The sequence below is a fragment of the Sander lucioperca genome, chromosome 11 (genome assembly GCF_008315115.2).
Source record: "Sander lucioperca isolate FBNREF2018 chromosome 11, SLUC_FBN_1.2, whole genome shotgun sequence".
In the NCBI taxonomy this organism is placed as follows: Eukaryota; Metazoa; Chordata; class Actinopteri; order Perciformes; family Percidae; genus Sander; species Sander lucioperca.
In genome coordinates, this window is record NC_050183.1 from 30,477,302 (window position 1) to 30,621,480 (window position 144,179).

Here is a 144,179-nt window from a genome sequence, read left to right on the forward strand (position 1 = left end):
AAGCTGCAGCGTAATTACAGCATGTTCTGACAGCCACGGAACTCGCATATCAACTTCGTAGAACACGGTCAGAACAAAGCAGCATCACCGCAGAAATATGGAACTATAGTCAAGTGTGTTGTGGGAGTGTGTGAGCATGTCCGCCTGTCTCCCCAATGACTCACGTTGCTGCTATTCAATCATGGGGTGTGTGTGTGTGTGTGTGTGTGTGTGTGTGTGTGTGTGTGTGTGTGTGTGTGTGTGTGTGTGTGGGAAAATATAACTATTGACTTGCAACCAAGCGGCCTGAAAAGTCATACCAATACCTAAGTGCAGGTTTGTGCATGACAAACCAGATTAACCATTCAATCTTATTTCCAGCAGGGGGCGACTCCACTGGCTCCAAAAAGAAGTCTGATTACATATTATTCCATGGGGAAATGACCCTACTTCTTACTTGATATTGCCTTAGTAAACATTTTTGTGCGTGCGTGCGTGTGTGCGTGAGAAAAGAGAGTGGAAGGTGGAGGATGATAGGAATGGCAGAGAAAGAGAGACATTGAGAGTTGAGAAAGAAAAACATTCGGCCGAATTCACAAAGAACGGATTGTGGCTGCTGATAGCCCCATGAATTGCACATCTCTTGCAGCCTCTCTTAATGGGACCTTTCACAAAGTGTGTGTAAAGATAAAGAAGAATATGTGGGTTTGTATTCATGTGTATACTGTAAATGAGCAATGGGATTAACTTGCACATTGTGTGCCACGGAAGAAGGCACACCATCACCTTCTTACATTATTATAAAGTGATACAGTATAATACAGTTGGATTTTGTGTAAAACTTTCCAACAAGAAAGTGTCGTGATATGGCTTTGTAATCTCAATTTACTGTTTATTTATTTGTTATTTATTTGCTGTGTTTTGTGTCTTTTTGATAGCAGTGTTGTGTGAACTTTTAGTCCACTTGCTTGAGGTGCCTCTTCAGTTTGAATTTGGCTGTAGCTCCTCTGTAGGTCGCTTTTAGTATCTCCTCCATTTTTTTTTTTTAAAGATTTTTTTATATTTTGTTTTCTTTAGTTATTTATGGTCATTTAAAATTCCAGGCATTAGTGTTTTACAACATTTGTTTTTTTATCATGATTTAATTATGTTATGCATATATTTTTTACTGGTTTCTCAATATATTATATTTCTGTTCCTGAATCTATGTCTCTGCGTTTTATTTGTGGACTTTCCTGTGGTTGAGGGAAATCCTGGTTTAGAGAATAAGAAGTAGATAAAAGTGAGAAATTGGGTTTGAACCTCACAGTATATTTCTCTTTGGGGGAAAGTCCCAAGGTGGTGTTGTCAACATTTGACCTGTAATATAATTTATCTGCGACCTATTCAGTGTCCGCTTTCAGAAATATGATACTTTGACATCAGAGAGTTTGCTCTTGTGTAAAGAGTTTTCCTCTGTGTGTGTGTGTGTGTGTGTGTGTGTGTGTGTGTGTGTGTGTGTGTGTGTGTGTGTGTGTGTGTGTGTGTTCTTGTTTAACTATATTCATGGGGTCCAAAAACCGGGAATACAGTATACTTGTGGGGTCCGGACAGCTTTGTGGGGCCAAAATGCTGGACCCCACAACTTTAAAGGGCTGTCTGAGGGTTAAGACTTGGTTTTAGGACTAGGGTTAGAATTATGTTATGGTTAGGGTTAGGGTAAGGGTTAAGGTTAGGCATTTAGTTGTGATGGTTAAGGTTAGGGTAAGGAGCTAGGGAATGCATTATGTCAATGACGGGTCCCCACAAAGATAGTGAAACGCACTTGTGTGTGTGTGTGTGTGTGTGTGTGTGTGTGTGTGTGTGTGTGTGTGTGTGTGTGTGTGTTGCTAGGTAACATGCACCAGGTCAAACAACAGCCATGTGTGCGGTGTAGGCTGCTATGGTGACACATAGTGATCTCACGCTTGTCGCAATTGTGTTACCTGTGCGTAACGAAACCACATTAAAGACTTGGCTGCTTTTTGCTGGGTTAATGGCGCCTCAGATTATCTTTTAATAACCAATTAAACTGTCACCTGTAGGCTGCGTGATGTATGGCTACAGATCGCAGGTGAGAGGATAGGTCCTGACATGTCACAGCAAAGTCAAAGTGAGTCTTGAAAAAGGACAATTGAGCAGTGAATTTCCAGCCTCACACACACACACACACAGACACACCCACTTCTCCTCTTAAGTATATAATCGCAAGATAGAACATTTTTCAGGAGATTAAGATAATTGTGTTTTGTTTCAGCAGGATTGTGAAATGATGGGGAATGTATTGCACTAGGCTGACATACAGGTTGTTTTGACTTTATAGCTGCTTTGAGTACTGTTCAGTTCAGGTTAGTCTCGCATTGCCTGAGGGTCTGGCGAGTCACCACAGCATTGCTGGATGGGAGAAAAACGTGCTCTGGCATTTCTTTAAACCAATCACAATCGTCATGGGCGGTGCTAAGGTGCTAAGCGCCGGACGGAGCAACGGCGCCTCTGCAAAATAGCCTCGGGAAGGAACTTGTTTTGGTGGAACGTGTACATTCAAAAGTAGTCGTGCAACAGAAAACTCAGATTGGACAGATAGTCTAGCTAGCTGTCTGGATTTACCCTGCAGAGATCTGAGGAGCAGTTAACCATAGTCCTCATAATTCACAGCAGTTTTAAATTTCCATCCGGCCAAATTGAGTAACATCCGGTGGAATTTCCGGCGTGCGCGAACAATCCCGGAAGTGGAACGTCATGGATATGGACCAAGTTCTGGTAAACAGGCTGCTTATATTTGATGTTCACATTATAGCAAGAAAAAAAAGGGTCTTACAGGGGGAGGTAGAAGGGTCTGTAGGAAGTTAGTTAGTGGAAAATAGCAATTTGCAAATATTTCATTATTTTTATTCCAAAATTTGCACAACAGATTATAATCTGTTATAGTTACCAGGAGAAATTACTTTTTAAAAGACTACAGGTGTTAATAGGAGTTAGATCACTATTTTTGATTAAAAAAAAAGCCAGTAACAGTAACTGTATGTTAACAGGAAACTAGGGATGAACCTAGTTTTTCCAAAATAAAAGTGCTTATAGTTCAACTTGTCAGGGCTTGGACCTTAGCTGATGTTTTATCCTCATTCCAACGAAGACAATTGAAGGAAACCTCAACTCCTACACTTAAGCTCATTGAAGTACTTGCTCGAAAACTCCCATTTGAAATTCTTATCCTATTAAAAAATCTTTTATCCCCTTTCAACCTTCTATTCATACTGCTTCACCTGCTTTTTCATGCCTTTATCTACTGATTTATATTCCATTCAAACCTTAAAATGTTCCACGTCGTTCATCCAGTATGAGTCTTCTACACGTTTTAAATCCCATTTATACCTTTTGAAAATATTCAATAGAGCTGATTCAGATTTCCTACTTTGACCAACCCATTTCCCACTTTTCCAACTATTCTTACTGCTTCACCTACTTTTTACACATTCAGGCCATCAATCCAGTATAGTGTAAGCCTCTCAGCCTCCAGAATTAACATTGCATTCTCTAGTTATTGTTATTATTTGTTTTGTGTATGGTCCTATGTAATGGAATAGTCTGTTCTATTAAAATGAAAAAAATTATGAAACAAACAGTTCCACAAGAAAATGTAATCAGCAACCCATTGTATTGTCTGTAATATGTTGGTTTTGCTGATAAAAAGGAAAATGTCTGTGAACAACTGAGAAAAACTCTAATCATGGGATTCCACAGCTAATCATCCTGAACATGTCTTCTTGTGTTGGGAAGACATCCATTTGGCAACCAGCAGCCAGGATCCCTAATACCCTGCTGAGCTTATTGTGCTTGTATGTCACAACAATCACATACAGCAGTTTCCCATGCAGAAGCATCTACTGAAGATTTTTCGAGTCATGCACTGAAGAAGCAGGTATCAGGAGTAGGGATGGGAGGCATAACCTGACAAATACATCACTCTGTCTGGTGATATTACACATTGTGCTATTAGTGACGCACTCACCAAAGTGATATAAATAGTATCATGTGTGGGTTTTTTTTGGACAGGAAAAAAAAACAAGGACAAATCTGCCTGTCGCACTGTTTGATTTGATTGAGAAAAGCACATTAAATATGAATTTAAATGAAATATGATAGTGTATTAGGGCCATTGTAGGGGGGAAAGACAAAATGGAGTCGGTGGAGGGGGGGTAATATTCCGAGAAAAAACTCTTTTAAAAGAGAAAAAACTTGGATATTCTCTCAGGTTAAAGTGTTAAATTTACGCGGGGAAAAAACTCAGAAATGCGCCTACAATTTGTGATATATTTTTGTAAGTTTGGGTCCCATAAAGACACCAGATTTCTCTTTTGGATCTTGAGCTGAAAAAGTTTGGGAACCCCTGACATAGCCAATTAAGAAAAGTATAGACATGTCATAGTTGTCAGTGATCAGTGATGAGGAGCCGCTAACTTAGTTACTACATACTACCCACACACTAACTTGCAAAATAAATGTAAAAGCTGGCAATGTTTCGGTACCAGAAAGTTGCCAGCTATTATTTTTGCAAGTTAGACAGTGTGCAGGGGTTTCTTTGCAACTTTTGACCTACTTGTCCCCCTCTGATGCACCTGCCTCACGTTATAATTGTGCTAAGTATTTCTCTGTACTGAAATCATTCAGTACGTTTACATGCACGCCAATATTCCACTATTATTCCAAATATGATAATAGATATAATAGTCCTAATTTGATACAGGTCATGTAAACAGCATATTATGTTTGGATATTCCAAATAAGGCCTTTTTCTGAATAAAGCATTTTCAGATTAAGACGTGGGATATTCCTGTGTTATTCGGGTTTTAAAGGCATTCTTTGGACATGTATACAGCGCATTCGGAATGTGAGTCTCACTCTGGGTTTTTACCACAGGCTAACGGTCAGCTCTGTGCGTTGCTATGGTTGCTGTACACAAACCAACCAGCCAACAGTTTGCAAGGCTGTTGACCCGATAAGAAGGAGAAACACAGCTACTTTTAAACATTATCAAAGACTTGGATATCAACAGGTTTTTCAATATGCGCACGCACCGCTACACTGACCTTTTCAAGAAGCTGGTTGAAGGAATGAAAGAGGGACGCTTGTGTTTGCACGGTCCAACATATCGCCACCGCTGGTAAACTTTGAAAAAAAACGTATTTTGCACGGCTACATGTAAACGGGAATATTAGTGGAATATTCACTTTCATTAGCCATGTAAACAGCTTAGTCGGAATATCGTCTTTTTCGGAATAAGGGCAAAAAACAGAATATTATGTGCATGTAAATGTAGTCAATGTGGACCAGACCTTCCTCCACAGCGCCGCGGAGGAGGGTCTGGCTAGTCCACACAGCATTCCGGGATAGGAGAAAAACGTGCTCTGGTTTATTGGCATTTCTTTAAACCAATCACAATCGCCACGCTGGAAAATAACCACAGGAAGGAATGTGTTTTGGTGGAACATGTGTACATTAAAAGCTGCTAGCTGTCTGGATTTACCCTACAGAGATCTGAGGAGCAGTTAACCATAGTTGTCAGAAATCCACCGAAGTTTAGAATTCCAATACAAAGGAAGTGTTAGGTAACGGAAATCCAGACGGAAAAAAGGACATACAACAGGGCAATCCCCAGAAGTGGAAGGTCGTGGATATAGAGAAGCATCCTAATGGGACTTCCTTACTTGACTGTCGACATTAAAACATTAAGCCAGGAGCCATATCGCGATGATGATGAAAATACTATAGGTCAGCACTACTACAGAGGGACATTTAATAGCTATATTCACATTATAGACACCACTGCTGACTTTCCCTGTAACAATTTGGCCACAATTAAGCATATTGACCATTTGTGGTCATATACTAGGTTTTGACTTAGTCTTGTTTTCCTGTTTCCCTGCTCATCTATCTAATAAAACGAGACGCATCTGTACGTATGTATGCATGCGTGTTTGTCCGTTTGGGGGCGTGGTTGGTGGGAAGGTAACCTGTACGTCACATGCAGACGCCACATGCAGAATGGTTTACAACAGCGGGGTTAGCTACATGATTGCTGGATATACCAAATTAACTTTTGTTCACTTTACTGGAGTACGAGCGGATAGCTGAAAGGAACTTCGCGACTTTTGTGTGGAATAAGGTTGGCGAAAAAAATGCCCTACGCTTTTCAATGTCTATTAATTCTCTAAGAGGAAACTCAAGAATAAGCCATTTCCCAACACTATATAGCATTAAGTTGCTGTGAGCTGTAGCCTATATTCACCACTTCTAAACAGAGGCTGAACATAATGTAATCGGAGATTATTCCTTCACAGCCCTGTGCAATGAGAGAAAATCTCAGAGCTGCACTGGGCAGACACAGCAGTTTTTATCAGACTCACCCTGGGTCGGGTTAATTAAGTCTACTGCTAACTTACAACACTAATAACATTACCGTCGTGAATCAAAAAAAAACCTACTTCACCGTTAACCGTCAAGCCACTAAACCTGTATGGAAATTAACACCTCTGCAGGTTAACGATTATCCTACAGGAGACAACAAAGTCTCTCTCTCTCTCTCTCTCTCTCTCTCTCTCTCTCTCTCTCTCTCTGTCTCTCTTCTTCGCACAGCTCTCATAACGTGCCAAGTGGGTAGCACACTGCCATGAGTCCATAAGGCTAATGTCTGATTACTCCACATTTTCATTGTGATATTTTGTGATTAAATTCTGAATCTGCAACGTTCTCTGTCAGGTAAATCGGTAAGTCAGTAGCAGGCTATACAGTGGAGTTGCATATTAAGTGGTTTGGGGTCCCTCTGTAAGTAATTTTGGGGTACAATTTGGTTTTGAAGAATTCTACAAGCAGCAATACCACAGGCCAAGCATTTGACCCGTTCCAAACAGGCACATTTTCAACGGGCACTGTACTAGTGTGATTTAACAAACAACATATTAGGTGCAATGCAATAACAATGCTGCATTCTCTATGATGTATTAAATTAAACAAACAAAAGAGCAGGTGAAATCATTGTTTGATTACTTATAGAAAATCCCACGGGACGCTCATTGTATCTGAATGACATTGTGTCTGAATGAATGAGGCTTTACCCTGTGCAGCACTATTCATTGTGGTAAACAATGTTACACGTAATTACAGAGCTGTGCTCTAGGAACACTTCAACACAATACTATCTACTTTTAGCTCTGACTTTTTGGGAGATGTGTGTGTGTGTATGTGTGAGAGAGAGAGAGAGCGAGAGAGAGAGAGTGCATGCATATACGACTACATGTTTGTGTCATTGGATCACGGAGCTTCCTCATGCGGCAAAAACCACATGACTTCCTCTGTGACATTCCTGCTTCACAATGCTCTGCTGGTGGCCGAGGATGTGACCTCACACACACACACGTTTGTGGCTGACCCTAAGGAAGTGGCCGATATTCCTTTTCAACATGTATCTTGGACTCAAAATCAACTTTATAGTTCACACACACACACACAATAGACAGTTAAAATACAGTTTTTTTTACGATCGCTATTACAATTTTTTCAATACTCCTTAATAACTTTCCTAATTGGCAGAACAGTTAAATTCATGCTCAAAATCACACATTGTAAACTAAACTCCAACACTAACACACTATGTCTACCAAAACAATGCAAAAATGTCTCAATCAAATAATTCTTCCAAAACACTAACACGTTCTCTTCCAACAGGAACATTTAGTCAATCATAGCATAATGTCATAAAAAAACACTAACATCAGATGGAATTACAAAAACTGCATTATTTTATGTGTCAGGTCTGTCCTTATACAATAGACAATAGTCTATTGCATTGATCATAGGCTGTGTTTTGCACTGCAGTTTCTCCTCTACATATGTTTTGTTGGGTTTAGTAAATGCATGCATTTTGTTCTTTTGCTCCCGAAATTCAATACAAAAAATGAATGACCCATCTCAGAGTAGCTTTATAGAATGTATGAAGACAGAGACGGAATTGCTGCAGTAAAGGCTTTATTTGCAACAGTACATTACTGCATGAAAACAAAAAAATGCAATATAGCTGCCATTTGTATGTATTACTGTATGGAAAAATACTAAATATACAAACAGAAAAAGCCACAGACGAATAAAAAAAAGAAAATACTGTAAAGTCATCTTCTAATCTGCCCGGTCTTCTGCATTTGGCAATGTTCTCATCACATCTGATATCTTCTCTGGCAAAGCATCTTGGGAAGGATCTTTTGGCATGCCTTATCCACTCCTTGTCCTGGTACTCATCTTCCTCTCCCTCATGCAGACATTTTTCTTACTTTATTTCTTTCTATTGACCTTTTTCATGGCAGACATGTTGACATGTCATAGTAGGAAAAGCACAGGTGTATTCAAAACCATTAATGATAGCTGCATTCCACAGGAGAGGCCCTGGTATTGTGCATGCTGACTCACTGAAATAGCTTACTGGGACACTTGATGGAATTGAGCCATCATGAAGGTTATCAATTCCAGCTGTGCTTTTCCTACTATGACAAGTCAAAATGTCTGCTGTGAAAAAGGTCCATATTGTTCCTTTTCCACACAAGATCAGCCCAAATAGCTCCTCTTTTACTGTATGTACTACCATATGGTAATGCGATTGAAAGAACCTCAACACCTGAGTGTGTTTCTTAGATGGGAATCAGCTGTGATTGATCTATTTATATCTGTCCTGACATACAGTGTGAAAGCATTTGTAAATTTGGCAGTAAAAATCCATTGTTTTGGTCTTGGTTGTGCTTTTATGTAAAAGAAGTTCAAGCATTTTAAATTTGTGTTAACTGCATGAATTTTGTGTCAAAGCAACAATAAATGTATTAATTGTATAGCCTACACAGACGGATGTTGTGCTAACTGTGTTAGGAGTTTAGGAAAGTTGTTAAAAGTATTGAAAAAATTGTCATAGCAATCGTAAAAATCCTAAATCCTATCTATTTTCAGCAGGGTGTGACTCCACTGGTTGCAAAAGGAAGTCTGTTTCTATAGAAGTCAATTAAAAACTGATCCTACTTCTCACTTGATTTATATGGGGCTCAATCGCTACTTTTAAGTTTTTTTCAATACAGCAGGATGTTCATTTTGTATATATGGTCCCATTTATCATAAAGTTGACAAAAAGCAGGGGATGCCTTAGGGGCATGGCTACACGCGGACTCAATCAAGACAGAGGCTTAGCCATGCTAACCATGGCATTGTGCATATTAAAATAGCTCTAAACTTGTTTTTGGGTGTTCGTCTTAAAGGAGAATTCCGGTCAATTTTTACGTTAATCTTGATCGCTATAGCTACGCGAGTACTTTCGATAGAAAAAAACCCCGATCCGAATCAGTGCAGGTAACACGGAGAAGCTGCAGCTACGTGTACAAGCGTCCACTGAGCTAAAACGGCAGTGGTCGGGGCAAGTTTTAGAGTGCCTTTGTGCCTCTTAACAGACATAAAATGCAATTAATATGTCTGGGCCACATGAACAGGGCCCTTACGTGTCAACAAGATGCGTTTTCAACTCAGACATTGTTTAAATTCACCTACCATGGTCCCTGTCTCGATCCTGCCGGTAGCTAGTGGTGTGGATATGTCCTCCAGAGGATAGGTCATGTCACGTCTTGAAGTGTATTCCCCCCTAAAAAAAAAAAGTAGTGCGGTAGTAGCTGTTAGCTGCTAGCTGCCCTCCGGTGAGTGTGTACAGCCAGATAGCCGTTAGCCATTAGCTGCTAGCTGCCGTCCGGTGAGTGTATTCAGCCAGACTTTTGTTATAACCATCCCAATAATAATCCACAGAGCAGCGATGGTGTTGCTATGTCCTCCAGTTACTGAAGGCTAGCTTTAGCTTGCTCTTGAGCAGCAACTTTATCTGCCTGTTTCCCCTCTGTCTGACTCATTCTTTCCAACTCTTGTGAGGCTAGTTCTTCGTCTGTATACTCGGGTTCGAATAACCAAGGACGACCATCAAACTCAAAAGGCTCTTCTGTGTGTTGTATATCTGCTATATTCTCCATAGTTACGTTACTCCAAGCTTCTTCCCTTATAAACAACTCCGCTCTTCACTCTGTCTTCACACACTACTCCGATCTGCACACTACTGTTTACCTTTTCCTGCTACAACTGAATTCCCAGGAGACAGCGCGATGCTACAGCTAAGCTTCAGTAATGCTATTACTGTGCAAGCCACAGACATGTTTATCCCGTTTCCATGTAGTTACATAGTCACTGATATGGTCATAACAACTACAGTGCTCAGTTACCTATTTTGAGGGGGAAATAATCTAAACCTTTCACTGCGAAGGCATGATCTGTCCTATGCAGGACATCCACCAGACCACCGGGCGCTCCGTGGATATATGGCTGGAATACTGCTTAATACACTCACCGGAGGGCAGCTAGCAGCTAACAGCTACTACCGCACTACTGTTTTTTTAGGGGGGAATACACTTCAAGACGTGACATGACATGTCCTCTGGAGGACATATCCACATCACCGCTCCGTGGATTATTATCACAGAAGCCTGTCTGAATACACTCACCGGACGGCACCTAGCAGCTTATGGCTAACGGCTATCAGCTAGCAGGGCAAGCTAGCTACCGGCAGGATCGAGACAGGGACCAGGTCACCAGAGTAGGTGAATTTAAACAATGTCTGAGTTGAAAACGCATCTTGTTGACACGTAAGGGCCCTGTTCATGTGGCCCAGATATATTAATTGCATTTTATGTCTGTTAAGAGGCACAAAGGCACTCTAAAACTTGCCCCGACCACTGCCGTTTTAGCTCAGTGGACGCTTTTACACGTAGCTGCAGCTTCTCCGTGTTGCCTGCACTGATTCGGGTCAGGGTTTTTTCTATCGAAAGTACTCGCGTAGCTATAGCGATCAAGATTAACGTAAAAATTGACCGGAATTCTCCTTTAAATGTTGACCCTCTCACTGTGTGTTTTCATTTCATCATGGTTAATTTGTACATTTTGGTTGCGTAGAAGTGTCTTGTTCAGCCTAATGCTAAGCTAGCTAGCTAGTATTAGCTGGTAACTTAAAGGGGTGATAGAATGATTATATAGGGTATTTCAAACTGTTCCTTAAGGTCTCCGAATAGGGTATGTAACATTGGTTGGGCTGAAAATGGCCCGGGTGCTGTTCTATGCGCCCTAATGCAACCCTGTGAAATAGCCCTAGAAAGAAACGAGAGGTTTTCTCCCTTATATGGTATCTTCATGAATATTTAGATGAGCTGCGCGCTGATTGGTTGGTTTACAACAAGCGAAGCACACACACACACACACACACACACAGCCCCTCCCCTCTGTGCACACCACGTCTCCATGTCCCCCCCCGCCATCACACACACACACACACACACACACACACACACACTGCACACAGCACAGCAACACAATCCCTTTTTTCTCAGCGGCACCTTTCCCTTTTCTTTTTTGGCTTTCCATCATTAGACTCACACACTTATCATTAGACTCACACACTGTCTGTTAACGTTACCAATAGACTTCCAAACGTACAGACATGCCCAGACATGCCCGGCCACTGCCCGCCGCTGCCCGTACAGAAATGCCCAGACATACCCGGAGCAAGAATGGCTGGAGCAGCCGAGGCCCAAGAAAATATCCCCGGCTGGCTTCAAACTTCATTTCTGCTCCGACACATAAACTCATCAACTAATGTTACTGTACAAAGCACCAGAGACACAGTTTAGTTACAGTTTAGTCATCCTCCAGTGTGTCGCGCACACACACACACACCAATGCAAAGTTTCGACACTTTCATTACAACTAGTGTTGTTGTAACTTTACCCTTGGGACATAAAAAAGCTCCACTTCCAGACAAGGAATCACAACTCACGCTGTAGCTAGTTCAGTGTCTCAGCGCAGAGACATTTAGCGGAGAGTGAAGCCCACAGGCACACAGACAGAGTTGTAACTACTATGTTCTTATCATGTCTCATCCTGGTGGCTCCACAGCCCCGTGTTCCCCGAGGATCCATGTTGGGAACAAAAAAAAAGTCAACATACTGTGAACCGCCGCCGGCAGGCAGCTCCACAGTAGCAGCAAAAGCAGCAGCAGCACACCGCCCATTGCAAGTCCTCTGCGCCGGCGTGTTAGATCCACAACTCCCACTCCATTGTCCAATATCTACTCCTTAATTAAGTTCTAAATACTTTTCTCTGTGTGTACAGGTACACACATGGGCCAGTATTCCATTGTACAGCCTGGAAGACTGCATTTACGACCATGGTTCATTTTCAATATCCTTGAAAAACTTCCAAACTTTCTTATTTGTAATTCCTGTGTAATTCAGAACACCAGCTGGTCTCAGACCAGTGGTCTGTATGTACATTTTGGGGCGTGACAAAGGTACAGACCAGAGCCAACTAAGGTACAGCCACCAAGTTGACGTCAACTATTAGCTTAGTTGGGATTCACCCGTTTTCAGCTGCAGTTTCAAACTGTGAGATTTGCATAGGAAATAGTTGTCAGTGGGACTTTGAGGTTCTCTATATGTCCTTTTTACCCACCAAACTGTCGTAATTCAACTATGACAAGGTAAACTTGTTTTGCATTCTATCACCCCTTTAAGGGAACGTCTGCTGAATATCTGTAATGTTGTACATGCAGATGAATGGCGCAAGTAGCCAGAGGTCTGAGTTTACTTGCCAGTAAATCTCCACTGGATGACTCCATTCAAAAGGGTTTAAAAACTGCAACTTTTCAGCATTTAGCTTAGCGCATGCAGCGCCATTGCAACCAAAAACAATACTGGCTTGGCAGCATCATCCTTCCCAGCTCCAAGTCAAACCAAGATGGCAACGGCCCTAGTGGCCAAACTCGAGGCTTCAAAACTGAGGTCCACAAACCAATGGGTGACGCCACTGCTGCTACGTCCACTATTTTTATTTTTATAGTATATGACACACACACACACACACACTCTCTAAAAGGAGACAGGAGTTTTTTGGAAGTGGAATGGGACAGGAGTTCACCTATCCTATTCCCACAAATCCACCAATCCTAAAAGAATGACTCCCACCCTGTTCCTCTGTTGTGTATTTTTTTCAGCCTCTAACACATGTGTACACATCAGGTTGGTTAAAATAGGCATACAGGCTGGAGATTATTATGGCATGTTCATGGAAACTGTTTCAAAGCTGCACTCAACCACCTGAAGAATACAAGCTATGATTTCTTCAATGATAAAAAAAAAAAACACACATACGCACACACACATATGGCTTTTGTTATGGAAACACAGTTGTGTGTGCTTAAGGTTAAGCAGGGTGGTGGTGAAACTGTTGCTGCAAGCACAGCATAGCTGCATTTCATTTGCCTTAAATCAGATCTGCTTTAAGAGCAATTATAGTCGCAGCCCATGTTTCTAAGCATTGCTAGGGGCAACCAGGGGCACTATTGAAACAATAACACAGCTGTATAGTAAAATGTGCTGGCAAATTTCTAATTCAGCTAACGTGCAAAAGTGAGTTTACAGAAATGACCTACTAAATTATGTTAAGTATGGACTTTCATGTCAGATACTGTATGTTGTTTCGGCAAACACACACACGAACACACACACACACACACACACACACACACACACACACACACACATAAAAAATGTTACATGTTAACAATTTACTGCATAAGTAACCTGGTTTCTTGTGATCATAAATAAATAATAGGAGGTACATAAATAGAACTATACAGATTATTTGGAGACAAATGGTAAAGTCGGTGGTGCTGATGAAGTGACAGTGGTGTGATTAATAGCAGCAGAGTCAACAAGTCTAAGTAAGCAGTACACCAAACTAATATATATGATATGGTTAAGTAATAGAACTCAACTGTTTGTCTGTGTTAATATAATACAACCCGGGCTGTATAATAGTATAAAGTGCAAGAGTGGGGCGCCTGGATGGCTTACCTGGTGGAGCATGCGCCCCATGTGCAGAGGCTCAGTCCTTGGCACAGCGGCAGCGGGTTCAACTCCAATCTGCGGCCGTTTGCTATATTAAAACATTATAGTACAAGAGTCACTATAACATTAACAAAATATAAAGTATAATACGTATATTATGATATAGTGATATATATATTTCTTTTTTTTTTTAAATCTTGGAAATCCTTGAAGTCTCATATTCAATGATGATAAAATACAAGACACAAACATATACGTTAAAAAAAGAATAAATATAATACTCAATGAAAACAATTGCACACTAAGGTAAATATACCGTCTTGAAATGCCCAGAGGTAGTAAGAGTGTCCAGCTTAAATAAACATTAAAGGTGGTTCAATGCTTTTGGTGCATATAATCTAAAAGCAGATTGATCAAACTCAGAGGTAACCTGAGGAACTTGAAGCATAAGGCAGTTTGTTGAGGGAGTTTGGTAAGGGCTTGTGATCCAGTTCAACAAAGAGAAAACAAAAGTCTACACATGAAATGATTGCAAATTTCCTTATGGTGTCCTGACGCGCCAGTCAAGAAAAGAAGAAGCCAAGTTTTTGCCTCAGTTTGGTGATGAGGTTTTTAATGATCACAGAATGTAAATGATTTGTTAAGCCATATGCCAAGATATGCCTGTTACTCTTATTGGTGGAAACTGTTAAAAACCAATGCCTCTTGCTCTAGAGAAGAGCATGAACTTTGTTTTGTTTGCATTTAGCACACGTTTAAGATAAATTAAAACATGTTGAAGGGCATTAAAAAGTTTGTAATTTCTCAACAGCCAGCTGTAGAGAGGTAGAAATGCAATACAAAATACAGTTTGAACACTAAAATCAGCTAAATAAGACACATTATAAATATAAATTGTAAATAGGACAGAGCCTAGAACGGATCCTTGTGGAACATCTTTTGTTACTGGTAAAGATTTTTGATTGAATGTTTTAAGCTTTGACGCATTACGTTCGTTCAGAGAGGTCATTTTTAAACCAACTACAGACAAGTGAATCAAATCCAATATTCCAATATTACTATTGATCTACAGTGTCAAAAGCTTTTAAGAAGTCAACCAAAATAACCGCACAATGATTCCTCTTGTCAATACAAGAAAACTATAACATTTAAAAACAAATTAGCAAAGATGGTGCTGTGCATTTGTCAGAAGTCTGACTGCTGAGGGCTCATAATAGATATTTTGACAGAAATACTCTGAGTTGGTCAATCACCAGTGATTCCAGGATTATCCAGATAGGGAAGTTTGGATATTGGTTAATAGTTGTTGAGATCACTGTTGTCACCTCGCTTATTCATATTTTTTTTTTCTTGTAACCCTTGTGTTTTTTAATTATGAATACTTGTTTGTTATAGCCCTTATTTATATGCTCTTTAACATGGACACTAATGTTTATGAATATAAACATGTCAACCAGGAGAGATTTATTTTATTGATAAAACAAAATATCATCATATACTTTTTGTATGTTTGAAAGCTTGGAAAGTGTTCCCCACCCCCAAGGGAATCCCTCTGGAAATACCTGGAGATGAAAGCAACTGCAAAAGCAAAATACACCATTGTGAATATGTATATACTTTTGTCGCTTGCACTGATTGGCTATCAGTAGCGAGGGAAGTGTGAGTGCGTCCGTGCCAAGGGTTTTCCTGATTGCAAATACATCGTACTTCAACTTGTAAATATTATCAAAATAACCAACTTCACATACCGTTTATTTTAGCTGGAGCCCAAAAACTACTGCCACCTTAATTCCACCATGCCAGTCCTTCGACTTTATTTACGTAGATGAAAAGGTGGACCTGCAGCCAGACTAACGTCTCAACAGGGTGTCCCTGTAAGCACCTGATGGGAATAACCCACTACCTTGAGGTGCTGGTATTTATTTTCTGGTTTGCCAGTGCAACGTCTTACCCTGTTGTGTCACGGAGCTTTAACATCACACGCTCATCGGTACATGACCTGATTCACACATTTTCGAAGAAGCTGCTCAAAAACGTTTTCCATCCCTCACTTAGCTGGAGGACTTAGGTAATGGATTTGCTCGGCTTGCTGGATAGTTACACTTTAAGTATATATCATTGATTAAAGGACTTATGTCTCAGCAGGATTTGGCAAAACATGTCCATGCTTTTATCTTAAGTAAACTCTACTACTGTAACGTAGTCTTTACAGGTCTCCCTAAAACATTTACGGATTTAGCCCACGGGCCTTGAGTTTGACACATGGTTTAAACTAAAACACCCAAACCTCATATCTCATCAACATTCTCGTATACTGGGCATAAACAGGAGGCAGCGTGTATACTCCATCCATTGCTGGTAGTTGCCATTAGTAGCTTTGGTCTCAGAGAACGAGACGTTGTGACCGATAAGACCCAATCAGGTGGAGAAACGTTGGCGTCAGTGTTGGTGTTACCAAAGGTCTCCGTTTGCGGCCGTTGAGACTACAACACAACCCCGCAGATTCCATTTTTGGAGTACAGACAGTGTAGCTTTGTGTTATGTAAAATATTTTCAATTGCGCATTTCCAAATTGTGCCAACAAAATGTCAAGCTACACTTTGGGCAGATTTTGTAGATCTTACTTTTGGATACGGACAGGCTGAAGTTTAGGTTAATTGTCGTTTTGACACTATTGTCCTGAAATGACATTACCTCGCCATTCCCATAGATGGCGCTGTGTCTTATTCACACTGACGCCTGGGCACTCGTCATAATCAGAAGAACAAGTGCAGTGGAAATAGTTTAGTCAGCGCAAACAATGGCAAACCTCACAGAAAGAATTATTCAATCTGCTCCATCCTCATTGAAGGCGAGAGTTTGGACACATTTCGGCTTTTATAACCTCGAGGGGAAGACGGAACTTGATAGGAATCATGCTATATGCAGGCTTTGCAAAGTGAAAGTTAATTTTGGAAACGCCACAAACTTGAGAACTCACATGGTACGGCATCACCCAGAGATTAACATTAAAGAAGTGGACGAACAACAACCTAAAGTACCTCCTCCTAATGTGCCAGTCAACCAATGCACTCTCTTTCAATGCTCTAAACTCCCACCGTTGCGTCAGAGTGTTCTCAACTGCCGGAGACATCGTAACTGCACAGCGGAGCATGCTCACTCCAAAACACGTAGACCAGCTTCTGTTTCTGCAAAAGAATGTACAGATTCTAGCCAGTAGTGGACTGGTTACACACACACACACACACACACACACACACACACACACACATATACACCTAAATGTGTATCCATTATGTGATTCTGACACATAACAAAAGTTCTGTTGAATGGACTGTAGTTGCCACAGTTCTAAAAAGAAAGGGCCTAATTTTAGGAAGTTCAACATGCTCAGTCGAGTTCACATTTCAACAGTCAACCTGGTAGCTGAAGTACTCCTTAAACCACATTTAGCAGTATTTTTTGTTTGATCTGAGTACAGCACTTTAAAGCTAAATGTAAAAGCTCTTTTTATTTAACAGTTTTATACTTGAATTAAATGTATTTGAAAGCTGGCAAAAGCTTGGCACTTTTGCAGTTTTTAGTTGCAAAAGTTTTTATTTTTGTATGAAGACATATAAAGTAATATCAAACTACATTTAATTTGTTGTGTTTCTTTTCTTTTAAATTGTATGTCTACTGCAATCACATGGGAAAAGTAACTACATTTACATACTGTGAATCGTTTTTTGAATCGAAAATCGGAATCGAATCATGACATTTTCTGAATCGTACACCCCTACTATTAGCTAAAGTTACTTTTTTGACTTGTGACATGTAAATTACACACAAATGCATGGCATTATAACAGAAACTTATCCATCTCTCCATCATGTAGTCACACACTTATAATTACAATCTGAGCCAGTCAGTGGCAAAAACAAGCACTTTTAGTGGACGTACATTGACATTGCACATTTGCCCTAGGATTACATTGCAAGGTTTTCCCTACCTTTATAAGATTTAGGTGCACCACCCAAGCCATTTTGGGAAGCACCTATAAACTTTGTCAAATTTGGATCCTCTGTGCCTGAAAAGAAAAGACATTGGAAAAATAATCAATTTCAGTTTAGGTCTGAATTTCATAAGGAGAAGTCAATCTGCCTGTCAGCAATTATGTTGTCATTTTCCTGTACTATAGGTCCAAAGAGAACATTTGCACAACTTATACAAATCAATGCCTTGAGTTGCTTGATGTACCTGCTTTATACCACAGCATAGCCAACTGGTCTACCAGCAGCCTGTACTCTGTTAGCGTATTTCTAATTGTAGAGTAGCAGTTTGCTGGGCCAGACAATGAATGGACTGCAGCTAACTCCCCCCTCCTCTAACCACGGCTTTAACTGTCTGTAACCATCAAACACTGCCACTGGTTTCCTACAAGGCTTTGGAGCGAGGGAACATGAAAGAGAGAAGAGGGAGACAGCTGAGGTCCCCACTTCTCCTCTGGATGTGGTAATAGATGGGTAGGGCTAGAGGCTGCTTGTAATTGGTAGCTTGGTGTTTAAAGAGGGGTCCCTCAACTGAAAAACCTCATGGGAGGTCTTTAATTTAAGCTACTAAATACGCCCCTCTCCCCTCACTCCAAGTGCAATGCAGACGTTTTTTTGTTGTGTGTGTGTGCGCACTCACTCTATGCACACATGTGCACCGTACATGTGCGTGGTTCCACATTCTGCATTTTTGGCCCTTTGCTGACTCAAGCCTCTATGTTTGGTATTGTCTCAAAGCTATACACACAAAAACACTTGCATCTGTGTGAAACACAGACAGACACACACACTACACTGTGCCATATGTGGTGCACAAAAAAGGTTAACGGTTCAGGGGTGAAACCACAGGTTTATTTGAGTGGCCAATAGCAAATTTTATGGGAGGGCACGGGGGATAATGCCGACTCAGGGCACGCACTTACCATAGCTTTACTTATACAGTTTGTTTTTCAAAGCACTCACTACTGTATTGTGTAAAGCAGACCATTTCTGATTTAGTATCATGCATCTTCCATTTTCCTGTACCCCTCTATTCTGGTAACATCTTTATAAAAATATGTATTGTTTTGAAGCCTACTTCTATATAGAATTGAGTTTGACATTAGTTATTTGGTTAAATAAGAAAAAGAATATATTTGACATAGATCTGATGAACAGATGCATTAAGGGATATGCAAATCCTGTCGTGTGTTCTAATTCATTCATTGGCAGTTTGCCAGCATGAAACAGAATGATGGACATTTAGTTGGAATAATTTATTATGTTGGAATTTAACAAGGCATCACTAAGAAACACAGAGCTAAGTGTTGTGTTTCTCAGAGTTTGTGACTACAAACAGTTATGCTAATCTCAGTTCAAAGGACAAACCAGCAATATTGCTGATGTGTCGTTGCCTTAGTCCAATTGTTGACAGTGAGGATGGTATTTTTGATGCTGGTTTTACAGAGTAAACTGGTTTACTGATTAAGTAAGGTTTGTGGTGTGTACCCTACTTGAAGTGATGTTACTGCCTTTTTTATTGTGGTAAACTAGTAGTAAAGGCCAAAATCACAAGGCTAGGTATGGTGATCCTGATGTGAGTGTTTTACGAATATTCTGCCTAATCTGTTCAGTTTTGGTGGCTGCAGCAGTACCTGTGGCTGGCAGACAAATGTCTTCCCTGTTATCTGTGAAGATTCAGGACAGGACGCACAGACTGACAGTCTTCATCATATCATGTAGGTTTTGGGGGGTTGCAAGAGACATGTTGCCCTTAATATTTAGAACACATGCATTTTTCCCCCCAGTAGAAATATGAAAGTGGCAGCTGACTTATTTTGAAGAACTACTAGAATGCGACTCATAGATGCAACAATGCCTCTGGTAATTTAGGTACTAGTATATAACCTCAAAAGCAATGGTTGCAATTTTCCATAAAACAGAAAGAAGCAAATAGCGACAGCTCATGCAGGGGGAGTCCTAGGGCAGGAATGGAGTAAAAACACAAATGCAAATTAGCTTGAAAACAAGGTAAAACAAAAGGCAGAGTTTAAGTCTGTCAACTACTTTACACTTTGAGGGAATTTTTGTTAAAGTGCTCATATTGTGCTTTTTGGCTTTTCCCCTTTCCTTTATTGTGTTATATATCTTTTTGTGCACATTATAGGTTTACAAAGTGAAAAAGCCCAAAGTCCACCCCAAACGGACTTACCATCTTCCAGAGAAAAAGTACTTTCACTTACTGTGACTCCCAACAAAGATGGTACAGAAGTGAGATGTCTCACTCTGTAGCTAAAACAGAGACCTCAACACACAGGGTAAAAAGCGGAGCTGCAGCAATGTGCAGTACAACAAAACTATGGTGTTTTCTGAAAATTAAAGCACATAAACCTATTCTGGTACAACCTCTAAATACAATTATGAACCTGAAAATGAGCATAATATGAGCACTTTAAGGTAATTCTTCAACAAAATAAGTAGTTAACTATTGGCAACATTTATAAGACCTCCCTCTGTACCTGATGACTCTTTTAACTGTATGGTCTCCAGGATAAACTCTATAACTTGTAAAAATGAATGTATTATATTCTGGGACGTTAATAACAAATGTGGTCTGCTAAATTATCTACCAAAGTAAAGAATATTTTTGGAAATATTAACTTAACTAATTACTGAGCCCCCTCGTGTTACATCTGCATGTAAATCCCTGCTTGATTGGATACTTGTCTCACATCCAAGATTCTTAAAATCAGGGGTCATGTCTGATTGCTTTAGTGATCATTCAATTGTGTACTGTATATGAAAGATCAAAGTCCCTAAACTGCCACCTAAATTGATTAAAATCAGGCAATATAAGAATAAATCGATAATGTTATCAATTATTTAATAGCAATAAACGGGGACAGGTATCAACTAATTCCGGATGTACATGATACTTGGAATTTTTTATATTCTGAATTCATTGGGGTCATAGACAAATATGCACTCCTGAAGACTACTAAAGTCAAGGGAAAACATCTTCCTTGGATAACATCTTATCTCATAAGCACTTTCAGACAGAGAGAATGCGTGGGCCACTTTTAGAAAATCTAAGGATCATGCTGACTGGGAACGGTACAGACAATTGATAAATGCAAGTAAAACCATGACCAAAAATGCTAAAACCAGGGGGAGGATCACGTGACCAGCACCCGCTATGGTTGCAAGAGACTAGAGCTCCTGCACTCATCTCCGCATTTCATTTAATAACCAGGTCTATTACTTTTTCTTCAACGCCAAATTGTTTGGTCTGTTATCACGGTGACTCAGTGAAACGCCTACAGGCACGAAAAAGCAGGTCTTGTTGTCGCCTAAACTATCGTTCAGAGAAATCTGCTAGCATGGCGGCGGATAATGGAGCGGTAGCTAACGTAGCAACTGATGTTAACGTGATCCCTAACATGGAGGACTTAATTGCTCAGGTCTTGGAAAAGCAACTAAGTATGCTTGAATCAGTGATCTACAACGCAGTGAAGGGAGTGTTAGCGGAAATTAAGGCCTCGCAGCAACACATCGGGGCAGAACCTGAGAGGCAGGAAAATATGGTATGCGAGCCGGAGCAATCTGACTGCATCACATTCACGATCCAGTGGCTTTGGGTGCTTGAAGGGACACAACACGAGCTACAGGCTGAACGCAACTCAGACTCCTTTGTCCGCCGGGCCGCCCTGGGAGCGATCCACAGAGAGAGAGAGTTCGACTCTGGCTGGAGTTGGAGGTGGAGGCCAGCGTGATGCACGCGAGGGCCGCCCCAACTGTTGCCGACAGAGGAACCGGAGGGCAGCGGTGGCATGTCGCGTTCGGTGCCAGGGACAAGCCTGGAGGACTCAGCACCTGTGGATTAACGGTATCTGGGCTATTGAACTGAGTTTGACTGGAGGACGCTGTGTGTAGGTTTTGGAACCAACCTTTGAAGGAATATTCAACTGTTCAACCAGACTGTAAGAAATGATGAATGCTGGCTACTCAGTCTACAGTCTATGTTTTGTGTACATTTAACCAGGCTGAAAAGAACATGATAAATCCTGAGGACACGGTATGTAAGTTTCGGAGCCAAGCTTTAAAGGGACACTTAACCAGACTGAAAATACATGATAAATACTGGCTGGTCAGTTTACAGTCTGTTTTGTTAACATTTAGCTAGATTGAAAGAACATGGGATGCGGTCTGTTCAGCTCATAGTCTGCTTGTTGCTCCAACTAGATTGGTGTGTTTTTTCACATAGCTTATTCCAGAAATTGTTTTTCACATAGCCTATTTCAGAACTTAATAGCTGGTTGAGAAATAATTCTAAGATGTTTATAACATTGTTTATGTTTAACATAAGAATTCACTAGACCTGTTTCTTAACTTGTGACTTAAGACAGGAGGTGCAGTTTTGAGCTGGAGTTTTGCGCGAACTGCGTTTGATGTGGTCACGCATCTTACAGATAGGGGAGGGGGTCTGCGGTCCCAGAGGGTTAGGGGATTTATTTAATTTTTTATGTTTTTGTCACACCTTGTTCAGAGCTAACAGTTCACCCTTTGCTACAGATTTGTCAGCGAAATCCGGTATTTTTTTTTTTATATATATATATATATATATATATATATAAGTTGAATCTAATAAAAAACGTGTATATGTGTAAATTTTGAAGATGGCTGAGCTTTCAATCCTTTCAGTCAACATCAGGGGGCTAAACGGGCCGATCAAACGAGCTAAATTCCTGGACTATTTAAGAAGGAAAAACATAGATGTGGCGCTTATACAAGAGTCACATTTACTCACCGTAGATAAAAGCAGTAAAGACTCAGGCAGGATATCTTATATATGTACCACAATAAGGAGTAGGAAAATAGCCTTTGTTTCGGTATATGCACCGTCTACATATGACGAAAGTTTTTTTCCCGCGCCTAACCAATGAATTGCTCTCTCTCAATGAATATTCACTAATTATAGGGGGAGACATGAATGCAGTACTAGATTTAAATCAGGATAGATCAGGGGTCAATCACACGAAAGCCCAAAAACATATATCGGACATGTTTAAAGCAGTTGTGGAATCCCACCAGGATGCACAATCCTACTAGCAAGGATTACAACTTTTCCACACGTCACCTCACCCAATCCCGCATTGATTATATGTTGTGCTCCAGTGAGCTTAAGGCAATCCACACAATAGCAATAGAACCAGTAATTCTGTTTGATCACAATGCACTGATAACCACATTCCGTTGTGATATGTTAGGAGAAAGATCTAGGAGATGGCAATTTAATAATTCCCTTCTCCAGAACACAGCTTTTGATACAGAATTTAGAACCAAACTGGCTAAATTTATATCAATTAATACCGACTCAGTTTCTGACCCTGCATATACATGGCAGGCAACTAAAGGATTTATTAGAGATTTTACATCCTCCTTCACGGTCAATTTGAAGAGGAAAAGAGAGGCAAGGATAGTGGAGTTGGAAGAATGCTGTAAATGGTTAGAGCAAATTCTTAAGACTTGTTTTTCTAAATCTACACATACTCTTCTAGTCACAAGTCGAACAGAGCTGAATGATCTGTTAAGGAGAGCTGAGTTCATAATGCACAGAGTGAGGAAAAACTACATTTTAACAGATGTAACCCAAGCAAATTGCTTGCTCTGAAATTAAAACAAAGTGAATCCAGAGCTACTATCAACAGCATCTGCACAGACCGAGGTATCTCAACGAATCCTAAGGATATCAGCGCCACTTTTCAATCCTTCTACTCAAAGTTGTATAAGTCCTTTTTATCAGTGGACGCAGAAAAGGCTTTCAACCGCCTAGAGTGGAACTACTTGTGGCAAGTAATGGAGAGGCTTGGTTTGGGGGCTAAATTCATTGACACAGTGCGTACTTTATATGTGAATCCCACGGCCATAGTCTCAACCAATGGATTGCACTCCCATTAAGCGGGGCTCGCGACAGGGATGTCTGCTCTCCCACATGCTATTTGCAATCTCTCTTGAACCCAAGCCATAAGGCAAAATAAAATCTGTAATGTCCAGATTAAATCCAGTAGCAGCTCAATATCATTATTTGCAGATGATATTTTGTTGTACATTGCTGATCTTGAGGACTCTATTCCAAATTCTTAAGATGTTCAACGAATTTGGCTCAATCTCCGGCTACAAAATTAACTGGAATAAATCTAATCTTCTTTTATTGAACAACAGGCATGTGGCATCAGCCATTATTGTTACAATACCAACCCAAAGCAAAATTACATATTTGGGCATCCCTACAGCGAGTTGTCCAGGACAACTATGAAACTATATTAAGTAGTGTTCATAGGGATCTGGCCAATTGGTCTGCGCTGCCGGCATCACTACGCTCCAGGACTGCTGTTGTTAAAATGAACATAGTTCCTCGTGTGAATTTCTTAAGTACAATGATCCCCTTACCCCCACCGATAAATTTCTGGAAGAAACTTGATACCTTAATTCGGCAATATATTTGGAATAATAAACAACCTAGGCTAAAATACTCTACCCTGCAACGTACCTCAAACACGGGAGGCTTGGCCCTCCCCAACCTTAAAGTGTATCACAGAACCTTTCAGCTACGGGCCTCAGAGTGTGAATGGACCCCTCATCTACAGTCCCATGGAGAGAAATAGAGCAAAACCTCACTGGAAGTCTAAGACTGCAATACCTTGCCTTTGCAGGTTTGTGTCAAAAAAAGTGTATGCTAGCCTATGGCCCTATTATCACTAACACATTGACCAACTTTAAACAGGTTGAGGAGCAACTATGCTACACCAACAAGTGGCATTTGAACACCCCAATTTGGAACAATATACGCTTAATGTCTGGTAACAAACCCTTTGCTTGTAAACAGAGGCATTTATACTGTAAACCAGCTATTCAATGAGAAAGGTATGTTGAGTTTTGAAGACCTATGAGATAGTTTTGAGGTCCCCAGGACATGCTTCTTCTTGTATCTGCGCTTAAGATCAGCCCTAAAATGTTATGGCGTGCCATGGGGAAATAGTCCTGAGGCACACCCAGTCATTAAATGGTTTGTTGATTTTCCTGTGAGAGGATTAGCGTCAAAGATCTATGCTAAACTGATGCAAATATCCAAAGGAGAACTCCCAATAGCATAATAATAATAAATAAGGAAATGGGAGAAAGAGCTGAGCCCTGAGGGGAACGCAATTAATTGGGAGACAGTTTGGGACATTTTCCAAAATCACCAGCAGATCCACTTTAACATATGTCAGAGGACATATTGGACTCCTCAGAAGAGATACGTGTCTAAAGTTATTCCCACTCCCTATTGCACGTTCTGTAAACCTGAACAAACTAGAACTTTCCTGCACATGGTCTGGGAGTGTGAAGAGGTGCATGAGTTCTGGAATAAAACAACATCAATAATATCTGATGCGATAGGATGTCGAATTCCTACTGACCCGATTCTTTTGTCACTTAATGACGACTCTAAATTACAGCTGCTTGGGAGACAGAAAAAAGTTTGGCTAGCCGGCTCAACCGCAACCAAGAAAATGATAGCTCAACGCTGGCTCCCCCCCCCACTCACTTTGTATAAAACAGTGGTTGGCGTATTTTCCCTCTACAGCAAAGACAGCACAAGTATCAGTCCTAATGACCTCAGCATCATAAGAATGAGAGGAGAGTGACTAGGCAAGGTGTGATTTTTGTTTTTGTTTTGTTTATTTGTTTGTTTTGTTTTCCTCGAGACCGCAGGGGGTTGGGGGTGGGAGAGGGTTTTTGTGTGTTTTTGTATGTTCAAAAGTATAAAAACAATAAAAAGCTGATCTAAAAAAATAAATTAAAAAAAAAGCTAAAACCAACTACTATAAAGAATATCTTGCACATGACTTTAAGAACCCTAAACATTTCTGGAAAAAAAAATAAAACTTCAACTAACCCATCATACTCAACCTTATCGACTCAAATTAGGGTCAACAAGACTATACTAAATGATCCACTTTTAGTTGCTCAATCATTTAATCAGCACTTCTGTCTGTTCTGTCCCACAGATTCATTTCTCTATGCTAGTGCTGATATTAATTATGTGTTAGTCAATAACAGTACTTTCTACTTTAAGAAGATAACACCTGTTGAGGTTGATGATGCTATTAATGATTTCAAAACAAGCAGTGGACCAGGGCAAGTTTTTTAAAATGATCATCACATATATGTATGTACCCTTATTGCGACCTTTTTAAAGCAGCCATATTATGCTCATTTTCAGGTTCATAATTGTATTTTAAGGTTGTACCAGAATAGGTTTACATGGTTTAATTTTCTAAAAACACCATATTTTTGTTGTACTGCAGTGCTCTCTCTCACTGCTGCAGATCCTCTTTTCAGCTGGTCTCTGTTTTAGCTACAGAGTGAGACCTCTTTTCTTCTTCTTCTTCTGTACTATCTTTGATTGCACTGCACATGTGCAGTAGCTCAGATGTAGATCATGTCAGCTAGCTAGCTCCATAGACAGTAAAAGAAAGGCTGTTTCTACAACTTCAGTCAGTTACAAGGCAGGACTAGCTGGGAGACTTCTAAATGAGGGCGCACATGTAAGTAGTTCTTTTGTAGATTATGGTGAACTTGTGTGTGTTGTAGCAGTGCTTTGCTATTGAGAACGAGGTAGCATGCTAGCGTTAGCATGCTAGCGTTAGCATTAGCGTTAGCATGTTAACGCTACGAGCTAATGGTTGCGGTTAGCCTGCTCGTTTCGGCTTGTGACATCACAAGTCGTGCTGATTTTGAACAGCTCACCCAGAGACTGAAGGCTGGACACATTCAGAAACTGTATCTCACTCTAAACAGCATGGGTGGATTTTTTTCAAAGTTTGTATGTGTGTGGAAGCACCAGAGACAAGAATACCCCAAATCCCAGAAAAAGTGATTTTTTCATAATATGGGCACTTTAATATGTCCTTATCTACTGTGATATACCTCAATTATGGAAATGTTCACGTATTACTCCTTTACACAAAAGTGGAGATGTGCTGGAACTTAAGTTTAGAATACAGGTAGGTGGTGAAACCTGCTGGGCATGTCTGCCTGACGCACCTCCACCGGTGCCTAAGCGATTAAGGTGTACATGTTGGAGAACACTACGAAGGGCATTTAAGGGTCATCAGCTGGGGACCACCAGTCATGGATGTTTCGCTCCTTTATCCCCAGTACATCTCATGGTGGCGGAGACTAGAGGTTGAAGAGCCCACAAACCCCCGGCACCCCACCTCCACAGGGTATGTGACCCCTCCAACCAGCCTCCCTGCACTCTGCAGCCAGGTCAGCATATTTGGCCCGCTTCCGCTCATGGGCAGCTTCAAGCCCTCCTTCCCATGGGACTGTGAGTTCCACCATCAGGACAGTCTTGCAAGCAGCGGACCACATCACAATGTCTGGACGCAAGGACGTTTCCACTTTCTCCCTGGGGAAATGGAGCTGCTTCCCAAGGTCGACTGCTAGTGTCCACCCCTTGCCTAGTGTGAGGAGTCTTGCTGGGTCCTTCAGGCGGTGGATGTTGCCCCTCTCCCCAGCCCTCGCAAACAGGATGGAATGTGTGATTAGGGTAGGGGGCCTGCTGTTTGCTTCCTGCCTGCATGTCTCCACCACCTCAGCGAGCTTCTTCAGCACCAGGTCATGCCTCCACCTGTAGCGCCCTTATGCCAAAGCTGTCTTGCAGCCCGTCATGATGTGTTGGAAGCTCGCGTTGTTAGCGTTACACAAGAGGCAAGATTCCTCATTGCCCATCCAATGGTGGAAGTTGCGGGGGCAAGGTAAGGGGTCATATGCCGCTCTGATGAGAAAACTTAGCCTGGCCTGTTGAGTCTTCCACAGGTCAGACCAAGACAGCGGTCTGTCTAAAAGGCCTTCCCACGACAGCCAACTTCCCTGCTGGCCCTGGGACACTGCTTTGATAGTAAGTCTCTCGTGCTGAGCTCTCATCACCTCTGCTGCCACCATGGCCTTCCTCTCTTCTTTGGATGCATTCAACCAGAAGACAGGGGCCTGTCCCCAACTGAGGCCTACCTGACCGCCCTGCACTCTACCAACCACCTCACGGTGTTGCAGCCTTCTCATTGCCAGGTCAACCTCCTCCTCTGCTTTCCATTTTATCCCAGTTCGTACCTGGGCATCCGCAGCTCTCACCAGATGGTCTGTGGATTCTCTTAGCTCCATGACCAGCCGTGCTTTCTCCTGCTTATATCCCCCGCTGATGGAACGCAGGGGCAGTTGAAGCTTGGTTCTGCCAAAGAGGCCTACATCAGAAAGGCATCTTGGCAGACCGAGCCATTTCCTGATGTAGGAATTTGCCAGCTATCTAACTTGCTTACAGTGGAGGAGGGGACTTCGCTCATCTTGAGTGGCCACATCATCCTCTGGTACAGCGTGAATTGGTAACACCAAACCTTGTACTTGCTTTGAGGGCTTGATCCTCATTCTTGCCCACTCCACGAGGTCATCAAACCTCTTGAGCAGTCTCACCGTACATGGAGCTGTCTGGAGTATGGTGGTAATGTCATCCATGTGCCCTCTCAGTGGAGGTAGCCTTTGGCCTGATGGCAACTTCATTCCTCCGACCACCTGCCTTGCCCCAATGAGGATGATCTCGAATGCTGCTACAAACAAAATGGGGGAGATTGAACACCCCATGGCAATGCCAACTTCAAGTAGTTGCCACTTTGTGGTGAAGTCTTCATGAGTGCAGCATATCTGGATATCAAACTTTTGCAGGGATCAGGGATATAGAAGAAGTCCAGGGTGAACGTGATAAGTTGGTGGGGGACAGACCCGTAGGCGTTGGCAAGATCTAACCAGACGACATGCAGATCGCCCTTCTCTCTCTTTGCCCTCTGAATCTGTTCCCATATCACTGAAGGGACAACTTCTTTCTTCCACGCTGCTCCTAGAAGTCCACACGATCCTCTGCACGCCAGTACAATGCTTGTACAGCTTGTATGGTATACCGTTGGGGCCTGGTGGGAACCCAGTGGACTGCTGACTGAAATGCTGTTCCAGCTCCTCCTTTGTTGTTTCCAGCTTCCCGCTCCTCTTGTCCTCCAGCAGCTGCCTTGCATGCTTGAAGGGATTCTTGAAGAAGTTGCTCCTCTCTTTCTCCTTTCGTTTTCTGCGCTTGTGAAAGCGCTCAGCCCTTCGCAAGCTGGCCAGACTCTTCTTCACCTCCTCCCACAGTGGCTTCAGACCTTCCCTCTCCTCTTCCTCTGCTTTCCTCCACTGCTTTCGGAACTGGCGCCGTCTCTTCACCAGCTGCTCGATCTGTTGTTCCCTCCTTCCTTTCTGTCTTGGGCCTGCGCATTGCTTCCCCGAGATTGTTCCAAATCTGCCTCTGCACTCCTCATACAAGATGTCTCCGATGAAGTTGAGCTTGGCCACAACATTGCCGCGAACTGAGTGTTCCAGAAAGGTACTGAGTTCCGCATCCATATGTTGCCACACTGTCATTTCCTTGGCTTTTGGCCACTTGACCGCTTGTCTCCGCCCTGGTTCTCTTCTTTACCCTCTACGGACTGGCTCTTGGTTGTTAAGGTCGATTGATGTTCTGGTTGTGCTCTCCACAGGACCACCTTCAAGAGGATCACTCTCCACCATTGGGTCTCCTCCCTCGAGATTGGTCTGTAATAATTACAGCTCAATCTCAATCATCTATGCTATTGCAAAAGTATTTGAAAAACCTATTTTTAATCACCAGTCTGCCTATCTCAATGAGTGTAATCTTTTATCACCCTTTGAATCTGGTTTTGCAATAAACAATAAACTGCACGTGTGCAATTTTTATTGACAAATTCATTAACAAATGCTTTTGATTTGGTTGACCATTATGTTGGTTTTGTTAGATAGTCAAGTAATGCTTTGCTATGGTTCAATGCTTATTTACACAATAGAAACCAATGTGTAGTCATGCCGTGAAATAAATCTGATACCATCTTACAACAGTGTGAAGTTCCACAAGGTTCAACTCTTGGTCCATTTCTTTTTTCTTGTCTTTTTTTGTGATCAACTTTTTTTATTGTCCACTTCTTTTTTCAATCTTCATCAATCAAATCCCCTCTGTGTTCAGAATGTTGTGTTCATCTTTATGCAGACGACAGAGTTATTTACACATCTTCAACAAACCTAGCACAGATTCAATCTTCTTTACAAACAGACTTACATTTTTTACAGGCCTGGCAAACTAATTAATACTCAATAAAAGCAAAATCTCATATTATGTTATTTGGCACAGGTCAAAGCATCCAATCTAAATCTAGAGATTCATCATGTACTATCAAATGTCTTGATGGAACACCTCTGCAGAAAGCTGAACACACTAATACCTGGGAGTATGGCCGGAATCAGAACTTTCATATAAACAGCATATTAGTCAAGTTATTAGGAAATTTAATTTTTCAGTTGGGACTCTACAGATCCAGATACTGATTTTCTCTTTCTGTTAGAAAGAAATTAGCATCACAACTCATTTTGCCTATATTTGATTATGCCGACATTATTTATCAGTGTGCCTCCAAAACTTTTCTATTTCCCCTCAATACTGTTTGCAATAAATGGTCAAGATTTGTCCTTGGATGTTCTTTCTCAACTCATCATTGCATGGATCCCTAATCTGGCTTTCTTACATCAAGAAGACAACATTGATTGCCATTTATTTTTAAATGTATTAATTTTAATTATCCTCTCTATTTTAAGCAGCTGATGGTTCCTTTCTCTACCACTTACCAACTAAGACACTTCACAATATTTTATTTTCTGTTTCTGCAGTCTCCAAGTGTATAGCTAAATAGGTATTTATGTTTAAAGCTCCATCTGATTAGAATAATTTTCCTTACATTGATCTGTTTCATCTCTAAACTTGTTAAAAAATGTTCTTTCATCTTACTATAGGAACAGCTGTAAATGTACTTAATCACAAATTGTGAAAAAATGTCTTAACTGTACTGTTTGCTGTCACTGATATTATCACTTTCCCATGTGACTTTACCCATTTGACTCTTCTCTATGAATATTGCATGGGAGATTAATGTTAAGTTTAAAAGTGAGTGTGTGTGTGTGTGTGTGTGTGTGTGTGTGTGTGTGTGTGTGTGTGTGTGTGTGTGTGTTATTGGTCTTTGTTTTGTTTCTTTGTTTTTCCTTTTGTATGTTAAGAAATGTGTTCTAAATATGTTTAGGACCCCACTGAAAACGATTCAATTCAATTTCAATTCAATTCAATACAATTCAATTTTATTTATAGTATCAAATCATAACAAGAGTTATCTCGAGACACTTTACAGATAGAGTAGGTCTAGACCAAACTCTGTAGTTTACGAAGCCCCAACTATTACAGTGGTTGCCTCAAGAGCAAGCATTAGCAGTAGCTATTGCGACAGTGGCAAGGAAAAACTCCCTTTACGATGGGTTCATCCCAAGGGGTTATTCCCAATAAAGAAGTAATGAGTATTAGGGCCACTGTAAAAAAAAAAAGAAATTATTTTTTTGAAGATTTAGAGAATAGACACGCTTTTGGCAATTTCTATTCTGTGTTTGTGAAGAATAATATTACTAATGATATTTTATTATTCGGTGACCGTGGGAAGCCTGTCCCCCCCCCCCACACACACACACACACACACACACACACAATCTGCCATCAGCAGTAATGTGGCCCAATAATTAAGTTGTTTGACCACATCAAAGCCAGAGGCCTCTACATACTGTAACTGTGACAATGCTGTTCTAAACCGTAAACTGCCTGACCTCTGCAGCGTGAAATCTACTGTCAATATAATGCAAAACAAAAGTCATATAGCAGACCTGCACAGTGCTTTTTTACTGAATCTTATGAAGTGCACTAAACTGAGGAGCGAGAGACAGAGTAAGAGAGATCCACTGACAAACTATTTAAAACCTGGTCTGTTTTTTCCGTATCAATGCAGAATTCCCCTACTCTGTCTGAGCATTCCTAAATCATTTCTTGGCTGTGGTCTTTGGCAGCAGCCCAGAGACGAGAGTGAGCATAAACATTTGGGAGCAGGGCCGTACACGGCCAGGCATGTACACGTAGGCTCCCAGAGGGCTTGTTAATGACCAAATTATGAACCGGCTATACGTCACCGTGGTGTAATCTGCGTCATGTTCTGCCTCCTGCACGCTCTACCCAGGCGCAACATCATCAAAATCGCTACAGTTACTATTGTGCTGTAAGAACTTTTCCCTGATTCTTGCAGTAACATTAATTTTAAAATATATACTCCAAAAAGTGCAAAACCAGTGCAGTAAAGAGCAATGAGAACAAAGGATTGCAACGATGGCTTTGCATTTGATTTGAGTTTATCCTTTCTCTTTCTTCACTCTTACTCTATCTCCCCCTCCTCCTCACTATGTCCAACATCACTCTTACCGTTTCAGCATGCAGACAACTCAAGACCGGACTATACAGTTCAAAACACAACAAACTGAGTTCTTCAGGGATTTAAACTGCCATGCTTAATGATGGCTCTTTGTTTGACAAAAATCAATAGAAACAATTTCCGTGTGTTTTTCATGGAGTTTGTTAAAGTAAATGACCCAATGAAATTTACTTTAACAGATTAACTTGTTGGATTTGACTGTTGACTCACTCCCAACTTTGCTTCATTATGGAGCTGGGGTTTGAGAAGCAAGGCATGCTCCCACAGAGATCTGGCTCAAATACTTTGAGAATCCTAGAACATTTAGTGAACTTTGAGCACCAGCTGGGACAGGTTTGCTAGTTTATGACTATTGCTGTTGTTGGCTTCTTCTGAAGTGTTGCTGCATTTGAAATATTTACTTTCTAGTGGATCTGATTCCTCTTCCTCACTCACTCACTAAGCATGAAGCCTGGGTATCAACAACACTGACTGGTGACCTTCACTCTGCCCTGTAATGTAGACACAATAGTCCAGGTGAGGGTGCAGTCCACTCTGATTTCTTCAAAAACCCAAACAGAGTTTCCTTCAGTGCAGAGCCTGTCTAACAGCACAGACTGATGACTTCCTTAACGCAACTGCCTGACACACAGCTCACACACACACACAGCACAATTGTGTGTGTGTGTGTGTGTGTGTGTGTGTGTGTGTGTGTGTGTGTGTGTGTGCAGTAGCTAGCCAAAAACAGCACTTTAGCCTGTCTGCTTCCTTCCAACCAATTAGGGTTGAGGAGGGGTGGGTTTCCAGATAACCTGCTCAGGAAGCCATGTGGAGTCGCCTATCACTGACTTCACTAGCAAAGATTATGTTGAAATTCAGAATAACATCAGAAAAATATATATATGATAGCTGGTAGTAATGGAACAAAATTCAATAATTAATACCTTGAAGAGACACAGAGAATGGTCTGATATGATAATGCGGGGTACACACCACATGAGAATCAAGCCAATTTTGGACCGTATTCCACCCTCCTGACAATCGTCAGCAAATTTTTTGATGAGCCTAAAGATTAAAGAAAGATATAAAGAAAGGTTGTGAGGTATATCACAAGGTTTTTTTACATCCACCGATCTGCTTGGAAGTCCAATCCAGCCCAACCGACTTCAAATCGCAAATTAAAATGTTTGATATTTACGATCTAAGGGGCCAGCCAAGGACGCACATCTAGTCTTGTTGTACCTCGGCCAGGCTTCTGAGGGAGATCGTTGCTCAAACAGGGATATGATGCATAAATACTGGAAAATAAGATGAAAAAAAATACACTTAAAGCAGCGGCATTAAGCCTGCAACTTGCGGTGGATTCATGATAGTTTGGGCTGAGGGTTCATTCCTGCACCTTATGTTGCATCTCCAGTTCCTTCCCTTGCGTCCCTACCATGCGTCTTAGCACCGCGCTCGTAAGACGCGAGGGAGAGAGAGTGAGGAATCGTTAGTTGGGAAATAGGACATCCTTGTTCACTCCAGTGTCACTTTTAAGCAGACTCCTTCACTTATGGCTTGTGTACAGTTGCCATCACCTGTCACTGGGCAACGCAAAAGTTTATTTTTAAGTTTATTTAAAATAAATTCATCTGTTTAAATTCATGGTATTTATAGTGTTTTATTTTCTGTCCTGTATTTGTGTTTCCATATCCTTTCACATTGGCATTCAGCGTCCTATAGATCCATGCATGGACCACAAACCTAGCCTAGAAATCTACACGCACCCTAGCGGCAGCAAATGTAATTTGCAGCCAGGGCCAGTCTAGCAACTCTCTTGCTTGCGAGCTGGAAAAACCAAATTCTGGTCAGGCCAATCACATCGTGTATAGAGTCGCTGGGTGGGCTTAACATAAGGACGGCAGAGTTGTGACGGTTCCGCGTGAATTCCCTGCTACTTGAAAACAAAGAAGATGACTGCTGCTGCTGGCGAACAGCGGTCTTTCGAATCGGCTTTAGCCGCAACTCTGGAAGACTTGGAGTTAAGCACTGAAGTAATTCTTAAAAAAGGAAGATGTGTTCTGAGTTTTGCCGTCCGGATACGGCAAAAGTTGAATCTATCAACTAGTGTTGCTCTGGTTGGCTATGAGTGCAGAGGGAATTTGAAAGACAACCGTTTATCCCGCCCCTCGGATTGAGCCCTGCCAATGGTGAGTTCCCAGACCCAACATCTTGATGTGGGCCTGGCTTGTCAGGCTACCACAAGCAACTATCAAGGGCTGAATTATAATCAATGGAACCATTATTCACTGTCTAAGTATATTTCACACCTTGAAATATTTGTAATAGAGAAGGATCTCCACATTCATTAAAGAGCTCAGCCAGTCCAGAACAGCTGTTGCATGCGCCATGACGACGCTGGTAGTGGAGCATTTATACCTGTGTAGCTATAACACTTTCACATAGGCTGCACTCGTGTATCCTTGCTTCCCTCTCCTCTGACAGCCTCCTCTCCTCTCAAATTATTCTGATCAATTTAAAGAATTGGGATGTATTTGAGATGAATTTCCGGGTCAAGTGAATGGGGATAGAGGAATCGCGGGGGGATATTGAGATGAACCCTGAAAGTGTACAATTGCAGGTGCGTGACATTTTAATCCCTTGCTCCTGCCCCACCCACTTTCCCTCTGCTCTCCAAGTGGCCTCCGCCTCCTCTCCTATCTAATGTTTACAACACTCTTCTGCTGGCTCTTGGAAACATTTTAACCTCTATGGGCCCAGCTGAAGTTGTCAATGATCTATTTTAGCAAGTTGTAATTGCTTAAAGATGGCTAAACAAATGCAACATTTTTCATATAAAAGTTACACCACTTTGTGCAGACGTTGCACAGATGTGGTGAAGCAGAAAGAAGCATTTGTAATAAAAATGTAATCAAAGCTGCTTTGGGCTTTGCAGATCATCTGCAACGATTCAACAACTTAGGGCCCTATATTGCACCCCTATCTTGCACCCGGCACAGCACAAAGCCCAACGCAAGTGTCTTTGCTAGTTTAAGACCGACGCAGTTGTCAATTTCCCATCCAGCGCCCACCTTGTTTAAAAAGCAAATGCACCTGCCCCCATCTGAGCGCCCGTGGTCTTACAGGGAGGTGTGTTCAGGTGCATTCTTGGCTATCCTGAGGCAGCGGAAAGTGATCACGCCATTGACCAACAAAAACCTGACCTAAAGTCAATAACGCAGAATTTCATTGTTATTTTAACAGAGCATTAGTAAAAAAATGCATTTGAAAGCACCGTAATATTTTTATTTTTAAGGTTTTGCTGCACGTCTGTGTGTGTGTAACAAGCATAGTGTGCGCGCGTTGTGCGCACACAATGCTTGTTACACACACACAGACGTGCAGCAAAACCTTAAAAATAAAAATATTACGGTGCAAATCCGCCATCATAATAGCAATGTGCCAAGGTACATACGCGCCTGCATGTTATGCTCAAAACACACTTATGAATTAAGTACAACCCTTTTGTACCATGCGCTTGGCGCACGGACCCTTTTTCCGCTGTTAAACTAGCAAAAGTGGATTTGGACACGCCCTAAAAGCACCTGCGCCAGGCGCTTCATGTGTGCTTAGATCGTTAAAATAGGGCCCTTAATGTTACACTGTCACATCGCAGGAAAGCATATTGAGTGACAACTTTGTTGAGCTCATTTTCTGTAACATAATAAAGGCATGTTGGGTGGAATTAGCCAACTAGCCAGCGGCTGCAGCGGTCGGTCCCTCCCCCCGCTTCGCTCCCCATCGCAGGGAGACTTTGCAGAGAGAATGGATGACAGCCTGGGAGATTGACAGTCTGGTTAGCCATTTCACAATGTATGCTGTCTTCCCGGCAGGGAGTGAAGCAGAGGGAGCGTAGGCTCTGTGCTGCTGTTGGCTGATTCAGTCAAACCCTGTTCAGTCGGCCTTTGTCGCTACTAGTTCTTGGCCTTCTGCTTGGTGTGTCAGGGCCTTAATTGTAGCAGGTCTTGCTGACACCGTGGGTCACCCTTAGCACAAACCACAGCCAAGACAGACTATTCGCAAGCAACCCTCTTTATTTACAACTGCACATACACTTTCAACAATAATGGACCTTTTCATAGCAGACATTTTGACTTGTCATAGTAGGAAAAGCAAAGCTGAAATTGATAACCTTAACGATGACTCAATTCCATCAAGTGTCCCAGTAAGCCAGGGCCTCTCCTGAGTGGAATGCAACCATCATTAATGGTTTTAAATACACCTGTGCTTTTCCTACTATGACATGTCCACATGTCTGCCGTGAAAAAGATCTATTCACAAACTTTCTAACTGTGTACATTTGGCTGCTCAGGCACAGTCCTGTAGCTCACAGCTTTTAACATTGAACAAATAAACTATTTCTCACAGTGCACCATTCGTACCTATGTTGGGTGTGTCATCTGAGGTCCAGCACACTACTGCATATAAAGGGAGAGTGTAATTAGACCAACAAGAACCAGCTGTGTCAATGTGTTGCTTTGCATATGTGGCTCCCAGCCTCTTCGGGCTTGGATCCCTAATAAGCTCAGTTTCTTCAATTTAAAACTAATTTGGGAGAAGTGCAACTGCCTTACAGTAAAGTTTGCTAGACACTCAAGTGATGCAGCAGAGCACCATTAAATCAATTTTACTTTAATTCTACAATGGATTTTAGGATAGGTGACGTGGATTGCATTAAAATAATCTTGAATGGATAAATTTACCCCCATTGCTCTCCTGTTTCATATGTCTCTACTGAAAACTTTCAGAACTATATAGGCAAAAAAGCCTGGGGGTTTGTATGTTGGTTTCCCGACCCATCCTTCTTCAAGTGATGGTGATGTCATGTTCCCAGATCTTAGCAATTAACTAGTTAAAAACAATGGTTTTATTATTGAGAGGAATGATTGATAATGATGAATAAACCAGATGTATCCTTAACACTCCCCTTGTTTGTGATTGTTATGCAGTCAGCAGGTCAACAGCAACTGCAGTGTTCTCCTACAGAGTTAGAGGGCAGTCAGGCTGGTGTGAAATTACTGAAGAACCTCACAAAAATTAAAGTGCTCATATTATGCTTTTTGACTTTTCCCTTTTCCTTTATTGTGTTATATATCTTTGTTGTGCATGTTATATGTTTACAAAGTGAAACAGCCCAAAGTCCACCCCAAAGGGAGTTACCATCTCCAACAGAAAACACTGTTCACCAACTGCTCAAAACAGCTCTATTGCACTCCAGCCTTTACTTCTGTGACAAAGGCGCGTCATTTTGCGTCACTTTGTATCACTATGTATCACTATGTATCACGTGTTAATAATAATAATGCTCACCTAGCTGCTAGCGTGGCACGCCCTCAAACCAAGTAGTAGCTAGTTAGAGCGGAGGCCTAAAGAGTTCAGATAGTTGAATCGCCATGTCCAGGAGATAGTGCAGTATTAAAACGTTATGTATGAAAGTTATGTAATTAATTTGTCAAGCAAAGCTGTTTCGGGATCAGACTCCAAAGCCACGGTTACCGGCTAAAGCGGGTTTGTTTTGGATCACACTAGCTTGCTTGTCAGGGCCCGCCTTACTCTGGTTTTTTTTTCTGTCTATAGTCCTTACCTAGGTCCTGTGCATGTGCGACTCCCAGCAGCAATGTGCAGTACGACAAAAATATAGTGTTTTTTGACAATGAGGTGAGGAAAATAAGTATTTGAACACCCTGCTATTTTGCAAGTTCTCCCACTTAGAAATCATGGAGGGGTCTGAAATTGTCATCGTAGGTGCATGTCCACTGTGAGAGACATAATCTAAAAAAAATAAATCCAGAAATCACAATGTATGATTTTTTTAACTATTTATTTGTATGATACAGCTGCAAATAAGTATTTGAACACCTGAGAAAATCAGTGTTAATATTTGGTACAGTAGCCTTTGTTTGCAATTACAGAGGTCAAACGTTTCCTGTAGTTTTTCACCAGGTTTGCACACACTGCAGGAGGGATTTTGGCCCACTCCTCCACACAGATCTTCTCTAGATCAGTCAGGTTTCTGGGCTGTCGCTGAGAAACACGGAGTTTGAGCTCCCTCCAAAGATTCTCTATTGGGTTTAGGTCTGGAGACTGGCTAGGCCACGCCAGAACCTTGATATGCTTCTTACAGAGCCACTCCTTGGTTATCCTGGCTGTGTGCTTCGGGTCATTGTCATGTTGAAAGACCCAGCCTCAACCCATCTTCAGTGCTCTAACTGAGGGAAGGAGGTTGTTCCCCAAAATCTCGCAATACATGGCCCCGGTCATCCTCTCCTTAATACAGTGCAGTCGCCCTGTCCCATGTGCAGAAAAACACCCCCAAAGCATGATGCTACCACCCCCATGCTTCACAGTAGGGATGGTGTTCTTGGGATGGTACTCATCATTCTTCTTCCTCCAAACACAGTTAGTGGAATTATGACCAAAAAGTTCTATTTTGGTCTCATCTGACCACATGACTTTCTCCCATGACTCCTCTGGATCATCCAAATGGTCATTGGCAAACTTAAGACGGGCCTTGACATGTGCTGGTTTAAGCAGGGGAACCTTCCGTGCCATGCATGATTTCAAACCATGACGTCTTAGTGTATTACCAACAGTAACCTTGGAAACGGTGGTCCCAGCTCTTTTCAGGTCATTGACCAGCTCCTCCCGTGTAGTTCTGGGCTGATTTCTCACCTTTCTTAGGATCATTGAGACCCCATGAGGTGAGATCTTGCATGGAGCCCCAGTCCGAGGTCATGTTTAGCTTCTTCCATTTTCTAATGATTGCTCCAACAGTGGACCTTTTTTCACCAAGCTGCTTGGCAATTTCCCCGTAGCCCTTTCCAGCCTTGTGGAGGTGTACAATTTTGTCTCTAGTGTCTTTGGACAGCTCTTTGGTCTTGGCCATGTTAGTAGTTGGATTCTTACTGATTGTATGGGGTGGACAGGTGTCTTTATGCAGCTAAAGACACCTGAAAAAGGTGCATCTAATTTCGGATAATAAATGGAGTGGAGGTGGACATTTTAAAGGCAGACTAACAGGTCTTTGAGGGTCAGAATTCTAGCTGATAGACAGGTGTTCAAATACTTATTTGCAGCTGTATCATACAAATAAATTTTTTTAGATTATGTCTCTCACAGTGGACATGCACCTACCATGACAATTTCAGACCCCTCCATGATTTCTAAGTGGGAGAACTTGCAAAATAGCAGGGTGTTCAAATACTTATTTTCCTCACTGTAGATAAGAGTACGATCATAGAAGAGCCAGACATCAAGGAAAAGAGGAAGAGGAATTTGCCTCTTAAATCTTTGTCAAAGATTAAACACTGGAATCAGTTGCTCAGGAAGTAACAGCGGTGCAGAGATGTGACACTTTGTATAAATGTCCTCCCACAGCACAACTGACATAAATATAGCTGATATTTTTATCTATTCCATATGGAGGCAGATGATTTTCAGCCCTGGGAAATGAGTTTCCTGAACACCAGGGGAACATCCATCTACACTGTCAATGTAACAAAGAAATACACAGGCTAAGACAACTTTTCTCTTACTGCTGTGTAGTTCCTGGGATGAATTAAGATTTTAAAGAGTCACTCAATTGAACAATGTTAAAATGATGTAATTGTTATTGCATTCTGTACAGAAGACAAAAGCCAGAGCTTGCACATATATCAGTTAAAGGCCTCCAGCATTTAAAATGGTATGTTTTTTTTTGTTTGTTGCAGTGCAGTCAGTTAATTTCAATGGAATTTCTGTGATCGGCTGATTCATATGTGGAGGTTAAGGAAACCTGTGCAAATCTTTTACGTCAACTTTGATGAAGACGAGTGAATTCTATGGCAAACTGTGTTGACAGTGAAACCCAGGGAGGACAAATCACAAGCTATTATTAGCTATGTTATACCATCCACTTTTATATAACCCACAGTATAAACTGCTACACAAAAAACAACATGAGTTCAGTATACCTTTGTTAGATCACAGGTGGTTCTGCTGTTGTCTGTTGTCTATGGTCTGTTGTCTGTCTATCTGATGAGCTGTATGGTACAAGATGAATTTCCGAAAGGATCAATAAATGTCTATCTATCTATCTATCTACCTTAAGGGAAAGTTTGCCGATTTTCTGTTCTGCCGCACATGCAGATGAATGGCAGCAGTACCCGGATGTCTGTGTTTATCCCATAGACAGTATATAAGAATGGACCAACAGACCCCGTTGCTCTGGACGGAGACCAGTGAAGGCCGTTAGAAGCACTTTTCCGGTGAGCGCTGAGCGTTACTGCGCAGCCTCCAACTGAGAGAGACGACGTAAATGTGCCGTGAGCAACCTGTCTGAAAGTTGTAAGTCTTCTGGTAGCTGTGCCAAGAGAAATCTCAATCATTCCCAATCTTGCAGAGACGGAGAGCGTAGGTATATGTAAGGAGATAACATGGACACAGGCTAATTATTGCTAACTAAAATGCTAGTTAACATTAGTAATTACACTTAAACAGCTAATGTGAGACGAAACTGCCTGCGCGCGTCTCCTGTACTATACGGTAATTCCTCTACTATGCGACAGTAAGTCGCGTGGTTATGACACAATCGTTAGCATATTTTTACAAAAACGTCTGCTACGGAGCCATAACGTGAGGTACAAGGTAATGGAGCCTTTTATACATTGTCGTGTTTCTTTAGAAATAAACAATGGACAAATAGAGTCTTTAAACGCTTCAGATGTAAAGTTATTCGCTGTCAAAGTGGCACCAAAATGAATGGCAGTCAATGGAATGCTAACGGGGGGTGATCGCTTTGTAGCATTAAAATGGCGCCATAGGAGGTTCGCGGTCCGAGGAGAGACTTACCCCCTTGGTTTATCTGCCGGTAAATCTCCCGTTGGATGACGTGCTTCAGAACTGGCTTTAGCCGTTTGCTGCTTCCTGTTTGGTGCTGGAGGGAGCACACCCATTGGTTGTTGACAATATTCACATGATTTAACTTCACTACCAAACTACCGACTGAGTTTTATGACCACCTTACACCAAACGATTAAGACGTGATTAATAATATAATATCAAGTGAATGTACAGTAGCTAGAGTAAGTGCAGTTTGAGCACAAATAAATGCTGCAGCTCCTTAAAGGGTGTCCTGTCTTGTTTCCCAGCTGCTGAGTGGAGTGACTTGGAGTGAGTGGTCATAGTGCGTTTCATTTTGCTCGGAAGCCGAAGTTGGGAATGAAGTCACACACGAGTTGACCGCATTCCATTTAACAAGTCGGAATTTAAAGTATAGTTATGTTCATGCATACAAACTGCGTAGCCTCGTCCACAGCTAAAAGTTGGACGGTACTGTGTGTACGACTGATTTAGTGAGACACAAATAAGACAGAAGTGCTAATGAACGGTATATTACTACAGCTTTCACTACTGTTGATGCACCGAGCAGCCTTGTTGGATTTTGAGGTCAGCTTTGCTCGGGGTACAGTGAGGATTTCCAACTTCAACAAATCTAACTTCAGAGGGTGTTCCATTTGAAGTTTCCGACTTGGAAATTCTGATTTCTGACTACAGAAATAACGCACCTTTAGCTCCGGAGACTCCAGCCCCGTCTCCCGCCCTGTCCGACCATGGTCGGGAAGCAGAAGCAGGAAAAGCTAACACTGAACTACTGGATAGTCCAACCAATCAGACCAATGATCCGGGTGACGCTGCGCTTCGTTAGCCGTCATGTTGAATGTAAACAAAAAGCTGGTTGCCGTCGCTGCGCTATCGTTGCCGCGTAAAGCCCGCCTCAACGGTTGTGATTGGTGTAAAGCCCGCCTCAGCGGTTGAGATTGGTGCCTCAATTTTGGGGACATTGGAAATGGGCTTGAATGGGCTCTTCGCCAGACTGACTTGCAGAGCAAATCTCAAATTTGCCAGAAGTTCGTCAGGGTTTACCCAGGCTATACGCGGTGCGAAAGCTCCAAAAAATCAACCTTGTTCCAAAAAATAAATGTTAATACTTAATCGCCGCGTTCTGTGTGAAGTGTTTACGACAAAATCAACAGTTTGCAAATGAATTGCACAAATCACACAGTGTGTAAAGGCCTTAAAACCCTTTTTTTTACATTTCTGTTTGTGTATGGATTTAGCAAACACCATGCAATATTATGTTTCAGTTTTCAGTCTCTTTAGAGATGTTCGTAGGTCTATTTGAACTTTCGACAGAGCCAGGCTAGCTGTCTCCCCCTGCTTCCGGTCTTTATACACACACTTTATACACAGACATGACACTGATATCCATCTTATTCTGAGAAAGAAATGGCTTAGCTCAACAACAACAAAAAATACCTCTATAACGTGTTTACTTATGGTATCTTAAGACCTAAAATGTCCCAACTAGAAGACATTTATTGACTCTTTGCTGTCTGAGTTTTAACATACTTTATTTCCCCGATGGTAAAAAGAGTACAAGCTGCTGGGGATGTGGCAACAATTACCACCCGGAGAGCCGGTAGACATGAATGAGAAATTAATGAACACACACACTTTTACACTTGCACCATTCAAACCACTCCTGTGGTCAACATCCCTTTACCACCGTAGGGGGGAGTGTGTGTGTGTGTGTGTGTGTGTGTGTGTGTGTGTGTGTGTGTGTGTGTGTGTGTGGTACTAGCAGGGGTCTTGCCTCAGGCCACATTATAGCTCCTTATCACATGTGATCTCTCGGTAATAGCAGGCCTTGTAGCAGCTAATGGCAGCATCTCTCTAATGATGTCTCCATTGATCCAAGTCCACGCAGCTATTTTGAGAAGAACTGTGGCTTCTCCACCACCCGCCTCTGTTCTTGTCTCTGTCTTTACAAGGTGCCATTAGTTGAGGTTGAGCCTGTGAGATGAGTGTGGCTGGGTTAAAAGTGGATCTGGGTACATGATGAGGGAAATGCCTGGGTTAATTGAAGGCCGCGTCTCTGGCTTTGGTTTCACAATGAGCCCTGCTGGGCTGGTGAAGGTCTGTGGTTCAACTCTCAACAACTGATTCTCTGGAGTTTATTTTTACACTTATGCTAAACCAACAGCAAGACAATGGCCGCCTCGCTATCTGTCTCATCCGGAACCAAATCTGCTCATGTCAGCCCTCTAACAGCAGGGCAGCAAATACAGTCCAACCACAGTGCTTTAATTAATTTATCTTTTCATATTACCACTTGATTCTTCTTAAGATTTTTCTTTTGTCATAAAAACATTGTACTCACAAAAGTAACTCCTGAGATCCGAAAACACAGTGACATCACTACAATGAAGTCAGATGGGGATATTTACTTTGTACAGTGGAGAGTTTGAGTTATGGTTTTACTGTTCACATTTGTTGTCTCTGCTAAATGGATTAAGATGCCGTCATCAAAATGAATTAGGAGTTTACATATGTTATAAACATTTAATGAAATAAAAATATAAAAAGTAGACTTGCAAGCAAGTATGACGTGATCCAGACACCAAAATGCAATTTAGAGCTTCACCGTCCCAAGGTAAACTAGGAAGAACGCTGATCAGGGCTTTAACAGATAAGATAAGATAAGATGAGCCTTTTCTCCTATAGGAGAAATTCACCTTGGGCAGTTGAAGAAAAAATAATGACATTTGATAATGACCTCACACAAGACCCCCCCCTAACTTCTCCCACACTCACAGAAGAAAGAGAACCCACTGCACAGCCTCCCCCTCATATTGCACTTCACTGCTCCCAGATTGCACATTTCCCATTTAAACATGCTGTGATCAATAACTTATGTATTGCATGTCCACCACAACCCTGTTTCCACAGCCATACCCATAGTCATAATGATACATTAATTATTTGTAATTAATTTATAAACCCGACACATAAATGTATACATTAATTGCCTCAATAGTGCCTTACATGTAGAAACAGCAGCATTTACAATCAATTGGCTGGCACTATGCCATCTGGGGAATCGAAGCAGCAGCCTCATTGCATCATTACATGCCACAGTGAGTCTGCGCAGACTACTTCTCCTGTAGCTCCACCAGAGATGAGCTATATACATCGGAGTACAGAAGGCTCTAAATAAGTTTTAGAGTCATTTTAGAGTTGCAGAACACACACTAAACTTGTGAAGCAATGTGTTGGCCTGAGCATACAGCTTACAGAACTGTCTGTATATGTCTCTGTCATCGTTCAAGTCATCAGTTATAAGATGACCACTCGTGTACTATGTCATATTTGATCTAATTTATTGTTTTAATCTAAATATCTTATATTTGCTGTGTCTATGTCTTTGTATGTGTTGATGTAATGCTGGTGTTTGAATCCGAGTCTTTATTTTATTACTGTTGTTTCCGGATCGTCTTGTTTCTATCAGGGTTTAGTACAGGTGAACAGTGGTTTCTCCTGCTCTGCCTCTGTCTCTATTACTTTGACAACAGCGCCTCCCCGTGGCTGCATACAGTCTTGTATGAAGTAGTTGAAAGCAATACTTGAGTAAAAGTACAAGTATCTTACCAGAAAATGACTTTGGTAGAAGTTAAAGTCACCTTTTAGAATATTACTTGAGTAAAAGTCTTAAAGTATCTGATAGTTACTCCACTTAAGTGTCAAAAGTAATCTTCTGATATTAAATGTACTATTAGTATTGTATTGTATTAGAGGTAAAAGTAAAAAAAAAAACTTGTTATGAACTTTAAGGCCAAATGTGTGGAATGTTATCTTCATCACCCCCCTGTTCACCACTGTAGAGCCTGCACCAGGTGCTTCCACAACGCTATCAGTCATTATGCTTCCTCCTCTTCTTCTTTAGTTTTGGCTATATGGTTTGTTTTTTTGGCGCTTGGCAACAAACAGGCATCACGTCACCAACTGGAATGGAGCGTTCATTAACTTGCAATGTAGGAGCAATGATTCGCCAAACCTGCTTTTTTTTCCCAGTGTAACAAATTTCATCTGATTTTATTTTGTAGTAACGAGTAACGAAGATGCTTAGGGGTAACGTAGTAGAGTAAAAGTAGACATTTTATTTAGGAAATATAGTGGAGTAAAAGTAAAAGTTTCCGGAAATATAAATAACGAAGTAAAGCACAGATACGTGAAAATTCTACTTAAGAACAGTAACAAAGTATTTGTACTTTGTTACATTACAACACTGGCTGCATCTGTCATTGCACATACAATTACACAAAGTATTACACAGAGTGATACCTGCAGCACTACAGAGGAACTGAGACCTCTAAACATTTGAATTCCACCTCTCTGATATATTAAACTACTGACATAAACTCCTCCTTTTAGGACTATTTCTTACCTGGAGGCTTGCCTTCTTTGTCCTCTGCTTCCAGACTGTGAAGGCCAGAGACGGCCCTCATAAGATATTCTTTACCACCCTGAAACACATCAGGACACAGTGAAAACAAAGTTATAACAGTCATGATCTCTACACTTAATTTAGTGCGTTGGAGAAAGGTCTCGCTGAACACATAAATCCACACTAAGGGCAAAAAAACCCCACTCTGGGCTGTTTGTATTTCTTTAAACCAATCACAATACTGATTTAATTTTTTTTTTTTATTCCTTTATATTGCACATCTCAATATATTTATCTTTAGTTTTCTGTACTGTTTGATTTTGCCTTACATTTGCACTATTTAGAATTTATTACTGTATTGGTCATATTACTTATGGTTTTTAATTGTACATATTACTTTATTTTATATATCACTTATATTTTTTTATCTTGATTTGTATATATTTCTTATCTTTTATATTATACTTGTTGTATGTGTCCTTATTGCACCATGGGTCGGAGAGAAACGTATTTTCAATTGCTCTGCATGTCTGGCACATATTGTAGGATTGACAATAAAGTTGACTTGACTTGGGTCGTGGCCATAGGTCTTGGCCCTGAATGCAGCGGTGGTGCCCTTGCAAAATAGTGGAACTTGTTTTGGTGAAACATTTGCACGTAGGAAGGCGAATAAGGCTTTAGTCAAAATTCTGTGTTAAGCCCTATTCACCCAGGACTAGTATTACCTGGGGACCTCTAGTAACTTTTTAAAAATTACAGAGGTTGTCTGTGATCTTTAATTTGTCAAGTAAAAATTCCACCGCAAATTACCAACCATATTTCCTTAGCAATAATTAATGAAAGTTTTAACAGAGAGTAATGTCAGTAATGTAAGTACACTTTTCTCAGATCTAATGACTGTAGTTGGACTTCTCTAGCAAGTTCTGTCTTTAAAGCTTTAGTGCGTAACTTTTTGATATTTATGAACATCCGTTACATTCAAGCTGTTGCCAAATGAGTTGCTACATAGTTAATCTATCAGATCTATCATCTATCAAACTATCAGCCCCACACAACTCTCTCTGTATTTCTCAGTATGGCTATGTTCAGAAGACCGTGTCGTCTGCTGACTTTCCCACGCAGAAACTCAAGTGAAGATAATTACCTCTTCTGAAGAGTCCATCATGTTTTTTTTATTCCTCCATGTCCTCCTTGGTTACAAGCAACTGCGTGGAGGAGGCGGTGCACGATTACAGAAGGCTTGTATCATGTGGCCGCGTCGACAGTTTTGTTATTACTTAGAATTCCTCATGGGGGCGACAGAAACTATGCTCTATAGCTTTAAGCTTTTTGAGTCTTATTTATGTATGATCTGCTTTAGCTTTTCCAACGTTTTAGACACAGATATGGTGATATTAATGATACAAAATGATGTGGGAAAAAAGAGACACCAAACTACCACAAAGGGACACAAACCAACTACAAAGAGACGCCAAATGAGCACAGAGATCCAAAACAACCCCAAAGAAAACAAAAAGGACCAAAAAGAGACACAATCCCACAAGGAAACAAAATGTATGGGGAAATTGCATTTCTTTTTTTTTTTTTTATTGAAAAACTTCACATTTTCTTGAGGAAGGACACATAAGAAATCGGGTGAAAAAGCTGCGAGACATTTCGACATTGACCCCAGGAGAAGCCGATACTGGAAGAAACAGAAGGATGAGCTGACAAGATTAGCCGACAAGAGCAGAGCACGGCTAGCTAGCTGGAGGTGGGAGGAAAAAAGTTAGCCTGTAGCTAGAAACAAATAGCTAGCTACCGTCTGTAACGTTAATCAGATACTGGTGTGCTGCAAACCAGCAATGTGTTTTACTAAACTACTGTATGCTCTTATTGTAATCTACCAGCAATACTGTAGTAGCTGTATTTGAAATAAAAAGAGCAGAGCACGGCTAGCTAGCTGGAGGTGGAAGGAAAAAAAGTTAGCCTGGAGCTAGAAACAAATAGCAACATTTACAGGGTTCAAACTGACACAATGGTGGTGTTTGATTAATTCTGACCCAAATTGCTTTGTTGCCCTTCTGCCTGTTGTTGTATATGGTGATATTTTTGCAAATGTTTCTTAAAAAATGAATGATCTCTGTCCACTGGAACACTATGGCTTTTCATTTAAAACAGTTTATTTAAAACAATTATACTTATCAAACAGTTGGAATTAGAAATAAAGGCCTGCTTCAAACAAAAGCCTGGTACCTTCTGCAGTTCAGGTAAATAAACGCCCCAGTTTTTATTTGAGGAATTACGGTACATTCCAAAATTCAGCTGAAAAAGATTAATAAATCTTTAATCTGATGCGCCTAAGTAACTATTCACGGATGCACTTTCCTTCAATATTTACACATAATCAAAAAAAGGCTCATTTGTTAGTCAGAGATGTGTTTATTTAGGTTACGTCTCAACAGTGTGTTTCCAGAGATAAAAATGCTGATTTCATATTCATGACTTTTTGTTTTGTGGGATTTATTTTAATACTACAACAAAATGACACTCACATTGCCATAGAATAACTAATTACATGAAAAAAGTATCAAAATAATTTCCCTTTGTGGTCAAAGAACATCTATCCATCCATCTATTCTGGATTGAAAACTGACAGTGAAATTCAGATCCTTGGGGGTGGAGGAGGCGGCGACGGGGGAGATGAGGAGTTGTTTGACGCTATTTGATGACATCACTCAGCTGGAGGGGCCTCGGTAGGTTCACGATTGACTGGATCAAGAAAAGAAAGAAGAAAACAGGTACGAATGATTGTTACCTTAACATAATCTAATCTTGTTTCATACAAAATTACATCAATTGCAAAAATATAAAAGATAAGGTGCAATCCAATCCTTTTTCACATTCTTGCTTTATCAACAGAGAACGTACTTTTGTAAAAATGTAAATGCATAGTTCCTGAATATAATTAGAGATGGTCAGATACCATTTTTTGCTTCCTGATATCAATTCCGATACCTGAACTTACGTCTCGTCCGATCCCGAGTACTGTTCCGATACCAGTGTGTCATATATACTGAACAAAATAATAAATGCCCCCATTTTTCATGAGCTGAACTCAAAGATCTAAGACTTTTTCTATGTACACAAAAGGCTTATTTCTCTCAAATATTGTTCACAAATCTGTCTAAATCTGTGTTAGTGAGCACTTCTCCTTTGCCAAGATAATCCATCCACCTCACAGGTGTGGCATATCAAGATGTTGATTAGACATCATGATTATTGCACAGGTGTGCCTTAGGCGGGCCACAATAAAAGGCCACTCTAAAATGTGCAGTTTTACTGTATTGGGGGGGGGTCCGAAAACCAGTCAGTACCTAACCCTAACCATGGCTTATTTCTGAAGTTAATTATAAACCCAACGTAAAAGTCTGCGTGTGTACCTTCCTCCCGTGCCTTCATACGTGCGACAAAGTTGTAGCTCTTGTTCCTGCGATAGTTCTCATAAGGGTCGTCCAGTGACACCCCCACACCTTTATACTGGTCCCACTTATCCCTGATGTCTCCTCCTTTGATGGGGTCCTGGATGCCCTGTTCTTTGGCCCCCAAACCACCTGAACCACTCCAGCCTACAGCAGACAGGACAACACAAGAACAATACAAGGAAAGCTAGAAATCAGTACATGCAGCATCTGGTTCATTTTTACGTTGACGCAAGTTCCCAAACACAGCCTGTACATTTTACAGTGGAATAAATTACAATATTCTTTCTTAATGGAAAAGATAGGGATGCACAATATGAGGAACATATCTTATCGTGATTATTTTGACTGCTATTTTGTTTGCAATATGATTTTGTACAGTATGCTGGGACGTCTCTGCAGCACCACAATACTTCATTCAGAATGGTTTGACACATATTTTGCCGTTAACAAATATTGCGCCCCTGCGAATTGGATATTGCACTAGTCCATATAGCGACTTTGATAAAATTGTGAATAATTGTGCAACCCTACTGGAAAATTTAATAAGCTTAAATCTAAATTATGAAATAATGACGAAAAAATAAAGAGCATACCCATCTTCATCAGGAGCTGATGGCCCTTATTCTCCTCCCCTAGCCTCATATCTGATATCGGTTTGGGGGGAGGGACACCAATCACTGATGTGGAGCTGTAGAGAGCAGATTAGATATGTAATATAATACTACAGAAAGAAACATAAAGGGGTCTTATGAAAACACGTTATCAAAGAGCAGTGAAGGAGACTCACGGAGGGGAGGAGCTCTGGGATTTGGCGCCATGTTGTCTCTTGGCGGGTGAATGGGAACGGGATCTGGAGCGAGAGTGACTCCGAGAGGACCTGGATCTACTCCTGGACCTAAAGAGAGGTAAAATGGTAAGTGGACTGCATTTATGTAGGGCCTTTCTACCTTACGGACAAAGTGCTTTACGATTTGCCTCACACACACACACACACACACACACACACACACACACACACACACACACACACACACACACACACGGTGGCGGGGCTGCCATACAAGGAGTCTCGCTTAACACAAACCTTGTGATTTTTTTCGTGACTAACCATTTTTTTATTTTTTCCATACAAAACATACAACATAAACACATCCTCCCTTTGTCATACCCACAACTTTTTATGTGCTTAGAACTGACCAATCTCCCAGAACAAATAATCTTGGGCTGAATGGAACCTGGGTCCCTGCAATCCGACATAGCTTATCATGTATCCCGGTCCAAAACTCCTGGACCTTATCACAGGACGCCAACCTTGTGATTAAAGGACGACCCGCTTTACACCGAGCCACAGCCGCCCCAGGAAGGTTAAGGCATGCCCATAAGAAAAATCCATAACAATATCAGCTCTGCTTCTTCAACTGTGTCATCGTCTTTGTTCTATTAACTTCATTTTTGTTCTATTTATTACATTTTTTAAGCACTGCTGAATATCTGCTTAACAGATTTTCATTGTACTCTGAGCACAATGAAAGACAATAAAGATATATCTTTCTATCTATCTACAACTGCTTACTTGACTTCCTACCAAACAGTAAAAATAGTTAGTCACTCAATGTGTACACAAGTCTTCATTTCTATATTGACAAGACCTTCACACGTGTTTCTGAATAGGAAATATTCCTATATATATAGTTTTGAGCAAGTTACTTTCAAAATGTAATTAATGACATAACAAGTTATTTTAACAATAATAATGTCTGAATGGCGATGCACAATATAATCGGTAATTTCTACAAAGTGTGCAAAATGTTCAGCTGTAAGTCAAGCCACATGTGCGATGTCACGAGCACTTTTATTGAAACAGACTGATCAAATATAATGCAAAGACAGGGTTTTCTTCCCCGTTTAAAAATATACGCTGCAACATGTAAATTGGGGAATATTTTGTCTGGTGGTGCACTGGCGGGAAGTGGCGCGGTGTGGATGAATGAAAAAAGGAAAACAACAAAAACTTTTCAGGTGAAAACGTGTTACTTGACATAGTAAATCTAATAATATTACCAAAATCCTATTAGTTATTGCGTTATATTACTTTCTAGGGGTTAAATGAATATATTACTGTGCCCAAAACACTATGTGACACATCATTGTCCAGTAATGTGTGTTTTGTCTCCTGGATGTTTTTTTTCCAGTGTGTCCAATGTGTTTAACTTCTGTTTGCCTTTTCTTATTGTTAATATTAATGCTGAACATTGTTGCTCTGTACAGCACATTGTAACCACGGTTTTGAAAAGTGCTTTATAAATAAAGATTATTATTAGAGGTGTATCGATTCAAAAATCCACAATCCAATATAATCGATGCAAAGGGAAAATATCGATACATATCGTCTGTGAGATTTCCCTTTACTTTAGATTCCCACTTTATATTTATTCAAGCATAGTTTGATTTTCATTTAAATGCCTGGAAGAGCTCAGGTATTAAACTGAGAAATCATATTTAGTTTCTTATTTGAGTTGATATAAATGTAACGGTGTTAAATTGGAATATGATATTGTCTCGGATCGATTGCAGGTTCCTGAATTGAATCGAAATCGCACCCTGACAGACTTTAAGATAGCGTAGCAAATATCGTATCTTTGTCCAAAGGATCAATATAATATTGTATTGTGATAAAGCTTGTGATTTACAACATTTATTATTATTATTATTATCAGCATAAAAGGTATCATACAGCTGTGTGTGTGGTTTGTGTTTGCAGACCTGGAGCGTGAGTAGGAGCGAGAGCGGCTGCGGGAGTGGGAGCGAGACGAGCGGGAACGCGACCTGGAGGACTTTGAGGAGCGAGAGCTGGAGCGAGACGAAGATCGCCCTCTGCTGTGACTCCTGGAGCGACTGCCTCCACGGACACTGCAACCAGGAGAGGGGATGGAACGGAAGGGAGGAAGAGGGAGGGTTACAATTAAAATTGACATGATCAATCAATAAAATTGTATTTAAAGTGTAGAATCACCATTAAACATGGTCTCAGTGGTGCCCTTTACAATTACAGGAACACAGAAATAACAGACAGTACTTAAAGCAGTAATTATAAACAATACAAAAACCAGCAACATAAGAGAATAAGTGAAAAAAAGGTTTGTTTGTGAAGGAAGCAGAAAGGATGGCGTGTTATGGTTGGCTGTAGTATAATGAGTAGAGGTGGGTTTTCAATCTAGATTTAAAAATCTCATCTTAGTGAGCTTCTTTAACATGTAGTGGGAGGCCATTCCTCAGATGAGGGGCACGGTAGTAGAATGCTCTATAACCATCTGATTTTGTTTTTACTAGGGGAATGACCAGGAGACCAGCGTCAAGAGAGCGGAGAGTGCGTGCCGGTACATATGGTGTAATAAGCTCAGATAAATAAGGTGGTGCGAGTCCATGCAGGGCCTTATATGTTAAAAGAAGAACCTTAAAATCAGCTCTAGCTTGCAGTGGGAGCCAGTGAATAGAGGACAGAGATATGTGATCATATTTTCTATGTTTTTGTCAGGATTCTGGCTGCAGTGTTCTGAGCAAGTTGAAGGCCTCTAGTGGCACAATTTGGAAGACCAGAAAAAAAGGACATTACAGTAGAGCCCGACCGATTAAGGATTTTTAAGGCCGATATCGATACAAATATTTGGTGATTTAAAAATCCGATATTCCGATATATCGGCCAATATATATATATTTTTAAAATCCAGAAACGGGTAACAAAACAGATTTCCCTAACATTAGTTATTTGTAGTTATTTATGAGTCCTCACTAAAATAATGATAATGCAGTTTAAAAATAAACTTGTTTGTTTCATTGTCACAACAGAACAGAGGAACATCAAAATATATTAAAGTTCTGATAAATAAAATGTATAAAAATACAAACTTAAGATATGAAACTTAAAGGGTTAAACACGAGTGTTGCCAACAGGGACGTTGTAGAGCGCCCTCTGGTGGACAAACTATGCAACGCCAACACTCAGAACATGGTTGAAAGGTGTTTCGTCAGTTTTTATTTTATTTTTTTTTTAAATATTCATTTATTGGCCATTATAAATGTCGATACCGATAGTTTGGAAAACGCGTAATATCGACCCGCCGATATATTGGTCGGGCTCTACATTGCAGTAATCAAGTCGGGAAGACACAAATGCGTGGATTACAGTTTCAGCATCACGAAATGATAAGATAACATGATGATCATGTGGGACAGGTTGGCAGGTAATGCACCAACAGCGACATCCTCCCCACAAAGGATGTGAAAGCCTTCCGTAACCAGTAACAAACATACCTTTTACTAGGGCTGTGCAATTAATTGAAATTTTAATCGCGATTTTGTCTCCTAATGATCACAAAAACAGAGTAATCGAGAAAAAACTTATGTTGGGCATTACGTTTTGCAAGTCAACTCTTATTTTTGTCTTGTCTTAAAAAAAAAAGAAAAAAGTAAATTATTAAGGGAAATTTTACAGCTCAAGTAGTTTTCATTGTTGATTTGTTAAACTGTTTCACTGTTTTTTTAACTTCAAAAAATGCATTTCCAAAAGACAATGAGTAATCATGTTAAATAATCTTGATTATGAGTTTTTCCATAATCGAGCAGCCCTAACTTTGAACAGAATTAACACAGAGTGCAATTCAAAAGCTCATTTTACAGACAATTACGAAGCCCAAACTCTAGCTGTAAACTCGGAATATGTGTGAAACACGAAGAGACGGAGAAAAGGCAAAGAGCCAAGAGAGAAAAAGATCAAAATGAAGAGCAAGGGGTTACCTGTTGCGTTTCTCCTGTCCCTTTTTCCGCCTGGCTCTGAACTTGGCCCTGAAGAACTCATACAGGCCGTTCTGCTCCCAGCCTTCACTGGTGGAGGAACAAAACAGCCAGCTAAAGACAATGACCTACAGCAATTTCTATCAGAAGCTAGCAGTACTACACAGATGCTGCTGCAAACTATTGAAAATAATTCAGATGATTTCATGGTGATCATTTGCAAGCAAATGGAACATTGTTCAAGTATATCTTTCACGTATACTTTTTAAACTACTTTATAATTAGTCTTGCATTGCCAGACCTTCCTCCACAGCGCTGCGGAGGAGGGTCTGGCTAGTCCACACAGCATTTTGGGATGGGAGAAAAATGTGCTCTGGTTTATTGGAATTACTTTGCACCAATCACAACTGTTTCGGGCGGCACTAAGCCCCGCACAGAATGACAGTGCCTCTGCAAATTAGCCTCGGGAAGGAACTTGTTTTGGTGGAACGTGTACGTTCAAAAGTTGTTTTGGTCGTGCAACAGAAAACTCAGATTGCACAGATAGTCTAGCTAGCAGTCTGGATTTACCCTGCAGAGATCTGAGGAGGAGTTAATCATAGTCCTCATAAATCCAAATAAAGTTTAGAACGCCAACACAAAGAAATTGAATACATGTGCTATCAAACCCCAACCCTACATATGATAAGGGGGAAAACGGTTTCACATTGACCCAATGGGTAAATTCTGATGTATACACAAAACTGCAATTTTAAAAAACTTAAAAAAGTGGAGGTTTGTGCGTACCTGTTCCTGGGCCGATCATGGGATGGAGGGCTGTAGAAAGCTTCCACAGCAGCCAGCAGGCGATCGCTGGGTGGCATGGGAGGGGGCAGTCGGATATCTTTGGGGTCCAGAGGTTTGTAATCACAGTCCTCAAGCTGAGCAATAAACATGAGGAGGAGGATCATGAGACATGCAGGTCTTACTGCTGTGTGTAAATGAGTCTAACGAGCCAATTCTAAAACTGTACTGGTACAGTATCAGTCTTTTCAGATTTGGATTGGCCTCTATTATTATAATCTATTTGGAAATTTCTACTTGTCTGTTTCCCAAATTGTCTTAAAAATGTTCTGTAAATTACTTTTCATTCTGTAAGCCAGTGGTTCCCAACCTTTTTGGTTTCAGAAGCCCCCGCAGTCCTGTCCGATGAACTCACCCCTTCATCGATTACAAATCTATGTTACAAATGGATACCACTATTCATTATTTAAAAGTGGATATTGTTATTATTTTTATGTTGTTAGTTTGGTCAGCAATGGTACTACTACTACTACTACTACTTGCAGTAAAGCTGAACGTTTCAACCAGTTCCATTTAAGTTAATCATTTGAACTGTTTAGTTATTACTTTTAGCTTTTTATTTCTACAAAAAATAAGCATATGCCTATTTCTGAAAATATTTTTGTATCTCTTTTCGGTGTTGTAGTTTGTAGACGATCCCTAAGCACTGCCCTGCCGTCTCAACACCGGAACTAAACAGAGCTGAATTAGCACAACATTTATGCATTCCTTTCCCATCTACTGCAGTCAGATTCACTGTGTTCACTCGGGAGGAATCACTTCACATGGGTAGGCACAACATGTTAAGATGCTAAAAGCACGTTTAAAATTTGCCCGGTTTCAATCTCCTGGGTGCCAACGCTAGCAGGAGGATAACACGTTGTAGGCAGCACCGATGGTTTTCGTTTTTCTCACTACTGACAGCACTCCAAATTTACATACAGAGCTACGTGTTGAAATCGACCGGAATTCTCCTTTAATATGTGGATATATTCTTTTAATCAAATGATAATTTCTATTTTACAAATATTACATTTTCTTTTTCAAATTAGTTGAGCTACAACTAATTGTAACCCCTGGCAGCTACTAAAGTACCCCTGGTTGGGAATCACTGCTGTAAGCCACTGTGGCAGTGCTACATCAGTCTTTACCATTGTTGTACCAATCATGATTGCTTTCTTCTGGCAATAAAGTACATTTGTCAGCTGATAACCGTCTAATTTCACATCATGCCCTCGTCCTCCAATCAGAAGCAGGTGACTTACTTTGACCAGAGGAGCCATTAGACCAGCTGGCAGGTCAAAGTAGGGTACGTTAGGCACCAGACTGGGGTCGTCCTGGACCGGATGCTGCCGATGACGCATGTGGGGGGAATGGCCGTTGAAACCGTGTGGGGGTGGGCCAAAATCCGGCTGGTGGCCTCCACCCCAGGGAGGATGTTCGGCCCCCATACCTGGGGGAGGGAGCCTCTGACTGGGATGGTGGTGGGGGGGGGGACCTGGTATGTCTGGCAAACAGGAGGGGGGGGGGGGTAGATATTGTTAAAATACACAAGTAAATAGTAATACCGGTGCAAAAACAGGCAGCTTTACAGATGCATTTAAATGACCAGTGTGTAGAATTTAGTGGCATCTAGCAGTGAAGTTGCAGATTAAAACCAATTGAATGCCTCTTCCTTCACTCCTCCCTTTTAGTCCAGTCATTTTATGAAAAAAGGTAGGCCAAATTGCAACAGAAGTAAACTCAACTGATTTTGTATCCTCAGTATGTCTGGAGTAAGAAAAAAAAAGCCCTGAAGAATCCCATTAGGGGAATTTTCGAAAAAGACCCAAATATAGCCTATTCATATGCCTAGTCATTCTTTTTCTCACGTGAATAGGATAAAAATTGTAACCTTTAGATATCACAATTTAAATTACTGAGTTGATTACTTACATCAAGACAAACAAAAAATGTATTACAAGTTTTTTGAAATTGAATTGAATCTTGTTGACATACAACAGTAAAAGACTTAATGTTAAGGTCTGAATGGAACCCATTTAGGCTACATATGAACATAAATACATAGAGGCAGGAAGAAGTACTTTAAACCAGCCATTCTCTAGTGGTGTATGTGTGTGTAGTGGTGTGTAATTTGATTGTTTGATCCAGACACTTATTTTTTTTACCTACGTTTTGTCTTCTGCATTCTCCTTACCCTTGTCTCCTGTTCTTCCCTCAGAGTCATCCCCCAGAAACAGTCCCACGGGCCCAGTCCCAAACCCCATCTCTGCAATAATAATTAATAAAGGCTGGTTTAAAGTACTTCTTCCTGCCTCTATGTATTTATGCTCATTGGTAGCCTAAATGGGTTCCATTCAGACCTTAACATTAAGTCTTTTACTGTTATATGTCAACAAGATTTAACAAGTCATTTTTCCCTAGGTATACCCAATGTTTAGATCTGTTGTGGTATTTATGCAAATTAGCACATATGTAATTAGATTATGCACCGTGATTATACACTTATGAAAACATAATTATGAATATTATATTCCATGTCTGCCAATAGATCTGCCTGAATTTTACACAATGGTCCTTTAAGTGAAATTACGGCTCAATCACGTACCTCTGCACTCAGCTCCGGGATAATCTCCCTGAGCGTAGTCAAAGCGGTGTGGGGTGTACGGCGGCCGGTCATAGTGGTGTCTGGGAGGGAAGTCGTCCTGCATGAAGCGTGGCGGGAAGCGTCCGAAACTGTGCGGCGGTGGGGGCTGGTTGAAAGGAGGTGGCTGCTGGTGAGGAGGGAAGGGCCCTCTGAAATGGGGAGGTCTCTGTTAAAAAAAAAAAGAAAGTTGGACACAGTCATTCATGGACATGAGCAGCAAAATCACGTACTTGACGCAACAGAAAAATGTTTAAAGTCACATTCAGACTAGGATTGGATTTCAGAGAACACACCAATGTACAGTTTGTCAAATCAGGATTAATGAAACCTAAAGGCCTTGTTGAATTAAATACTTTTTGGTGATAGTTAAGGCAAAAAGCAGATTATTACCAGAATGTATTTTTTTTTTTTTTTTAAATGAAGACCATAGAAGGAAATTAAATTTTAAACATCACACAACAACTTCAAAGCAAATGTGTATTTCAGTATGTGGTGTCAAACTGTGGAATTCCTTGGATAATGATTTAAAGGGTAATACATATCTTTCAGTATAAGATGATGTATAAGGAAGCATAAATTAGACAATATGAAGTTGCCAGATACATTTTCTTTTTATTATTATTTTTGGTCTTCTCTCTCTTTTCTCTGTAAAATTGACTGTTAACTGACCGACAGTCTCTTTTTCTGTTTGTTGTATCATCTGAGAAAGGGGCTGGTAAAATAAGATGTCTTCATCCAGCTCCTTTCTGATCATAAATATGTGATGTAATATAGCAAATAATGACGGTTTGATTAAAAAAATGTGTCTTTTTCCATGAGCGGAAGTGAAGTGAAGGATAATTACAGATTGTAAATGTAGAGTATACAATGCAAGACAATAAAAACTGGAAAAAGAAATCACTGCAAAGACAGTCAAAGCACAGCGGATATCTATCACATGCCTGCATGCGTGGAGGAAATGGGGGCTCCCTCTGGCCCCATGGAGGCTGGTCAGGCTGGTTCCCCCATGGTGGCTGCTGGTCATATGAGTTCCAAGATGGAGGGCCTGGGTCAGACCCACCTGGACCGCTCCAGGGGCCTCCTTCTCTGGGTGGACCCCCGCTCCAGTTTCCTGGGTCCCTCTGGTCATTCCACATCCCCTCATGGCTGTTCCAGGGAGGGCAGGGAGGGGGGGGCTGGTTTGGGTCAAAGGGAGGCTGGAGACAAGGACAAGTCAGAAAGGGCCCTCACACACACACACTCACACATCACTGTTCTTTTAGTTTAAGCTGTGTCACTCTTCATCACACATCGTATACTGGCTGTCGCGCTGGCTGATTTGGAACTTCTAAGCTCTCTGATAAGCACTGGAGCCCTATCTTTGCCAATGTTACCATTTCTATTTTAGAATAATTTTTTTTGGGGTGTTAGGTAGAGTTCTATCATTATATGCCTCCAGCATAACGGTTGGAAATTATTTTCCACCTAAGTAGATTCTGTAAGCAGAATCCTTCTCCATCTTCAGAAATTGCCCACCTATCTCTTCGGAGAATACATACACATCTAATATGCTCTCTCTCTATTCTTCTCTATCTTTAAAAAAAAAAGAAAAAAGAAAAAAAATGAGTTGAGACATGATCTACTGTGGCTTGGAAGTGTCTTATTTGTAGGTTGCTTTGGACACAAGCGTCTACTAAATGAATAAATGTAGGCGATGGATAGCAAGGATGAGCCATTGCCTTTCTGTCGCCACACAACCCACCCATCCACCCACCCACCCACACAGGTCTTTACCGGCTGGTTGGGGTTCCAGGGTCCTATGTGCTGGGGGTCATACCACCCAGGTTTGCTAGAGGGGATATCTGAGGGTCCACTAGGGTTGCTGGGGTCCTGTGGCCTGGATGAGGCTCCATCAAACTCCCCTGGAGGAGGACCCGACATGGGAGGCTTCACATCCCCTGCACACAACACACACACACACACAAACCCATTACAACACAAACACACATGTACTTGCTAATTGCGGAACAGATCACAAACCTATACAGCAAAACCTAACAAGACAAGTTGAACAAAACAACCTTCCACTCATTTCATGAGTAACAATGAACTGGTGTTGAATATTACTTGTATGTTTTTCTTAAATAAAGTTAAAAATTCAATTCAAGTTTAAAACTGAAGTAGAGTGTGACTGCACTGTATTAATATACAGCACCTAAACATTTTGTTTTAGCCGTTATGTAAACTATAAATCTGGCTTCATGAATCAGTCTGTGCCTCTGGTTTTGTTAAGTGTGCGTCTTCTCACCAGATTTTGTGGCCATAGGTGGGGCCTTTTCAGGCTCAGCAGGGGCAGCTAGCGGCGCTACAGGGGCAGGCTGTGGCTGCTGCTTCAGGCTGGAAACAAACTCTTCGTGCTGGGTCTTCAAAGCCTGAATTTGCTGCTGGAAGGCCAGCTGGATCGGCTGCACCGCCGCGGCATACTCGGTTATCAGAGACGCCTGAGAGAGGGCAAGGGATTTAGATTATCTAAAAATGTTATACAGGGTTATCAGTGAAGGAAAACCACCAATCGTTTTATTTTCCCGAAATGGGGCGCAAACACAAGCAAAATCTCCAGCTGAACACATAACTGGGCGTGACCAGGCGCCGCTTGCACAGCGTGGAAGAGAGCCTGAATGCATACGATAGAATACACAGGAAGAGGAATACAATATCAGCGGGTGGAGTCAGCTGTGCATAACGCACGCCAAAATTTGGAGAGGTGTGAGTGTGATCCTCTGCCATCGAGTTGGGTCTGAGCAGAAGGAAACACAAGTGAACATGCTCCAATGAAAACATGAGTGTTTCTGACTCCACAGTACTAACACTAACGGCTGGTTTTTGTTTATTCTTATAATTTATCACCTCTCTCCGTTGTGCAGCAAGCTCTTGCCTTCTGCCCAGCAGCACCTCTGAGCCTATATTCAATTATGGGTCAAGTCAGGTCTTATATTGACGGGTCGAGTCACGTCCAGGAATTGATTTAAAGATAATTTCCGTCTCTGGCGCTGGTACAGGCAAACTACAACTGTGCGAGACTCTGCTCCGAATATTATAGAAGAAACGGCCCTTACATAAAAACTTCAAACACATTCTCTTTATTTGCGAAATATGAGATGGATAATTCTGCAGTGTTACTGATTATGTGGATATGCTTCCATGCACCTGAGCCACACCCGCAAATATTAAACCATGATTGGAAGTGGCAGAACTGAAACCGCACTGTAATAAACTTCTTGACGTGACACAAATCAATGTTTGAATTCTCCAGGAGAAGGACAGTTTGGACTGCTTCTAATTAAAATGTCCCGCGGGATTTGATGGAGCACAGGAGGCATCCTGATGACAGCTAGACTGACTAGCAGAGTTATTCCAGATGATTTTACTAAACTTGGAATCTGTGAGTAACAGCTTTCCAGTCAGAGGTTTAGAAAAAAACACATTAATTACTGTTGGAACCTGACCTACCCTGTGACCATGTCTGGAGATATAAATAAGTAATTAATGACATTGCTACTGCTGTGTCATGCTGTAAAATCACAGACAGCTCCTCTCTTGTATCCGAGACCTCAGATGCGTGTAGACACGTATCATTACTGCGGTTGTGTGATGACTAGGAGGTATTTAATTAACTGCGCAGAAAAGATCCAACATTCCACAGGTTCCAAATTTCTGTAAAACTTTGAGACACTCCAATTCACTTACGATTACATGGATGATATTAGGGCTGAACGATTAATCGTTCTCAAATCGAAATCGAGATTTGAAAGAATGCGATTAGGTAATCATGAAGACCGCGATTAATCAAATGTGAATATTTAGTTGAATGTTTGGTGTAACATTTGATTTAAAGTGCTCATATTATGCTCATTTTCAGGTTCATAATTGTATTTAGAGGTTGTACCAAAACAGGTCTATGTGGTTTAATTTTCAAAAAACACCATATTTTTGTTGTACTATACATTGTTGCAGCTCCTCTTTTCACCCTGTGTGTTGAGCTCTCTGTTTTAGCTACAGAGTGAGGTATCGCACTTCTGTTCCATCTTTGTTGGGAGTCGCACATGCACAGTAGCTAGGTAAGGACTGCTAGCCAGTCAGAAGCAGAGTATGAGGGTGTACCATGCTAGTAGCTAGGCGAGCATTTTAACGTGTGTTACAAAGTGACGCACATTTGTCTCTGAAGTAAAGGCTGGACTACAATAGAGCTGTTTGGAGCTGTTTGTGAACAGTGTTTTCTGTTGGAGATGGTAAGTCCCTTTGGGGTGGACTTTGGGCTTTTTCACTTTGTAAACCTATAACATTCACAAAAAAGATATATAACACGATAAAGGAAAGGAAAAAAGCCAAAAAGCATAATATGAGCACTTTAAAAAAATGTTATTCCTCTTTTTATTATTATATTTACTGTTTTGTCATAAGATAAATGCTGGGATAATGTTACATATTACAGATTGTTTACAGAAATGTCCTGTTTTCAGTGGATTTTTCATTCATGTTTTATTACCGTATTGGTCCAAATATAAGACCACCCTGATTATAAGGACCCCCATCCCCCCACACACTTTCAAGACTCATTTTTGGAAAAAAACTTTTTGAAGACCAAATCTTGTTTTTGTAAAGAAAATTATTTTATTTGAAAATAATTCTAATAAAGACACATTGAATAAAACAAGGTAGGCTATTGTTTTTAACATCTTTTAAATAAAATAATATTTTCAATATCTTTAGATGAAAGTGTCACATTTAAAGTAACGGTAAATATTTCCAGGGCCTTCAGCTGAATGACTGGGCATCCCATCATTCCATTTTTCAGTCACGTAATCACACTAGAGCTTAGATCGGCCCAAAAAAATCAAGCCCGAACCTACCCTAGCCGAGCACGTTGCGTCCGAGACCGGCCCGGCCCGACCCATTAACTGTAATTATGAGCCTGAGCCCGATTTAAACCCGACACTTTTTTAATACGTGGGCCGTTATAACTGACGTTCTCAACTACAATTCAGAGTTGTTTGAACTGCAGAAATCTGTTTAGAATAATGCAACAAGGACGAAGCATGTAAACTGCGCTGTTTGTTTATTCAGAATGGAACGGATCGCAAATGGATCTGAATGAAGAAACGTAAAAAAAAGAAACAATGATGAACAACATATTGTTGTCACTGCCCACGACTTGTTTAAACTGCTTCCATACCTCCGACTTTCCTCCACACTTGCTCAAAGGTAATTCTCCTGTTTTTCTTTACATCTTCAAGCTCCATGTTGCACTTAAGATACACAATACAGCACAGCAGGCCCGGTGTGATGCGTGCGAGAGGAGGAGACTCTGCGCATGAAGTGCTGCATTTTGTAACTGCAGCCTAAATTTTGTACACATTTGTTACTTTTATATAGCTTATATATACATATTTATAATATTTCTGATTATGGCATAGCTTTCTCCCCACCCAATTAGGCTAAATAGGTAATGGATAAAAAAAAAGGGTCCGGCCCGGGCCTGGCCCGAGGATAGTGGCGGAAATAACGGCCCGAGCCCGACCCGAGGTCGTGTCAGGCTCGGGTCGGACTCGGGCTTGGGCCGAGAATCTAAACTCTAAATCACACACTCTCCTGTCAATCTCTTGGAAGCGGCCACTTTGAGGACCACACTAAGATTTTCTCAGGCTGTTTGCATTTTTTAGACGGTGTATCATCTCCATGACAACGCCTCGTTGTACTTTTGTCTAAGTACTGACTTTTAGGCTTTTTTGTAGCTGGATATATCATTTGCTGCGTTTAAATATGAATGTGGATAACATTAGTGATAGCGAGATGCTTGCTACGGTTACATTTCTAGTGATGAATCGGCGAAAACACGTTTTATTTCTCTGATTCACTCTATCCGGCTTGACCATATAACATTACTGTGCTTTTTCGTCGTTGAGGCTCCATCTAAAACTCTGCCATTTCAACCAGCTGTTTGCAACATTAAAATAAAATGGATTATGGATCATTTCATTTCTATAGTTTTATAGCTGACTTTACCAGCTGACTTCTCTATCGGCTGTTGAAACAGGAGACGTCCCTTACATTCTAAAACCAGCCTCTGCGACTTGAACAGCTGAAGGTCTAGACCCCAAATATAAGACGACCCCACTTTTTCAGACATATTTCCAGGAAAAAAAAAAACCTGTCTTATATTCGGACCAATACGGTACTTTATTTAACATGATGGTAGAAGGTGTAATATGTAGATACTGCTGTTGAATTGAGGCATAGCAGAAATTTCAGTTTACAGGAAAGTACTGATATTTTTCATTGGAAGTTTTTTATTATAACTTCAGCTTTTGTGATAAATGTTCTGTTTGTTCACTGTTCCATGCTTATTAAAAGAAAAACACTGTTCTCATCCCTGCATAAGAATATAGAGCAGTTTTGATGGTGTCTCGTGTTACAATGCTCCATGACACGTTTGATCAGTTACATAGTGAATATTGAACTTTAGCTTAACTTCAAATCGAAATCGCAATATCTGGCAGAAAAAACGTAATTTGATTTTTTTTTTTCCCAAAATCGTTTAGCCCTAGATGATGTTGGTAAAAAGTATTTTTATACACATATCAAGCTTAAAGAAAACACTGGCAGGAATGCAGAGCCTTAAGTCTTATTCCACTCACTTGGTACTGGCCGAGCCCCAGTGCTGGATTCTGGAGCTGCTGAATGGTTTCCTCATCAAAGTACCCATTCTTCTCCCACAGCTGCAACAACTGGAAAGGAGGGGGATGGAATAATCAGAGAAAATTAGCTTTAACATTTTTCACCAAAAAGAGGTACAGATTATTTCTAGCTTTCCAATTCAATAAATGAAGAGCATAACAAGCAAGAAATGCTGAGGGACCTTTATTTGCCTAAGCTGCATTATAAGCTATTTATGCATTATGTATGTATGTATGCGACTGCAGCATTGTTTGCTAATATACAGCCTGTGATTGACACAGTCCAATAAAAACAAGATACACTCAAGTCAGCGCAACCAACATGATGGTATTCATTGTACTATATACCACTACCACATTAACCATAACAAGCCCTAAAACTGTGAATGAGTAGTGTCCCATGATGTCAACGTTACTACCAGGAATAAAATACTACCAGTAATCTGTAGGGAGTTACCCCGATTTTCCACCGTGCGCGTCTGCGCTGCGTTCCGGAGGCGCCGCGGTCCCCCGCGAGCAGTCGCTGCCATTCAAGTCAATGCTTGATATTCCACCAGCTGCGTCACGGCGAGTCCCAGAAGCGTGCGCGAAGCTGCTCTCCGCTACGCTAAAGACATGCGCCAGGTCTATTTTCACGCGAGGTGCGGGGCGTTAGGACAGCCGGGCAAGGAAGTGAAACAGCGAGAGCATCCAGTCAATTTACCAAAAGACCCCCACCTCCCAAATGTCGTTAATGTCTCCTTTACAACACCACGGACGACGAGAGATTCATCTTGGGAGGTTGAAAAACACAATACGACATCACAGATCTTTTTTTAAGGACATCACCAGAAAAGAGAAGACATGGAGTTAAACTGTAGGAGTGGAAGGTAGATACTAGCTTAATAAACACGCGATTGTTCTGCAAAGTAGTCGGGCAGCAAGACGCTCCGCTCCTGAGACGCTCCCGGTGGAAAATCGGAGTTAAAGATGTACACAAAAATGGACACAAAGTCCATGTGTTTACCCTGGTGATCTTCTGCTGCTTCTCTTCCTCTACAGCCAGAAAGCTGGTGCAATAGATGGGAACCACAACTTTCTGCAGCGCTGCCAACAAATCCTTCTGCTGCTTCCGCTGGCTGGGAGGACACATTTAAACATGTTATAAAAAAGGAATATAGTGAAAGCTGCTCAAACTATTTTATTCTCACTAAATGGCGTGGCTTGTGGCAGAATGATCCTCCGGCCACATGTCAAAGTGTCCCTGAGCAAGACACTGAACCCCGAGCTGCTCCCCGGACATTGTATGTATAGCTGCCCACTGCTCCCAATACTAGGTAATAATAGTTATGTGTGTTAGCTTAACTTACAAACATATAGTTAGCCTAAAACTGACATTTGGATATTTGACTTGGTAACAAAATGCTTGCTGCAAACATAAAGTCGGAACATAACTTTAGCTTAGCTTCCCATTCTCCCTGCTGATTTCTCATGTCCGTATCCACTTTTGTCTTCATAAAAGCTCAGTTATTCGGGTCGGCAGCTTGTAAAAACTTAAGTCATGGGTTATTTACCCTGTTGGTAGTAAATATATCACCACACAGCAGCTTTTAGGAATTTGTCTGCTGTTTGCTTTGCAGACGAAACTGACGAGGAGAGCAGAGAGTCGTTTTCCCCTCTGGTGGGGGTGGCTTTCAGAGTATGACTCGATGCGCTCTGTCTCTATATAACACTCCCTAGAAGGAAGTCTAGGAGTCAAGGGATCGCCATGTGTTTATTCATGTATTTAGGTTTGTGTACCAGTGATGGAGAACGTCATTGGTTAAATAGATGAGATGTAGGCGGAGCTCAAAATGCGCTCCATCAGCAATGATGCGGTTGCGAAGATGTGATGTCATCAGTTCACAGTGCAGTGGAGACTTGGCGTTGTTGAACATCCAGTTCTTACCGCCCTGACAAGAGGACAAACAAATTAGTGAGATATAAATCTTTTTTTCAAACTATTTCAGGAATCTACAGGCATAAGCATCCCTAAAAAATAAATCTCCATTATGGCAGGCTTACAGAGATGGCGTCTTTGGTGCAGGTGTCTATAATGGGCTGCAGGAGGTTGTCAAACTCTGTGATGTCCAACTGAGTTTCCAGCAGCAGTTTTTGGGTCTGCTGCTCCATAGCCAGAGATATGGCTGCAGTCACTTGTTCCTACATTGAGAAAGACAGAAAAAAGCATCAGAAAAGGCTATCAACCATCTTCCTGCTTCCTTTACATCTTCCATCTTCTTGCTTTCTGCTTTCTTACAGTGCAGATGCTTTGCTGCTTGCTCCTGCCTCCGCTTGCATATTTCTGTTGATAATCTTGCTTTTACTCTGTGAAAAACTATGAGCAGCGGCTCCTGGATACTTATAAATCACTGGACTATACATTTTTGTAGACATAGTAGGCTATCGCCCTATTTCAAAATTTTTATGAGCTCCTCAGTACTGCGTGAGCGTGGCCTACCAATAGCACAAACCTGTCCTACAGTGACTGGAAAGGTAGCACTTAGCTAAAGCTAACTAGCAGTAAGATTCCTCACCTCTCCGTGGATGACTACTACAAACTCCTACAGAAGATTGCCGTTCTGAAAACCAAAATTCACCGATTAGAAGTAAACGTGGAAGTGAACAGACCATGGGGGAATGACACCACTTTACCATGGACCAATGGACAAAAGCATGCTAACACACGGTTAATTAGCACCAACAAGACTACAAAGAAACAGGAGGGCAGTGAAACGGGTAATAAATCAACAAGTGGTAGTCCTCCCTGGAACTCTGGAAGAGTAAATCATTTTCCTGGGAAATGGGAGGACGAGTAACGGGCACAGCGCCCTGAGATTTGGGATATGACCGGCTGACCTGCATTATCATCCAGGCAGAGCGCCTCTTCAACCCCTGTACTTAGTAGGACACAGCCGTGGACTGCTGCGAAAGGGAGAATTAGCAACAAAATGCTACAGGGAAAGCTAACGACTAGGCCTCAAACTGTGATTGTGGGTGACTGTAAAAGATGTAAAAGGCATGTTCAGTAAAAACACCAAAATACACTGCTTTCCCAAAGACATGGTGTCTGACTTGGCCGAGCACACCCAACATTATACTGCATATAGGGTCACATGACAGTGTTTCCCAAACATAGACTAATGTGTGGTGGTGCGCCGCACTAGCAACACCGGCAGCCGCACATTGTGTTTCATTATTAATTAAAAAAAATGTAAACGCTATTTAAAAACACGTTTAGCTGCATTTCCTTTCCCTGCCCTCCTCCGTCTCTCTGTCACTTGTGTCTCGCTCACACACAAACAAAAAAAAGGGTTCTCTTAATACATCCATGGAGGGTTAGCTGCCAGGAAGGCGACATTGGAGGCTTAAAACACCATCGAGCCCACCATGCACACAGTGTCCGTCTCCATAAATGAGAGAAGACGGCTGGCGAAATTCACAAGTTCACGAAAGGTTGGTATCTATCTCGTTAAAAAGGTGCTATAAAAATATTTTATATTCTGAATACAATGTTGAGTCCTGAACCGACGCTTAGCAAACAAGCAATTGCGCCTGCTTTAGGAAGTTAACTAGTCGCAAGTTTGCGGTAAAATGCAGTTGGGTTGTCGAGGTCAAAACACTATATGTAGCAGCTGTGAATCAAATAAACGTATTATAAATAATGTTATGTCATTTTTTACTCTTACACTGAATGTTTGCTGCTTCAATCCAGATGAGTATTGAAAAGTATTTTCCACGAGTGTTGAGGATTTAGGACCAGCCTGAACCGGAGGTATCAGTCTGAAACAGAGCTGAACAGCCCGACCAGTGTAATTAGTTATGTTATTAATTTGTTTACAATATTTTCAGGCTTCAACCAGCGAAAGACTAGCCTGGTCCTACCAAACTCTCGTACAATTCATTTGTACAGAGAGTCTGGCCTCTCTCCATTGACAAGTGTTAACTTCCTTGAAGGCGGGTACTTTGTTGAAGTTAAAAACTATTGGATCTGCCCAGAGCCACTCTGGATCTGCAATAACCAATTGCTAAAGTTTGGTCGTGACGTATGTCATGCACACGTGCAACAAGAGGGGAGACCGTCAAGGCTATTAGCATTAGCACCGCTAGCGTTAGCCTTAGCCAACTCCTTCACCACTAACAGAGTGAGCTAGAAAATCAAACTTTTCCCGAACCCCGTGGGGAGGAGGGCCACAACATCACGGCCACCAACACAACTCAGCAAAGATTGTTCTTGCTCGGGCTTTACCTTCTGGATATTCGGCGGCGTTGCCACAACGGCCCGAATGGCTTCACTCGCATCTTTCTAGCGCACGTCCTCAACGTCATCGTTCTCAGCCACTCCCTCTGTTCGTTGATTGGACTGCCAAAAACTTTGGTCGAGAAAACCCAAGACCCAAATGCGAAATGAAAATTGAGCGGAAGTACGTAGGAGGAGTTTTGATGCCTTCCAGTCGGATTTTCGACCACACCACAGCACTGAGAAGGCTCCTGTTATAGTCTTTAATGACATCTACTTAAACACAGATTGTGGCAAAACTTTAGTCTTAGTATTACTTGATCTCAGTGCTGCATTTGACACGGTCGATCATGACATATTACTAGACCGATTGGAAAACTGGGTTGGACTTTTTGGCACAGTACTAAACTGGTTTGAATCCTACTTAAAGAATAGGGACTACTTTGCGTCTATAGGTAATTATGCATCTGAGCATACAAATATGACCCCCAAGGCTCCATTCTGGGGCCTCTTCTGTTTAACATCTACATGCTTCCACTGGCTCAGATTAAGGAAAACAACAAACTAAATTGCCATAGTTATGGGGACGACATACAAATTTACATAACCTTATTGCCAGGGGACTATAGTCCAATACAAAAACTGAGTAACTGCATTGAACAACGTAACGACTAGATGTGCGAGAACTCAGACTCAGAACAACCACCTCAGAAAAAACTGAGGTGGTTGTTTTTGGAGCAAAAGATGAACGATTAAAAGTGAGAGCTAAGCTTCAAACGACAATGTTAAAAACAACAGACAAAGCCATAAATCTTGGTGTAGTCATGGACTCAGACCTGAAGTTCAACAGGCACATTAAGACAATTACAAAGCCATTATCACCTTAAGAATATATCAAGGGTTAAAGGACTTATGTCTCAGCAGGATTTGGAAATAATTGTCAATGCTTTCATTTTCAGTAGACTTGACTACTGTAACGGTGTCTTTACAGGTATCCCTAAAAAATTAATCAGACAGCTGCAGCTGATTCAGAACGCTGCATCTCGAGTCCTCACTAAGACCAAGAAAGTGGATCACATCACCCCAGTTCTGGCTTCCTGTCCCTCAAAAAATTGATTTCAAAATACTTTGCTGGTTTATAAATCACTAAATGGTTTAGGGCCAAAATACATTTCTGATCTGCTGCTACACTATGAATGACCCAGATAGGGCTGCAGCTATCGATTATTTTAGTCATCGAGTATTCTACTGATTATTCCATCGATTAATCGGATAAGAAATACTTAGTAAACAGCAATAGTAAATATTTATTATTGCTGTGTACTAAAAAAAAGGAAACATGTCTTTTGTATATATACAAAAGACAGGTTTTTTTTGAAAAAGCAACATTTTTTTATTGCCAAATTCCAAGTACATTTTTGGTGGCCCCAATGTTATTATTTTTCACCCCCTTCTTGCCTCTGGCTCGTTGCACTGGATATGCCAAAGAGCTGTTCACTAACCAGAGGGTAAATGTGATGGTACAAAGCTTACAGCAGGTCCATTCAACTACACTGTTCTGGGGGACACATTTTCAGAAGGCTAACACACAGTGAGGAGAAAGAATAAAGAATGCAGACATCACCGGGATGATGACATCATTCACGTGCATATTAAGTGGCCATGCTGGGGGGAGGAGCCGGTTTGTCTCCGGCAGCAGCAAAATTTCCAAAGATTAGTAGCAAACTAATAAACAGTACAGTACAAACCGACAGCTTTCGTTTTAGCTTGTTGGTAAAACATCGCTATTTGCAGAGTAGCATGCTGTAGGCTAGTTGTGTAAAACAGCGCGGTGGACGAGAGCAGCAGACGTTTATTACCTTGTGTCGGGTTCGCTCCGTGGAATGGATGAGTACACTGAATGTTTTCTACAGAGATGATGTTTCAGCATGTTTGCAGCTTAAAATGATCCCAAACTTTCTGTTGTTTTCTCTCGCCTGTCTCTTCTCTTAGACCCTCGCTATTTTCGTCTTCATTCATTTGTAATCTGGGCCGTCAGTCTTGTGCATAGACAGTATATAAACGTCTTGTGTCCACAGAAGCGTCAACCTGTTGTGTGCGCTAGTAATAATCCTCCGTGCGGAAACACAGTGAGCCGTACAACCTTAATTACATTGATTTAACGAAGCTTCGAGGCAAAGAATTTTGCTTCGAGGATTTTTTGTAATCGAATTATTCGAGGAATCGTTTCAGCCCTAGACCCAGACCTCTCAGGTCGTCTGGGACAGGTCTGCTTTCTGTCCCCAGAGTCAGAACTAAACAGGGGGAAACAGCGTTCAGTTTTGATGCTCCACATATCTAGAACTCCCAGAAAACTGCAGGTACACTGCAACTCTGTTCTTTTAAATCAAGGCTAAAGACCATTCTTTTTTATGCTGCCTTATTATTGAATAATTGTTAATTTCTTATACTGCACTGTAACTTTTATTCTCGTGTTTTATCTGTTTTTAATTTTTTTTTAACTGCTCTTTAATGTTTTATGTAAATCACTTTGAATTGCCCTGTTGCTGAAATGTGCTATACAAAAAAAGCTTCCTTGCCTTCTTCAGCCTGTCAATGTTCTCATAAGTGTAACAGGAAGAAAACAAAATAGTTTGAGTTGCTGAAAAAAAGTTGCATTGCTCTTTAGTAGCCAAAGACAAAAAAGGATGAATAAATCATCTCCTGTGCCAGATATATTAATTTCTCTCTTGCTCTGTACCTGTCTGAGTGTGTGCATATGCTGCTCCTGCTGCTGCAGATTCCATAGGCTCTGTTGGATGAGCTCATCCATAGAGGGTGCGGCAGGCGGAGGAATCGGAGGCGGAGCAATCATCGGCATCGATGGAGGAATATCAACCGCGTCTTTGGCGCCCGGGTTGTACATTTCTGCAAAGAGAGCAGCAGGAAAAGAGCGGGGGAATATGAACATTCGAAGTCTGGAGGTTTAGCAAAGCTTTGATTTTGAGGCTGAGGTTAGGAGGGTTGATGCTGTGCCACTGCTGACGTGATGTAGATGTCCAAAGAGAAAGTTTCAGTCCATAAATCATATACAAAGCAAACATAGCATGGTTTGTTTACACAAAAGTATTTAAATCAAAGAGACCTCAAAAGATAAAGCAGATAAAACATGTCAAGTACAAAGCAGAAGAGTGAACAAAATTTGAAAGACATGCAATCAGCACTAACCCCCCTCCGACTACAGAAACAACTGCAAAAAGGAAACATGTTAGCACCTCAGAAAACTAGCGACCATCTTGCGATGGGATCACATCAGCTGCGGCGCCAAATTGGACCAGGGGCATAAAGTGGGAGCAGCAATGATCCCTTCCCTACCCCCTACTTCCGACGCTCTTGCTTGGACCACATCAGGGCTGCACAATATATCGTTTTTTTTACCGTCATCGTGGTATCAACTATCAACTAGCGCAATATACACATCGCGAAAGCAGCTACATATCGCGAAAAACACTGACATTTTTTCTGTTAGTTGAAAGACAATAGCAGTTAAAAACTGCACTTTAAAATGTAACTCGTTCTTTTTTAAGTGGTGCCTATTATATTCCATCCAATGTTGAATTTGCGCAATAAAATAATGTTGAAAAATTATTTTGTTTCATTCATTTTAAATTCAACAAGCATTGTTGTATTTTAGCAGAACACTGAAAGCAGCAGAAATGGAGAACTGAGTACACTTTAATGTTGGTTTATTTATCGCAAGTAATATCATTATTGCAATATTCAACACTATTGCACATCGCATATTTTTCTTATATCGTGCAGCCCTAGACCACACCCACAAATTGGCCTTCATTTTGATCTCAACCAGTAATGTTTCGTGACTGCATCTTGCACGGTTATCGGCCCAATATACAGTAACTATTCTATGTTCGACAGAATCCTAGAAGTCTACAAATAAGGCGGGATGTCAAAAATGCTCTGAGCTGATACATTTTGGGCTGACCAAAGGAATCATTAATCAGCCATGTAAAAACTATCAATTTGTAATATTTAGTTTAATCAGATTTATTAAGCTCAAGGTTATGCAAGCTATCAAAACGTGCCCCACTGCCCTCAGTTAAACAACGTCTGAACAAATTTAAAATGTATGCTGATTTTAGGCCTCTAGTTTGACAGCAATGTGGCACAGCAGTAACAAGAGTGAAAAGGTGGTAGTGTAAACTTTATAGGCTTTTTTTTTTAAACCAAGAACTAAATCACTATTCAGATACTATTGTTCTGAACACAACACTTGAATTGTTGGTGAAATCATGCTACCCTTGCACTTCAAATCGCCCTGAATCGTGACAACACAGTAAACAATACAGCACAAACTCAAAAAGAAAAGAAAAAAAACATACTGACAAAAAATGCAACTGAAAAAAAAACAAAAAAGCTTTCAAGCACAATTGTGATAATGTCCATCAAAAAATGTGCAAAAACAAAATGTGACGGTTCAACTGGAATTTTGAATTTGTCTGACCAATCTGGTTCCAAATAAATACCTTCAGATTTATACTCCTCCCCATCTTGGGTAGAGGGATCTAAGTGGAGAAAAGCAAACTTTAATGCATTCAGTGGTATTACATGACTGACAGAACTCCATGCAACCCTGCACAACACTGTGCTATTATTACCAGGCTGTTGATAATCTGATTAGTCTGATGAGTCAAAACTATGAGTAAGAACATAACAGTTCAAATCTGTTACTTTCCCTCAAATCAGTTTCTTCAGTAAATTAATTTACTCTCCCATTTAGCATTTAGTGCTTTAGAACAGGGATCTTCAACAGGGGGTCTGAGACCCCTATGGGGTCCTCAGAGTCAATGCAGGGGGGCCTCCAAATTATTGCAAAATTTTGAAGTTTTTTTAACAAATTAAAGTCTTAACATGAATATAACATTTTTTAGCAAATAAAAATCCCCACTGATGATAGGCTTACTGGCCTATAGGTAAGGTAGTCACTTAGATATCCATCCCCAGATACAGTTCATCCTAAGGATTTAACATAAAAATATGATTTATAAAATCATGCCAAAAATTATTAGGCTATTTTAATAGCTTAGTATTCTATGCCAAAAAAGCTACGTATATAGGTTTTAGGCTGCCCTATATGTTACTGTAGGCCTAGTTTAATATGCAACTTCATTTCATACAACATATATAGTAGGGGGTTCCTGCTCCTTCTCTCTTTCAGTTAAGGGGTCCTTGGCCTAAACAACATTGAAGATCCCTGCTTTAGAAGGCTGAACCTGCTCCTCCTTCCCAAATGGGACCGTCTACAGAAGATTCCCCTTTGCCCGCCACATGCCTCACAGAGGCAAAATGTAATGGATGCAGTCTTCATCACTTGTGAAATCAACTTTCCAGGTTCATCAACTAAAAGTTCCCCTGAAACTGCCAACGAATCGGCAAACAGCAGTAAACTACTATCTGCAGCGCACTTCTATGATTTCAGACTTCTATGTTTATAGTTAAAAACTAACATTTCTCACGCATGATGGACAACTGTCAACCAGCGTACCATATTTACTGAAAGAATGTTCAAAGATTGATGAACTGATTAATCGATTATCAAAATAGTTGCCGATTAATTTAATAGTTGACAACTGATCAATTCATTTTTGCAGCTCTTTATCACGCTTCCGCTCCATTTGCATCTTTATGTAGTACTTTTACATGCCATTTAAAAGATTGAAAGCACTGTATTATTTATTTACATATTTGGTTAAACATTTGACTCATCAGATATGATGATGTATGACGATGTAATCAACAAGTTTGTGCATTTTGCAAATGACATGCGTCTAGTGACTACACCACACCTGGCTGAACACATGGTTGGGCTCATTAACACAGCAGTGCATTACAATGCAGATGTTGCACCGACATCTTGAGTTTTTAATTCAACTGATATTTTCTGCTTTTGAACAGTTCTTAGTTATGAAGATGTTTGCTTCTCACATACAGTCCTCAGCAGACCAGAATCCTATCAGCTCTGGCTGCTTGCATCTATCATGACGGATACACACTCACACACCTCATTCAGGTGCAGAGAGAATATAGGATACAAATGACCAAATGAAGCACATGTCAAATGCTGAAGAAAAAATCTAACAGCTAACAATTCAGTCTCCACTACAAGGCCACAAAGGAGGAGTCAGAGTTCATATCACCAAGTCATGCTGCTCAGTTTTCAAGAGGTATAGGATATTAAATTGGGGAAGAGGGTTCTAGTTTAGGGCTGGGCATTGTGGTTTAGAATACTTAAATTTGGTTAGAGAAGCCCAAATACAGGTTATATATACACAATATAAATACAGCTGTACAATATACCTGACATATCAAAAGTACTTAATCAAAATGACTCAAAAAAATAAAATCTATTATTTCCATTAAGCAGTTTTTACAAGAGCTGTGCTAAACTTTTGATGTATCGGCAAGGCGTGGAAACTGCTAAAAGGGAGGGCAAGTGGCCTACGAGGTGACAGGTGTGAACTGATAATCAAACAGTAGCAGGCTGTTGAGATGCTCTTGTAAACTATAATTTTTACAGTGTCTGTTTCTCACAGCATTACGTGTTGGCAGTGACAGAATAGTACCTTTTCCACTTGAATTCAACCACAATAAGCCATGCGAAATGTGTGTTTTTTAGTCTGTACTTTAAGGACGCCGTTAGTACGCCTGGTATTGTGCTTACGTGCCTTACAGTAGTGCTGATGGTTCGGGTTTCCCATACACCCAGAGATAATAAAGGACATGGACATTAAATTAAATAGTAGGTATAAATGGTATGTCAATATCTCTGACAGTTGACAGATTTGTCCTATTGATATTGCCCACCACTAATAAGAACCATGCCTAAATACAATCAACTATAAAATTGAGAACATTCTGATTTGAACAATGAAAAATCTCCAAATAAGAAATATCAGTTGGCATTGAATGTCAACTGTAGGTACTTGAATTTAGCGCTAAAGACACAATTTAAAAGGTTGCATACCCAGCCCTACTTGTTTCAAATAAAGAGCAAATTCCATGTGCTATACAGCGCAGCACTGATGAGCTCCACATGGCTTTGTTGTGAAAATGTGGCCTAGGAGATGGAGGCAGCTTGTGGTTGTACTGCTACTCTACTGTAGAACACAGCTGACATGACAAGAGACATTAGGTTCTACCCTGTGCTATAAGTAAGCACAATAAAGTAGGTAAGTGTGAGTAAGTACAGCATTTGCTTGATGGGCTTTGAATGCCTAAAAACACAAAAGACAAATCCACTCCTAAACAGAATACACATTATTAATATGATTATGATGATGTCTCTATATGATGCACAAGGTGTTCCAATTGGTTATGTACATTAAATGCAAGATGACATACTATAATTTAATAAAATGAATTACATGTTGATGACTTACTGGCCTGTAAAATTGCAAAAAGTTGCATTTCAATTAATTTTGTTTCTTATTTTCATTCATTTCATTAGGGACCTAATTATCTCGAATACCAAATCAACTGAACATTACAACATCATACAAATATTTATGTGCAAATTCCGGTTAAATGGTGGACTGTTCCTTTAACTACATACGCTGCTGTTGCTCTATAGCAAGCTTGCACTTGTAGTAGCTGAAGTAGTCTCCCCCAAAGAGGAAGGAGAACTTAGGGTTGTCCTTCTGTTTCTCCATTGTCATCTTTTCAAACTCTGGCCCGTTCCGAGCGACAAACTGGGCCAGCTTGTCAATGACATTCTTCAGTTCTTGGTCTGCACCAGAAAGAGAAAAAGAGGAAACAAATACAGTCAGAGCTGAGGCAGCTGGTGGTCTATCTAAAACTGGTGGCAAACAAGGATATTCAAAATTACCACCACTTGTGCTATTCTGACACTTTTAGAACATTTATACTGACTTGGCCACAGTCTTTGCCCTCATGTGTTATCATTATATTCCAGTTACAGAGCTAAGCAGTTTTTTCTGAAAGACAAATATCCTTTGATCTTTGAAAGAACAATGGTTTACCTACATTTACCTCCGTTTTGTAGGTGTTTCCAGAATCCTCAAAGACTTTTGTACCAATCTGAATGAAAGAAGAATCCCATCTACTGCAAGATAAACAAAAAGTATTGACTCCGTTTCCCATTCAGGAGCCTCCTTCATAGTGGAATACATCCTTGCTCTTTTTTCATACACTAGATCAATATAAAACATACAATTTTGTATGAAATCTACAACAATGGGAAGCAACATCAATATTCACAACTATAATTATTATTATTTTTAAATTTGGGTTCATGTTGTTCAAATTGAGCAGGGAAATATATCACTTGAGGAAACACTGTCACAATCTGTTACTCTGCAGCAGACAGTATTTTTTTTTCCATCCAGATGGTTAGAAGAGTCTTTGAGAATCCTGGAAATGCCTTTAAAACAGTCAGTGGTATATGTAGTTAAACTTTTTTTTTTTTTTTAAAGATTGCTGCCTGGGTATTAATCTTTCAGAAGAGGCACAAACAAGGGCTTATTCTAATCAGCATTGTCAGTTGATCATGTGTCTTTTCAGTTAACGTTAAACACCCACATTCTTGCTAAAGACACACATAATCAACTGTGTACACGCATCTAACGAATTTATATATATATATATATATAACGATGGCCTGATTTTTTTTTATTTACAGACATAGCTAGTAGTGGAGTAGCCTTAGGAGAGAGGGATCCTAATCCATAAATTGTCTGCACTGAAAATCGATGTTTTAGCTAGCTAAATGTGCGGTGACCATGTCTCACAACGTTATAATATTATATGACATATTTTTACATTAGCTTGGTTACTTGACTAACGTTTAAACTAAAAGGGGAAAAAGCTAATTGCAAACTTGGACGAAAAATAAATTACTTTAGCTGTGAAAGGAAGCCAACTTAATATTTTGTAACAACTAACGTTAGCTACTTAGCGCTAACGTGAACGGCCAACGTTACAAAACTATTCTATTATTATTATTATTATTATTATTATTATTATTATTATAACCATTATTGTTCATACTGTTTAACACTGGCGCAACTGTGTACACAAAAACCTGATGTAGCTACTGATGTTACAATCTGTGGTCGAAATACTAAATGCAGTGATGCATTGTGTTGAGTAGTAGCGCCAGGTAGCATGATGCTAGCTAACGCTGAATGACAATAATACAACGCTGCAGCGCAACGTTAACGATATTGCTTACCTTCGGGAGGATTTGGGATATCCATGTTTGGCTTCAGTTACAGCGAACCCGCCGCACTTTAATAAATAGTCCAGAGATCAGTCAACTCGTTTTATGTGTCACTAAATTCACAAAATTGCCCCTGGAACGTACACCGGAAGTACTATTACACAGCACAGAAACTGCGCCACGAAACAGCCGTATTGTCTATAGCGCCACGTGGAGTTTAGTGGAGGACATTCTTCCACAGCAAGCCAGTCCTTGGTGGAATTTGGAGTATCCTCGACATTGGAACAGTCAACCGCACTCACTATCTGAGAAAGTCTGTTTTAATGAATGAGTACAGTAAAGGTGGCCTCAGTTACCTGGACTTTACAACCTTAAATAACACTTTCAAAATTAATTGGATTAAACGTTACTTAAAGTGTCCAACCTCCTTGTGGAATTTTATTCCCCATTATGTCTTTTCCTCAGTTGACGGACTCCAGTTTTTGTTGGTATGCAACTATAATATTGACAAAATTCCTCTTAAACTTTCTTCATTTCATAAACAAATGCTGCTGGCTTGGTCTTTTATTTACAAGCATCATTTTACTCCTCATATTTTTTTATATTTGGAACAACAGATATATTTTGTATAAAAACAAATCCATTTTCTTTCAGCAGTGGGTTGACAACAACATATTGCTTCTAAGTCAATTACTCAACCAGCGTGGTCAGCTTTATAACTATGTTGTGAGTTTATTCATCACTACGGCATCCCTGTCTCTGAAGGAGTTCTCTATTGTTTTTGATGCAATACCTTTAGCTGTCGTTGCACTCTTTAAAGGTTTTAATGGAGTTGGTGATCACAATATACTGTTCAATGTGAAAGAAACAATTGTTGGGAATATTTGTTTTTCACTACAAGCTAAAAGTAAGAATAAGGCAACTCGTCAACTCTTTCAACAAGACGTTAAGAGTACACCTGCTGCTTTATCGTACTGGTCTTCATATGTTGAAGAGATTTGTTGGGAAAAGGTTTGGCTATTGCCACACAAGTTTTTCTTAACCAACGAAGTTAAAGAGATCTCTTTGAAAATGCTCCACAGATTTTACCCAACTAACCATTATCTGCAGAAAATGAAAAAAGACAATGATATCAGCTGTACTTTTTGTGGAGAACTAAATGGTAGAGACACTGGTAGACTTTGGAGCAGATTACATTTTATTGCTGTTCATATTTACCCTCAATTCACATTACTTTGGGAAAATGTATTTGGATTCACTCAATATGATAGAAAGCTTTATTCAGAGTATTATGTGATACATTTAATAATTATTTTAACCAAATTTTATTTACATAAGTCAAAGTTTTTGAAAAAAAAGCCATGCTTTCTGGAGCTGGCTGCCAATATTAAACAATTTTTTTTTTCCATTTCTAACTGTACAAACAAAAAAGCTGTTAGAACAGTCCTTCAACTCGATGATGTAGCATCCTCGAAATTCAGGCTTCCGAGGATCCTTCCTTGACTTTGAGAAACGGCTATAGAGTAAATCGTCCATTCTGATAGATATTTCCCACCTGACCATAAAAAACCTGCAGCCACCAGCTAATGGCACTCCAATTAATGCACTGGTGCTGTAGTCTGAGTTTCTGCTCATGGCCTGTTTAGTCCGTGCCTTTTGTGAACTTGTGCTATTCCTGTAAACTTGCAAGTTTATAATAAAATATAAAAACCTAACTTGGTTAAGTCTTCGACTGTCTTTATTTTATTTCACTTTCCTATTTTCCAAAACCTATACCTGCTGCACCGAAATACTTCCACCACAAACTTGATGTCAGAAGTGGGATCAGGTGGAAAACAGGGAGAGAACTCCGTGGTTGACTGAGGATTTGCGCGATCCGGGATCAAGCTGATGATCAAGCTCATACCTTGCCTAAAAAGCATTCAGAGAGAGAGGATCGGAAACCGCGGAGGGCTCTACTGAATCCATACTGATCCTAAGACAGAAGCAATTTCAAGCAGCAGGATAAGATCAAAATTTAAATGAATTAATTTTAAAGTGATTTGAATTGACTCAAATGCCTCGTAGGAAAAAGTTTATAAAAAACAAGAAGTTGCCTTCCAGGTCAGTTCCTGCTGGTGCCAGAGAGCTAAATGTACTTTTGAATTAGGATAATTGGTTTCCTATTGATGGATTGCATAGGAGTTAAATTTAACAGTTACTTTCACTCAGAAGTTAATTATATTTGTCCTACTTCTTGCCTTTATCTGAGGGATATTTAAATGATAGATTTCCTATTAATGGAGAAAATATGTTTTTTTCCAAAAATGCCAAGAGCTGATGAAAATTGTGAACATACAAAAGTGAAGTGCTAAAAATCTAAAATGCTGTTGATTAGAAGTTGTAAAGCTGACAAAGACTAAATATATTTTTGTGATTGAAATTTTGAGCTACTGTAACTAGGGAATTTCTCCAGTGTGGGCTAAATAAAATCTTTCTTATGTTATATAGGTGATAAACAAACTTCTTTTTTGATTTCAAAGACAAATTATGTCATTTGTAGGAATGACTAATTTCTTCAAAAGACAAAAGAGTCAGTAGCAGAGTTTTGTCAAATGCTTACAGATGCTATTGTAATCTGAAATATTTGGGTTAAAAAGAATTAGGAGTTTTGTACCCAAAACATATGTTAATAAAATATAATGTTTTATTGTCATCAAACTGCCCAGCAAATATATAGGCCTACAAGTTCAGCTGAAATGATTAGTTGCTTAATCACTTAGTTGATTGACAGAAAACTGTTTTGATCATTTCCAGTTTAAAAAAAAAGAAAGTGTGAGGACTTTTCTATATTGTTGCTTTTTAATACCTTAAGTACATATTTTTATGATACTTTTCTTACTTAGGTAATATTTTTAATGGAATATTGCTGGTAACAGAAAATGTTTACAGTTTGGAATCAGTACTTACTTTGTCCACTATAACTATCTGTATGAACCTTATTGAATTGACTAACCCTAATGTAACAACATTTTTGAATCAATGATGACATCGATCAGATTTAGAAAAGCTGTGTGTTTAAATGCTCCTTTCTTACAGAGGCTCAGAGCAGCCGAGAAAGGGACTTCACACAGACACAGACACACACACACACACACACACACACACACACACACACACACACACTCACACACACACACAAGACAGTGGTAAAGACTTGTCAAGTGCTAGTGGACGAACCTCTGACAACAAAAGAACATGGAAGACGCTATTTGAAAATATATATATATTCCTATTCATAAAAGTAATTTGTTTATTGTGATTAGTTTGTAATCAAAAGAGTGGAATGTAATGGCAAAAATTACATTTAAGCATGATTCTTTATATTTTTGTTTCATTTCTTTCTCTGTTTCTCTCACAATGCTGTAGTGCATGCAGTGTGTGTGTGCTGTCACTCTGAAGATGTATTTAAGCTCAGTATTCCTGTTGACTCGTTAAAGAGACTCTTTCACACTAAGCTGCTGTGCCTTTTGTGAACTTGTGCTATTCCTGTAAACTTGCAAGTTTATAATAAAATACAAAAACCTAACTTGGTTTAGTCTTCGACTGTCTTTATTTTGTTTCACTTTCCTATTTTCCAAAACCTACACCTGCTGCACCGAAATACTTCCACCACACTACCCTACTTTTAAGTTATTTTATAGAGTAAATAGTCCATTCTGATAGATATCCCTCCTGACAGAATGAGCAACCCTACTTTTAAGGCATTCTTTAGGGCATTCTTATAGAAAAATATTGCGCACCTTTGCAAAGGAAGCTCACTTCCGTCCTCCGTCTGTGGAGATGGTCAGATGGAGAGTTGTATATTCTAATACATAGAGAGACATAGAAAAGGGAGACAAGTCTGAATGGCTTGTTGAATCCCATGTTTTCTGATCTAGGCAGCCCACAAAAAACTGAACGGGTTGTCCTATTTCACATGAAGCTGCTTCATTTATCCCCATGTCCACATAAGAGGAACTTCCTTTACCTCCTAATGTGGCTAAGTCACTCGCACATGATGGACAGGTACTGGGTCAGCTTCACCATGGCAATGATAATGGTTCCTCCGATCAAAGTGCAGGTTTACAGGGAGTGGAAGATGGCGACACGACTCTGCCAGGGGGTTTGTAAAAAGTTTTTTGATAATTTATTTAAATTATGATATAAAAAAAATGCAATTGATGTTGTAAAAAATAATATTTTAATTTAAAATCTATGATAGTTCACAGATTATGTTCTAATCAAAGAAATCCATACTAAGACTATACAAGTGTAAAAACAGGCTACGGGACATACATGAGGGGGTCCCTGCAAAATTCTCTATCTTGTAAGGGCAACATTGGCTAGAAAACGTTAAGAACCTCTAGTATAGATATAGGCAGCCCACAAACAACTAACTGGGTTGTCTTATTTTACAGTTTGAGGGTTGGTAGGCACCCGAGATACACAAAGGTATGTGCACAAGCACTGAAAAACAGTATTTTTGATATGTCCCCTTCCAAAGAAATAGTTCAACATTTTTGGGAAATACACTTACTACACACTCTCAAAAGTACATGCTTCTCGTTTTAGCTGCTTTTAAATTAGATTGTCACTGATGCATGTCTTTGAACCCCAACATTCCAGCTGTCACAGACCACTTCTGGCCGTGAAACAGCTTTTTCGTCTTTGTCTTTCTGCCTTGCCCCCATGAAGTTTGTTCAGTTGTCCCCATGTCCATATAACAGGGACTTCCTTTTGAACTTCTTTCACTTCTTAATGTGGCTTTGTCGCTCGCACATGATGGACAGGTACTGGGTCAGCTTCACCATGGCAATGATAATGATTCCTACAATCAAGGTGCAGGTTGGCCAGAACAGGGAGTGGAAGACGGCAACCCGACCGTAGATCTGTGTCAGGATGGCACTGTCAGTTCTGTCTGTAGGGTCCACGAAACACTGAACTGTGTGCTGAGACCTGAGACGCTCAGAAATGTTCTGAACGATCACATGCGTGGCTGCATAGTCCTTACGGCACTTTGGGAAGTAGAAGCACTGAAGGAAAGAAGAAAAAAGAGAAGACAAAAAAGACATTTTTTATTTGTGTAGAGCTGGCTCGTGTGTGTGGTAGTCCAGGTGTTCTTAATGTTACAGAAGTGTTTTGTCTATTCGCAGTCCAGACCTCAGGGTTGCTGTCCTGCGTCTCCTCGTTGTGCAACAGTCGTAGCACCTTTCCTGAGGAGTTGAGGCTCACGTAGACCTGGAGACAGGGGTAACGGGAACTCTTCCTGCACTCTGCTCCACAGCTGTATGAGCAGTTGACATCGCCCACGATGGTGGAGTTCACGATAGTGCAGCTAGCCTCATCAGTCCACACGCTGTAGAGAAAGAGCAATTCTTTTCAATGCATGCTGCAAACACACCTTGAATGATTTTAGCGGTTAGTTACTGAGTTTGACTATGCAGAACAACACAAGGTTGAAATGAATAATCACAATTAAGTCAGTTTCTATACTGAAACGGTCTGTAGGTGACCTTGTAGGGTCTGGCTAGTCCATATAGCATTCCGGGATGGGAGAAAAATGTGCTCTGATTTATTGGCATTTCTTTAAACCAATCACCATTGCCTTGGGTGGTGCTAAGCGCCGGACACAATGACAGTGCCTCTGCAAAATAGCCTCAGGAAAGAACTTTGTGGTGGAACATGTTTACGTTCAAAAGTTGTTAGGTTTGCAACAGAAAACTCAGATTGGACAGATAGTCTAGCTAGCTGTCTGGATTTATCCTGCAGAGATCTGAGGAGCGGTTAACCATAGTCCTCATAAATCCACCGGAGTTTAAAATGCCAACACAAAGAAAGCGGAAGGTGTGGGACATCTGGCCTAAAAAGAGGGACAGCTGGCGGAATATCTGGTGGCACCTGAACAATCCTGGAATTGGAACGTCGTCGATATCGACTAGTGACTTTGTGACTTGTTATTACCTGTCAGAGTAAGAGCGCAGTATGGTGATTCCCAGGACAAAGTACATCATGACAGAGAAGACGACCATGCTGAGGCCCAGCAGTATGGCTCTGTCCTCTCCTGCCCTATGAGCTGTCATCGTCTTCCTCTTGTCCAGGACATCATATTCACGGAACTTCTGGTAGATGGAACTAAAAAAGGTTAACGTGTAAGATGTCCCTTAGTAGTTTGAAATGTTTTACAGTCAACATTGGACACATCTCTAGACCTTCTATAGTGTAAAATGCAATCTCCTTTTAAAAAAAAATATAAATCACCAACTGATGTTAAAGCCATTAATCATCCATCGAGAAAGAAAGATTACATTATTTTGGTGCTAGTTCTCTTCACACTGGGTAAGTGGAGCAGTAGGACACACTCTGTGGTGTCCTTTAACTATGTCTATCAATGTAATACCTGCCTTTGGTCCTTGCACTGCCCACTCGTTTGCAGGGTCCACGAAATAGTGTGCTGAGACCTGAGAAGCTCAGAATGTTCAGAACTATAGGTTATGTGATTGCACAGTCTCTGCCTCCTTCGTATTAGATTAATTAATATTAAAGCAGCTGAGCCTTATATAATAGGTTCATGGGGGAGTCATAACACCCCAGTCTGCTTTGCTAAAGTACATGAAGTTTTAGGTAAAAAACATGCGAGGCATTTGGCATCACTATGCAATAATGATGGTGATTCCTGCACTGGCTACCACAGACTTTTGAACACTTTTTTAAATGCAGGTATATGTCTGCATGTTTACCTTATAGAACCTTTACCTTCTTATGAGCCAGTATGCTACATGATACCCTCATGATAAAACTGTGCTAGATGTTCTTAAGCCAATCCTTAAGGGCCAATAATTATCCATCATGACATCAGGTAATTAAATCATTTGGCTTCTTTTAAATTACTTCTGGAAGCCAACTTCTGTAGACTGGCTTTACTGTTATTTTTATTATGTCTTTAAATCAGAATTTTACTCATCTATTTTTACATTCATGTATTATATGTATCTAATTTTAGATTCATTTCAGATCATCTACTTTTATTACTGATGTTTCTCATGTTTTATTACTATAAAGGTGTCATTACACACTGTCTTGCCCCAGCTCTTGAATTTACTGACACTTTCACTACACTTAGAGTGATAATTTAAGTGTGTTGATCTCTACTCTTCAACTGACAGTTTAACTGCTTTTGGCCTTGACCGCTAAAATACTCCAACTGACATGTTAAACTGTTGTCACTGCTTACATACTAACTGGCACTTCAATTAGCACACACTTATCTCTGACGTTTGAACTTGAACTGAAATTGTAATTTGTTACATCATCTAACTGCGTCAGTGATTTTCTATGAGGTCAACTACTTTTCATTTTAACATTTTAACCTGTTATGTCCAGCAAACTTACACTTCCTTCAGAAAATGTAGCCTTTTCTAGAACATATTTTTGCATTAATATTGAAACAAATTGAGCAAGGCAGTATTCAATACCTGCGGTCACTTCTGCCATCTGTTGCTTTACTTCCTGCCCACAGAAACATCCTATCTGAGGAATGTGGGGACTGTAGTCCACCGATGCTGCCAGAGGGGCTGACCCACCTGCAAAATATATGAGACAGTTATTCAAAAACCCTACAGAATCTAGCCTCTATTGTCCTGACGGACCAGGAGACGGAGGCCAGAAGTACTATGGGCTATGGCTCAGATCCTGTGGTGGAAGTACTCAGATCTGTTACTTAAGTTAAAGTAGCAATACCACACTGTAGATGTGACTTGACTTGTATGTGTCAGCCCTTGTGCCCAATGTCAGCTGGGATCGCCTTGAGCCCCCCGCAACCCTCGAAGGATAAGCAATTATACTGTAGACAATGGATGGATTGATCCTTTTTGATAGATTGAGGTATGTTTCACTAATGATGCTGCTTGAATTCTGCACTTTTTATATAGATTAGATTAATTTCATCAAGGTACAGGGATTTAAAAAACAGCCTCAGGATCAACGACAAAATTAGTTGCAAAAAACATGTTCGGTGAACATCGATTAAGAATATCACTGGCTATATCACAATAATACCAAATATATCAGTTGTAATAGAATGCACGGACTGTACATAACATCAAAGACGCAAAAACAACCCCCGATGTATGTTCAAATGTCATCACTGAGCTGGCCCAGCATACCTCACAATGATTTACAATCCAGGTAACAGGTCTCTTTCATCAATCATCAATAAGAGATGCTTTGAGAGGTTACTGTACTGTCAGCACTGGTGTGTATGTGGCTGTATACTGTATATGCATGTGTTGTAGGCAGTACATGTAGATGTAGTTCACTCTGCTGGCAGAGAAACACGCCTCTCCAAAGAGGTCTGCAACCTGTTCACTCAGGTTATGTTTTCCTTTCAGAAATCACATTTGTCTACGCAAGTGCCTTATTTAGTTTTCACTATCTTGTGCAGTTGTTTTTTGTCAGACGCAGATATATGCTGCATATCCCTGACCTTTTTTCCAGTTTTGTATACAGTGACATTTACTTGATTTTTTTCTGTGATTGTGTGTAATCACAGAAGTGATTTCCCCCCATTCAATATCTCCATTGACATTTCATCAAATGCCTATATAGACAGTTTTAATTCTGGAACCAAGCCAACTAGCTAAGACATGAGTAAAACATGTGATTCAGCTCAAAAGAACATTTTGAAAACGAAAAAAAAGGCAAAGGTACAAGACTGTTTACATAAACGTTAGGAGACTTCAATCGTAGCAGTTTGCTATAGCCTTACGTGAGTGCGGTAAACATTTCCATGGTAACAGTAAGCTCCACCAATCAGAGACGTCACTGTAACGCTTATTTATTGTGGGTAGTGTAGTACTTCTCCATGATATTGCGAATACATGTTTCTTTGTAAAGATCTGCTCTAAGCATGGCCGCGGGAACTAGGGGTGCGGAGGGTGCTGCAGCACCCCCTAGCGAAAGGAGAAACTACTACAACCATAATAATAAAAAAAAAAAACACATTTATTTTTAATACTTTGATTATTAATATAAACCTAATCCCTTTCATTACAAATGAAATGTAATACATTTTAAAATTTGGTAAGTAAGAAATAAACATAATTTGATTAGAATGACTGCCGATTTTGCCAAGAGTCGAGTGGTGAAGATAGTTGTGGAAACTTTCCCGGCTGGTCAACAACAGTACAGAAGTTAGCTAGCCATGGCACAAAAGCGCATTTTGGATTTCTTTATAGATCAACCACAAGCTAAAAAGCGTAAAAGACCAGAGGCAGAAAACTCAGCAACTGTAACTGAATGAAGTAGCGACCCTGCTAGCAACAGACGACGAGAGAGCTAATCTTGTAAACCAAGCTAGCAGCACCAGGGTAGCCGCAGAGGGAACATCAACGTGAACTCCGTGCTGCCAGCCTCGGGGTCACACTTTTCCTGGTAGACGTTTTGGAGATGAGGATTTTTTTTTTTGTGTTATGACTGCAACACAAGGTAATAACGCTGGTTTACTATTATAATGCTGCCGCCGTGCAGTACATTGGCATGATTTATCAATTGTTCAGTAACAGTTCAACGGAAAGTTTATACGTTTTATTGGAGTTAATTGTGTTTTTTTTACACTCGTGTAAAGCCTAGCCTACGTATTGGAAAACCAGAATGAGGTCACATCTATTTTTAATTATCCTACTGTATTGTTATAAAATCATTAGGTCCAGCTTAACACGCGTTAATAACTTCTGATACATTAGGCCCAATATCTTTATGCCTTTAATTTGCTATTGCTGTGCTACAAAAACTTAAGGCTGCATTTCTCTATTTCAGTGTTTGTGTCAGGACTGACTGGCTTGCTTCACTTTGATTTGATTTAATATACTGTTATTCAGTGATGTGTTGTGTTTTGTGGCTCCGTTTTTGAGCTTGTATGCATTTTCTGTACCATTGTCGTAGCTTTGTGCCTATATCCTGCGTTACCCGTGCCTAGTTTGTTCTGTCTTGGATTTTGGACTTTATTCTTGTTTTTGTTTTTTCGCTTGTGGAGCGTGTACCTGTGTTCCAGTTTTATTACCGAAACATTAGTACTGTTTTGACACCACGAAGTGCCTTTGTTTTAATAAATAGAGATATTTTGCCTTCATCTTGACAGTATGGGTATGGAAGAAATTTAACTTGGTTAAATAGCGATAACGGTCTATTATTTCCCGGTGTTTCGGGATCAGTAGCCCACGGCAGGCTAATTACGCCATGCCACGCCGGACGCCACTTTTCCGGCTGCCTGCCTCTCTGCTGTGGAGATACAACCGGGCCCTGCGCCCAGTGCGACAGGTCTTACCTCGACTGTGTTGGAGAAGCCGCCGGGTCCTGATCTTGCCCCCTGTACTACTTCTGGGGTTAATGGATGGTTAACTGTATCGCCTAGCGGGACTGACGGCAGTCAACCAGCCCAGTCTGTAGATCCAGCCCTGGGGCGAATGCAGACCCCCCCATGGAGCAAGGTGGTAAAGGATGGGCGCCGACTGAAGCAGGTACGATTGAAGCAGGTAACTGAGAACCCTGCTCATCAAATCCCTACACCTCGTACTGAAAAAACTTCAGCGAGGTATGTGAGAAAGAAAACCGGCATAGTTGGGACTGGTGTGGTTAGCAATATACTGGCTGTCAAAACAAAGATGGTAAAGGTATTTGCTACAAAGTTTGATCTCAGTGTAGATGCCAATACTCTCAGTGAATATTTAAAAATGAAGCTGGGTCGGGAAGTGACATGTAGTAAAATAGAGACGGCACAGAGTAGATTCAGCTCCTTCTGTATCTCCGCTGAATGTAATGATGTGGCGGAGCTGTAAGACCCGCAGCTTTGGCCCGCTGGGTCTTTTGTCCGAGGTTACTATGAGCCTCGTCGCCCTAGAGGAGCAGACGGAGGTCCGTCTGGTCCAGAGGATGCCCCTCACTCTCGAGATGAGGGGCTGCTGCACGGTAACGATGCTGGGGTACCTATTACATGTGTGGGCGAGGACGGGATGAAGGCCAGCTGCTCCGTTGGGAGCAAATAAACACATTAAATGCGTGTTGTGTCTTACAATACTCGCGGATTGCGAGTTGGACATTCTGCTACTGATAGATCAATACGTCTGGTTGTGGACACAATACTGGACGAATGTGATATTCTGTGCCTGCAAGAAACCTTGCTGGCGAAACAAGATCTAGATAAGTTGAACATTATACACATGAACTTCCATGGGGCTGGAGAGTCCACTACCGACCTCAGTACGAGGCTGGTTCGTGGTAGGATAGCTGGTGGTGTAGCTATACTGTGGAACATTAAATATGACTCAATGGTGAAGGTGGTGCGTCTAAATGTTGACTGGGCTGTTGGACTAGAGTGTAACTGTAATGGAAAGAAATTTACTGTTTTAAATGTTTATACACCGTATGAATCACATGAGCATGAGGACGAATTTCTGAACAGGTTAGCTTTTATTCATTCATTCATAGAGGATAACAGCTCATCCTGTGTCTATGTTATGGGTGATTTTAATGCTGACATGTCTGATAGCAAATCCTTATTTGCAGCACACCTGCAGCAGTTCTGTAATGAGTCTAAATTAATTTTATCGAGTAAAGCTCTGTTGCCTGACACAAGTTTTACCTACGTTAGTGAAGCGTGGCACACAACATCTTGGTTAGACCATATTGTGACCACAGCTGATGCTCATGCCTCACTGGGTAATGTGGAGATTTGTTATGAACTTGCCATCTCTGATCATATACCTATTGCTGCACTGATAGATGTTGAGAATGTTCCCCTGCTGTCCAGAAATAATAATAATGCTGCTTCCTCCAGTAAACTGGACTGGTCAAAACTGAGCAAAGAGGTGGTGGCTGGATACTCACTGCGAACGGAGAGTCTCTTAAATAATATTGCTCTGCCTCATGAGGCCCTAATGTGTTCAGATATGAATTGCAAGGATGTGCAACATGTTGAAAAACTCTGTGCTATGTATGATGTTATTGTGAAATGTCTTAATACTTCCAGTGAACCCTTTTGTAAAAGTAACTGTAAGGTAGTTAACATCAGACCTGGGTGGAATGAGTTTGTGGCTGAAAAGTATGCTGAGGCAAGAGAGGCCTTTAGACTCTGGTCAGAGGCAGGTAGGCCTAGACATGGGGTATTGCTGGATAGGAAAAAATTGACAAATGCTAGAGTTAAGTATGCACTTTGTTTTATTAAGAAAAATGAGAACACGATGAGAGCAGACTCGCTAGCCAGAAAGCTACAGAATAACAAACTTACTGATTTCTGGCAAGAGGTCAAAATTATGAATAACAATAAAACAACGTTACCGGCTGATATTGAAGGGGTTGGTAGCCCAGAAAAAATAGCTGAGCTCTGGTGTCAGCACTACAGTGACCTTTTTAATTGTCTTAAAAGTAATTCAGTTGGAATCAATTATGAACATATTGATTTCTCAGCAGACATGATAGTTAGGGCAGTGGATATTTTTGATGCCATTCATATGTTGGAGAACAACAAAGCCTGTGGTATGGACTGCATTACTGCAGAACATCTAAAATATGCCAGCCATAAGCTCTGCCCTCTGCTCTCCTTATGCTTTAATGGTTGTCTGGTTCATGGTGTTCTGCCAAATGATATTATGTCTGTAATATTAGTACCTGTGCTTAAAGACAAGGCTGGTAAGCTCAACAGCATTGACAATTATCGACCAATTGCATTAGCCAGTATCTTGTCTAAAGTACTGGAGAGAATACTGTTAACAAAGTTAGAAATGTATGTCCTTACTACTGACAATCAGTTTGGGTTCAAAAGAAAACATGGAACTGACCTGTGTATCTATGCTCTTAAAGAGATTGTGTCTAGGTACACAAGCTTAAATTCATCTGTATTCCTATGCTTTATTGATGCATCAAAGGCATTTGATAGAATTAATCATGAACGATTGTTTGTAAAATTGTTAGATAGAGGTGTCCCTAAAGTTTTAGTGAGAATTTTAGAGTTTTGGTATGCCCACCAAACGTTTCAGGTTAAATGGGATAATGTTGTATCTGCTCCATTCTGTGTTAGTAACGGAGTGCGGCAAGGATGGATTTTGTCTCCTCTTTTATTTAATGTTTATATGGATGAATTATCAAATCAGTTAAATAGGTTACAAACTGGCTGTCTTGTGGGCAACACTACAGTTAATCATCTTATGTATGCAGACGACCTGGTCCTGCTCTGTCCATATAGTGCTGGGCTGCAGCAGATGCTGAAGGTGTGTTCTCAGTATGGCCTTGATTATGACATAAAGTATAATGCTATGAAAAGTCACATAATGATAGTTAGAAGTGACGAGGACAGGAAATCAACTTTTCCGACTTTTTATTTGTCAGATAGTCCTCTAGCTGTGTGTGAGGAAATTAAATATTTAGGACATGTCATATCTGATGACTGGACGGATGACAAAGACCTATACCGACAGCGCTGTAAAATCTACTCTCAAGCTAACATGCTTATAAGGAGGTTCTCTATGTGCTCTGACTCTGTGAAGTGCTCTCTGTTTAGAACCTACATCACACCATTATATACTGCTCAATTGTGGTCTAATTATAAGAAAAAGAGTATGCAGAGGCTCAAGGTAGCATACAATGATGCAATGAGACTGATGCTCCGTGTCCCTAGGTGGCAGAGTGCCACTCATTTGTTTGTGTCCACTAGAGTGCCAACGTGTGAGGCACTCTTAAGACAATTGATGTTTAGTTTTATGTGTCGATTGGACAAGTCAGAGAACCACATTATTGAAGCCCTAGTCAGCCCTCTGAAAAGTTGTTATAGATACACTTCCAGGTTAAGACGACATTGGTGCAGCAGCCTTTATATCCTATAGGCTCATATGCAATTTTTATGTATTATTGTGTATCCTATAGGTTAATATGCAATTTTTTATGTGTTTTTGTATCTCTTTTTTATACTATGTATACTGTATTATGTGTTATATGGACCTGTGTCTGCAATAAAGCTTTATTATTATAATTACGGTCTTGGATAGGCTATTTATATGAATTGAATCTCTATACAGTTCAGTAAATTGTGATGGATGCAGTTTGGTGTGTGGTGGTTGACTTTGGCTGAAAACATCACTCTGGAAAATTTGTCAGCACCCCCAATTCAAAATATGTTCCCGCGGCTCTGGCTCTAAGATCATTGGAGTCCAGTTACCAGACCTGAGCTCCCTCTGGAAGTAACAGGTAGTCCAGAAAGCTAAGAGAATCATGGCTAATTTTGACCATGTTCTGTCTTGCGTATTCTCTTTAATGTCATCAGTACGGCGATATCAAAGCCCCCCCCCCCCACCCACGTAAAATAAACAGATATTTGTATTCTTTCTGCCAAGGCCTTAAATTCGGCTGATGGCAGCAACCTGTAACATTCAGAGCTTGTAATCCTGTGGAAGCATTATGCTTTCATTTATGTATTTATTACTCCCATTAAAGGTCCAGTGTGTAACGCGTTTAGTTGTTCATTATCAAAATCTGTGTTGCCCGTTCACAAACTTGTCCTTTTTCATGAATATTTACCACCACCATCAATTCCAAGTATTCCTTTTGGCTTGACATTTTACATTTGCATTCGCATGAACCTATGTAGACGCTCCATATTCATGCGCCATCTTGAAATATGTTAGCCGGTAAGGGACATACAGGACATAATGCTCCGCCTTTCGTGTTTTCGCTGTCACATGATAAACTCACAGGTGCTGCTAATGCTGCTAATGGGTATCCTAGCTTCCCAGCTCCGGCAAGTTTGAAGAAGGAAACATGGAGGACCACACGTATTCAAAATCCAAATTTCAGGAACAGGAGTCTTCTTCTTCGCCCAGAAAAAGAAAAAGGATATTGAAAAGAGCAAGAGACCGGCTTTTTGAAGCGTGAAGGCTACCGTAGCTGTAATACGTACTTTGAACTGCATGGTGCAAGAGAGTTGATTGTGATATATGATCTCAACGCTAGATGGGAGAAATTCCTACACATTGGACCTTTAAGTTAGATTATGGTTGTATATTTATTTTATTTTGCTTATATTTTCGACAACCTGTGTGTGCTTTGCTGCTCTTGCCTGGGTTACCCATTTCTTGACCAGCTACTACTGACATGTTGGTTGATTGAATGATTGCGATGGTGTCGATTAGGGGTGTCCTTGACCAAGAATTTACATTGGCAAATCAGAGTCGTCAAGTCTTGCCTATCGTCGACTGAAATATTCAGCTGTGATAAGGTTGTGTGTGAAGTTACTTTTGTATGAAAACATGCAACCGATTAGGACATAGAAATAAAAAGAGTAGCTTCTTATTGTAAGTGTTGCAAGGGTGTAGAAGATTAATTAAAAAATGTTTGGTTAAAGTGATGGTTCAGAGTAATTTCACTCTAGGCTGCTTTGCACCTTGACCTCGAGCCAAACAACCCCGATAAGCTTTTTTCCCTTGTTATAACGTTGGTCGAGTTAGCGTTATCAGCTGGTTAGCTTAGTGCAGGCGCTAATGGATCCACGTTTGTATCTCGTAAATTACCCCACTAATAACCAAACTTCTACAGTAGTACAAATAGTTTCTGTACTTATAAAACGAGGCATTAGAAAGTTTGTAACTACACCAGAAGTATATTTAAATAACACTTGCCTGATGGATACTCCTCTCGGCTGCTACCGCGCTATTGCACTATCGGCGCTATCGCGCAGTACTTACATACTACTACTACATACTTCTGGTGTAGTTACAAACTTTCTAATGCCTCGTTTTATAAGTACAGAAACTATTTGTACTACTGTAGAAGTTTGGTATCATTCTGGGCATTATTAGTTGGGTAATTTACGACATACAAACGTGGATCCATTAGCGCCTGCACTAAGCTAACCAGCTGATAACGCTAATGTTATAACAAGGGAAAAAAGCTTATGGGGGGTTGTTTGGCTCGAGGTCAAGGTGCAAAGCAGCCTAGGGTGAAATTACTCCGAACCACCTTATTGGGAGAAAACGTGTAAAATCAGACATTGAGCACCCCTATATAACCAAAATGGCATGATCCTCGTTTCATAACGCCTCTGCGAAGATTCGACTGAGATAGGCAGTCGATTCAGGCTCCTTCGATCGAAGCATTGAATATTTGACATTTCGGGGTCACCCCGAGTGTTAATTCTTGTCTGCGTTTTATTTGACTGGTTGACTGCTAAATTCCATTGCCCTGTTGGAGTAAATAAAGTTGTTTGAATTGAATTGAATGGTTTTGTTTGATTTAATAGGTACTTGTGGGTTCTACAGGGGCATGAACCTTCGTTTCACAATCTTGTAGCTCGTAGTAGTAGTAAGATGGTTTGGACATTATGGCTAATAATCAAAATTCTTACGGAGTAAATGAAAGGGATATTTACTTACAGAACTACACTGTTGAGCTCTATTGGGGTTGAAGACTACATATTTAACAGAAAGCCTGCATTAGAAACTGAGAGCATGGAGTAACCAGGCAGGGGAAGTCATCATGGGAAATGTAGGATTCCGTGTTTTCAACAATTTTTTATTTTTTATGTGTCTCTTTAAACCCTCCCAACTTTGTGTGTACCACAATACACCTTTTATTCGTACAAAGGTTCCTTCCTACAGCTAGTATATGTCTAGTAGGAAGTTGTAAGGTCAGCCTGGTTAGCATAGATAAGTTATTGCTAAACTGGAGATGGCGACGAGACAGTATATTAATACAATATTTACGTTGCTTTCACTTATAGGGCTGGGTATTACACCTTAATACTTCTGGGTATCGACCAAAATAAGTCTGGCATTGATTAAAAATTATAAAAATCTGAAATATCAACCTTCCATGCTTGTTCAGATTCTAAGTCTCGTAAATGTATTCTTTGATTATATAATCCAGAGTAGCCTTTGACTCTATGAAAAGTCTGTAGAGAAACACATTTAGTGTGACAGCCTATCAATCACCCTGACAAGTCTTCCTGTTAGTGTGGAGAAACGTGTAACCTAAAACAAGTGGGGCTGACATTGTGTGCGTGCACGTGTCTTTCCTGAGAACATGTTCTTTTGATTGATGACTGACTGCATACCTAAACAGATCTTATATTTATCTTTTTAAAACTAATGGAAAAACTCTCTCACACACACACACACACACACATACATGAAAAGGTATGTCGACACGCTGTCTGAAACATAACTGTCATTCCTTTACAGTTTAAGACCTCTTGCTGCTCTCGTAAAAGCTGACATTGTGAAGGACAGACTTGAGCCTTGTCACTGGGCAGGCTGTTCTCATTCACTGTTCATGCTTATACCTCAGAAAAATAATGCACTTTTTTAAATAATATATATGTAATCGTCAGCCAGGACGTACAGGGCTAACCTGACGCGCCAGATGTTAACACAACCATCTGAGAAGTCATTGAAGACTGTTTTGAAAAGGACAGGCACTTTCAAAAAGCTACCTGGCCGGTGATTGGATAAACCATCTGTCTATCACGTTCACCATTGCAGTTCGTGAAATAGTCACGGAATTTTAACCATTGATTTGTGTACGCGGACACGTTTTTCTCGTTTTTTCTGTCTGTCCTTCAGGAAAGCCGTATCTCTTTGTTGTTATTGATATTTTTCAAACTATAACCGCTACTTTAATCAACATATTGCTTCAATGTACATATTTAATGAGTTATTTTTTCACCAACAACCATGGGACAAGTTGCTCAGTTTTTCCATTAAGTTATGCACCATTGTAAATGTCCCCAACCCGCGGGGATTCACAGGAAGTGACGAAGTAATGACCGCTCGGTAGGCTTCTTCCAAAATAAAAAAATGACATTATATATTGATGTATTTGTCACATGTTTAGGTTAGGATTTATATAATAAATATAACAATAATAAAAAAAAATACTGTTTTATTTAAAGCACTTTGAATTGCCTTGCTGCAGAAATGTGCTATGTAAAAAACCTCACAGTCCAGTGTTTAGAATACAGCCTATGGCTTCTTTGACAAATTTGCATTTGGTGTATTTTTACTTGTACTATTGTCAAAAACAAAACATAAACTTTTTAAAAAAAGAGCATTTAGAATTTTTTTTCCGTACATCATATATATATTATATATATATATATATTATAAATCGGGATATCTCTGTGTCCCTACACGTGCGCAGTACAGCAGCGGGAGGTGGGGAGTTGCTGAATCCCTACAAGGCCCATTGATTGCGGGTCACCGACTACAGGTGTCTTGCCAAAAACTCATTGCTGTCTACCCTACATGCAAATGATGAAATAGGGGACACGCTGAATCTCTAAGTGAAATGCAGCCGAGCCACAACTGGTTTATCGGTTGGGGCTCTCCAGTACGTTGTTTTGTTGCGCACATTTTACCGGCCGTTCTGCGTGCTGCTCAGCCCATTCAAAACAGGCATATTTGGAATGGGCAGTGCACTAGTTACAGTATTTAAAAACACAGTGTTCTAGTATTGCAGTTGATAAACGTTAATAGCTAGAGACAAAAGGGAAAAGAAGAATTAGCATAATTAAGTGTGGAACACTGCATTATTAGTTTTTTTGTAAATAAATTACTTCTTTGAAATAACAATTTGGGGTAACATATTAATTATTATATTCAGAAGATGATTCTCATATCATTATAGTTTAGTTATAGGCTAGATATCCATCCTAAACTTTGTAGCCTTTATTGAAGCATTAGGAAAGACTTCATTTTCTTATGGAATAAGGATCTAGTTTTAGGAAGCATTTTTGAGTTATTACAATTACATTAAGTAGATTTTTGGGAAGGTTTTTGAGTAAGATGTATATAGCTTTGTATAGATATATGTGTACATTTACACCATGTGTTTTGGTATTTTTGGCACACTGCTATCCTCAGCAAACTGCACAAAGACACAAGTCATTTTGCCTATATTTTACTGAAATAGAGAGCTTTGTGCAGTGGTGCGATGCCAACCATCTCATTCAACAATTTCAAAAACTGAGGAAATGGTTGTGACACGAGTCAGTGGGTATCAGAGGTCATAAATGATGAACCAATCAATCAGGTCTGCTCCTATATGTACCTTGGCGTTCCTTTGGACAACACCTTTGGCTGGAAGGCCTGTGTTGAAAGTTTGTGTTATCATTTACAGCAGAGATCATAGTTTTTATGCACACTCTGTATTACAGAGCATATTCAGGTATGGGATGTCAGAAAGGTATGGCAATATCTCAAAACATTTCATTAAAGCTTGCTAGGTACAGACTGCCATGAAGGTTGTGGAGAGGAATGGAAAAGTCCACCCATGCAAGCGCAGAGAATACTGTCTGATCTATATTCTTTATGCCAAGTATGCTTGACGCTGCAGGGGTTGTGCGAAAGCTTCATGCAAAGGGTTGTGTAATAGGTTGCTCTTATCACTGTTTGTGAAAGATTTGCAATATATGTAAATTATGGCTGTGATGTGCTTCAGTAGGCTACATGTCACTTTGTTTATATGTTGTTTTTATTGTAACTATGTCAGATGTATGATAAGACAATATGTCAAGTGTTATGTCTGAAGCATTTGAGTGGCACAAGTAGGCTATCACCTGCAAAGTCGTCTTACATGAAATGTAAAAATGAAAACTTTGTCATAGGACTTAAACACATCGTTGGAAAGGTCTGAACCTGAAGAGTAACATATGTCAGTCTGAAGAGAATACATCACTCCTGCTTTGAAATATTGACCTCTGAACCTTCAACCCAGTACGTGTATGTGTGAAGGCTTGCCATTTAGGAGGTACAGGAGGTGCTACACACATAGGACCAGCTGTTATAGAAAGCTCTTGACCTCAGCTGCCATGTAGATATGGTCACCAAAGTTCACCAACTGTAAGCACTGTCAAATATGGTAAAAAGCTATTTTCACCTATTTAACCATTAGATTTTTAAAATCCGATGACACCAATATGTTCACCATCCCAAAAAACCCCAGGGAGAATCAAAAGTTCTACACTGCCAAATTCTACTTGTGAGAAATATACCAATTTATTTTAAAACTACAACTCCCACTAGAGACGCGCCACAGAACCTGTTACCTGAACCTGTAGTTCTTCTGGGGTGGGTGGGTGGACTCGTTCGACTCCTATTTAGCGCTGTCTGCCGTAAATGGGCTTCATTCCATTTCAGATTGCCGCCGGCTGAGCAATCATATACAGTACATAATACAAATACATAAAACATGTTTATTTGGTTTACAGTTTGTTGTTTATTTTGGTGTTATTTCATTGTATTGAATTGTAGATGGGGAAGTGATGTGTCCATGTCGTGAGTTGTATGTTTTGTGTTAAAAATAAAATAAAAAATGTTAATCATAAAAACAAATACATAAAACAGTTTTTATTTTATAAATTCTCACATACAGTGTGCGATAAATGCATCAGTATTATGTATAGTATGTATTTTTTCTTTCAGACTTACTGAGCGGTTATTATTTCGTCACTTCCTGTGAATCCCCGCGCATTGGGGACATTCACCATGGTGCATAACTTAATGGAAAAACTGAGAAATGTGTCCCCTGGTTGCTGGTGACCAAATCACTCATTAAATATGTACATTGAAGCGATACTAGCGTTAAAAAGCTGCTTGCCCGCTGTTCCATTCTCTGACATGAATGCCCCACATTGCATTGTGGGGCATAGGCTATGAATGCCCTCTGTACAAAGTGTTCTGACAGCACTGTAATATTTTACAGGTAATAAGAGCGACATAATAACATTAAAATAAAGAAATAAAAAGCATGATAACATCTCGTGAATAAATGTTGATTAATGTAATGTAACAAAGCAATACAGCTTCCCTGGTAATAAGATGGTCACAATAAATAATGATATATACTAGTATTATAAAAAAATAATGCTTTTTTTATAAATAATCACAAACGTGTGACAAATACCTCAATATTTAATATTATTTCGGATGCACAGAGCTGTACGTTTATTACTACGTCAAGCCTCCTAGCCGGTTGGAGACGCGTAACCATGGTTTTTAAAAATGGTTGCTAGTGACAAAATCACTTGTTAAATATGTAAATTGAAGCGCTATTGGCGTGACAGAGCTGCCAGGTCGCTGTCCGATTATGTGATATGAATGACCACATTGCATTGTGGGATATAAGATACGAATGCGTCCGCTAGTAGGGTCCTGTTTTACAGCATACTGTAATATTTCACCGGTAATAAGACGGACATAATAACATTAAAGGGGTGATAGAATGCAAAACCAATTTTACCTTGTCATAGTTGAATAACGACAGTTCGGTGGGTAAATAGGACATACAGAGAACCTCAAAATCCCATTGATACCCCTATCCTCTGCAAATCTCACATTTTGAAACTGCCGCTGAAAACGGGTGAATCTCAACAAAGCTGGAAGCTGACGTAAGCATCCCAAATTCTAGTCTTTGTCACGCCCCAACATTTGCATAGGCTACACCACTGACCTGAGGTCAGCTTAATCTTCTGAATCTAGCTAGGTCATGCACATCTCCAGAGGTATGCTATTTAATTACTAAATTCACTTCTGAGACTTTTTTATTCAAGAAATCAACTATGTAGAGGTCAAATATGGGCCGTTTTACGAAAATTGTTGGCTAATTGCAAATTTTATCTGACTGTGTGTCACAGTTCAGCAGGAGCTCAGCAGGCTACGTGACAGCGGCCGGTGCTGCCTCACCGCCCGCCGTGTCCTACTTCATAGACTCGCTGTGAGCTAGCTGGATCTCTGTCACGAAGGGAAGCCAGCGGCGCTCCATACCCGCGCAAAGTCACCGGTTCTGGGTTACTGGACTACAAAATGCAGAGGCCCTGATGGAGCTCCAGGGCCTGCAGCTAGCCGCAATCTTTACCCATAAGACTGAAGGGACAGTAGCAGCTAACGAAATCCCTAATGTTCACAAAAATGCATTAAATTGAAATCGGACACCATAGTTAGCTTTATAAGACCTTGGGGTAGATGTTATATAAGTGGCGTGACGAAATTCAAACTGTAAATATACTTTAATTATGCCGAAAGTGAAGCTAACTAGTCGCGATCTGTACACATAGGATTGAAGGGACAGTAGCAGCTAATGAAATCCCTAGCTAATGTTCACAAAAATGCATTAAATTGAAATCGGACACCATTGTTAGCTTTATAAGACCTTGGGGTATATATTATATAAGTGGCGTGACGAAATTCAAACCAAATATACTCTAGTTATGCCGGCAGCTGGCAGCCAGCCAGCTCCGCAGAGCCCCGAGCCCCAGTAGTCCAGTAGCCGGGAAACTGTGACTTTCACTGGGTACGGAGGTTGCCGTTTTCTCGTCAGACTGTGCGGAGCTCCTAAAGTCCAACACGTCTTACCAAATTTGCAATTAGCCATCAATTTTCGTAAAACGGCCCATATTTGAGCTTTATATAGTTGATTTCTCGCATAAAAAAGTCTCAGAAGTGAATTTAATAACGAAATAGCCAACAACTTATAACTTTGCAGTGTCTGAAATATGAGACCTGCTGTCTCGTCTCCAATGTGTTTCTATGGGGTTCGCTCAAACCAATCAGTGCGCAGCTCATCTAAATATTCATGAGCATACCATATTTGGAAGAAAAGCTCTTGTTCCAAATAGAGCCATATTCACAGGGTAGTTAAGGGCCTAATAAAATAGCATTCGGGCAATTTTCAGCCCAACCAATGTTACATACCCTATTAGGAGACCTTAAGGAACAGTGTGAAATACCCTATATAATCATTCTATCACCCCTTTAAAATAAAGAAATAAAAACCATGATAAGATCTCGTGAATAAATATTGATTAAAGTAGCAGTTAAAGTTCGAAAAATATCAATAACAACAAGTGATATGGCTTCCCTGATGCAGTCCTGGCTGACAGACGGAGAGAAAAAAAAAAAACATGTTAAGTGTCACGAAAGATGCCTCCAAATGAAATACATTAGTTAAAAAAATAACGTGCTGAGCGTCACTATTTCACGAACTGCCGTGGGACTGAGTTGGTCACACACACCCAAACTCCGCCTGTAACTGCCAGTAGCACTCACTTCTTCACTGCTGCCTGGACACATACGCATTCCTTGAAGCCTGGCAAGATTGATTTTCGTATGATATATGATCCCGCAATTCTCGCGTGATCTCGTCATATGGCGAGAATCCAGCTGCCGTGCAAGGTAAGTCCAGGGCAGCCTCTAAGGAGGAAGTCAGGTGACGTAGTATAAATTGGTCGGGGTGGATGGATGGGCAAACAAACACAGGACTTTCACCCAGGAGACCCATGTGAAAGAACATTATATAATGCTACTTAAGTACCTGTAAATCAGAATTAAGAAAAACACACCTCTTGCTACTTCCCCTGGCAACTTCCAATCAAAGCCATATCCTAGGGAAATACTACATGGGAGACCAAAAGGCAACAAATGCAAATGGATGGAGCTGCATTGCTTCAGTGTATGTACAGTATGTGTATGGATAATACATTATTGGGTAGAACACAGGTGGCATTAAAGGGCTGCTAGTTGACGCAGCTATACCTGGCTAGAGGAAGTCACCTTGGCTTCCAAATCCAAAATCACATCATGCTGTCAAAAAACTTAACGTTGGATGCCAAGATGCTCAGTATCTCCATATCCCCTTTGGCCACTTTTTGGCCACTTGGGAGCAGGGCAAGCTGTAAACATAACATTAACATTACCTTTTTAAGTTAAAATGGCAAACTTGTTGGCACACAGTTGATTATACTGATGTTGCTGTTGACATGATAAATGTAAGTCCATTATTCACTCCAGCTGTTTTTGTTCTCCATTTATATATGGCTCTTTAGCTGCTAAATGCTCCACTATGCTGTCTGTCAACATGAGGTAGAACAAACAGAAGACCAAAACATCAGGAAGCTGCACCTGGCTACTAAAGCAGGAACAGTCAACATGACATGACTAAATATTGACTGAGCCATTCTTCACTAAACTCACACGACTGGTCTATAAAAGTAACAGGGCCATGCATGATGGTACACCTAACGGGTGCCTGAGTCAATATTTGCTTGTCCTGTATATGTACGCTGTCTGGTTGGTTGTTGCAAACACAGTTTCAGACAGGCCTTTCAGCACTGGAGAGCTCTTAGCTGCAGCTTAGTGACAGCTTAAGTTTTTAGAAATCTACACTGGTAATAAGGTAGTCATTGGTGGGAAATGTCAACACAGGTAGTAAAAGAATCAAAAGAGTGAAATCTAAACTCTCTCTCCAATATCTATATTAAAACATTGAGAAACGTGTCATTATTACCACATTTGGCCAACTATGCATATGTATACCACTTTTGAATGTCATGATTAAATGTAAATATTACTGATTCATGTCATTCAAGTATACCACTAATATCAAATGACAACTGCATTATTGTATCTGATTATATTCATTCAGAAACAAGAAACTTTTGTGATTATGCTTGGTACAATTATAACTTGTTTAATATTATGTAGATGACAAACACACACGTTTGTAGTTTAATTTAAAGAGAATAACTGCAATTTAAATTGCAATTATGCCGATCAGATATTTTTTTCTGCTCGGAGGTTGGTATATGTTTGGTGCCTTTGACCTCAGAGCAGTATCAAATGAGTAACAACATAATTAGATTATATTGACCTGAATACTAACGTGTATATGTGTATGTATGTATGTGTATATATATATATATATATATATATATATATATATATATATACAGAGACAGACAAGAGGAAGACAGCAAGTAGATTAAAATCAAAACACAAAATCTGAATAGAATCACCAAACTTGGCTCAACCCAATCACACGAGGACTGGAAATGTTGCTCCAGTACAAACATCCCATGTAACAAATGCACTTACTTTAGCTTATTAGTCTTATTTGTATAGGACTTATAAAAACGATACAGTGATGAAATGGAGCTCACCTGATTTCTGATGGTGGTGTCAGACAAGAGTCAATGGTCAGACTGCTGGAGCAGTTGTCTCCTAACATGGCTCTTTGCACTTTACAACACCTCAGCCCATGGGCTCGTTTTTACCTTTATCCAAACTACTGCTTTCATTTAATGCACCTAGTAGTTCTGACTACTGCCTGACAGCAGGCTCAGTAGTCTTCACTTTTAAGCTGCTAAAGCTTGGCAACAAAAAGGAAATCGTCAATGATCGTCTTTTTACTTCCTATGACACACAAACTGAAGCTATACATTATATTTCAGAGCACAAGAAATAACAAATTAAACTAACACCAGCCCTTAAAAATAAGAGTTTCAAAAGTTCTTAACCGAAGTAACTCATGACACAATTTGGTAATGCATTCTACTGGACTTAGCAGATTGCAAACTAAAAAGCGAAAAAAAAAACGGTAACCGGTCAACATTTAGCCTTCGTCTAGAGCCATTCTCCAAATAATAACCCACGGGTTTAAGGTGAAAGAAGCATAGTGGCTCTGTTTTCGACTGATCTGTCTGAGGTCTCTATAACAGCAGTGTAGCTGCCTTCGGGTCAGACTCGTCAGCATGGATGTGGGAGGGGGCTGGACTGTGTGGATGTAGGTTGATTTTGACAGGGAGGAGAGAGACATGAATATTAAAATGTCATTGTTTCCAAACCACAAAACCAAAGTCAGGAATCCTCTTCACCCAAAATGAAAAACTTCTGTTTACCACTGACAAAACTAATGATTCTGCAAAATATTTGTGTATAGATGAAGCAAACTATATTCACTGTTTTTATTTAGGTTTTTTTCCCCTGGGGAAAGAGCCAGGCTAGCAATTAGCTATGTTACTGCTTACTGGTTACACGGCGTTCGTCGTTCGACTGGTCATGACTGTTTTCCCAAGATGGCGCCTGCCTGTATACCGAACAGTACTGTCTTTATAAACTATCTTTTTAATAAACTGTCTGTACACTTACAAAGTTCTCAATGCTATTTTGAGCCTTGTTAGTGGTATAGAAATAGCGTTTTCTTTTTACTGTCGTGTGCCCCGACGACTAGCGTTATAAGCTAATTAGCGGTTTGTGCTAAAACTGGTCACATTCGATTTGCATTAAAACATATCCCAGAGAACGGTCGACTCAGTACCCATGTGTTATTAACCCCTAGGTTCATTTTGTGCTGGAATTGTCCTTTAACGTGGGCCATAATGGTGGTACTTAGAGAGCCTAATATATTCTGAAGTGGTACATGGTGTAAAAAGTTTGAGAACCACTGGGTTAAGGTAAGGCAACTAAAACATGTATTGTTTGAGAAAGATTGTGGTTATGATTAAAAATAAGAAAACAATAGTCGCTTGTGACAGAAAACAAACTCCTGTTTGACTGTGATCGTCCACACCAAAGTCTTGTGTGCGTCATGCCCATCCCCCAGCTTGATCTCCACACCTCTACTTTCCTCTTTGCTAAATAAAGAACACTGTACTTCCTCCAATGCCACTGAACTTTGCCACAGGACATGCAGAATCATCTAATATGAATGTAATTCCCAGAGATACCTGGGCTGTGGAGGCCAAACCAGACCTAAAAGAGTTGATACTGGAGTTCTATTCATCAAGTAGCCAGAAATGCAACTCGGATGGGATGATAATGTTACTGTGTGTCATCAGGACCAGTTTGCCAAAGCTGTACGATTTTACATTCTGTATGAGTAAATTGTGGCTTTGGCTTTACATCGCAATGCAATTCACAACGATTTATGTGCTCACACTTTAGCTTGCGGACCGTTCTGGCTATTGAAAATTGTCAATAAAGATTCTTTTAAAAGCTCAGAGGCAGCTAGAAGTTTGTTTGCTGGCAAAGGTCTGTACACTGCGGTTCACAATGCTAACAAGGCAGGAACGTGCTGCCTTGATCAGCAAAGAGGCATGTATGCTGTTGCCACAGCTGTTTGCCGCTTCGACCAGGCATAGTGAGAAAAAAGAAACTGACCATTGGTAAACAACCTGTGGCTCGCTTGAGTTGTGCAAGAGCCGGAAGTCGGCCGAGCAAAATTTCTGACACGTCAATAATTCATCCCAATGTCAAAGCTAAAATTCAGTCGGACTCTAAAATTAGTTACGCGGCTCAGAAATCAGGTCAGAAATGGGCTTAAATAATTTAATGTCTGACTGGCTTAACACATTAGCCGTTTAGGTGTTTGTGTCTTTTATCTTATTTTAGTGTTCTTTTTCTTCCTCTTGTGGCCAAAGATAATGTTTTTCCAATTAAAATGCAGTGCCTGTTATCTGCACAACTGCAAGCTGACAAATAATAAAAATACAATGTGTAGATCATTGCCAGTCATTATCTAAAGTCTGACACCACGCTCCTGTGTTCCCAGCAGTCTGAGACACACTGCCTTTGACTTTTCAACGGTTGATAGATATAAAGATAAGAAATAATAGCTCTGTATGTTTGTGTATGTCAGGGTGGTGATTTCAATGCCTAGCAGCACATTATTTCACCAAAAGTGATGTCATACTGAATAGTAACAGACGCATAAAAAGGCATAAAAGGTGATGAAAGTGCAGTTAGGGCAGGTGGGTGGAACTCACATTAGTAACAGTCACATTAGAAATTTTAAAACGTTTGGCTCTTTTAAATGTAACTTAAAGAAAAGGCTAATTTATTAATTTAAATTAAACATTAATTTAGGCACTAAAACTTCCTGCCATCTTGTCTCTCCTGCTCTGCCTGTCTGTGTTTTTTGTGTGCTCTGCCTGTGCGATTATCGGTTTCACTATTGTATAGTTAGGCAAATCTTCTGTTGCTTTTTGTTAGACTTTTTAAGACTCCGCGGAAACCCTATTTTTCAAAGCCCAAGATGACGTCCTCAAATGTCTAGTTTTGTCCACAATTCTAAGATATTTAGTTTATTGTCATAGAGGACTGAAGAAAGAAAATGTTCACATTTAAGAAGCTGGAATCAGAGAATTTATATTTTTCTTTCTTAAAATTTACTTGTAATGGATTAATCTTTGCAGCTCTAGTGTCTAGTCTAGTGTGTAACTACCAGTATTAGGCTATGACAAAAGTCTACATGTGTTTTATAAAAAGCCTATAAGATCAAATAAGGGACATGTCTTGTTATAGTACATGGGCTCACTTTTCTTACAACTGTTAAAAAGGTCATGGGCAGCATGTCTTGTGCTGTTAAAACCACAAGAGGAGTGTTCTTTGATGTTGTCATACATCCTACGCCAGATACACACACTGTCCCCTACTGCATAGACAGCAACCCAGCCACATACCACACACACACAACACACACACACACACACACACACACACACACACACACCATATTAAGCAGTTCATAAGCTAGACTACTTCGCTCTTTGGCACATAGACCTCTCGGCTTTCCTGGAAGGCGGGTTTGTCAGGTGGCATGTTGACGGCACAGGTGCTGCTGTTCTCTGTGACAGGGTTAGACTCACTGACACACATGCATGCCTGACATACACACACACACACACACACACACACGGTGTGTCTCAGCAGTGATGTCATGGTTCTGTTTATGGAAGATTATCTGGATGCCATGTGTTTCAGTGTGTAGCCTGCAGTTGTCTTTTGCCACCTGACTGACTGCACAACAGACAGGGCGAGTCTGACACAGCTGTTCAGCCTCGTTTAGAATCAAACAGCTACAGTATAATACAGCTTATAAAATAAAGCTACAGTAAAATGAAATCACTGTAAAATCAATCCTGGAAATACACACTTTCCCCATCAACCATTTAAACTTTGGTCTTCCACTGCTGTTACAGTAGACTAAACATAACATACTGTGCGTCATCTATTCTCTCTCTCTCCCCACTTTCCTGTCTATCTGTACTATCTAATAAAAATGCATTAAAAAGAAAAGTTGAAAAATGTCAATCTTGCACCGCATAGTTCAAACTCAACACACCTTTATCATGTTGTGTATTATTTTAACATCAGTTTGACTGAATTATAAATTGGATGCCAACCGATTGGCTTTGTCAAGAATTCTGATGAAGAGAGAGGAAGAGGGAGAGAGTGAGTTATGAATGACATATATTTAGGTTATATATTAGTCTCAATCTCAAAACAGAGATTTTTATTCAACACAGTTGGGGCAGTTAAAAAAGTTAGAGAAGCAGGCTTGTGATAGCAGAGTCACTGGTTCCAACCTCGGTCCAGCAAGGCACACTATCCCAAACTGCTCCAGTGGAGCTGCTCAGTGGCTAGCACATCACACTGTGGTTGTAATATGCTGGGTAGCCTCCAGGTGTGAATGTATGTAACTGTGATCAGGAGGTCCCTGTGTGTTGTCATTACATGTTCCAAAACCACGGGTCTTCCTTTAACATATATTTACAATTAGACAGTGATAACTACTGGATTCTCTGGATAATTTTTTTTAAGCCCTCAGCAGAATATTTATTCACTTAAAGTGACCATATGTAACTTTTAAATGTGTCTGAAACTGTGTAATTTTCCATCTGATAATCATAAGTGACCTGTAACAGCAAACGAGACTAACAGTGAAAAGAACGGTATTTTTATATAGTTTTTATTAATGCCTTTGCCCGGGTCCGATTTTTTACGCAAAGTCACAGAATGATTTACGGCAGGTAGACGGTGCTACAGATCACACATTGTGATGGGTCACAGATTTCGGCGTAACACCGGAAAAGCCTGTGTTAGTGTATCCAGCCAGGTAAAGGGTAGCAGGATATTTCTTTATATAGGCCTAATTGTATATTAATGTTATTTTAGAAGTTATCTGCTGTAGTTATGGCTGATACTGGGGTAGGCCAACACAGAAAAGAAGGAAATTAAACAAAATACAACTAACAGTAAAATCTAAAAGGGAAAGTGAAAGACAACGGGCGAAATCCGAGTCACAAATTCATCATTTGTCAATCATCAATAAATGATTGACCGACCAAGAATTGGCCCTCAGGTATGTTGTATGTCTATTTCATTCATAAAATAACTTTAGATTGCGGGATTTGGTTGTATGTCAGTAGCCTAGATTAAATTACATCCCCCTTCCAATTAGCGCGGACATTTTATTTTTTTATCCGTGTTTGTGCTGGTTACTATTTTCTTTTCACTTGTCCCCCTGACTTGTGTAAAGCTTCATTGGGTTTCATGAAATGCACTATATAAATCTAAGTTATTATTACGTTGGTTGCTACGACAACATCTTAATGCTTTGGCTCGTGACACAGTGACAGTGATACCTGGTTTAGCTCACGATACATCCAGGCTAAGTTACCATTTGCAACACTTGAAATGCAACGATGCATCTGTAATGTATTCTCTTATTGTAAATGAATGATTTTCTGTCTGAGAAAAATATTAATCGCTACTATATGACCTCCACGTAACGCTAACTCCTAGACATTTACGACAGCAAGTGTGGTAAAAACACTACCGCTTTTGTCCAAATGGGCTGCTGAAACCAACATAAACTGTAAGTTAGCCTACATATAGCCACTTTAAATGCAAGCATTTTTTACCGGGCAAAGATTTGATTAACTGCAAATATGATGCATATGTCTAAATACAATTTTGTTCAATCAGATTACTACAAACAAGTCTAACATTTACTATGTTTGCAGCAAATGTAAATGGACTGTATTTATATAGCGCTAGCGCTTTCTAGTCTTAACGACTACTCAGAGCGCTATTCACATACATTCATACACTGCGGCCGAGGCTGCCATACTAGGTGCAACCTGTTCATCGAAAACATTCAAACTCCAATGATGCAGCCCAAGGACACTTTGACATAGAACTGCAGGACCAGTGATTGAACCACCAACCTTTCAATTGGTAGGTGACTGCTCTACCACCTGAGCCACAGCCACCCAACAGACATCCTGGTGGGTCACCTGCCTGAGACACAAACCATCAACGCACAACATCTTCGATTTGATTCTAACATGAACATGAATTTATATTTATTCCGAGTCCTCCAACCTATTTTCTTACCCTCTAATATGACCCACAAGTTTGCTAAATTAGCGTCCTTACCAGTGGCAGCAGATCAACACGTCCTCACACCTAAATGACAGTCACAGTTTTAAACACGTGGTTAACATTGTTAAACGGTAGCAGTTTGGTTTAGGAAGATTGATTAAAATAAGTACATTTGTGTACATTACTGAACTTACGTACGTGGTGTAGAATGTGATGTAACTAAGTTACATACGTAACTTAACTTACAAGCAAACTTACGTACGTAAGTCAAAATGAGTATACATTGACTTTTGTTTTTACACAGGAAACGAACATCGGTCAACTGGGTGAAAATCCTGTGTTTGTTTGACCCATCCATCCACCCCGACCTCCTCCCTAGGCAGACTTTATCGCTCTTTATAATAGCAACAGTGGGGTATAATTGACATATAAGGCTGGCTCATTGGCACAGGTATCCTTTTGTAAAGCTACAGCTACAATGATAGATTGCCAAACTTTGTTTCCTGCCCTTTTATGACAAAAATGAATGGGACTGAAACAGGAGCACAGGCAGATAGTTGGAGACAGTGTGATATTCTATAGATAGGGTTCAAAGTTGGCTTGTCTGAGACATATTTCGTTTTGAGTGTTAGAATGAGTGCTAATGGCAGGGAGGTAGAGACAGCTGCTGTAAATGGTTCAGACCAGACTATGTGGCTCCCCACAGTGAAGTAATGTTAATGGAATGATCCAGACTACTGGGAAGGTATTTTAGTACATTGAATTAATATTCCGCTGAACTACAGTTTACAGTAGCTTGGCGGTAAGTTAATTGAATTTAAGAAACCATAATCTGAGAAAGTGTTTTCTTCTAAAAGAAAAGATTTTTTTTTCTTCTGTTTTTGTTTACTCCTTACTCCTTAAAATGTCCGGATAAAACCAGCATATCCCAGATGTCTTAATCGGAAAATGCTATATTCGGAAAAAGGCCTTATTCGGAATAAACAAACCTAATATGCTGTTTACATGACCTGTATCAAATTCGGAATATTGTCATATTCAGAATAATAGTGGAATATTGGTGTACATGTAAACGTACTCCCAAAATGACTGAAATGACCGTTTGATTTACTGCTTCACAGTGGCAACAAATATGTGACCGTAACGTTATTAACGTAATTATGTGACCGCCGTTTTAAACACGCAGTTAACGTTGTCAAACAGGACTAGTTAAGTTTAGGCAATAATATATATTTCGTTAGGGTTAGTAAAACATCAGGCATTGGCTTAAAATGAGCCACGTTTACTAAAACGAGGACGTAACAGACGTCATTTCATCGCAGCATAAGGTCTGTAAAATTCGGTTAATTTCAAAAACTGACGTGTGACTTATGGTTTCACACTGGAGTGAAAGTCCTGTGTTTGTTTGACCCATCGCCACCCCTCCTTACGCAGAATTTGGCACTCTTTTACTTTGTCAGCTTGCTTCCTCGTTTGCTCTTGTTACAACTACTACAGCCACGAGAGGTCGCCGCATAGCAAGAAACGTCAGTATCAGGGTCGTTGTGAGCTGCTTGCACAATAGACCTATTCTGTTGTTTTCTGGGAGAGGACTGTCTGGATATAACTCCACAGTGATAAGTGAGAGCTTTAACATGTTTTGTTCTAAACTTCCAGTGTTGAGACATGGCTGAGAGTTTGGTCTGTGCAACATGCTGCGCAGAAACATCGAGGCAACATAAGACACATTGCATTGATTTTCATTTCAGTAATCAGCAATGGCTGTCATTTCACAGCAGAGCTTCCCCTAGTAGTGGAACTACGCTTCACTTTTCTACCGTCCCAACTTTTGGGCAATGTAATCAAACACCTTGAACACCAAAATGTTTAGAGGACTTTGCTCCCTTAAATGTTTTCTTATTTTGTCAGACGGTGAGAGCTTACCTTCAAATTCTGCTGAGGTCAAAATGTTTCCTGGCTGCAGGTGTTCAATTTGTATTTTAATCCCATGGCATGTTAAAAAGTGTCCTCTAAGCTGAGCCAACATGTGTTATTCTGTCTATCAGGGACGGAGCAGCCCTCAGCATGCCTCCCATACTGCAGACTGAGGGACACTGCCCCTCACTGCTCACACTAATAATCAGTCCCCTTTCACACAGAGATTTCACCATAGCGCTGCAACGAAGGTCTGCCATTATGTCAGCTTTGTTAATTCACACAGAACCAAGCAAAGGCGGTATAATACCACCCCAGTGTGTGATTTCACATGCCGGCATTCCGGGATCAAAACAGGCGTGGCGTGTAACACAACAGCATTGGCGTATAGTGTGTGTGAGCTGGTCTACACTGTTAATCAACCACGTGAACCCCACTGGACCCACAAAACCGCCTACAAAAAAGATGTAATAGTATTATATCATACATGAACATACAGCGTGAGAGAGGATACGTGTGTGTGTGTGTGTGTTTGTGTGTGTGTGTGTGTGTGTGTTAAACAGAGGCAGAGACGAGAGGATGAGAAGGTGGACAATTGCACACAATGTAGTTATTAGTCTCGCATTGCCAGACCTATCTTCACAGCGCTGCGCAGGAATGTCTAGCAATAGGAGCATACCCTCCTGGATAGGATAAAAAAAAACGCTCTGGGTTGCTTGCATTTCTTTAAACAATTCACAATCTTCTTGGGCGGCGCTTAGCTCCGTACGCAGCGACAGTGGCTCTGCAAAATAGTCTCGGGAAGGCACTTGGTTAGATGGAACATTTGCACCCCGCAAAAGAAAACGCCACATACAATATTAAATTAAGTTAACTGTTCACACAATACAGTAACCTATTTTAATTAGCTGGATACATGGTTAAACGTAATTTGCCCTTACCAGTGTATGGCCTTGTGTATTTTGTCCATACCAAATCCCCACCAATAATCTCAAAATGTCCCAGTTAGAGAGTAAATGCCGTAAACATATTATTTGTAAATCTTTACAATCATTCCCTCAAAAGAACCACCCAGGCCTGCCTTGTTGCATGATCCAACTTTTCTTCAAAACTTGACATTTTTAGTGTGTAATGTTGCCCAGAGGTTCCGGTTAATGTTGCTTGATGCGACTAAAGTTTAAAGTAAACAAAAAAAAAAAGTGGAAAGCGAGGGACATCCGGAGGAATTTCCGGCAGCGGAACTATCCCGGACTGTCATCAATCCAGACTATGTAGTTATCTTTCCCAATATTTGGTTAGCCAGGTTTCTTTGTGTAATAATGCCTGTATAACCCTAACCGTCAACCCTGTAATGCAGGCAGCTCTAAAGCTCACTAATTAACACAGTACTTCAGTTTTTGAAGAGATTAAATGAATGACTCAGTTATAGTCCCTTCTTTATTTTCACTATATATAATATGCCAACAAGGGTGTTACCGGTCTTAAAGAGTAACTTGCAGTTTGAAATGTTAAATGGATGCATTGTTTAAAACGGCTACTTTTTCCACTGAATTTTTGCCTTTTTACTGGTAAAACATATAAAATCCTGCATTAACTTTTCAAATGGTAATTTTCAGAAAATGTTAAGTATAAATTTAGGATAAAATCCACCTTGTTGCTCTTTAACGTTTAAAAAAAAACAGATGATGAAAGCAGTTCTTAAGCGCTGATGTGGACTAAAACAGATCAGTGGTCTCACCCTGGGGTGCAATCGGCCTTTCTGAAGCTCCTCTGGTGTAGCCTACTGTTGCTGTGTTTATGTCTGACTGTGACTGACTGGCTGAGAGGCCTGCCTACACACACACACGCACACGCACGCACACACACACACACACACACACACACACACCACAGGACCACAGGATGACGTGCAATCCAAAAAGCAAACAGTGAGAGAATGGGAGGAAGTGGAGGCTTTGCTTACTTTCCTGATGGTGTGAGAGGGCGGCTGCGATTAGAAGTTTCCAACCATTTTAAAGTGTGGCTCAGTTGGAACTTTGACTTAGTGAAGGCAGTTGTTGACAGTTTCCTCATGTTCATTCAGGTCAGACACTTGAAAAATGCATTATTTGTTTTATAACAAAAGGGCCTTTTTCTGTAACCTTTTATCCATGTAAAAATGTTTTACCTTAGGTAAAACGTGCAATGTGTAATGATCATTTTCAGTGATGTGAGTTAACACTAGCTTAGGGTCAGGGGAGTAGTTTCCATATAAGGGAGTCATCTCCACTTCACTTTTCAAAATCCACTTTTACAATTTCAGTTTGATTTACTCACATAAATGTGAGTCCTGGCTTTCACTGCTCTGTCATGGCTTGTTGGGGTTGTACTCAGCCCATAGATTGTAAAATAACCCACTGGTTTGTGTGTGCATTCTGGCCGTCGCCATCTTGGTATTTTGGAGCCAGTAGTGACCATATCTGGACAAAAGGGCGTAGCTGGGGAGGATGACGTGTCTAAGCCAGTGTTGTGTATGGTTTAATTGTGCTGCGCTAAACGCTAAAGTTGCCATTTTTCAAATCTTCTAACGCCAGTCATCCAGCAGAGTTTTACTGGTAGGTAAACGCGGACCTCTGGGTACTGGTGCCATTCATCAGCATGTATGGCAGTACACAGAGCTGGTTGAAAATCTGCAGTCCCAAGTAACTTTGGGCAGTATTGTTCTCAATTTAGAGATATTTCTCAAATGATAAAAACAGTTTCTGACCAACTGTCTAGAATGACCCTCCAAAGACATCGATTGGTCGAACAAAACACCAAGGTTTCTTAGGCTCAACTGGACGGAGGAGTCCAAGGAACAGAGGTGTTGTTTAATTTGGGGTAGTTTTTGTTCTGGAGCAATGATCAAAGTTTCAGTCTTTTTTATATTCAGTTGTAAATAATTGTTGTATAACCAAGTCTTAATGCATGACAGACATTCCAATACATTTACCAAACTCTGATTCTTTGAATGAGCAGTACAACTAAGTGTCATCAGCATAAAAGTGATAAGACACATTATTAAAATTACGGATTATTTCACCAAGAGGGCTAATATACAATAGAAACAAAAGAGGACCTAAAACCGAACCCTGAGGAACTCCGTATGACAGAGGGGTCATTTCTGACAAAATGTTGTTAACAGAAACACAAAATGATCTATCACTCAGGTAAGAGGTGAACCATTTAAGAACAGACCCAGAAAACCCCATTTCATTGTGTAACCGATTCAACAATACTGTATGGTCCAATGTATCAAATGCAGACGATAGGTCAAGTTAAATCAACACAGTGTACTGTCCAGAGTCAGCAGCCATCAGAATGTCATTTGATACTTTAAGAAGCGCATTCTCAGTTGAATGGCATTTACGAAAACCTGACTGAAATTTATCAAGCAAATTTTTTCCATCAAGAAATGAAGTCAGCTGGCCCGCCACCACTTTCTCAAGGATTTTAGATAAAAAAGGCATTTTAGATATAGGCATGTAGTTAGTTGGCTCAAAAGAATCCAAATTAGGTTTCTTCAGTATGGGGCTAACAACTGCTTGTTTAAAATGGTTGGCACAGAACCAGTTAAAAGGGAAAGGTTAATCATTTTAACAACATACGGTCCATCTAAATCAAACACATTTAATAGCAATGAAGTCGGCAATACAAAAGTTATCCGAACATGCTTTAATGGGAAATGTGTTCAATCAACAGGGTCATCACGTAATAACAGGATTTGTATAGACAGGAACTCCTCTGCAGTTACCAGACTGCCACCACTAGATGGAAGCAGAGAGGTGATCTGATTGTGTTGTGAAAATGGATTGTGGTTGTACTCTTGAACAAAGCTCAGCAGGTGGCAGTGTGGAGTTATACATGTCAACACAGAGGGGATGCTCTTTGTCCAAAGGAGGCACTATATCCTTTACTTTCACTATTATCTTTCTCATACACACACACACACACACACACACACACACACACACACACACAGGCAGTGTTTTGAAACAGGGTTCACTCAGGGCTTAGCTTGGCATTCTATTTTAGAACTCCACCCTTAACAGCTCTAAATGGACTTAGTGACTCCACCCCACCCCCATCCTGCTGCGGGACTGTGTGTGTGTGTGTGTGTGTGTGTGTGTGTGTGTGTGTGTGTGTGTGTGTGTGTGTGTGTGTGTGTGTCTTTTAATGTGGGAAAGAAGAAAAGACAGCGAGAAATCTTAGGACCAAGGCATGGGGAGGAAATGTAGGTCATGCTAGATAAGAGGGAGGACGAAGTGAAGACAACGGAGATAGAGAGAGACAAAAGGATGGAGGAGGACAAGACACCCGACCTCCAAGTATCCCTCACGTGTGCTTTGGCAAATGAACAGCAGGGACAGAGAGACATACAAAGTTTCACAGAGGGATGAAGAAAGCAAAACAGCACTGGATGATCACAAGTGTGTTTGTGGGTGTGTATGTATGTGTGGGTGTGTTCTGGCCAATCAACAACAACTATTACATTGCGATGCTCCTTCCCTCCTCCCTCTCTCCTTCCACAAAGAGGTGACCTAAATACTAAAGCTGCTAAACTGTTGGAGAAAAAACTAAAGAAACTGCTCTCTGAGTGTGTGTGGGTGGGTGGGTGAGGGTGGTGGGGGGTTATGGTAAATGTTGCATCAGTCATGAAAGCCATCGTACTGCAGCTCAAAGCTTTATTCTTGCCTGTTGGCATAGCAACCACTGAGTCAAACCAGGATGATCCAAGAGGGCCTGATTACCCAGTGTGTGTGCGTGTGCGTGTGCGTGTGTGTGTGTGTGTGTGTGTGTGTGTGTGTGTGTGTGTGTGTGGGGGGGTGTGTGTGTGTGTGTGTGTGTGTGTGTGTGTGTGTGTGTGTGTGTGTGTGTGTGTGTGTGTGTGTGTGTGTGTGTTTCACCAACTGGCCTGGTGTGATTCCAAAACAGAGAAATGAACAGAATTGTGTGTGTGTGTGTGTGAGAGAAATAGATTAGTAAACTATGTGGCATTTATAAATGTCAGAGTGATCCACTGAGTGTTTTTAATGTAGGGAATAGTGACTAAGGGAACAGGGAGTGTTTTAGGACACAGCCATTGTTTTCAGATTTTTCACAACTAAGGTTACAACCCAGTTTTTCTGGATAAGGCCCCCAAAAATTGTCAGAATTTGAAAACTCAGCCCTCCTTCTGCAGCTCTCTCCTTGCTCTTCTAAGCCCCTCCAACCAGACATGCACGGGTAAATCCAGTAACCTGTACAAGTCATTCATTTTAATCATCCTGATTGTGATCCTGATGCTGTTATATAGCTGCAATTCTATGGGAATTACCGTCTTGTTTTCTTTGCAAACTTGTGGGCCTGTAAAGCCCTTTGAGATGACATTCCAGGCCCTAGCTAGCTACATAAACATAAACCTGAATTAGCCACAGCTGGGAGCCTTTGGCTACGGTTAGCAGAAGGTTAAACTATTAGCAACATTTTCTCACCATCTCTGAAACGCGTCGCCCAATGATGCAAAAGAACTGCCTACAGTACGTCAGCTTTGAGGTCTGATTAAGTTTAAGCAGCTAAACTATTGGTTTACAATTGGTAAAAGATCACACTCACGGTTTAAAGAAACCAACATTGGGAGCCTGGGTAGCTCACCGGGTAGAGCGTATACAGATACAGAGGCTTAGTCCTCGCGCAGTGGCCGCGAGTCTGGCTCCAACCTTGCTACATGTCATTCCCCCTCTCTCTCCCCTTTTGTGTCTAAGCTGTCCTATCGAATAAAGGCCTAAAAATCACACAAAAAAAGGAAACCAACATCGTTGTTAAGAGTTAGGACACAAGCTATGGTCCCCAGTGATATTTTGCCTAATCATCCACATGGATCTTCTCCATTAGACTTTTAATGGCGGTATTAACAAAATCCTACCACTATTGCTATTGTTGTTAGAGCGAGTCATTATTTGCACAACCACAAAAAAGTTAACTTGCCAGGATAAGTTAGGTCGTTTTAAGTTATTATTAAGTTATTCAAATGTACAGTTCCCCCAGTATCATTTGGCATACTAAAGGCGAGGCATGCATGAAACAAACCAGTTCGTATGACGATTTGTCCGATCACATCTGAAGCTTAAACATATTTTGTGGAGATGCATTTTAACTTCTTTATGATAAGTCTTTTTCTGTAGGTCATGTTCATGTGCTGTCCTGTGTGTGTGGGTGGGTAGGGAACAGCATTATTAAGATTATTGTGCCAAGACCCAACCCAATAAAGTAGTCTTAGGATCAACTTCAGGATAGGAACTTTTGTCTTTTGAAGGATCCCTCAACAGGGAAACGCTGATGAGCCTTTGCTTTGTCAATGGGACAAAGCCCCTTAACACACACATTAAATATTTGCATGCATCCGGCACCTTTGCGAGCATCTGGACACCACGCCCGTGGACTTGCGGATGCAGAAGCATGTTTCAGGCTTAAAATAACTCAGTGCTTCTTTGGCCCACACCTCTGCCTCTGAAAAATGTGTGCAGAGCTACGTATAGACAATCTGCACCGAGATCACGACAGGAAAATCTACAAGATTAAGATGCAGTGCACTTTTCTGCTCAGTTAAAACGTGTAGATTTGTTAGAAGTGGGGCCCATTTCAGATTCCAGATGTCATTGCTGACATATTCTGTCCTACCTTTGTGTATCTATGTTACTGTACATTTGTATTTTATTTCATTAGAATCACAATGTTGGATCAGTGTCCACAGGATCTTATCAACATCGTAACACATTGGCACAGTAAATCTACCTTGCTACTTGACTTTGTAGGCATAGGGACAAATATTATTTTTAGTCTTTTGTTCTTTTGTCGTACATTACTAATTACAACAGGCAACATTCCAACAGTCAATATAGGCCAAGTGTCTATCAGAAGATTCACAGTTTGTCCTTTTCCTCAGTCAGGTAAGAAACCAAAAGCCAGTAAATGTGGAATTATTGCAACCATTTGAATTAGATAAGATACAGGTTGATGAAGAGGAACAGGACATACAGGGTTGTTGCTTTTGTCAACTGAGAGACCTGAGCTTTTTTGTGTTTATGTAACTGCTTGTATTCCATCATTTCTCAGAAACCACAGAGCTGGTTGCCATGGGAATGCTGCAGGGAGCTCCTCATCCTCCCACCAATGGGCTTCAGTGATTTGTTACCGCGGGAAACCTGGCTTGTTGCCTAGGAGACCAGAGGCTGTGTGCTCCAGCTCAAATGGAGAGTTGTTTCTGCTTGGCTGATACTAAAGATGAAACACTCACTGGTGAAAAAACTGGTAAACAGATATATGGCTCTGCAGGGGCATTCGGGCAAAATTGATCTGTTACTTGAAAATTGGATATCAGCCAGTGAGCATTGTGTGTATGAATTATATATTGCAGCCTTATTGATTCTGTTTTATAGTACAATTTCTCACTACCACTGTATACTGTCTTTGATAGACTTAAAGGAAGAATCCACACAAACATGGCTAAAAATATCCAGTGCAGTCAATAGCATAAAACTTCAAGCATCCAAATTATACAGTGAAAATAGATTCAGATTCAGACACTTTATTAACCCCAATGGGCAATTCAATCAGGAGAGACTTCGTTGCAGATATGCAAAGGTTTATTGTACATAAGCATAGTGAAATATGTGGAGTCGTTGGCGATTAGACTCCATCGTATGAATAATATTTAAAAGGGGTAGAAGAAACAGGACATATCCCCCGATGGAGTCTAGACACTGGTGATGGTGACGAAGGAACCCGAAGACCGACCGAAGGAGCTGTCTGCCGGAAGGGGATTCTGGGTGCCTTGGTTGACGATGACTGGAGGTAGAAGGGGAGGAGGAGGGTTGTGCATTTGCCTGAAAAGACAGCTGACAGCAATGGAGAGAAAATATTTAAAGCAGGATGACATGCTGTGATTGGATCATGAATTTCGTGGCCAGTTCTGATTGGTTTACTGAAGTGAATGCCTCTAACCAGCTTAAAAGTTTTAGGAAGACAGAGAAGTGATTGACGTTATTGAAGTCTTCCTGAAAGAATTTGTACTTCTTTTTGTCTTCTTGTAGCTTCATTTCATCATCATATGATCACTGACAAACCACACCCTGCCTACGCCTACCTTTCATTGAAAGTATCTACTCACACTCCTTTTTTGCAGGGATGTAAATACCCAAACCAATGAACAGTAAGATATAGTAATTTGACTAAATGTATCGAATTCTCTAGTGTTAATGTTCGTTGGTAACAGGAAATAAAATGTTGCACTTATAGGTAACGTACATGTAGCTGCATCTCCTAATACCACCTGTAAGAGGTTAAAGGCTCGGCATTTACCGTGAACTTGCAGCAAAAACAATTCATTTTAATGCAATCACTGATCAGTGGACTGTGATGCATATTTGTGCTGTTGACTAATTGCGAACAGTCTTGCCAGTGCTGAACTTTGACTCCAAAATGGAGGAAAGCTATCGTAGCTTACTAGCCATTCGACATTAGTAGTAGAGGTGCACGATATGAGGAAAATATGTAATTGCGATTATTTTGACTGACGTCGCGATTGCAATATGATTCACGACATTAAAGGGAATGATTATGTTTGTATCTTTATTCTTATTTTCATTGAAAATATTTAAAATATTTAAAAGGATCTGTACCAAACAAATATTTTTTCTTTAGTCTGTAGGATAGGATTTGTACCCCGGGACGTCTCTCTGCAGCATCACAATACTTCATTCAGAATGGTTTGACACATATTTTGCCTTTAACAAATATTGCGCCCCCCTGCGATTTGGATATTGCACTAGTCCATATTGCGATATCGATAAAATTGCAAATAATTATGGGCGCCTGGGTAGCTCACCTGGTACAGCGTGCGCCCCATGTACAGAGGCTTTGTCCTCACCGCAGCGGCCACGGGTTCAATTCCGACCTGCGACCCTTTGCTACCTATCCTTCCCCCTCTCTCTCCCCTTTCAAGTCTAAGCTGTCCTGTCAAATAAACGCCTAAAAATGCCCACAAAAAAAAAAAAAAATTGCAAATAATTGTCCAGCCCTACTATGTAGACAGTTAGACAGGAGTGCAGGCAGTTATTGTGACGGACTAGCTGTTCCCGGCTGGCTACCATGTTAGCAGTTAGCTCGTCAGCTACAGTAGGTCACCTAGTCCTGCATGTAGTCCCTACACCACCAAGCTTTTAATACCACCTATTTCCAGAGGACGTGCAGATGAACTTTGTTGTGGCTTTCTGGTGTGACTAGTACGGTGGCCCTGAAGTGCAAACCCTGGCAGCAAATCCCACAACACAACAGCAAATTCCGTTATTTCTCGCAACACATTTGGCCACAATGCGACAGCATTTAACAGAATGTGAAATGCTGAGGTGTTGTGGCAAATTGTTGTCGTGTTGTGGCGAATTGCTGTGGTGTTGTTGCAAAATGCTGTTGTGTTGTGGCAAAATGCTATTGTGTTGTTGCGAATTGCTGTCGCGTTGTGGCATTTGCTGCTGTGGTTTGCACTTCAGGGCCACCGTAGGGTAGGCCGTAATTCACAAATGTTGTGAATAGTAATAAATAAGCTACAGTGTGTGTGTTGATGGTAATAAAGGAACATGGAGTAATAGAATAAGATACATCAAGCTTTGGATACACACACACAGCACTTGTTAGTAGATCAGTTCATTGTTGGTTTTGGTCCTTTAATGAGTTTTATTGACAAGAAGAAAAGAAAATCACTCAATGTATCCTTTTATCCCAAATCATACTGCCATAAAGATACAGTACATATTTTGAATATGTGATGATAAGTTTACTGTTACCTACATTTACACAAATATCAATTTAGATGATGAGTTGGTTTTGACTGATTAGAAATTGTGCTGAAACTTAACCGTAAGTAATTGTTATACTAAAAATATATAAATTAGTTAAGTTTGGAAATACAACTTTGTGTTGCAAAGATTTGTATGACAAAATGGAGCAGCCTTTTATGTGAAACTTTACATTTAGATGTTTCAGTGCAAAGAATGAAGCGCAAGAGAAAGTATTCAAAACATGATGAATCATTGATAAGTGAGCCATCTGGAGATGCAAATAACCTCCTACTGATTCACCAAGGACATCACCTGAGTGCACAACAGTACTGCAATGCAGAGGATAATACCACAAAGTATGTCATATGACTACTTGTCGTCGACACGTCTATTGAAAAAATACCATGTGGGAACAAAGCTCAATACCTGCTTTTCAAACTTTGGTATTTCAGTGTTCCTACTCTCATAAGGACTGATTGATCTGAATGTCGCTTGTGGCATTAATCAATGGTTTTTCAAACAAACAAGCATGATAACTACTCATTACACTGCATAACATAGCAAATGTACGTAGTGTAAAGGAAGTGTAATGAGCCTCTTTTGTTTTCCAAAATTTAGAGTGGCCTGCCTTTTTATCAATGTTTCTGTTGGCAGGATTTTTTATTTTTTATTTTAAAGCTTTTTAAATGAAAAGAAAGGGCTGAAACGGATTTCTTTTTATAAGAAAAAGTTAAAAGGTAAAATCCGTATAAAATACAATACATTTTGTAAAGTAGCTATTTTGAAAATCATTTCTCAATATCACCTTGTTCATTAGTGGTTGCCTACAATCACAGCAGCTTATAATGGGCCTTAAAGGCCCTGAACACCCACACAGGTGTAATGAGTTAATCTGGCTGATTTAACCTCTTTCCAGGACTGTGTGGGTGTGTATGGACTGATTGATTGACATCTAATCAGCCAGAATAATTTATAATGACCTGTGTGGGCGTTCAAAGGCTTTAAATGTCTCTTTAGCTTAACCGTCATGTTATGCATATCCTTTTATAACAACAGCTTAGCAGCATACGAACAGAACACCACCACTGTTCTGTGAATCCTCAGTGCACACTGACCTTTTATGGTACGTGTCCACAGGGACCGTCATTTCTTTTCTTTTTTTAGATTATTTTTTGGGCATTTCAGGCCTTTATTTGAACAGGACAACTTAGACATGAAAGGGGAGAGGGAGGGGGAGTGATGTGCAGCAAAAACCACAGGTCGGAGTCGAACCCATGGCCGCTGCGTCGAGGAGCAAACCTCCACATATGGGCGCCCGCTCCACCAGGTGAGCTGTCCAGGCGCCCAGGACCGTCATTTCTACGCTTCCCATTCATCTATCTAAGCAGCTGTGCAATGCATTCTGGTAGCACTGTGGTGAGTTTCGGGATATATGGCGTTGCATTGGACGCTCCTCATTTGAATAAAGTTGAGGTCTTTGCTACTTTATGCAAATTAGGTGCATCCAGAGCGACTCATTCTCACAAGTCCCGAAATTCTTTTAAATTAACTGTTGTTCTAAAAGAAGACAGATTAAGTAACTGCATAGCTTATTTCTCATCTCAAATGTTTTCAGAAACACATTTCTGTGAACTATTTTAATAATATCAAATGTTTGTCACACGGTTGTGTGAGGTCCTGTTTTACCAGCAAAAAAAGTGTCTCCACTGTTAAAAAAAACTTAAAGTTCCACAGGATGATTCTTCAATAATTTATTTAAAATAAAATAGGTTTCTTTGTTACTTTTTTTTACTTTTGTACAGCATAAAAAGTACTAAAAACAAAACTCTCCTCCAGCTGGTCACACCCGTGATTCTTTTTCTTTGTAACCTGGCCCCCTGACCAGATCAGATCAGATCAGATCAGAATTTGATCCATCTGGTCCGACAACATTTGGAATGTCTGGAAGAGCTGCAAGATTAAATAACTTACCAGTAATTCCCATTCAAGTTAGCAGAGCGCTAAACCAGAAGTAGCTGGCCCGGCCGGCAGAAGTCTCTAGTGCTCCTGCTCTATGGGCACCATAGTGCAGAAGCGTTGCTGATCTTTAGGGTAATTTTATAAGTTTTCTTTGTAGGAAATTGACCATAATTCAGACACGTCCATCAAACATCCAAATTTTACTCAAACTATCTGTGATAGTGTCTGAATATGGAATAAAAAAACAGAAAGACTCTGAGTATGTTACATAAGGATTATCCACTTTTTGATACACAAGGTTAATAAAAAATACTGGCTTTTGAACTGCTAGTGTTTTGCCCATTATATGCTGTGTAGCATTTTGGCTGCATAGAGTGTTTTGTGCCAATTTAAAAAATGAACATATCTACAGTATAGAAACTGTTTTAGGTCTTGGGACACTTTAACACGTTGGACATCTGTTCAAAAATGAAATTCCACTTCTTTAAAGTACACTGAATTATGAGCTTCAATAGAGAAGGAAAACTACGTTACCCACGGAGCTCACGTAGTAGGAGCTTAAAAATAAATAAAAAGGTTTGTGTAATGTGTAATGTTGTAATTTCTTTTTGTTTTATAAAATTGGTATAGAAAAAAGAATCGTTCAGGAACCGGTATCGAAGTCACCGTATTGGTATCGGTACCGGTATCGAATATTTTTGAATGATACCCAGCCACTCAGGACACTTTACAGATCAGTAAACATGTTCATTATGAGTTTATGGTGTCAGTCGCTAGTTTCACGTCTTCTTCAATACAGCATGAAGTTCTTTTTTTAAAAGTCATGGTCCCATTTAGCGTAAAATAGGGGATGCTTTAAGGTGTGGCTACCTTGTGATTGACAGATCGCCGTGGTTAGCAACTGGACAGAGGCTTAGCAATGCTAACCATGGCAACTTTGTACATTTAGATAGCCATGTACTTGTTTTTGGGTGTTGTCTGTGTTTTTGTCTTAGAACTTTGACCCTCTCACTGCTTCTCATAGCTTCTGCTACCACAGCTGCCATGTTGTTAGGGCAAAACAGAATAACATATATAGATATCTGGTGGAATTAACTAGGTTGCTGGTATCTATTGTGAAAATGTGAATCTTTGCTCACTTCACAGGCAACTAAAGTTCAAGGTTGCCTTTCTGTGACTGGGTGGAGGCAGTTGATCTTTGATCATCCGTGCGTGACGGGATAAACTCTCACTGTTGCTACAACTCCTACCAAAAGGGGTCAATTAAGGTCATAAATAGTCTATTACAACGTTTCATTTCCGGGATTGTTCAGGTGCCGCCGGAAATTCTGCCGGATGTCCCTCATTTTGTCTGGTCGTCACCTTCCTCTTCCTTTGTGTTGGCGTTCTAAACTACGGTGGATTTATGAGGACTATAGTTAACTGCTCCTCAGATCTCTGCAGGGCAAATCCAGACAGCTAGCTAGACTATCTGTCCAATCTTAGTTTTCTGTTGCACGACTAAAACAACTTTTGAACGTACACATGTTCCACCAAAACAAGTTCCTTCCCGAGGCTGTTTTGCAGAGGCACCGTGGCTCCGTCCGGCGGTCTTAGCGCCGCCCAAAACGATTGTGATTGGTTTAAAGAAATGCCAATAACCCAGAGTTTTTCTCCCATCCTTGAATGTTGGGTGGACTAGACAGACCCTTCTCTGCAGCACTGTGGAGGAAGGTCTGGCAATGCGAAACTAGGTCATAAATGACTTTTAGACTTCACTTGACCCTTTGAGACTGTAACCGTGATTGGGGGCTTTACAACACGACTTGACAGTTGGAAACAGCTAATGATGCCTTAACAGTTCCACCAGAGAGTACCAGGAAAGCTTTCTAACACTTACCTCCTCTTCTCTCCCCGTTGACCTCCTTCTGCCTGCCTCCTGTTGAATATTTCAGATTATCACTAATGAAGGAAGTTATCTGTCTCTCACTGCGGCAGGAGCTTTAAATAGAACTAGAGCATCAATTCACTGCTAACAATCCCAGAGCTGTGTGTGTGTGTGTGTGTGTGTGTGTGTGTGTGTGTGTGTGTGTGTGTGTGTGTGTGTGTGTGTGTGTGTCTCACCAACTGGCCTGGTGTGATTCCAAAACAGAGAAATAAACAGAATTATTGAGCATGTGAAATAGGTGTTTTGTTTGAACTGCAGGGCAGCACTATGATAATATTGAGATCAAAACATGAAATGACTCTGAAGTTCTGCTGCAATTAAATGAAGAGGCGGTGGCGTCTGATAAATCAAGCTGATATTCAGATCCTCAGGGCTCAGATTAAATCTCCACAGATGAATGTTTCATCACATTGCCTGGTTTGGTTTTACTACCGTGCTGCCGTGCAGATAATTACACAGATTGACATTGAAAGGTCTTTCTACAGCAGGGTGAAATACTTACTTATCCATGTGAGGACAAGATGGAGGAATGATCTATCTCTCAATTAGCTAACGTCAGTAAATATTTGTTATTGAAATGGGATTAGGTTGAGTTAGTGTGGTCTACCACTGACATGATGTAATTAAGTTTGGTTTATTATACAGTATATTAAGTACAGAATGAATCAAAGCAACACTGTTTGTCACTTAAAGGTACCCTGTGGACATTTTGGAGCTTGACAGTGTTCTTTCTCAAAAAATTCTTGGCAACTGCAGAGGACAACAATGCCAGTGTGTGCTTGCTTAAATGAAGATGAAATAGGATGCAAGTGAAACCTGTGTGCAAAATCATCTGGTGTGATGCTAAATAAAGATGGCTTTAACCTCAAAGATGTGCCATGTCTATCAAAGGAAATTCGCTTGGTTTGACGCTATTCCACTGATCGAAAGTTGTTGGTTGTAATAACTAGGGCAAATGTAGCAAAGCACAAACAAACGATGGGGAAAGAAGAACAGCTAGCCGATGTAAGGATTGATGTAAAACAATTCAAATGTTTGATGAGGAAGGAAATGTATTGCTTTGAAAGGCCTTAAGTCGCCTACACATGATACGTGGCAAAACCGCCAGGTAGGGCGCAAAGAGGCAAAGCGCAGCACAGGAACATTCTGAAATTGGTTGCGCCCATGGTTGTGCCTTGACAGGTTAGCGGCAACTAGGTCAAAGTTAAAAATAATTTGAACTTTGAGCACAGCGCACTACGGCAATTCCAAGCAGTGCGCGAAGCCTAGGGCCCAGTTGGTCAGCGCAGAGCGGTTTTACTGCGGATCATGTGTAGGCAGCTTTGGGAATGGGCATTACCCACAATGTGTTTAGGTGAGAGAAAACACTGACTGTTAACATAACTCTGTATTGCGTAGACTACTTTATTTCCATCAAGTTTTTCACTGGAAAACCTACCCGGACGTGAGGTGCATGAATTGATTTTCAAAAAATAAGACTTGATCTGAAATGGACCTGAAGAAAACTGGGCCTGATCCAAAATGCGGTCAACCTGAACAGACCCAAATAGAGACAGAACACCAGCACTGGCAGCAGCACCAAGCACTGCCAACTAATCAATCAATCAATCAACATTTATTGATATAGCACTTTAGAGCAACCAGCAGGTATCCAAAGTAAAACATAACATACAGTAAAATCACAAGGAATAAAACATACAGTAAATCAGAAAAAAGAATACATGAAAGCAGAAAAAATGGAAATTGTCACAACGCTACTATGTATTAAAAACCATTCTAAATAAATTAACAAGCAGGCGCAGTCAAAAAGAGCAGCAATACATGTCACGAGTGGACAGTGGAGAGCTCTAGTTTGCCAGATGTTTATGTGGTAATATGTATAAGCACAAGTAACACAATCACCATTATCATCCTGGTTTTTAATGGACTCAAACAATAGTGAAATAATGAACCCTACATAGCGTTCATTTAAAATCCTAACAGTATTGACCCTTTGCAAACACGTCACACGACCACGTGACGGCGCCATGACGGACGGCGGAAGCACAGGCTAAACAGTAGTGGACGAGCGGGAAGTTTCATAGTTTCAATCAGTTTGAAATACATAACACTAAATAAACTGTATTTGTGGCTTTATATGGCTTCTTCTATTGAACAACAAGTTGTCGTGCCGTTATCGGTCGAGGTAGGGCATCTGGTAGGTGCTCACAAAGAGCAGTATTTGGAGAAGTTGGAGATAGCAGGATTGGATACCGACCCTTAATTCGTTCTCCCTCCATTTTCACGGACCTCATTAAATCACAGAGTCTGCCCAACTTCAGTCCACACGATCTGTACCACTATGTGGTAAACGGGATATCCCCATATACTGGTGCTGATCTCAAAGCTTTTAAAAGTCTGGATGCTAACCAGTTCTTTGTAGCTGGCTGTGTTAGAGGTACGTGATGCTACGCTAACGGCGGGGGGAGGTACCTCATAATGGCAAAGATAAGACATCAATCTAGGGTTTATTTTGTATTAACATCTATTCTTTACTTAAAAGGAGAATTCCGGGCAATTTTTACGTTAATCTTGATCGCTATAGCTACGCGAGTACTTTCGATAGAAAAAACCCCGACCGGAATCAATGCAGGTAACACGGAGACGCTACAGCTACGTACTACAAGCGTCCACTGAGCTAAAACGGCAGTGGTCGGGGCAAGTTTTAGAGTGCCTTTGTGCCTCTTAACAGACACAAAATGCAATTAATATGTCTGTGCCACATGAACAGGGCCCTTACGTGTCAACAAGATGCGTTTTCAACTCAGGCATTGTTTAAATTCACCTACCCTGGTCCCTGTCTCGATCCTGCTGGTAGCTAGCTTGCCCTGCTAGCTGATAGCCGTTAGCTGCTAGCTGCCGTCCGGTGAGTGTATTCAGACAGGCTTCTGTGATAATCATCCCAATAATAATCCGCGGAGCGGCGGTGGTGTGGCTATGTCCTCCAGAGGACAGGTCATGTCACGTCTTGAAGTTTATTCCCCCCTAAAAAAAAAACAGTAGTGTGGTAGTAGCTGGACGGCACTCACCGGACGGCACTCACCGGACGGCAGCTAGCAGCTAACGGCTATCAGCTAGCAGGTCAAGCTAGCTACCAGCAGGATCGAGACAGGGACCAGGGTAGGTGAATTTAAACAATGCCTGAGTTGAAAACGCATCTTGTTGACACGTAAGGGCCCTGTTCATGTGGCACAGACATATTAATTGCATTTTGTGTCAGGTGGTCGGGCCCCGACCACTGCTGTTTTAGCTCAGTGGACACTTAGTACGTAGCTGCAGCTTCTCCGTGTTACCTGCACTGATTCGGGTCGGGGTTTTTTCTATCGAAAGTACTCGCGTAGCATAGCGATCAAGACTAACGTAAAAATTGACCGGAATTCTCCTTTAAGTAAAGATTTATATAACAAGTAGCCCATGTTTTTAGAGGACATGGTCGGTCGTGGCTACCCATACCGTTGTTCACTGGGGTGTGCCAATGCAACTTCCTAGCTAATGGATGCCTGAAAATATCCCAGCTCTTGGAAGTGCAGTCATTAATTATCTATCACACGTTAATCCACGCAGTAAATCACGGAGTGTCTATGATCAGTAGTAACTACACATAATTGTAACATCTAGCCATCTTCTTATCTGTGATTATATTCGCTGCGTAGCCTATGTTTAGATTTGACCGGTGGATATTTCGACGCGATGGGCAGCAGCTAGCGAGCCGTCCAAAGCTAGCTGCAGCTAGCTCGTCAGCTAGCCGGGGTAGGAGCTCCGCAGACCCGCATTTAACTCGTTTTTGAAGCTAGTTTCCATGCCATGTCATCTTTAATTTAACCGATATTTTTTGTATGTGTTAAGTTAAATGATCAATGGAACAGCTTTCTTTTTTGGATATGTAGCTAGGTCAGTGAATAACCGATGTTAGCTAGTTATGTGGGTCATCATCGGGTTGGACCTGTTAGCTGGTTAGCACAGCAGCTAGCTGGTTGAGGATCATTTTATTTATCACTCATTTCCATTTGAAACAGAAAGGCAATACATACACATGCTTGTGTTGGTGAGGATTACTCTGCACATTGTGAATGTGAGAACACAAACACGAACGAAAACGTACGAGTTTAGATTGCCGTCCATCTACAGCATAGCTCTTCTGCCGTCCGTCATGGCGTTCATAATTCGCGCGAGTGGAGCGTTACGTCACGTGCAAAGGGTCAATAGGAAATAAACTTCAGCAGAGATAAAGGCAGGCAGAGAAGAAAAGATGGCAAGTCTGCAACAGACAGATATCCAGAGGAAAAAAGAAATAGAGAGATGATTAAAAGAGAAGCCTGGCTACATTAAAGTTCAAGCTAAGTTTAGATGTCAAAGCAAAGTTCAGTAGAGCTCAGTGAACTGAGATGCCCCGATTTTGTCCTGAAAACTGCGTCATAAGCTGCAGCTTCACAAGCCACATTTGGAGCTCCACTTTCTCGTTGCACAGCGACTGAAAAAATGTGTTACTCTATCAATCCATGCACAGGCCTTCCTAAGTATTAAATATCAAAAATGCCATAAGAAATACAGTCCTAAGTGGGGCAATTGCATCTCCTTTATCAAAGGTCCCTAATACAGCCTCAGTACAAGACAACATACCGCCTCAAGTCCTTATTACTTTGAATCATGATATGTGCCACTAAACTATCTACACATCTGCCAAAGCATAGTTATGTGTGTATATGAATATACAGTATATATTTAGTAATGTATGTATTTTTAATTATTTAATTACTGGCTGTTATGCCAGTTTGTGTCATGTTTGTTTTTTGTTTGATTATATCATTTTATATCATTGTCCATTCTGTGTACCTTGTTTTAGTTTTCTTATAGTCTTATGTTGAAGGCTGTTTGACGTTTTCTCTTTTCCTTTTGTTCAAAAAACAATAAACTACTGACTACAAACAAAAAATGCCATAAGCAGGATTCAGTCAAACTAAATAACAACAGCTGAATATGAAGACATTATGCACAATGTATTATCAAGCAGTATTTTCATGTGCGTCTGTGTGTGTGTGTGTGTGTGTGTGTGTGTGTGTGTGTGTGTGTGTGTGTGTGTTTTGGTGTGTGTGCTGTGAGCCCTCTGGGCTACATTCCTATTTATAACCGACATTGGCAGAGTTGCATAAGGACACAAGCAGCACATTAGACTGTCGAAGACAGTGAGAGATGCAGAAGGAGAACATGTATAGTAAATGCCCAATTCTACTTTAATTCTGCATGTACCAGGAAAATGTCCAGGTAGTGCAAAGTGTTCAGCTGCCATCTTGTACTGATTTTATCTATCATGATAGAGTTTTAATTCAGCAAATATTTCTCAGAAGCAGAGCAAATGTGGATATGGTAGATCACAGATTCCTTCTTCTAAAAGTGAAGCTAACAACATCTGCATTCCAGCTGACAGCAGAGTAGAGTCTGTTGCAACATTAATCACTTTTATGCAACATACTGTGTATTCCTACGTGCAGGGGGTCCCTTTTAAAGCTCCACTAATCAATACATCAATATTTATCACATTAACAATAAATCAAATCACAAGCAATGTGAAAAGATGGGGCAGCTCATTATGTTAAGCCCATAGAGCCGACAACCAACCAACCAACACTGCAGCTCTGCAATACCTTTTTAGCCTCTTTTAGTTTTACAGCCTGAAAATGTACTGTATGGTTTAATCACAGTCAATGAACCATTTTCAGCCACAGCAGGCAGCTAATTCCAGCAGAAAAGCTGGAACACTACATGTCCAGCACCAGGAAGGCAGACAAAGTTAACGTGTAGCAAACTAATGTCAAACATTAAACAGCTAAAGAGCCACATAGAAATCCAGACATTGCTAAAACAAGATTGAATACTGGATTTGCTTTCATCAGGTGCCTCAAAATGAATGCTAACATTCTGCTGGATGTTCATGTTTTTCTTCCCTCTAGTGGCCAACGTCTGAATAATGCAGCTTTAAAGTTTTGCTGTCTTGTCGAATAATTACAGATTAACAGAAACGATTTGTGATAGATTTGATTTGATTAAGAGATGCAGAAGATTGACTCCTATATCTGACATGCTACTGTAATTCAAACACATTTTGAAAAAAATAAAGAACTTGAATGTAGGGTTGGGCAATATATGAAATATTATATCGATATATGAGGCTAGATATTGTCTTAAATTTTGGATATCATAATATGGTTTTAAAGGCTGCATTACAGAAAAGCAATGTCATTTTCTGAACTTACCAGACTGTTCTAGCTGTTTTATTATTTGGCTTTACCCACATAGTCATTGTATCCACGTTATTGATGATTATTTATCAAAAATCTCATTGTGTTAATATTTTGTGAAAGCACCAATAGTCAACCCTACAATATCGCCACAATATAGATATCAATGTATTTGCTCAAAAACATCATATTTGATTCTTTCCATATCGCCCAGCTCTAGTTGAATGCATGAAACACTTCTCCTCGTTGTAATAGCCTCACTTATTATTCAATGTCAATAAGCATTTGAGGCGATTAGCAGCAGTAGCTTGTATTGTTTCACTCTGACCTCAAATACAAATCAATCCTGAGAGTATATGTATCAAAACATAACAGCTACTTATTGGAGGTAAGTGGCAAAAATTGATGAATATGGACATATGTTGAAGAGCAATTGGAGAGGTCTAAAAGGGTCGATGGATTTAAAGTGACATGCATGATGGGTCACAAGAAAAAGACAATTACAATCCATTCTGTGTATGGAAATCTTCTAAATCTGAGCCAGAGAAGGCTTGGGTGAAAGATATGGATCTGTTCTCTGTGTCCTATCACGGTTTGGAGGTTGTTCATGTTAGTACAAACAAATGTACTCTGGACCATAGGCGTAGATTTCAGGGGGGATACAGGGGATATATATCCCCCCCCCAATATTTAGAAGAGGTAGATTTGTCCACCAAAATATGAAAGACAACCCACACCCCAAAAATAACCATTCAGGGGGCTCAAAACATGTACGTAAAACAGGATCGGTGTCTACTTTGCATTATCGGGGAGTTAAAGAACACAACAGAAGCGTGAAAAATAAAGATGTGATGTATGTAGATTTAAACTTTTGGAGCTTCTTTGGAGCTTTAACAAGGTCTTATTCTCTCACAGATTTGTTGTTGAGATGTACACGATTCCTAAAAAAAAACATCCCGAAACACGTGTGATGTTCTGAATAGGCAGAAAGGTTTAAACAAAACAGGAGAATAATACAGTAATTTCCTTTACATAAAATAAAAATAATTGTTGCATAAAAATTCACCAGAATGCAGGAAATTTAGTGTTTGATGCTCAAAATGTTATGAGGGACGATCCCCAGAATATAATGTGCGTGTGTGTGTGTGTGTGTGTGCGTGTCCCAATGTTAAAACAAAACCTACGCCTTTGCTCTGGACAATACTGGAAGGCTAATGTGTGGTAATATCAATATATATCTGTTCTCCTTGTGGCCTCCGTTGGGACAAGGATGAAATGAAGTGAGCTACGCTGGGTATTGTTTCATCAACACTTTACTAGCGTGTCTCTAATTAAGGTCCCAATGGGAGCACAGAGGGAGGAAGTCAAATTTGTCTTTCGATATCTGCTCTGCATTCAGAAAACGTTACTTTATTCAGAGTCAGGCAGGGGCAATTCCAGGATTTTTGAAGTGAGGTGGCACATGGGGGCGGTGGGACATTTTATCAGAATACAGCATAGAAAATCTGCTTAGAAATATAGGGAATATTGGATAGGATAGAACAACCCAATGTTATTCTGCTAAATAAAACATCACATAAAATATCACATCACATAGAATATCACATTCATTATTAATTTAACTTGTTTTCATTTTAAACAAATTGTATATCTGAATACTAAATGGCAGTACATTGATCAATGGAAACCACAATTGTCAGATTGACAGCACTCTAGCACTCTAATCATACGTCAGTAGGAGGGCTGGTGCCACCCCGTGGCCCCACCATCTAGCCCTGTCCCTGGAGTCAGGAGTCTGCCTGACTGCCAACTAGCTGTGCTGTGAGACAAAGAACAGACTGACAGGAGATGTTTAAAAATAGGAAAGGTTGATCCTGTCCAGGTACAGACGGGACAAAAGACCCATTCCATTCCCTGAGTGAGAGACTGAAAGCATCCTAGCAGGACAACAACAGGGACAGATCAGGGGTTGCATTATCAGTTGAAGCTTGTTTAATCAGTCTTGGGCTTGTTCTGTGCAGAGAGTACATTAAGACATTCATTGAACATTTAGGTGGTTTCACTTGATGTTTCAGAAGTCATTTAATTCATTTTCTGGTTCATTTTGAAATCTGATTTATGCTTTTTTTTGCTTGACTGTGCTTTATTGTCACAATTTTATTGTCAGTTCCATACTAAAATGTTATTATTACATAATACTGTAAGATTGTTGCTAAATGTTAGACATTTTGAGGCACTGTACTAAGAGTTGTCTATGTAACATCCATGTGTAAATTCAATTTTAAACTGAAAATATGCTATGCCTAATGCTAGCTTAAAGTAAGATAAAGGTGATAGTGAGCTTGCATGGAGACCACCAATGCATGGGGAGATAGGGTCCAGGTTGAAAAATACTGAAATTACCCTTATACAGTATAGTGCAGTGAAGTTGCCGGAGGTGCCCTCTGTAAAATCTTACAGGCTCTGTGACCTAGATGCAGCACAGGTTGTTGGAAATGAGACCACTACCTGACAGATGGGATTTCTAAGACATAACAGAAGTGTGATAGTGTCATATCATATGTGAACATACAGCGTGGGAGAGGATGCATGTGTCTCTCTGTGTGTGTGTGTGTGTGTGTGTGTGTGTGTGTGTGTGTGTGTGTGTGTGTGTGAGTGTGAGTGTGAGTGATGGTTTTTAGTGTGAGTGCAAGCACATATACACACCACCCTGTTCTCCAGTGTGTGTTTTATCTGTGCAGCTCCACTGTTAACCCCAGGATCAATAACTGGAGCCACTCTTTCATGATCGCTTCACAGTGGCCTCGATCTGTCACACAACATCATGTGCCTGCTTACACACACATGCACACATACATTTCTGTATACAGTAAGTGCACGCTTGGCTTTATTTATGTTGAGGCATTTTATCAAATATCACAGATGAGATTTTAATTCACTATGTGTTTATTTCACTTCTTAATACAGGTGGACTGACCATGGTCTTTGTCTGCCTTACATCAACCTTTACTATCATGCTGTTTCCAGTATAACCACATCTTCTACTATTCCTATGCTGCAGCAACTTTAAAGGCACCTTGACCGTTATATTGGAGAGAGACGGTTACTCATTCACTTTCCATGCACACACTTTCTCTGGCAGGCTGAATATTTGAGCTGGCACCGTTGCAAAGAGAAAAGCCACCTGGCAGCTGCTGCACTTTCATTATTTTGCTGACAAATATAATGAAATACATAAAGATTGAGGAACATTAGTAAAGGCATCATACAGGCTCTTAACGGTGCAGTAGGTAAGACTTATAAAACTAACTTTCTGTCATATTTGCTGAAACTGACCCTATGTTCGAGTAGAACTACATGAAGCAGGTAATTTAAAAAAGAATCCGGCTCCTCTGGCACCACCTACAGTCTGTAGTGGGATTTGCAAAAATCCACCGCTCCCTGTTCAGATGCACCAATCAGGGCCAGGGGGGGTGTCTAACTGCGTGTCAATCACTGCTCATGCGTACGCATTCATTCTCCCTTGTGGGGAGAGAGGCTTAGGAGACTGTTTTGGGTTTTAGCGGAAATTGGGGAGGGACTGAGAAGTTGTCGATGTTCAAATATTTTGGCTAAGTCCTGGATCTTCGCAATCCTAACAAACCAACAATTTATCTGCCATTTAGAAACAATTAAAAGGAATAGTTCAATATTTTGTTAAATTGTTAGTCTATACTGAGTCTCATCCCGCTACACAGACACGACACGTTGACAGATCAATGCACATCTTTTGGATGATCATCTCTGTACGTATTGCACATATTCTCTATACTGTGGTCTTTTGCACATTCCTTGGACAATATGTTTCACATTCCTACACAAAACTGCTCAGCTCTTCATTAAAAAATAATAATAATAATATAACATAATATTTTTTCATATTTTTATTGTGATTTTTTTTGTTCTTGAGCAAAACACCATAGGGAATTTGTTTTATGTGATAACCTACTTGGCAATAAACCTGATTCTGATTCTTGCTGTTTCCCCATGCTTTCCATCTTTATGTGCTAAGCTAGGCTAATCGCTTTCAGGCTCCAGCTCCGTTGTTAATGGACAGATACAAGTGTAGTATAAATCTTCTCATTTAACTCTCGGAAGGAAAGCTAGGTAGCATATTTCCCAAAATGTCTGCATGGGGGACAAAATGTAGGCCTATCCCCCTCTCAAAGATACTACTTCACCAATGGACCAATAGACTGTTAGGTGTTTGCTTCGGCCCAGAACGCAGAGATTACACACAGACACAGTAGAGCAGTTTTAAAAGGTTTAATAGAGCTACGGGTACTCGGAGAAACACAGACGATGGTTTCAAAGCCGGGAAGCTCCTGACTGGTCCAAGGTGGAGGCGAGCCGACGTGGAGGGGTCCAGGCAGTTCAGGACATGAGAGGAGACAGGCTGAGGCGAGATCACTGGTGGGTTCCTGAAGTGAAGACGGAGGCTGGCAGGTGAGACTGGGAGCATGCAGATGCCGTGGAGATTGCAGCAGGGCTGAGCGAAAACTAGAGAGAGACACAGGGTAAGTTTCAGCAGGGAATCAAAAGGCAAAACTAGAATACTTCAGGGCTTAGAGCCAAGTTACCACATGGGTTGTAGTTAACGAACTGGCGCCGACAGGAAGATCAGCCCGGGTTAAATATTGCTGGTGAGTCTGGATGATGAGCTGCAGCTGCGAAGATCGGCTGAGCAGGGTTGAAGCGGCCACGCTCCTTGACCTAGATCTCAGGCCACGCCTCCAGCACTCCACACAGAAACAAACACAGACAAAACACAAACACAAACACAGGGAAAGGACATCCCAGACAGGACAGAGAGAGAGCTGCCCGTAACATAGACCATATTATCAATTGAAGTATTTTAAACTCAGTAAAGTGCTGTAACGTAACAGTCTATAGTACAAGCCGCCAACAGGTGACTGTGAGCCAGCTACAGGCACCGCCAGATGACGGTCCTTTCAGGGGCCGTGGTAGTGGAGTTTAGCCAGAAAGAGTGAGCGTCATGCGGCGATGACAGTTAAGTTTAGGCATCAAAACGAGTAGTTAAGTTTAGGAAAAAGATCGTGGTTTGGATTAAAACACTCCCGAGGAACGAACACGCGTTTCCTTGGTGAACGTTCATTTTTTCCACCGGGAAACACCGCTCCCCGGCTTGAAAGGACTGTGTTTTATGTTGACACCACGTTGTGCTATTTCATTTTGATATTTTCATTGAACATTGAAGTTCATAAATAAGCTGGTCATTTTAAAGCATGCCTGGCTGAGTGGCACTATATCCATTGTATTAGAAGAGGGATTTAAATTCTTGCATGTTTTGTTTTGTTGTGCACCATCAAACCCCTCTTGGTTTTTATTCACAAATCGCACCCTGGTTATACCAATACCGTGTCCACTAAATTAGTTTAACTATAGGTCTGCATAGTTTCAAAGAATTAGGAAACTAATGAGCAGAGTGTGTTGTAGAGTTGTATTTTCATAATTTACTGAAGGGGTTTCACACGGCTCAGTCCAATTCAGATGGATTTCTGATGTCATCCGAGCTGATGGACTGCCAAACAGCTGCTGCAGCACTTCTCTTTTTCATTCCCCTCAGCTTCCTCTTTCAGTGGCTGTTTCTGCATGACAACTTTTGTCAGAGGGGAATAAAAATGGAGCTCTAGCCCTAAACTAAAAGTGTCACTGCGGTGACGGAAAGTCACACCTTACATAAGCCTTGAGCCTTTTCAGATTCCCTGATATAATACAAACATACTGCCATAGCACGCATGATAGACATGAAATTGATTTGGTGACAGTTTACGTTTTGCTTTTTTGCTATGCTATAGCTTCAACCTTAGAATAAAGCTTATCTATCATTATAAATACCTAGTATTGATACAGACTTGCCTCTGCTGCTCAGATAAAGCTGGCACTGAGCCCGTCTCAACCTCTTTCACATACACAATCTGCTCCACACTAGCTATTTCTGGTTCTCTCATTTTGTATGTTTCTCCCCCTTTTCCACCGCGTTTATCTTTTTGTGTGTGTGGGAAGGTGTGTGTCTTTCTCACACATATACACACTCTCTCTCAGCTCAAGGCCGTCTTCCTGCAGCTTCATCATTAATTCATCCAATTTCTTAATGTTCCTCCTCTGCCTCGCCTTCCCATGGCCTCAGTGTCCCTAGCTCCTCAAACACCCGCTGGCTCCTGTCCATCTGCACTACTTTCAGATTGGAGAGCTGCTCTCGACTTTATTGCCTTCTGTGTCATTGAGTTCCACCATTAAAACAGATGACCCTTATGCCTTTTGGGGACATTGGGAAAGGAGGTTTGGATTTTACTCTTTCTCCACCACATGCTTTGCTGGAGCAGTTTCTACTGTATATTATGCAATGAATGGGAAGCTACTTATCTGCAGAAACAGAGCATGCCCCCTCCCCCACTTTTACTATGTCAAAAATCAGTACATCGGTCTTCATTATCAAATCCATTCTGGTTGCTTATTGAGAGAATGCTCAAATCAATAAAGTGCTGTTCCATGTTTTCACTGCTACCTTCCACCTACGCAGATTCAGCACACTCATGCATACACAACGTGATTAGCGAACACGTAACTGTTATTTAACTAAATGTTTACCTGTTGCTTATAGCCTTCTTGTTTTTGTTGCAAAGTCTCTATACTGACTTTAAAATGCAAAGTTTGACTGCTAGTTTCCCAAAGGAAAAAGCAGTGTCATTTCAACCTGATCTCACAGAATTCCATGAAATGAACACAGCCCCTTAACTCAAAATTTGTGGCAGTTTCACGGAATCGCCGAAAATTCCGTGATGGGCCCACGGAACAATTCCGTGAAATTAACACGGCCCCTTAAAATTCTGTGATGGGCCCACGGAAGAATTCCGTGAAATGAACACGGCCCCCAAGGAAAAGGTTGTGGTGGGACAACGGGACGGTTGAGTTTAGTAAAAGAAGAACGGGACAGTTGCATTTAGTAAAACAAGAAAGCGACAGTTCGGTTTAGGATATGTAACACGCAGGACACGATCCCCGGTCTCCTGGGTGAAAGTCCTGTGTTGGACCCATCCGCCACCCCAACCAACCTCCTTAAGCAGATTTTCGGGCTTTCATACTGGAGTATTTATTAGTGAGCTACCGTAGTCGCTCTTAATGCTACGTCATCTTCTCATTGACTTTACTTTGGCATTGTTTTCCATGGTGGCCACACGGAATCTTCACACATTCCGTGCCACCACCACGTAATGCGCTGTTAACAGTTTGTGCTCATTTCACGGAATTCTGTGAGACCAGGCTGGTCATTTTAAAGCTCAGACTTTGTAGTTTGTAGCGGTACCAAACATGTCATGTCAAGTTTGGATCTCAACTTCTTCTTTATATTTTTAAGACTCTATTGTTAAAATACTTCGTAATAAGAGATTAGTTATGGATTCTGGAAGCTGAAGATCTGATGTTTTCAAAACAGTAAAACATTCATATCTTCTATAAATAGATTATGAAAAAGGGCACTAGTTTTTTTTTATCATGGAATTATTTTCTTGAGATGTAGCCAAATGCAAACAGTGTGGCCGATAAATGTTTAAGGTTAGGTGAATGTTAGCTTTTGTTGGTAGCAAGCCAACACTGTTTTACAATGATGTTTATGTACTCATTGTTGGTGTTAGTTGTGGATAAACCGAGCCGTATCCGTAGGTGTCACTGCAAAACATGTAATCAGTATAATAATACTAACAAGCACAAGGCTAAAAACCCTGGAGTATTTATTACTGAGTCAGAGCGTTTCAGCATGAGCTGTTCAGATGGGATGGAGGGTGAGAATGTAATGTGAGACTTTGTTTTCACACCGCTCAACTGACCTTGGCACTGATGATCTGCTTAGAGACAATGAGAAGAGAAATCAACAGAAGGATGAGACCGAGGAGAGGAGAGTTGGATCATTTCCTCTCCTAAAACAATATCCTACCCTGTTTAATTAAAGCTATAGTGCGTAGTTTCTGCTGCCCCCATGATGAATTCTAAGTAATGACAACAGAAACTGTTGGCACGTCCACATGATACAAGCCTTCTGTGACTTGACTTCCGTCCGCAAAAATCGAGAATCGATACAGCATAGTATCGCGATATTTTCCGTGGCAATACGATACACAGATGCCAAGTATAGATCTTTTATTATATATGTGTTGGTCAGTTTGTCTTCTTCACAATCCCATTTTGCAGCAATAAAATTGAAGTGATATGAACAAAGAGAAATGTATCTTTTTAGATAAAACAGATGTTGACAAAGTTTCCTTTTGGGGATATCATTTGAAATTGGGAAAAAATGTGAAGTTGTAAAAAAGGTAATAAATTGCAATATATTGCACAATATTGCAATATGTTTGAAATTGCAATAATATTGTATCGTGACATAAGTATCGTGATGATATAGTAGCGTGAGGCCTCTGGTGATTCCCACCCCTAGTTAAGAGTGTCTTCTACCCCTAGGTGCTGGTGGCTTGTCTTTCGTAATTGCAGGTACTAAAATAGCTAAGTAATGTGTCCTTTGCTGCATAATTTAGTATCACTCCAACAAACTCTGGTGTTGTAAATGTGCAGAAATGTGATATGGCAGGACTACTGTGTCCCAATTCAGAAACCTACGAACACATGGCTTTAAAAGAGAACTGAGGACCAGAGAGCTCAGCATGATATCCACACCTATCCCCGCCCGTTTGCTCATTGTCCGAAACCATTGATATGTACAGTATATACCAGGGCTGTAAAATTAATAAAAATTGTAATCGCGATTTCGGCTCCTAGTGATCACAAAAACAGATTGTTCGAGGAAAAAAATTATGTTTTGAACATTATTCTTTGCAAGTAAACTCATATTTTGTCTTGTGTTCTGAATGAGAAAAAAAAGTTCAAACAGCAAAAGTATTAAGAAAATTTCAGTTTGAGGTGTTTTCACTGTTGATTGGTTCAACCCTTTCACTGTTTTTTAAGTACAATTGCAACATCTTTCCAAAAGACAATGAGTAATCGTGTTAAATAATCATGATTTCAATATTGACCAAAAATAATCGTGATTATGATTTTTCCTTAATTGAGCAGCCCTAGTATATACTCGCACTCTTTCGAGTAGGGCTGAACGATTTTTGAAAATAATCTAATTGCGATTTTTTTCCCCAAATATTGCGATTGCGATTCGATATTCGATTATTTTTTTAAGCTCTTTGTCTTCTGTATTATTCAACAAAGACAAACAATAAATAATTTTATAGTATGAACAACACACAATTACACACTAGACAGTTAAATAAGTAAAAATATAGTCTATAGTGTACACACACACACACACACACACACACACACACACACCAGTGTAATTTTTTTACAGTGCACAGAGAGGAGCTGCCTCCAGCCCCTCCCCCTCGTGAAGTTGCGTGCCGTGTGCATGACACAGAACGTTGCACTTGCTCAGAGAGGCTATCGTTACGTTAGCATGTTGCTGGTGTTCTTGCCGTGGGATTAACTGTACTAATAAAACTGTTGAAACACCGCGGCCACGCTGCTGTGAAAGCTCCCCGAACGTCATTAATCAGTTTGATTGTTACCCCTCTCAGTGGCAGATCCTCCACTCATATCTTTATAACGGAGCTAACCGCTAATCAGAGCTAATCGTTGCCAACCAAGCCTTCAGTTCTGTGTGCCTGTATCCATTAACTGCATGTATGGACTCGAGCCAGAATAAAACCCTTCATTTTATTAAAATGGCTGTAAATGTTTTAAACTACAACTCAGAGTTGTTTGAATGACAGAAATCAGCTCATGGTACGGCGTAGCAAGCGTGCTAAGTTGATGCTTTTTCTGCGGAGTGCAGACTGATTAGCTCTTGCGAGTCACGTGACCATTTGATGTAATCGCCTTTGCGATTAGGAAATCGCGTTTTAAAATATCACGATATTATCGCAAATGCAATTAATCGTTCAGCCCTACTTTCGAGTTGCCATTGCAAGCAAATCAGAAAGCCACCCGGAGGGTCAATGTAAAAGGGTCAACCTATGATCTTCTTCATACAATGCTGATCGTTTACTATTCACTCTAAAAGCAGAGCAATTCCTGTCAATTTCATTCCATTTCTTCCTGCTTCTTTCACCTTCATTATCTGCTAAGAGGGAAGTGAAAGAGTGAAAGACTAAGTGCCCTTGAGATTGATTTCATTTGCTGTTATGTGGTAGGAAAAAGATATCCGGTATAAAGCCTTTTGAATACTATTTTTCATGCTTGTATTTGGTTCTCATAAGGACACAAAAACAAGACTGCATTTAAACACATGCACGCACGCACGCACACGCACACACACACACACACACACACACACACAGATGCCCCTCTCTACTGAACCAGGTATAACATGAGACTATATTAAGGCTGATAATAGTGCAGGTCTGCAGTGCTGCTGGACTTGTCTTCCTTTGCCTGTTTCCACAGATCTATAAATAGCAGTGCTGATCATGCAGCACAGCCTGCCATCACCCTGCGTGTTCTCTGCAGCTCACACCTACACACTTCACCCCATATTTCCTCTGCTCCTCTGCTATTCTCTCCTATCCGCAATTTCACACTCATTTGCTCTGATTCCTCACTTCTCCTTCCCCCACTCTCCCTCCTCCTGTAATTTTATCTCATTTCCCTCATTATGCTGTCCCTTATTTCCCTCTCTAACTCTCTAATTTTCTCCATGTAATGGCCGTTTTACAGTAGCCGCATCCAAACTTGCGCGCGCCAATGTGACGTCAAAATGACGTAGATCTCGCTGGCGCGCCACGATTTTGAGTGCGGGAGCAGAGGGCGCGCATCACTCTATTTTTTTCAGCGGCGCGCGACAAAGCAGAAACAGGAGGCCTGAACGAGTTCGCCGACAACCGGATGCCAGGACTCTCAGAGTGACTGCAAGTCTCTCTTGTAAACTTACTGGGTTAAGTTGTTAGTTGTAAGTTGAAAGGCTTGATCCGACGAAGTAGGTCATCGAATCAAATCGAAGCATTGACGGCAATGCTGCTGCCAGTTCTGTCGTTGTTTACCTTTTTCTTCTTCTTCTAGTCTGTAGAAATAGCAAAGTCGGTAGCCTTTCCTCATTAGCACCACCTCTGTTCAGGAGAAGACTGCAACTAGTGTCGCGACCACAACACGTGAGTATAAACAGTTACGGCGATCCCATGACGTCACATTTGCACACGCCAGGTTGGGAACGGCCAGTGTACTGAACGTTTTAGACTCCACATTCTCTCTCTCTCTCTCTCTCTCTCTCTCTCTCTCTCTCTCTCTCTCTCTCTCACTATATCCTGTGTTACTTTCCATCCACCTCCTCCATTCATTTAGTCTTCTCTCCACCATTCCTCATGTTTTCTTCTCTCTTTCTCATTAGCTGTCAACCCAGCCCGTAGCTTCTTTCATTTTCACACACAGATGGATGGAAGGAAATATATGTAGCAGTATTGACTGACAGTAACAGAGAGTAATGACAGACTGTGCTCCAGTTGCATATTCCACAGTAGAATCACTACAGCTCAGTGTTGTAGTTGAGTCACCAACTGTCGAGTCCGAGTCAAGTCTCCAGTCCCCAGTGTTCAAGTCCGAGTCCAAGTCTGAGTCACGAAAGATGAGTCTGAGTCGAGTAGGCTAATGTTACCTGCTGCCAAGTGTAAGTTAGTGTTAAGTAGCGTCACATGCAGCGATGCTACTAGGCTACTACTACTTAAAGCTGCCACAAACCGTCTGGTCTTTCATACTGATTGCGGTCAGAGCGGCTCAAAGAACGGACTTCTTCTCTCCTTTAGCCAATCATTGCAACACAGTCTATCCGTGTCCGCATTGTTACAAAATCTTGGAGGTGCGTGGCTCGGCGATCAGACCCTCCGGAGACACTCCGCGCACAGTCGCCCAGGCCCCGCTTGAGTCACATCACCGTCCTTACCGCCCAGATCGTGCTGAACGCAAGAACCATGAAACTAAAGCTTAGATCGGGCCCAAAAAATCAAGCCCGACCCTACCCGAGCCTGTGCACGTTGTGTCCGAGCCCAGCCCGGCCCAACACATTAACTGTAATTATGAGCCCGAGCCCGATATAAACCAGACAATTTTTTAATACGTGGGCCGTTATAACTGACGTTCTCAACTACAATTCTGAGTTGTTCGAACTACAGAAATCTGTTTAAAATTATCTTAATGAATAATGCAACAAGGACGAAGCATGTAAACTGCATTGTTTGTTTATTCAGAATGGCAGTGGATCGCAAATGGATGAAGAAACGTAAAAAAAAAAAAATCCAGCCGAATAGTGTGGGTAACAGATCAAGGCAGCAAGATAACCAAAGCCCTGGAACCATATAGGAGACACCCATGGGTGCTGGAGCTCGCAAGCACCTACAGGGAAATAATATTTTGAGGTAATCAATCAGGCCCAGCACCAGGATAACATGACTAAGGGAGCTGGTAAAAATTGTGGGGGGGCAATTTTTTTTCATACAGTACAGCAAGCTAAAATGAATTAATTAGTAATTAGTAGTAGAAATTAGTGCCTCAGCCATGCTAGCAGGTCTGTGAAGCTGTACCTAGGTTTAGTGGTGCTTTGGGCTAATGCTAACGTCAGTGTGTTACCAAGCTTATTGCTCATGCTTATTCTTATGTTTGAAGTGGCTTGTCCTAGACTAATATAATAACTAGCTTGATAGTGTTTTGCTTGATATAAGATGCGGCATAACAATGAAAGTCATTTTTGCCACACTTAGCATACATGCTTCCCAGCACTGTTCTAATGTGAGCTGCTACATACTTAACCTTGAGTCATGATTCATGATATCTGGAGTTTTTCAAGTGCTGGCCGCTCCCTGTGCAGCTACACTTCAGACTACATGAGAGTACAGCTTCTTTTTAAATTTAGAATCCACTACATTCATACATCTCAGTCTGGAAGTTGTTCTGACTGTCTCTGCGTCCTCAATACTACACCTAACAGCTGACAGATGTTATCTTGTTTCTGATTTTAAATCATAACTACTTATTTTTTCACATCCAGGCGTCAATTTTGTGTTGATTTAGCATTAACCGTGCCCTGTGTGTCGCTCAATCTTGGCAAAGATCTAGTTTGTTTCTGTACTAGTACTAGTCTCAAAATGAATAACAGTAAAAAGCAAAACAAAGTTACAAGCAGCCAAGGCTTCTTAAGGTCACTGCTTTCTTTTTGCCACACATAGCTGTAACATTTATTAGTAAGCTCACGTGACCTGAATGATGAGTGCACCCAAGATGAATACCAGTCATGTCTAGGTGGAAGTAGTTTGTGGTCCAGGGGGATGTTATCCATTAGCCCTGACCCAGCGCTCGCTGTCTGGCTGTGTACTCTGCCTTTTATCTCTCCTCTCACATCGGCCCATCCCCATAAGTGCTGGCAAAAAATTTTTTAAAAACTTTTTTGTGTTGGGTATACTGGGTCTGCACTGATGTACTGCTTCCAGGAAATAGCTACAGCCTCACCCCATGAATCCAACATTGACAAGAGCTCTCACCTTATCCCGCCCAATAACTGCTGGTGATTGGAATGGGAAAATTAAACCCTTACACTGGGTTACAGACTCAATAAG

General features: G+C 40.6%; 2 protein-coding genes and 1 long non-coding RNA gene across 9 annotated transcripts; 1 reads left to right on the forward strand and 2 right to left on the reverse strand.

The window, feature by feature from the left end:
- The first annotated feature begins 41,730 nt into the window (after positions 1–41,730).
- On the forward strand, positions 41,731–52,086 carry LOC116058764. The gene is made up of 4 exons (XR_004107111.1): positions 41,731–41,850; positions 43,381–43,387; positions 51,308–51,315; positions 52,076–52,086. It is a non-coding gene; the product is annotated as an uncharacterized LOC116058764 (long non-coding RNA).
- LOC116058753 (calcium homeostasis endoplasmic reticulum protein) lies at positions 48,090–77,811 on the reverse strand. 5 transcript variants are annotated; one of them, XM_036007325.1, is made up of 20 exons: positions 77,631–77,811; positions 75,993–76,166; positions 72,907–72,945; positions 71,124–71,290; positions 66,169–66,306; positions 65,905–66,047; positions 65,132–65,243; positions 64,087–64,176; positions 59,700–59,892; positions 59,186–59,349; positions 58,354–58,608; positions 57,374–57,578; positions 56,031–56,272; positions 54,730–54,863; positions 53,947–54,033; positions 51,916–52,062; positions 49,940–50,047; positions 49,746–49,840; positions 49,111–49,296; positions 48,090–48,439 (listed from the first exon to the last, which is right to left on the reverse strand). In XM_036007325.1, the coding sequence occupies exons 1-20, from the start codon at positions 77,653–77,655 to the stop codon at positions 48,402–48,404; spliced, it is 2,742 nt and encodes a 913-aa protein (XP_035863218.1). In that variant the 5' UTR covers positions 77,656–77,811; the 3' UTR covers positions 48,090–48,401. The 5 variants fall into 5 exon arrangements, with proteins under 5 accessions (XP_035863218.1, XP_031167458.1, XP_035863219.1 ...); XM_031311598.2 differs by having other exon boundaries at positions 65,905–66,056; XM_036007326.1 differs by lacking the exon at positions 72,907–72,945 and having other exon boundaries at positions 65,905–66,056.
- A 4,001-nt stretch (positions 77,812–81,812) lies between these two features.
- On the reverse strand, positions 81,813–112,321 carry si:ch211-247n2.1 (calcium-activated potassium channel subunit beta-2). 3 transcript variants are annotated; one of them, XM_031311987.2, is made up of 5 exons: positions 112,269–112,321; positions 85,112–85,219; positions 83,601–83,771; positions 82,800–82,995; positions 81,813–82,672 (listed from the first exon to the last, which is right to left on the reverse strand). In XM_031311987.2, exons 2-5 carry the CDS (start codon positions 85,159–85,161, stop codon positions 82,388–82,390), a joined length of 702 nt encoding a protein of 233 aa, XP_031167847.1. In that variant the 5' UTR covers positions 85,162–85,219; positions 112,269–112,321; the 3' UTR covers positions 81,813–82,387. The 3 variants fall into 3 exon arrangements, with proteins under 3 accessions (XP_031167847.1, XP_031167846.1, XP_031167848.1); XM_031311986.2 differs by lacking the exon at positions 112,269–112,321 and adding an exon at positions 110,540–110,750; XM_031311988.2 differs by lacking the exon at positions 112,269–112,321 and adding an exon at positions 97,723–97,828.
- Positions 112,322–144,179: the final 31,858 nt, after the last annotated feature.

Excerpts from the sequence above, each read along its gene's own strand:
- LOC116058753 (XM_031311598.2), bottom strand. The coding sequence starts at position 77,655 with ATGGATATCCCAAATCCTCCCGAAG. Across the intron at positions 72,946-75,992 it reads TGCTATAGAGCAACAGCAGC|ATCCCTCTACCCAAGATGGG; the intron begins GTATGTAGTTAA and ends TTCTCCACTTAG. Across the intron at positions 48,440-49,110 it reads TATGAAGGCACGGGAGGAAG|TCAATCGTGAACCTACCGAG; the intron begins GTACACACGCAG and ends TTCTTGATCCAG.
- si:ch211-247n2.1 (XM_031311987.2), bottom strand. The coding sequence starts at position 85,161 with ATGTTTCTGTGGGCAGGAAGTAAAGCAACAGATGGCAGAAGTGACCGC. Across the intron at positions 82,996-83,600 it reads CTGCGCTCTTACTCTGACAG|CGTGTGGACTGATGAGGCTA; the intron begins GTAATAACAAGT and ends CTTTCTCTACAG. Across the intron at positions 82,673-82,799 it reads CGCAGGACAGCAACCCTGAG|TGCTTCTACTTCCCAAAGTG; the intron begins GTCTGGACTGCG and ends TCTTTCCTTCAG.